Source organism: Nuphar pumila, chromosome 8 (assembly GCF_984573655.1).
Source record: "Nuphar pumila chromosome 8, dmNupPumi1.hap1.1, whole genome shotgun sequence".
In the NCBI taxonomy this organism is placed as follows: domain Eukaryota; kingdom Viridiplantae; phylum Streptophyta; class Magnoliopsida; order Nymphaeales; family Nymphaeaceae; genus Nuphar; species Nuphar pumila.
In genome coordinates this window covers 127,226,540-127,364,284 of record NC_143256.1, presented here as the reverse complement: position 1 = coordinate 127,364,284, position 137,745 = coordinate 127,226,540, and the positions used below count along the sequence as shown (strand labels likewise).

The 137,745-nt window shown below is 38.3% G+C and overlaps 2 protein-coding genes and 1 pseudogene across 6 annotated transcripts; 1 reads left to right on the top strand and 2 right to left on the bottom strand.

Moving 5' to 3' along the window:
- The first annotated feature begins 19,533 nt into the window (after positions 1–19,533).
- On the top strand, positions 19,534–86,122 carry TOR (target of rapamycin). 4 transcript variants are annotated; one of them, XM_090016721.1, is made up of 58 exons: positions 19,534–19,673; positions 19,977–20,171; positions 20,259–20,597; positions 20,685–20,759; positions 29,962–30,134; positions 30,772–30,870; positions 31,234–31,393; positions 31,544–31,687; positions 31,770–31,939; positions 32,058–32,262; positions 32,333–32,533; positions 36,372–36,524; positions 37,860–37,981; positions 38,083–38,182; positions 38,257–38,352; positions 39,032–39,162; positions 40,369–40,471; positions 40,544–40,726; positions 40,803–40,895; positions 41,005–41,040; positions 47,349–47,447; positions 47,550–47,648; positions 47,753–47,915; positions 48,018–48,142; positions 48,244–48,296; positions 49,736–49,859; positions 50,538–50,723; positions 50,797–50,949; positions 51,028–51,180; positions 51,272–51,343; positions 51,480–51,614; positions 51,795–51,856; positions 57,343–57,440; positions 60,619–60,728; positions 60,824–60,997; positions 61,111–61,176; positions 64,938–65,006; positions 65,433–65,543; positions 65,953–66,093; positions 66,194–66,322; positions 66,397–66,544; positions 66,643–66,857; positions 74,018–74,224; positions 78,576–78,689; positions 78,839–79,030; positions 81,168–81,248; positions 81,374–81,448; positions 81,542–81,608; positions 81,684–81,844; positions 82,044–82,217; positions 82,302–82,430; positions 82,584–82,667; positions 82,759–82,820; positions 84,270–84,342; positions 84,465–84,599; positions 84,702–84,878; positions 84,972–85,243; positions 85,656–86,122. In XM_090016721.1, exons 2-58 carry the CDS (start codon positions 20,058–20,060, stop codon positions 85,672–85,674), a joined length of 7,404 nt encoding a protein of 2,467 aa, XP_089872847.1. In that variant the 5' UTR covers positions 19,534–19,673; positions 19,977–20,057; the 3' UTR covers positions 85,675–86,122. The 4 variants fall into 4 exon arrangements, with proteins under 4 accessions (XP_089872847.1, XP_089872850.1, XP_089872848.1 ...); XM_090016722.1 differs by having other exon boundaries at positions 19,544–19,627; XM_090016723.1 differs by lacking the exon at positions 19,534–19,673 and having other exon boundaries at positions 19,938–20,171.
- Positions 86,123–87,688: 1,566 nt separating this feature from the next.
- Positions 87,689–97,738, bottom strand: LOC149830712 (multiple C2 domain and transmembrane region protein 16 pseudogene; annotated as a pseudogene).
- Positions 97,739–127,270: 29,532 nt separating this feature from the next.
- LOC149830711 (5-methyltetrahydropteroyltriglutamate--homocysteine methyltransferase 1) lies at positions 127,271–133,336 on the bottom strand. 2 transcript variants are annotated; one of them, XM_090016720.1, is made up of 13 exons: positions 133,061–133,336; positions 130,941–131,294; positions 130,712–130,799; positions 130,439–130,566; positions 130,154–130,345; positions 129,816–130,015; positions 129,519–129,682; positions 129,360–129,440; positions 129,089–129,255; positions 128,886–128,991; positions 128,374–128,697; positions 128,159–128,287; positions 127,271–127,947 (listed from the first exon to the last, which is right to left on the bottom strand). In XM_090016720.1, the coding sequence occupies exons 2-13, from the start codon at positions 131,288–131,290 to the stop codon at positions 127,579–127,581; spliced, it is 2,298 nt and encodes a 765-aa protein (XP_089872846.1). In that variant the 5' UTR covers positions 131,291–131,294; positions 133,061–133,336; the 3' UTR covers positions 127,271–127,578. The 2 variants fall into 2 exon arrangements, with proteins under 2 accessions (XP_089872846.1, XP_089872845.1); XM_090016719.1 differs by having other exon boundaries at positions 133,253–133,336.
- Between the last annotated feature and the right edge of the window lie 4,409 nt (positions 133,337–137,745).

Here is a 137,745-nt window from a genome sequence, read left to right as displayed (position 1 = left end):
ACCCCACCAGAGGTTTACCTCTCAGGGAGGCAGGCCCATTAAGCAGTCTGGTTTTCGATGAGATTCCTCGTCATAAAAAAAAAAAAAAAAGGCCTTAGATTGTCATCTCATTTTTGAAAGGAGCCCTCCCCTTTCGTCTTCTCTCTTAGAGGAGCGAGTTGCAGGGGCAAGAGTGGCGCTTCTTCCAACGGACGAGATCTCTGACACTGAACTCCTTTCTCAGGTGGTCCCTCTCTCTCAACTACTTAGTAGTTTCTTGCCCTTTTCTAGTAATAACCATTATTGGAACCCAACAGGTAAAAGAGTGCTCTAATTGACCTCTACAAAGCAAAAAAATTGAAGACTGCAAATTGATACGTTACTCTAGTACCTTCTTTTATTTTTTTTCAATGTCTTTTGGAAGGGGGGGTGGGGAGCAGGGTGTTTTGGAGGGTTGAGTTGCTTACTTTCAATCTACGAGTCCAACGTGTGAAGAAGCCTCATATAAGAAGACTCCCATAAGATCAACCTGTATTATCTCAAATTGAGAGAAGAACCATCAGTCTGTAACAACCAAACCAATGTGATTAAATAGGACTCTTCATGTATCAACACTAATAAATAAGATTAATCTCTCCTCTCTCATCATAGTGACATAGGAAGAGAGAGCTTCCTTCACCGTGGATGTAGGTTCTTCAACGAACCGAACCAAGTAAACCTTGTGTTGTGTACCTTGTGAGTGTGTATCTGTCCACGATTCTTTCGTAGTATCATAGCATAGACCGGTAGTTCATCATTGATCGTGGTGGTGGTGTTATCTTCACACACTGTGTTCAGCAGTGCATCGTTATCCCAGCATACATCGACATTGTTCTGTCTACAACGTTAATCCTAGGAGAGAGTTACCAGCGTTGTGTATCCCAGTCATCATACACTCGTGACTTCGTCTGTGTGCAGCATGATCCCAGGTTGTGTTCAGTTGTACACAATGCGATGAGGTGGTTCCTACGTTACCTATGTACAACGTATTTCTGGCAGAGAAGCAAAATCGTTTGTGTGAAACGTGATCCCAGATGGTGTTCAGCAGTGCAGCTTGATCCCAGGTGTGTGCCATTAGTTTTTGTTTTCTGCGTGTCTGTCCTACACCCAATATATATTTTTTCGGAACCCACATCAACAGTTCGTATCTGAGTAGCACAGTTTGTTGTTAAACTAGTGCCTTGTAACCTGTTTTTTGTTTTTTTGGGTTCTTAGTGTCCTCATGACTTCATCATCCAACTCTCAATCCAGTTCTTTCAGTTTGATGATGTCTTCAACCCGATCACCCAATGGAATGCTTTTTCAAGTTTGGTTTTCGTTAAACTGGATCATAACAATTATCTATTATAAAGGACTCAAATTGAGTTAGTCATGAACAATCAAGACTTATTTGAATTTGTTGATGGCACATATCCCGTTCATCGAAATACTTAAAGAAGGATAATGGTATGTTAAATTCTGAATATCAAGCATGGTATGACGCTAACCAAATCACACTCAATTGGATTAAAGTTACAGTGTTTGAATATGTTTTGAGTCAAATCATCTGGATCCATTGGTAGTTCTTGAGAGGTCATATATGCTTCACAATCTTCATGGCATATTCGACAACCTAAAGATCAATTAAGAAACATAAAAAGTCAAGAATGACATGACAGATTTTTTAAATAAAGTTAAATTATTGGCGGACTCCTTAATGACCACGGAAGAGGTTGTGAGTGACAGTGATCTAGTTCAGGAAACCCTCAATGGTCTCTCAGTTGAATATGAAAGTTTTATAACCTGTATTATAGCAACAACGACCAAGTATATACCTAAGCTGTCGATATTTTTTATATGCTCCTAAATCAAGAACATAGACTTGCCCTTCTTTGCCCAAAATAGAGTCCGCCTACTAAAAATAATCCCACTACTACAACATTTTTTGGTGAAAGAAGATGAGATCAAAACAAGGGTCGTGGATAGTCGGGGTCACAATTTTTCAAGTCATAATAGTAATTCAAACCCTGCACCTCCTGATGATACATCCAACGGTCCAGCTGTATGCCAGTATTGTGGTCATCGCAACCATACAACCAACCAATGTTTTTATATTGCAAAAGCATTCACTGTTATCATCCAGAACTCCGCCTCCGATAATCCATGGTATCCTGACAGTGGTGTCACTCATCAAATGACTTCAGTTCAAAGCATGATAGGACAAAGTGATCCGAGTACGCTTTAATATGTCATAGTTGGCAATGGTTTGTATTTTTCCATCACTAATACTAGTAACATCACTCTTTCCACTTCTCAACAAAATGTATTCTTTGTGATGTTATTCATGAGCCTGCCATAAAGGAAAACTTCTTATCTGTTGGCAAATTTATAGAGGATAATAATTGTCTCTTGATATTCTTTAACACGGGTGGTGTGGTTAAGGATCAAGTGACAGGGAAGGAACTACTAAGAAGGCCTGTAATGCCCTAACATTTCTAACTTGTAAAATTAAGACGAAACAATAAAATTTTTATAATTAGTTTTTTTTAGAGTTAAAATGATAGTACGATAGAAAATTTGTTCGAAAAGATCAAGTTAGCAAACCCTAGATGGGTTACAGGCGAAATATCCAGCAAATGGATTGGGTCTCCAAATATCTCATATTTTGGTTTGTATTTTCACACAATCATTCAAACTCATAATCATTCAAACCAAAGATTTTGATTGAAATAGTTTATAAAAAAAATCTATATACAAAACACAAAAATGTGTTCAGGAGTGAACACACAGAGACAATGGTTTCTTGATATCACTGAGTCATTGCATCATCGTCTATAGCAGTTGTCTACTCATGACCTGGATTCCATAAAAAGGGTTAGACTTATAAAAGCCTCATAGGTACAACAATGTCATATAATTGTACATAACTAATCTCTATATGACAAATAGTCAATGTAATAAAATATGTATTAATTACATTGATAATATCGTAACACATGCAACTGAATGATCCATGAATTTGTATAAATGAAAAATCATTTCTATTTTGGTTAACAGTGTGAATATCATATCTTTGTTTTGATATTATCCTACATGTTGGTACTCACAGGATAAATTCGTATAGACTGACTGAGAGCATTCGGGGTTTTATTATTTAATGTAAATTGATACCCCAAATAACTAGCTAAATTTGTTCTAAGGTGGACAATATAGCTACCGAGAGAATTCTCCAAAGGCCGAGACAAATGTAGATGCATCCTAACTTCTGAAGAAATCGTGAAATCTACCACTTAAGACAATAATTGATAGCTTTGTCCTTTATCTTCGATGATTGTGGATGCCAAGTCATTGCTACTCATGGAGCATAGTTATTAACAACTTGTTCATAGGAGTTTGTACCTCCTATCATCTCCAAATAAGCATTATGTGTGAATGAGTTATTGGGTCTTTTATTACTATAAGAAGACTTACCACGTTTGTATATGCCTCACTCGGGTATATATGCATCATCTGCTCATTCTGGCTAGGTTCTCATGTTTATTATTATTGTAATTCATTCACGTTTGTATATGCCTTACTATGCTCTAGTCTTTGAAACCGATCGAATATGTTATCTATGAAGACAATCTCCAAATTTGCAAGTGATTTTTATATAATACAATGCATTGTTGCACTGCGAGGTTTGCCATAAACCTCAACTCATTCATGAGTGTACGAACACGTCTCACATGTCTTACAGTACAACAAGTGATGATAACCAACTTGATTTTTAAAAAGATTGACACTTTTGTATTTGAAAATCAAAAGAGGTATTCTAGAAAATTATCGCTCTAAAAAATGATATTCCGAATTCCAAGTCGACGTAGATCCAGGTTGTTTCCATATGCATATAAAAAAACTTGATATACGTGTGATCGAAGTCCACATAATCGAAGCCTCGCATTTTTTCGTTCAAAAATAGATTTGACTGTTTATTTCTAAACTTATTATTTTTGAACAACTTTTAAAGTTTGAACCAATCAAGATTAATGTTTCGTAAAGTCTAGCATTTAAAAATGTCTGATGCATGTGAACAAAAAATCATGCATGTGCTTTTGAAAAGTAAACTAAAGCACGCGTACGCACGTTAAAGTATGCCTACGTAAGTAAATCAAGCATAATTTAATAAAGCAAACATACACAAAACTGCATACAAAATTAGATGCACACATAATTTAAATAAAGCAAGTGTACGCAAAACTGCATACATAAATAGATGTACACATAATTTAAATAAAGTAGCATGCACATAAATGTTATCATAAAAAAATATGTGTGTAATTTAAATAAAGCATGTGTATAAAAAACTATATACTTAAATAAATCATATATATATATAATATGTATATCAGGACCTGTACAAATATGATCATCGCATGTATTTTTCCTATCTCAAAAAATGTGATCATTCGGCAAATCCAAGCGTAGGTAGAAGCTTGCCCGCACAACAGTATTTATGTCAAAGGTATGGGAATGTGTGTAGATGCACATAATTGTAGCGCTTAAGCAAGTTTATGAAGTGAGGCAACAATTCGCGACAAGAGGTGGCTAAACTGGCGACGGAAAAAATTGTTTTTTCGAGCAGAGGTGCGGCTATGGGCATCACCGGGGGCAGAAGTTGAATTGAGCTCGGGTCGACAGGAACAACCAACAATAAGTAATACCAATAACCTCTCTCTGTTTTCTTCTTCTCCCTCTCAGTTCACCCCCCCCCCCAGTGTGCATGCCTCACGCACCACCACCGTTTTCGTCGGAGCATCCTCCTCACCCTACCGGCTTGCCGCCGCCTCCTCAGCTTGAGGCGACCCAGACGGTGAGATTGTTCCTGCAGATTTATGAGAGCCAGCTCGAGTCATATCTCGTGATGGTTATTGGTATTACTTATTGTTGGTTGATGAAATTTTTCGCTTTACTTGGTTGTTTCCATTAAAGCAAAAATTTGATGCTTACATGTGTTTTAAAAAATTTAAACTTATTGTGGAAAAACAATTGGGGGTTGCAATTAAGATCTTTCAAAGTGACGTGGGGGAGAACTCATTGTAAAAGTTTTCAAGAATTTGTATTGCCATGTGGCATACATCATTCGTATATCGTGTCCTCATACACATCAGTAAAATGGGCTTGTTGAACGTAAGCATGAACATGTAGTTTAAAAACAGGGCTCAGTTTAATAGATCATTGTAGTTTGCTGGTGCCATATTTGGTTGATGTTTTCCCCATTGTTGTGTATTTAGTTAGCCATTTACTCTCGTTTAATGAAAACAAAAAATCGCCTTTTCATATTCTTTTTCTTAGAAAACCTGATTACTCTTTTCTTTGTGTTTTTGGGTGCACGCGTTACCCTCACCTTGTCCCTTATAATTCTCATAAACTCCAACCCAATACTAAAGTACAATCCTAATTATAAGGGGTGTGTTTGTTTTGGTCTCGTTCAGTCTCGCACCTATATGTCTCGTTGTTACTTTTGATGAGAATAAGTTTGTTCATGCCAAATCCCATCCTCCCATCACAACCTCTAGCATATCCTCTTGGTTGACCTCGTCTTTACCATATACACTCCCCCAACCTGTGATATCAAAACACCTTCCTGTCATCCTTGTCATATAGTAACTCAGTTCAAGATGGTAGCTTAAAACCCAGGACCTAGAACCCACTTATTTTTTTGAAGTTCACAAACATTCTCATTGCACCGGACTATTGCAGATGAACTTAATGCTCTCGTTCAAAATGGCACTTGGTAGCCCATCCCACCTAATCCCTCTTATAACGTTATTGGCAGCAAATGCATTTATAAAATTAAGCCAAAAGCTTATGGCACGTTGGAAATGTATAAAGCTCAACTTGTTGCTAAGGGATATTCACAATAAAGTCTTCGACTAATTTGATACTTTTAGCCTTGTTGTCAAACCCACTATTATTCATATGGCTCTTGCTTATGTCATTATTAACTTGATGTCAACAATGCTTTTCTTATGGTATTCTATCGAAAGAGGTTATCTTGAGCAGCCACAAGTCCTTAAGGATCTATGTTATCCTACTTATGTGTGTCGTTTTCGTAAAACCCTTTGTAGCCTTAAGCAAGCAACACACACATTGTACCAACAATTGAGTGATTTCTTACTTTTATTGGGATTTCAAGTGTAAAAAATGGATACCTCTTTGTTTTAGTTTTCGGTTCTCCACTATGGTTGGTTTTATACTTATTTATATTGATATTATTGTCACGAGAAACTGCCCTCGTCATATTGATCGCCTAATTCTATTAAAGATTTGTCACCGAGCAACACGCACACCTTTGCTATTAAAGATTTGGGACAACTACATTTCTTTTGGGGCATTGAAGCTACCCTAATCTTTTCCTCTCACAAAAGAAATATATTATTGAGCTGAAGCCCATCTCGTCAACTATAACTATTAATGCCAAGTTGTTTCTAGTGATAGTCCTTAAATTTTTGACCTCACATTATATTAGAGTGTGGTGGGTGACTTTCAGTATGTTACTATGACAAGACCTGATGTTGCATATTCAGTCAATAAAGTTTGTTAGTTCATGCATGTTTCCACTTAAATACATTGGTAATATGTCAAACACATTTTGCGTTATCTGAAACACATACTTCATTTTGGTCTTCAATTTCACAAGTCCAGTTCAGTTGTTCTTACAGGCTATATTGATGTTGATTGGGCCGACTCTCTTGATGATCATAAATCCACTAGTGGTTATGCTATCTATCTTGGTAAAAATCTCATATCTCGAAGCTCCAAAAAGCAAAAAATTGAGGGTCGATCCAACACTGAAATGCTCTCGCTAATGGTGTTGTTGTTGTTCTCTGGTTGAAGTTTCTCCTTGACGAAATGGGCGTTCATCTGTCCTCTCTCTTGTATCTTTGGTGTGATAAATGTTGGTGTTGCTTACCTCGTTGCTCATCCCATCTTTCACACTTGCAGTAAGCATATTGAGGTTGATATTCATTTTGTTTGTGACCAAGTTGCTAAAGGGCAACTACGGGTTCGCTACATGCCTTCTCCTGAACAAATTGCCGATATTCTCACCAAGCCTCTTATCTCAACTCAATATGAAGCTCGTTGTACAGCCTAGCCCAATGAGCTTGAGGAGGACTGTTAAGATGAATAGGGACTCTACTAGTCCAACATGTGAAGAAGCCTCATATAAGAAGACTCCCACAAGATTAATGTGTGTTATCGCAAATTGCGATAAGAACCATCAGTCCTGTAACAACCAAACTCATGTGGTTGAACATGACTCTTCATGTATCAACACTTACAAATAAGATTAATCTCTCCTCTCTCATCATAGGTCACATCTCTCTCTCTCTCTCTCTCTCTCTATATATATATATATATATATATATAGAGAGAGAGAGAGAGAGAGAGACGAAAGAAGATCAACATTATCACTCATGAAGATCAACAAAATGTTGAACCCATGAACCGAACAAAATAGAAAACAAAACTAAAATATAGAAAAACAAAAGCTAAAGAAAAAGAAACTATGGACAGCTAGCAACAAACAAGAAAGCCAAGCTCAACCAGGATCCGCTGGATTAGAAGAAACCACCGATGAGTGAATGTTGTTCAGACGGATGGAGAGGTCTCTAAGATGCATGCGTAGAATCACATATACATCAACCAGGATTTTATGGACAAGATTATTAAGGATGACCGGAATTTGACGAAAAGTAGCATCATTGCGTGCCATCAAAACAAACCACCAAGTAGTAAGCAACCATGTCTTCCAGATCAGTCTCCACCGCTTGCATCATCTAATTTCAATAGGGCCCAGGAGCAGATCAAGCGCAAAAGGCTCCTCTTTGACAATTACGTCCGAAGATCTCCATGCCCTATTAAATAGGGCCACAAAGATTGGGCAGGACCAAAATAAATGAAAAGTAGTTTCTTCAGAAGCTTGACACAACACACACCAACTTGGAAATTGAAAGCCCAACTTCTTTAAATAACTGTGAGTCTGAACCCTATCATGCAAAATTAACCAAGCCAAGACCCGAGATCTTGGGGAAGAACCCTTACCCCATAACGCACACTCAAGGAACCAATCTGCCCCTGGGGGGAGCAACGATCTATACACTTTGTGGGTGTGGAACGCACCATTTGGTGCAATCGCCCATTGCAACCACTGATCATAATTTCTCGCATCCCCATTTTGATCTCTGAAGGACGATAAGGCTCTCAGCCACATGCTTCGCAAGTGCGAGATCGCCAACCCCCGGTTTCCATGACGAAAATGAGATAAATCAGAAGCACCATATTTAGCATGAAGCAAATGAGCACATGGAGAACCTGGTTGATGGGTCATCCAACATTGCTTGGCCACAAGAGCAATACTCCTTTGTCTTGGAGCAAAAACACCTAAGCCAACCATATGCCTAGGTAACACCACTGTTCGCCAACCAACCAAATGGCTCTTACTCTTAAGTTGACACCCAGACCAAAGAAAATCCATCATTAAACGATAAATTTGCTTCTCCACGCCCACAGGCATCATGAACATTGATATGAAGAATTCAGGGATAGAAGAAAGAACATGTCTAATTAAATTCAGACGACCAACAATGGAGAGATAAGACGCCTGTCACGAAAAAGGCTTGTTTTTCACTTTTTGAATAGTTGTAGCCCAAGCAGCGGAAGAGAGGCACTTCACTTGTAACGGCGGGCCCAAATACGTCATCGATAACTCAGAGATTGCACAATTAAAAATCCAGTGACCCACTGCAAGCATGGGAGACTGAACATTGAACATAGTCAGAGAGCATTTGCTATCATTTAGGGAAAGCATAGAAAGAGAAAGAAAGAACTGGAGAATAAGCTTGAATCTAAGCATTTGTTGCATGTTTGCTCGCCCAAAAATAATGATATCATCAGCATAAATAAGAATATGGTCCGAGAAATCCGGAACATCTAGAGGATCTATCAGGCGCTTCTCCGCGGCATGCTTGAGCAACACTACAAGACCCTCAGCAATGGCATTGAACAACAAAGGCGAGAGAAGGCAACCTTGCCTTAATCCACGCCCCAACTTGATCTGACTACTTCTAGTGTCGTTAATCTTAATCATAGCCTGAGCATTAAAGACCAATTCCCTCACCCACCTAGAAAAACGACGACCAATGCCAAAATTGGATAACATTTGAAATAAGAAGGACCAATGCACATAATCAATGGCTTTATGAAAATCCAATTTAAGAGAAAAATAGGGTTGACCACTAAGATGTAAGGAGTGAATGACTTTAGAGGCCAAGATGAATGAATGATGAATCCTCTTATTGTGGATAAAGGCGAACTGAGAGTTCAAAAAAAATTGGTGATTCACGACCTTCAACCTATTAGCCAACACCTTGGCAATCATCCGATAAAGGGCACTCATAACAAAAATTGGGCGAAACCTAGAGATATCAGTGGCATCATCATCTTTCAGAATTAAAGAAATAATTGTCAAGTGGGTTTGAATAGGCAATCTGGAGTTATGATAGAACTCATCAAACATGTTAATAACATCAGGCTTCACACAAGACCAAAAAAATCTTAAGAAATTCACATGAAACCCATCAGAACTTGGAGCTTTCCACATCGACAAACCTTTAATGGCCCTAAAAATCTCATCTTCAGAGAACTTCATTTGCATAATTCTGGCTTGATCTTGCCAAATCGAACCAACAGAAATAGGACCAATGACACCCTTCACAGTAAGTGAAACAAAATATAAATCTTTAAAATACTGAGTGACAACTGAAATAACGTGTTGATTAAGGTACGAAACACTCCCAATGGTGATTGATGGGACGACATTCCTCCTATGACGATGAGAAGCATATGAGTAAAAAAAATAGTATTACCATCTCCGGCCGCAAGCCATTTCACCCTTGCCCGTTGCTTCCATCTAATTTCCTCTTTGACCCTCCAGTTCTTCAAAAGTGTTAATAACTCAGTAGATCTGGTCTGCAAACTCTGCATGTGTGAATCAGATAGAGACTTCGGGGAAAACATAGTTTGATACAATGCTTAAATCTCTTGCTCCCAAACAGCCATTTGCTGAAATTTAATCACATCTCAATTATGGAGCCAAGCTTTGATATCCTTAATGAGACGAGATAACTTCTCATAACACCGGATAGTCGCCTACTGCTCATTGGAGGGCTTGTTCCAAGAGTCTGAAATAATAGTGTGAAAGTCTGGCTCCTGGAGCCACCATTGTTCAAACACAAAACTCCTGGCGTATTTAAAACCATTTCCCCCAAATATTGATTAACTGACCATGGTCCAAGATAGAAGGAGTCAGCAAGACACACTTGACATCGGGAATGAGATCCAGCAAATTCGGAGTGACAAAAACCCTGTCAAGAACTCTGCAACATGGGCAAATCCGCCTATTCGACCAAAAGTAACGCTTCTCAATAAAAGGAATTAGGTAAAGGTGATGTTGATGAACAAAATCTTGAAAACCTCACATAGATGGATTGGGAAGAACGAGGTTATTAGAATCCTGAATAGACAAAAGACAATTAAAGTTCCCCATAAGAAAATGGTACTCCCTGTTTGAGACAATGATCCTATTTAAGTCATTCCATAAAGCAGGTCGCATGACAGCATGATTAGGGCCATACACAACAGTGACGACAACCCTCCTGCCACTGTCTTGTAAAGTGAAGGCAACAAACAATGAAAACAAACTCATGTTCAGTTGGGAAATATTTAAAGATTGCTTCTTTAAAATAAGGATACCACCGACATGACTGACCGCAGGCTTAAAAAAATAGTCAACACCCCTCCATATACCAGAGGCAACAAAACGAGAAACTTCATCCATCTTAGTTTCACAAATGACAATCAGGTTAGGCTTCTCCTGTCTAACCCAATTAGCCAGAAACCTACGCTTAGAGGGGCAATTCAAGCCCCTGATATTCCAACAAAGCGACTTCATGACACACAATCTAGAAAAATCCGAGAAGTGTATGGCCTCACCGTCCTTCATGGAGACCTGCCATCGAAAGTCATAACATTGAGTGGGTTGCTCCTCTTGCTTCTACTACCAGTGCTAACGTGCTGGTGTCGAACAACCCCCGTATGCTCAGTAGCCCTCAAAGAATCGGGAGAATCACCCCTTAGACCAAAGACAACATCAAGTGAAGGACCTAAGGAGTCACCTAGGATAGTAGAGACTATCAAAATGGTAGATACCATATCGACAGTTATATGAAGCAGTTGCGACGAGGAGAGAGAGATATCAATCATCTGGGCTACCTCTTCAACCTGAACACCCAAAGGCAACAAAGGGAGGGGACTGTCGAGGAACGGGTGGAGCGGAAGGGAGAGCCACACTTGGGAGAGCCACACACATCCAAGAACTACGCACATAATCAGTGACGGTAGAGGCAGTAGTACTGGCCTCAGTGATGACCGACGATAAGGGAAAATGAACTGATAGACGAATAATCATGCGTCTGTGAGCCTCAATGGAACGAGCATTAAACGCCATAATGTGAACCACCTTATAATCAAAACACCTCAATGGAAAAATAATAAAGGACGAGGGCAAAATTGACATTTTTCTACCTTTTGCATGACTGTCTAACCGAGTTGCCAATCCACCTCGAGAAGGGACACTAGTCGTGTAAGGCATAGAGTCACTGACAGAGAAACCATGATGGGCATGAGCATGGAAAATAATGATGGACTTATCACCGGTAGGATAATAATCAAAACTAGTTGCGGCAAATATCTCCCCCCCCCAGCAGCACGTTTGGCGGCCGTTGAAAGCGAGATATGAGAAGTCAAACAAACATGCTGGGTTTGGCAACGTACATCGGAGATGTAGATGATGTAACGCCCCAACTTTTTATAGTAAAATTGGAGTGAAATTATTTTTTATTGAAATAGCGGAAGTGCGAAAACACAAGTCAAATGCATTAACACAAGTCATGTGTATTACAGGGTAAAACAAAGAAGTACCAAAAAGCATACCATTCATTAATTAAAACATTAATGTCATTAACTACATGCATACCATTCATTAATTAAAGCATTAATGTTATTAACTACATCTCATAACAGAAATGTAAATCTACTAATCAGAGTTCAAACATAAAATAATGAAATAAATGTGATCTCTTGGCTATATCCATAATGATACCCGATGCTTCGATTAGTTGCTACCTGAAAAACATTTAAAGCAGAAGGGTCAGACTCCCCTGTCTGCGTAAGAAGCATTATATTTATATGTAGTGCTCAGTATTCTGTGTATAAATATGTGCAGATATCTAAAATTACAGCTAACAAGTAATTTGCATTATTCCAATAAAATAAACATGCTTTCTACTTCATGATACAGTATGAGCGATAACTGGACTAAAGGTACATTTATTCATACAAGCATAAAGTGTAATTTAATAGGTTCTACAATTGTCATAACAACAGTTCACAATTATTCAAGAATAAGTTTCCTGTCAATTTTAATTATTTAATGTTTATCTTACTCTTACCTTGTGGGTACGCACAGACATAGACCTCGTAGCGGATCGAGACCATACGGGAGTCTATTATTTAATAACCCATATGACTAGCCGTACGGATATCCAAAGGAGACGGTCCGTGATCGAGAGAGAATTCCCTAGTGACTAGAACAAGAAATTAGGATGCACCCTTGACACTTTTGCAGAAGACTTGGATCTACCACCTAGGATATATTGGTATTTCTGGTCCCCTAACTTCGTGGACTGGGGACCCGGTGAGACGCCTAGCTCTCACGAAAATAAGAATGTCCACGAAGCTTGTACCACCTACCCTCTCCAAGGTAGACCATGGGTCCAGTAACATACACCATCTTTCAGGTGTACCCAGAGCCCGGAGAATCCGGTAACATATACCATCTTTCAGGTATACCCAGAATCTCGAAGGTTTTATGTTTATGTTCTCATTTAACCTTTCTTTATCATTACGTCCGAGCTATCGCACCTTGAGGGGTCCGGTAACATATACTGTCTTTCAGGTATACCCAGAACCTCACAAACCTTACACTTATGCATATATTTGATTTCTCAATTATTTTGTTGTGCGAGCCATCGCACCACAGGGGATTCTAAAAAACCCGAACCCACCACGGGGTTCACAGCGATCCTATGCGTTTTATACTCAGGGTACCACACGCACCACCAATGAGTGAATCTTTCTCGCGAATCGTCTCGGCCCGAAGCCCATATTCAACATTTAAGTTTATGGCGTACGCTTTCGTACCCCCGATAAACAACATATTGGCGGCAAATATTGTTGTCCTTATGCACTTCTCTCTCTTTACGTTCTGACATATCGATACCATCATAACCTTTGCCACAACTATCGCCCAAACCCGGTCTATACACCTCTACTTGATTAAAGTTGAGCAATTGGGTTACGAAATGATTAATCGCCTCCCATGAGCACATCGACCACCATGTCATCGCGGTTCGCAGCAATTGTGCGACTGGAAACAAAACCAAGGTCAAACCGACCTTTGTAAAAACCCATGCACGAGTTTTGTTGTCTTTGACAGACTCACATGGAGTTCAAACCACAACTTCGACGTTCAGCCGGAAGCAACATCAACATGTTGTTGCTCCAGCTATATGCTGGATAGGCCAACGTCACCAAAGTGGTGATTTGCGGATTCGATCTGCCGAACACGCTGGTGTCAACGTCATGTGATCACCCAACAAGTGTGGTCCGTTTATAGCCTATGCGCCACAACTTCTCAGCCCCATGCGTGTATGTATAGCAGGGACATACATAGTCACAACACTAATCTATGTGTTTTATTTATTTATTTATTTTTCTGTGCAGCCCACACAGGAATTACAGGTCTGTTTGTGCACCATATTTTTTTCAGAGATTCTACCCAAGAGTAGTGTATACTAAGAATATCATGTTCCATTATTACAAAATTTTTCATGCGAACGGGCCTATAAAATATATGTAGGATAAATATATATATATATATATATATATATATATATATATATATATATATATATATATATATATATATATATATACGTGACAGAAATTGCATTCCATAAAAAGAAATGCACACAGTCTGATTATCAACTGATGACTATTTTATAAAAAAAAATCGCATAAACCTAAAGGACTTCCATGTAAAAATCCTATTCCTCTTGCTCATATTATAATCTTTAAGCACTTATGCAAATTTCTATTAGGGGGCTATAAAACATATGCAAAATAGTAATACGTACATGACAAATTTTTTTACCATGGATAAAAACTCAAAAAAAATGCAGTCATAAACTTGTATGCTTTGAGATGCAACATAAAATACCGATTCATTGAGGAAAAACCCACATAATTTTTTTTAGTTTTAAATAAAGGTAAAATAAAATGTAGATCCCTATTCATCGACTTAATATAAAAAGATGTTTTGTTGCCAACACTCTGTCCGTGATTTTTTTTTTTTCTGAATATTTTAAACTAACAACCATCCACATAACAAATTTAACATTTTGTAAAGAAAACTTAAGTCTTCACGCATGACCATTCACACTAGAGAAAACCGAGATCTTATCTTTGTATATCCTTGTAAAACAAAGGAACAATACAATAATCACAAAACCAATATAATAAATATTATACAGCCTTAACTAACAGAGAGAGAGAGCATTTAATAACTATCAGGATACATACATAAAGATACATATATAGGTATATCTATATACGTATATGCATGACTTTATATATATATATATATATTTCTTATCAACTGAACTAATAGGCCATCATTGTTAGTAGTTGCATTAGGCCAGCACCCTGCTGGTCGTCCACACCCAAACACTTTCATCAGCTGTTTGGACTGAACTCGCACCCTATCCTCGTGACCCAGTTCTTCGCTTATTGATTTTGTTATTTTTTTTTTATAGAACCCGCATCCAACCGTGCTTGGTTGGGAACTCATAAACTAACCACGGTGGGTAAGGTTTCATACTGGGTTTTGCTGAACACCTGCCTCATAATCGCACCACATGACAAGGAATACAACATATAAGCATAACACCCCTTACCTTGTTCGAAGCTTCAACCGGCAAAAAAAATGGTGGTTTCTTCTTCGCGTTGGAGCCGACACACACACCTTGATAATGGGAGTCCACTCCGTTCAACAATGGGGGTCGACCACCACCGTGAGAGAGGGAAAGGGAGAAAAGAAGAAACGTTGAGAGAGAGAGAGAGAGAGAGAGAGAGAGAGAGAGAGAGAGAGAGAGAGAGAGAGAGAGAGAGAGAGAGAGAGAGAGAGAAACGTTTTCTCCTCCTCTACTTTAATTCTTTCTCTCCCCACTTAGGGGAGTTTTGGTTTTCAAAACCTAACTTCCAACCCACCTTTTTAGTGGGTGTTTGGAAGTTCCAACATTGCCCCTCCCTCTCATTAGCACAAGTCTCTTCAACTTCCATTTTTTTCTTCTTTAGTGGTACCCTCCTCCATTTGGTGGGATTTTTCTTGTTTCTTGAAAAAGTGAAGCTCAAACCAACTCCCACACGTTTTTGGTGGGAGGTGGTTATGAGGTAGAGTTTTTTTTTTTATAAAGTAAAAATCATCACTTTTCTATGCAAAAGAGAAAAAATCCGTGCATAGGGGGTTTTAAATCAAGGTCTTCCACCTAAGGGGCAACAAACCCCTCCACTTGTGCTATGTTGCTTTTCATTGCAAAGTATGTGAACTAAATTGTATTTAACCCTTTTAGTTTTGTTCTGGATTTCATGAAAAAAAACAATGTTTTTCTCTTCTACGTGGGCGCTTTGGGGGTTTTGAACTTGGTTTGTGGTGCCACACAACCGTGCGTCTTACCACTACACCACACCATCACTTGGTGTTTACTTTTGCAAGATTTTTTTTTATGTCATATTGGAACATTTTTCCTTGTTGATGGATTTCTTCCGTTTTCACGTAGATTTTTCTTCTGTTTGTTCTAAACTTGCCCTCTCTTACCTTAAATGTGTTTCAGATCTCACGCTATTATCCCGAAACCATTGAATTTACCATTGGGTCCCATGAATCGGGTCATATTATCGGATCCTGCCGATATCCAGATCCAAATACCACTTTTGAGGGTTTGTTACCGGTTTCGTTCTATAAACTTCAAATCATCAAAAATTGTATTGCTTAGCAAAAAATCTCACTATTTCACATAAATGCTCCACTTTTATTCATTTAGAATCTCTTAAATTTCACGGGTTTTATAGATGATATAGCCAACACCATAGTCGAAAATGATTTTTCATTGAGCTGCCTGTGCAGAGCATGTGATAACCGGACCAGGATCCAGATAGTCCCAATCTTGGTGGCATGAAAAGAAATTTTCGGCTCCTGAAGATCTCCAATCTGCACCCATGGCAAAAAGAAGTACATCGCGAAGGTCGCTTAGAACTCTGACAGGCAAAGTGGTTCCCCAACACAAAAGATTTGCTGGAGTCAAGAGGCTTCCCGGTTGAATGGTGGTGAGGAACATTTATTCGCCTTCGCTTCCAAAAAGGATGACGACGAGCAAGGAAAGATGAACCACACATTTGGCAATCAAAGCGTTTCTGAAAATTCAGAGAAAAACATGATGCGCACCACCAATCTCCCGGTCTAGCGCGACGCAACTAAGATCTTGTGCGAAGGGCATAAAAAGAGCGTTGCCATGAAGATTGAACCTGCTGCCAGCCCCGATCAGCGACCCAATGCGTAAGCTCCCAAAAAAAAAAGGCGGGTCAAGCAACGCCATGACAGAACAAGCTTCGAGAGGCTCTCTCCTAAAGACATGGATAAATTTTATGATGTCCGAGATATGAAGAGAGCCCGCATCTAGGCTTAAACCGAAGACATCCGAGATATTGAAAAATAATCAATGTTTGAGTCTGAACGACAGGTCAACATCAAAACCCAACCGTCGAAGGGCGAATGTTGCGCCCCAGTCATTAAGAGCATCCTGAATGATATGAAGGGCCCTCCGATTTGCTCCCAAAGAGCAAGACCCCAAAAAACACGCGACGAGCGACTCATGAGGAAGAAAGGAGAGAGAGAGCACCTGGCTACCGGAGGAATCGTGGAAGGTTGCTGTGGGAGGTCGACCTCTTCATCAGTCATAAAACCCCCAAAACGCCAAAGAACTTGCTGCTTGAGGGATGGTGGGCGATTGCAGCTGGTGTTAGCTCCGATAAGGTGAAGGACGACGCTGCAGAGGTCGGGCGATGGTGGCTCCGATGCGGTGAGGGACGATGCTCCAGAGGATGACCCTAAGGTCGGGCGACGATGGGGGGTAGCTAGAGAGGAGGTCGAGCGATGGTGGCTCTGGCACAACGAGGGGGGTCGTGCAGAGGAGGTCTGGCGACGGTGGCTCCTGAGTGGCGATGGGCGTCGCTGCAGAGTTGGTCGGGCAATGGTGGTTCCCACGCGAAAAAGGGCGTCACTGCATAGGAGGTCAGGCGATGGTGGTTCCGACGTAGCGAGGGGCGTCATAGCAGAGGAGGTGGGACAATGGTGGCTCCTGCGCCGTGAGGGGCGTCGCTGCAGAGGAGGTCGAGAGGTCGGGCGATGATAGCTCTGGCGAGGGACAACGTTGCAGAGGTCACTACGCTTATAAGTCACCGGAATGTCTTCGACGTCGATGGGCGCCGGGGTTTCCAGAAAAAATGCGGGTTAGGGCTGGAAGAGTGTAGGAAGAAAGGAAAGGGAAGGGGGGGGGGGGAGGGTTATCAAGAGAGACTTCAGGTGCGGTCGCAGGCTACAACTAGGGCAAAATAGGAGAGAAGAAGGGTGAGGGTTGAGGGAGATTGGGGACAAACGACCCTCTAAGCAGGGCTTCCATTGAGAGGACAATGAGCTTTCGGCGAGCGGGAAACCGCATAGTGATAGAGAATTGGGGGTAGCGTTCGGCAATAGGGCTTCTGGCGAAGAAACCTTCAGCGAGCAGGATCAGTTCCGGTGTGACACAGGTAAGGTGAGGGTTGAGAGAGAGAGAGAGAGAGAGAGAGAGAGAGAGAGAGAGAGAGAGAGAGAGAGAGAGAGAGCTTCCTTCACCGTGGATGCAGGTTCTTCAATGAACCAAACCACGTAGACCTTGTGTTGTGTGTGCCTTGTGAGTGTGTATCTGTCCATGATTCTTTCAATTTGTACGGGTATTTTGATTGTGCATTTTCTTTGGATTGTGTCAACATTATTCATTAAGTATCCGATTCAAGAAGTTTCTAATGTATACATCAAGGGTATCCTTACTTGAAACAGAGTTTGTATCAGTCTCATCAGAAAATCAAATAGAATCCCCCTTTAGAAGATCAGAGGATGTGTTAATGGCTTGCCAAGCTTAAAGTGACCATATTAAACAAGTACACGAGTTTTTAATATTAGAAATCATTTCCACAGAAAGGATATCATTCACATCTTTTGGGAAAATATAAAAACTTGAAATGCTTGCTCACAAGGAGTCCTCCTTTTGGATCTGTAGGAACCTTTATCATGATCCTCCATAGAGAGAATCAGAAATGAGTTTCTTTAGCAACTGAGCTGAATCCTCTATAATCACACAAGTAAAGAAGAAAGGCTTACTTGCTCCTTTCAAAAAAGAATTTTATTTTCGATAAATTCATGCGTTTTTTTTTTATTTATACGGAGAAACCGCAGACCTAACTGCTTTAGCTCTGCCACTGTCCTGGTAAGGTAAATCTGAGTGAGCTTAGCTCTTGCCCCTAGAGAGTTGTAACACTTTGACTTGCAAAATGACGCTCATGGGATTTGAAGATAAACCGCCTGCCTAATGGCCTGAGCCCCATCCCACTATGCTAAAACCCTTTGGGGCTGTTAAAGTTATGGTTTGGCATCTCATTCTTCTTGAGGCCGTTAGGAAAGGGATTGAGATATGGGTCGCAAGGCTTATTACTGGATCTCTATTCCAGCGAATCACATGACAACATTTCTTTTGGGCCTACAATCTATTGTTGTGGGCCACAGACAATGATATCATGTGATTGGCTAATGTCAGATAGCCAAGCAGTTAAGCGCTCCCTCAATCCCAAATCTCAATGTAGCATCTCTTAACCCCATAATGGGATGTCCAAACCGGGTTGGGATGCAGTTTGGATAATGCCCCAAACCCGATTCGGACTCGGATTGAGTCTAGGCAATAGCAGCCCGATATACTTGGATCTGATATAATCAGATTCAGATTCAGATTCAGATTCAGACTCGAAGTTGGATGGGATAAGCAAAAACCGAATCCGAATCCGGATCCGGCTAACCTAAAATCCGAAATATATATGTAGCCCGGTTTGAATTCTAGTCGGATTTGGTTCTTAGATAGAAATCCAATACCGAGTCCTAATCCGATTATTAATTGCATCCTGTTTTGGCTACCCGTCGACTTATCGGATTTGAATTTGGGTCGGATATCGGACAATATCCGACCCGTTGGCACAATTGGAAACCCCCCTCGCTTTCCTTCCCTCTCCAACCCTAGCAGCCGAGACTTCCCCCACGGAGTTCTCCGACAACCTCTGAGACCGGCGGCGGTATTCCGGAATCCTCACCGACGACGACCTTCCGGTATTCCTCACTAGACGTTTTCTGTCGTCCTCCGTCACCCTCTGAGGTCTCTCTCTCTCTCTTTCTCTCTCTCTCTCTGCGTCCGGCCGCAAAAGGGCCTCAATTCAATATGAATCTATGTATAAACATTTTTTGGGAATTGGGTTTGCTTTCTCTCCTTGCCTGCAGTTATTTGGGAAACTTTTGTTGAATTTATGATTGTTAATTGCTTATCTGAATCATTGGAACTTTGTATTGTTCTCTCATCAGGTTGTGTTGATTGATGTTCGATTTGTGCAAATTCAAGGCACAATGTTTTTGTAAGTGTGTAGTTGTTTATGCCTCTTTCCTATGTTGCCTCGATACGCAGAGATGTAAGTTGCCATTCTAGGATTCTCCGTGAACGAGTGGGGCTCTCTCGGATTCTGTCCGAGCTCCTTAGCAGAGAGCCATGGCCACTGCTGGAGCGTCAGGTCGTGCCGGAACTGGTGCCGGCGGAGGCAGTGTCAGCGTCGATGCTCTTCAGCGGCTCCTCGGCGACCTATGCAACAGAGGAACCAACAAGGTTTTGGTTTCCCTTTCACTTCTTGGATTATAAAATTGGGGTTTGTAATAAGTTTCTAATCTGAGAACCTTTGTTTCTTCCTCGCAGGATGTCGCCGGAGCAGCTTTCAAGAAGCACGTCGAGGAAGAAGCCCGGATCCTTAGTGGGGAGGCGTTCTCGCGATTCATGGATCAGCTCTACGACCGAATCTCGGGCCTCATCGAAAGCAATGACGTCTCCGAGAATTTAGGGGCTTTGCACGCGATTATGGTCCTCATAGACGTTAAGCTTGGGGAGAGCGCCTCCAGGGTTTCTAAGATATCCACTTACATACGGAATGTGTTTGAGACGAAGAGGGATCCCGAGATCTTGACGGTTGCGAGCAAGGCTCTTGGCTGCCTCGCTAAAACAGGGGGCGCCATGACTGCAGATGAGGTGGAGCGGCAGGTTGGTTTGTCTTCTCATTGCTATGCTGGTTTTTGTTTTTGAAGGATTAAAGTTTGTGATTCACGCATGAGTTTGCTGCATGTTTAGGTAAAGAATGCCTTGGAGTGGCTGGGTGGGGAAAGGGTGGAATATCGACGTTTTGCCGCTGTATTGGTTTTGAAGGTTAGAACTCTCCTCTTCCATCTCTTCTTATTCACTATTGAGTTCATTTTTAGCTGATGCACAATGGCGTTTTTAATTTTTGGTTTTTTAGTATAGGCAAAAATTTCTCTGGCAACACAAAATTTGACTTCACCGTTTCCTTTTGGTCATGAAAGAAGTTCTTTATTGCGAGAAAACAGATGGCAAATGAACATGTCTATCTAACTGACGACCATAACATAGGTAGTCAGACGATCAATCAATATGTCTGGGAAGTGGGAATAAATTCTTATTACAAACCAAAGGCATAGACTTCCTACTACAACTGTTACGAGCTATGATGCAAAACATCAACATCACTATCCACTTTGGGCAAAGCCAATGCTTGAAGCTTTTTCACTGGAACTAGCTTGACTTGGACCTTAAGAAAATTGGTATTACAAAGAACCCAAACTGGAGCCATATTGGTTGGCTATGTTGAAGTTACAACAATGCCCCTGATTGGTAAAATGGCCAAAATACTCCTGGTCATCCTAACATGGTTCCATGTAAATTTGATATCATACATGAGTCTTAAGAAGAAAGAGGAGGAATAAAGGAGCAATCCTAATAAATATGATCCTTTGCTCTCTCTTAAGTAGGGGGAACATCTACAAGGCTGTATTTTGCAATATAACCTAATCAGTGTATGACACAAAGAGCCTTACATTAGTTAAATATTAACAAAGGAAACTTAGAGACTTCCCATATATTTTCTGAAATACAAAATATGACAAACATACCATTCTTTAATGGATGATTTATGTTAAAAGAAAAAGAAAAAGAAAAAGAAAAATTGCAGACTTATAGTTACCAGAACCAGCCATCCTTACTAGGATGGTGCCCAGAAGTAAGAAGCGTAAATCGAAAGCAGGAAGAACTCTGATTCCTGTGCATAGAAATTCTGATTGCTGTATATAGAAATCATGATTCCCATGAGACAGGAATCTCGATTCCTAGTTCCTCCCATCCCCTTTTCTATAACATGGATGGCATGGAAATTCATATTTCCTACAAAATGATTCTGACAGGAGTCACAATTCCTGAATTTAGGAATTCCAGTTAATGAATGAAGAAATTTGAATTCTTGATGCAAGGGAATTCCAACATATATATATATATATATATATATATATATGTATGTATGTATGTATAAGCACCCATAATTCAAGCTAACCTATAACTGATTTTACAGGAGTGCATCTCGCAAAGGGGGAATCTGGCACAAACAGAAACAAAAAGAGAAAGATCTAATCCATATAGTTGCCTAACTTGGCTGGTTTCTTTTTGGTTCATGACTATACAATTTATATTTTCTCCACTAACAAGCATACAAAAAATAAGCCCCAAGGGGGTTGGCGTAGTGGGGTGAGGCTTTGGCTGCTAGACAGGCAGTCAAGGTTCTATTCTCATGGGTGTCGCCTCTATGTGCAAGCCAATGCGTAGCATAGGCCCGGGGGCAGGGGTCCTAGCCTCAGAGTTTTATGCTGCCGGTACGACGGCCGTAGGTATGGCAGGCTGAGCGAGCGCAACCGGGCCTTCGTGCCGGGTGCCATTTCTTCGGGTTATAAACTAAAAAAAAAAGCATACAAAAAATATGATTACATAATATTTGTTAAATGTTTGTGATATAAGACACTATTCAGATGTTAAGGTTAATTTTGTATATGTTTTGAGATCATATTTATATATGTTATCATTGCTTCATAATTGTTTTTTACATGAATGTATTTTTTTACTTTAGTTTGTCATTTTATTTCATATCAACACATGTATGGATCTAGATGGCTTATGTTGTTAACCTTAGTGAAAGTTTCTTAGATTTGTAATACATGTTATAAAGTATCTAATAGTTGCTGTACAAAATCTTTGAAAGTTCCTAAACCCTAAACCCTAGACCCTAGACCCTCGAACCCAAAACCCAAAACCCAAAACCCCAAAACCCAAAACCCCACACCCCAAACCCTAATCCCTAAACCCTAATTCCTAAACCCTAAACACTAATTTCTGTAAGACTTGGCTTTTTTCAAAAAAAAAATGTTGTTTTGGATCCGACCGAATCCGGCTCCACACAGTTACCCCCTCCCCCGTATGCTATCTACCCCCCCCCCCCCCCCCCCCCCACACACACACACACACACACAGGAGAGGGTTTCTTTTTACAAATCAAAATCCCCTCCCCCCGACTCCTCCCCTGCGCAACCCCTCCTCCCCTCTCTTTGCTTGACCCCAACCCCCATTGGGATTCCCCTCTCTGCTGAAGGCCGGACACCCGTCGGTGACTCCCGTCTCCCCCTCTCCTTGCTCGTCGAATTTTCCCCCTCATGCCAGAGCTCGCCCCCTCTCAAGTACTAACCCGACTCTCTCTCTCCCTCTGCGGTGGTCACCAAAAACCACCCACGGTGGTTTCCCTCACCTCTCCCCCTTCTCTAATTCCGGCAGCACCAGTCGGGTGCTCCACTACCGTCCTGCCCCCTCTCTCTCTCTCGTTCTCTCTGTTAAAGTCAGGGAGGAGGGCGCCACTCCCCTCCTCCCCTGTTTCTTTTTTTCCCCTGCTTCACTCCCCCTTTTTGAACCCCCCTCTCTCCTTGCTCGCCAGGCCCCCGCCGGATTTCCCTAACTCTCAGTAGGTCACTCTCTTTCCTTTTTGCGGTTGGCGGACCAGAGCCACCAGTGATGGTGGCTCTGGATTTGCCAGAAGGGAGGGTGCCGAGCACACCCCCTCTTTGCCCAGTCTCCCTCAAGGTTGCCAGACTAGGAAGCAAAAGCGGGAAATGATACAGAAAGCGAAAGCGAGAAGCTATGCATTTTAAAATATATAGAAAGCGAGGAACAAGGAATATATATATATAATAATAATAATAATTGAATGAGAATCAAAATAAAACACAAATAAAAACTAAAATAAAAGTGACTAATGCTAAATTTTATGATTTTTTAGTGTAATAATTAAATTTCTAACAAAATCTAAAAATGATAACTACCAATTTAGGGGAAGCACATGGAAGTGAGTGAGAAGAGTTAGAGAAAACATATAAAAGTATGAAAAGAACAAATGAAGCGTGTGGAAAGCATAGGAGAAGCGTCGGTGAATCGAGGTTCTCATCAAGTTTCAGAAGCAAGGAGTATCGCGCTTTCGAAGCGAGCTTCCGGGAAGCGAGCTTCCGGGAAGCGAGCTTCCCACCTATCTAAGAAGCTTCCGGTAACTCTGGTCTTCCTTGCCTCGAGACAACTGCAACATCCTGCTGCAGCTGAGGCATATTACTAAGTTGGGCTCGGTTTGAACCGAGCTTAACCCAGTTCTCTCAAACTGGAGGATCGAGCCTAGGTTCTGTCTCGTTCGGGTTTGGGGCTAGCCTAGCTCGGCTACCAGGCTGAGCCCTCTGCTCCCTCTCCTGTATCTACGTTTTTTTCGGCAAGCCGGAGGTGGGCAGGTTGGGCTCAGCCTGACCTCCGAGCCCACCCCTCTTTGCCGAGTGGGGCTTGTCGCCCCTTTCTGTCGCAACATGACGACGAGGCCGGGTTCAACCTGACTGTCGAGCCCACCCCCCGCTTTTTGCGCTTTCTCCCCTTCAGACTGAGCCCAGACCCGTGTATATGTGACCTTCACTTGTGTTGGAGAATGTCTGGTCTGTGCATCGACATCTCTCCACACGCTGTTGCTTTCTGCATTACCTTGGTGTGTCGGTTATGTTCATCTGCCTTGAGCTAAGCCAGGATCGAGTCGAACGAAGCTTAGCTAGATCCAAACTGAGCCACTGTCTATCGAGCTTGGCTCAAACTGGGTTCGGGTTCGACCCGTGCAACACAAAATGTTGCTTATTTTATTAATTTAAGTTGTTGCATCGTTATCTTTCGCAACACAATAAAATATCTTTTAGCGCACCCTATTGGTGTAACGGATGCGACACACGCACCAAGGCACAAACCCTTGATAACCTACGCTCAGAATTGTCAGCGAATCCGATCATCTCTGAGGTAGGAGAAAGTTGCATAAAAGGACAATGATAAAACACATATGAACACTTCTAACATATATATTAAATGGATGCAGTTTTTCATATTCTTGTCTATTTAAATTTATGTCATTTACTTTGCCACCGCGTTGTTACGTGCACATGCTACTGCTTACACAATTTATTTAGCCAATGTACGGTTTCGTATATCGTGCACTGATTACGCAATTTATTTAGCTGATGTACGATTTTGTACATCGTACATTGCTTACACAATTTACTTAGTTGATATACGGTTTCGTACATCGTGCTCTGCTTATGCAATTTATTTAGCTAATGTACGGTTGCGTACATCGTTCATCGATTACGCAATTTATTTAGCTCGATGTGTGGTTTCGCACATTGAGTCTTGCTTTATGTCATTTATATTGCCGCCGCGCTATAATGTGCACATGCTTATGTTTTGATATATACATGTATTATGCCGCTGCGCTGTGATGTGCACAAGCTTATACTTTGATATATATATATATATATATATATATATAGTACGCAGTTTTGCATACTCCTGCCTACCTTGCATAACACTTTTAAAATCGCAGATTTGCTCATGCTCATCAAGTCTTTAAAGAAAAAGGGGATTACTTGCGAGATTTCAATGTTTGTGTTTCGAAAAGCAAAAATGAATATCTGGCGGTTGCTTATTCGCAACCAAGTCTTTCCCTCAACCCTGCGTAGCCTTAAGATGTACGTACGGTCTTTTGTTTTGATATCCAAAAATAACTTTGATATCCTCGGCCTGGAGTACATGACATTGAGATTTTCTAAACAAAGTTGGGGTTTCTTTTTGAGAAACCGATACTCCTTTCATCATAGCGGTACTATCAGACATGCGCGCCATGTTAGTACTACGATGATTCGATGAGAGATTTATGGTAACCTCGTAGCGTGCAAATGCATAATGAGGAACAAGAAAATCACATAAATGGTGATGATCGCTTTCATAGGCAAGATGCTCGAACTGGTTTGAAAGACCGGAGCATGTAGAATGAGTCGTCAGTTAAAATAGAACCTTGTTAGAATTCATAGAATTCGATAATCAATCACATGAAGAGAGATAATAAAAGAGAGAAAATATGCTGTCGTAGAAAAGCCGTAGAAAAGCCAAGATTCTTCACACAGGAATTGACGCACCAGTCTTCATATTATATATTTGCTTAATACAAAGATTATGGTACCAAAATACCCATTTACAACATATCTAAATTACAATCTAGCCATTAATGAATATGCGACAGTCCTGTGCACAATGAACACAGATTGGATCTTGATCCGAATCAGATTTAGACCCAAACTATGAAAGACGACGTCTTTTCAAACCTTACATACCCATTCGTCGCTTTGGTTCCGTCATAGGAGAGGATGTGATAGTACAAAAACTCCGATGGATAGGTTGTTAACAACTACGCTCTTCGAGTAGCAATTGACTTGGTGTCTCCGGTTATCAGAGTTAGGGGATGGGGCTACAAAAAATTATCCTAGGTGGTAGATCCCATAGCCTTCTGCAGAAGTTGAATGTATCTCTTGCAACGAATGCCTCTGGGGAATTTTCTCTTGGTCACTGATCGTCCCCTTTGGAACGAACTCAGTTAGCTCTCCGTGGTATAAAAATACAGAGAATAACAAACCCCGGGCAATCTCAGTTGTTTCTACGTTTCTCCTGTGCATACCCTCGAGACAGTTAATATCGAAACAAGATTATCATGTTCATTTTACTTATGTTGAATTGTATATCACAAAAGGAACAACACATGTGTTAGTCTTGTTCTAAATTGTTACATCTATGCACCTACCAGATTTTCATTAATCTGACCCGTTTTATGGGTACAAGTGATGATTATGTCGGTACGGCAATCAATGACACGATGACGTGATGATATTAAGATGAGGCTCTTTCCTTTACGTTTCGCTCCTGAGGACATTTTTTGTAATTTTGGTATAAGGGTTTCTTTGAAATTTCACTTTTCATATAAACTTTAATTATTTAAAACCTCATTTTGAATCTATTTTGTTTCAATGAATGTACGGAGTTACAAATCCGTTGTGTAAAGAAAGATTCGCCCGTAATGCGCTCAAGGTCTATTTATTTGTTATTTCAAACACCGTTTTTCGCTGAACTGCTCTTTTAAACTTTGAAAAAGGAATGATTACAAAGCTTTCAATTTTTTTCTAAAAAGTTACAAGTCTGGGATTTTGTGGGCGTTACAATTTCAATATTCAGGATCCAAAATCATCTTATTAAGTTATTTATTTTGAATATTTTATACTTTTTTTCATGTTATTCTTGAGTAGAGATTTTCTAATATGCTAATATAGTTTATAAGTGTAATCCTTTGAAATTTTGATGTGATCGCTTCTTAATTCCCGATTCTCGTATTGCTTCCCACTTTCGTTTTGCAAATTGCCATGTGTGATCAGAACCCAATTTTTGACATCTTCAGAGCGTCACTCAATAAGGCCTTTCAGGTCTGTAATGGACATGAGAAGATAATTTCCAAGACCGCCCAACCTTTTGGCCAGTTAATAGATGATACATCATAGCAAACAATACTATCCAGATTGAGATTGCTCACCGACGCCTAGACATTCATTCACTTGAGATTGCTCACCGAGTCACCATACTCAGTTGAAACCACCTAATGTGATCCCTGGGATTGTTAGCCCTAACCCATACACACCCCCGTGCGACCAATGCTATGTGTGGGATACACATCCAAGTCAAGAGGTCCTTAACCAAGTCTCCAGAGACAACATCCTTCAAACAATGTTTCACGTCTGTGCCGCCACACACCATGACATCAACGAAGATACCATTGCCTATCGCATGCCATGCTACTACTGCTTGTCATCGATCAGCCCAACACATACCACACGTTCCTACATTTTGCATTTTTCACTCAGTAGATCTGCACACTGCACATGCTCCATTTCGAAGGCTCTGTCCGGGACAAGGATGGTCCATTTTTTTGTAGTTTGGTTGGAAGATAGGGATGGACCTTTTATTGTAGTTTGGTTGGAAGATGGGGATGTACCCTTTTTTGTAGTTTGGTTGGAAAACTATCATTCCATCAATGAGCAGTAGCAAGTTTTAGTGGAAAATGTCTTTGCCTTGTTGCCCCAAGGGGTTTGGTGGAATCTAGGTTTGAGATTTGTGAATCAAACAGATGTGCCTTTATTCAGCTCAATTATAAACCTTGTCCATATGAAAACCATTCCCAAATGGAAATACGGTCTGATAACATCATAGCCTTCCTTTACAGTAACCATGGGAAAATTTCAAAATAAAAATTCAAGACATAGGTTAATTATGGTTATATATTCTTGACCTGGACCTCTTTTCGAGCAAATAAAGTGAATCTTTATCATAATAAGAGATGAAATACAAAAAAATCAAAGTGCAATCTCTGAAATTAAAAGGAATATTAAAAGTAGCAAAGAACACCGCTTGAGAAATCCACCCAATAGGCTAAGAGATTTATATGCATTTGTGGGCATTAAGGGGACCCTCAAGCACACTCTCCTCTAGCTACATGTACTTTAGTGATGTCTCCACCAACCTAAACCTTGAACCATTTCTTTTTCTGTTTTTCTCTTTAATATCACAAAGAACTAAGCTTTTTAAGCTGCCATGAAGGTTTCCCATTATTCCAGAGTATGCTATGCTTTGGCCAGACATGCAAAAAGAGTCATTTGAAAGCCTTACACTAGCTTGAATGTGCTCTTTGAAGCTTGAGAAATAGTGTGTTCCATGTACTAGGAATGCATCCTTGTCATTGAAGGTTGCTCATGGGACCAAGTCATAAAGAAACACACTGTCACATTTTTAGGATGGATTTTGAGACCAAGCGAGTTTTTGGGCAGATCCACCCAAAATTCAAAAAGACTACAGGTTTACATACTATACTACCAGTTGGGAGGTAATCCTAAGGAGGCAACCCTCTGAACCAGAGTTGCTCTGATGGAAGTACATAAACAGGTCAAACTCAGCCAATTCCCAGATAGATTGTTCTGGAAAAAGCACCCACAAATATAAGTTTTGACTTCATCTTGCTACATGAGTCTCACACCTGGGAATGAAACTTCCCTAGTTAGTTCACCTCCTGGGAATGGAACTTTCCTAGTTAGTTCTCCATGGGTGCAAGGCTTTTTGCTTGGCTGGTCACACAGGACAGTGCTCTTATGCCAATACAATCTGAAAGTGAGGGGGGTTTTGTATGTTCTTTCAACATTTTATGTAGAAATGCAGAAGAAAATTGAATGAACCTCTTTCGAATGCCCTTGCTTCTGGAGGCTCTTTTGCTTGGCATGATCCGACTGACAGCCTCAAAGGGCTGAAGCTAAAGGGGGAAGGTGGGTTTTCATTTGAAAAGGCTGTTATTCCAGGAATGGTGTATGATTTGGAAAGAGAGAAATATGAGAATATTTGATGGCATCTCTCGGGATGTTGAAGATGTTCAAAGATCTTTGCAGTGCTGTCTGCCTTCTAGTGGTGGGTCATGGGAGATCTAGGACATTCCTGGATTCATCCTCATTGGATTGGACTTTCTTGTTGTTGACATATTCTGCTTTTTGTTTTTTCTTAACTGCTTGTCACTTGTATGTTATTTTCCTGAACCAGTTCTACTAAAACTCTTGCTTTATACTAGAAAAAACTATACTACCAAAAAAAAAGAAAAGAGAGAAGGAAAAATCCCTCTTTCTAACGGATGCTTGATACTCCAAGTTGAGTTTCTTTCATCCTGCCTTCAGGTTACATTATGAGAATTTAGTGAGCCTTATAGTTTGAGAGCGACAAATTTATTAGTTAGCACTTCAAAATCATGTTATCTATTGTATGTCCACTTATTGCTCAACTTTTCATGGATCTCTCTCGTCTTCTAATTTCTGGAGAGCTGAGTCGTTTTTCATGAGGAAAGCAGGCTTAGTCAACAAAGAAATGTGAGACCTTTGGTTTTGTTAGTGGAGGTTCTGTTGTTATAGGCATTCAAATAGCCACAGGAGGGAGAGAATTGGGGATAATTGGTAAACATTGTATTCTGCAAATTCTTTAGCCTTCTTCATGTCCTTGTTATGCCCATTTAATTTAATAATGATGATTGCCATGTTTTGACCAGAGCTTTATATGACAAACACAATTTTAAAATTTTAATTGGGCTTTCTCTTTGCAGGAAATGGCAGAAAATGCATCAACTGTTTTCAATGTCCATGTGCCTGAGTTTGTAGATGCAATTTGGGTTGCATTGAGAGATCCAACATTAGCAGTCCGTGAGAAGGCTGTGGAAGCTCTGCGTGCTTGTCTCTGTGTTATTGAAAAACGGGAGACTCGCTGGCGAGTTCAATGGTATCATAGAAGAAAATTTGCTTTCTTAAACATTTTAATGGGTTAAATAGAATCTACATGGTTTGTTTAATCAAATTATCAAATGCTCAAGAAAGCCCTATAGATGTGATCTACATAGTTTTTTAAGAAAAAAATATGTTTTGGATCATATAATTGCGATATGTATGAAGGATTTTCAAGGGCGTAAAAATCAATGGCTCACAATGCACCAAAATCTCATGACTTAAAAAATCAAGATTTTATTTCAAAAGAACATGAACCAAGATTCCTAGCAAACAAACTGTGCTTAACACATCCATAGGGTTAGTCTGAAGGAAACTACATCCAACTTCCCTCTCTCTCTCTCTTTATATATATATCTATGTATGTATATATGTATATACTATATAGGTTCTTCCCCCCCTCTCTCTATATGTATATATCTATATATACATATATGTATGTATGTATGTGAGAGAGACTATAGGCCATACATTTGGATTGACAAATTGATAGCCCCCCCTCTCTCCCTCAAATGATTCAAAATTTTGTTAAGAAGTTGTGTTTTGTTGCTCAAGATCTGTAGCTTCTTGAATGTTTTTTTGTTTTTGTTTTTATAATCATCCTTTTATCTTCAGATCATTTTTTTTTCAATCAGGTATTACCGTATGTTTGAGGCTACGCAAGATGGACTTGGGAGGAATGCCTCAGTTCACAGCATCCATGGTTCATTACTTGCAGTTGGAGAGCTTCTCAGGTTAACAAGATGCTCTTCTATTGCTTTCATTATCATGTAGATATGCTGGACCACATCACTATGCTTACCATTTCTATGTTCTTGTATAGGGTGCTCCTGTGATTTTCTTGGTTTCTGGGGTGTGGTAAATGTGGTTCCTGTGTGACTATGCAGAAGGGAATTTAGAGATTTTAAATATGATTATTCATGAGATTTATATCTCCCATTTCTTAATGTTCATAATCTTGTTCTGTTATTGAGTTTTCCTAGTTGGAGTCTTATAAATTATATTCTACTCCATAGGAAGCACATCAATTTACACTTTGTTGTTAAAGTTACATCTATGAACAATTCTAGTTATTCACATTGCTTAAGTCCATCCAGAAATACTGGGGAATTCATGATGTCAAGGTACAAAGAAGTAACAGATATTGTTTTCAAATATCGGGAGCATCGAGATCGACATGTTCGTTTGAGTATAACATCATTGCTACCTCGCATAGCACACTTCTTGCGTGATCGCTTTGTGACATCTTATCTGAAGGTTCCTTTTTTTTTTAAATTTTTCTTGGTCATTTTGATTGTGTATGTCACTTTTTATTTAGTACCTAGGGTTATAGAATGCTGTGTTTTGGTTGCCATTTATTTTCCTGAAGGAGCTATGTAACTTTCTTCACCGATTGATATGTAGCAGATATGCATGGATCATATACTATCAGTGCTGCGTGTACCTACAGAAAGAGCAAGTGGTTTTATTGCTCTTGGAGAAATGGCTGGTGCTTTGGATGGGGAGCTGGTTGAATATTTGCCAACCATCACAGCAAATCTTCGAGAAGCAGTATGTATTTCTTATGTGTGTTACATGTGATTACATGTGATGATTGTTGTATCTGAAATCTAAAATATTTTCTGCTTCATAGATTGCTCCACGCAGAGGAAAACCTTCTCTTGAGGCCTTGGCTTGTGTAGGTAGTTTTGCTAGTGCGATGGGACCTGCTATGGAACCTTATGTATACAGTTTATTGGATTCCATGTTCTCTTCTGGTCTTTCTCCTACCCTTGTAGAAGCCCTTGAGCAGATAACTTCGAGGTAGCTTTCTGAAATGTGCAACTATCTTTGTTTCTGGTTTCCTTGCTGGTATTTTCCTTTTACATGTGCAGGATTTGTAAATTACTTCAACATTTTATTGTGTGATTCAAAAATTCAGTATACCTTCTTTGCTGCCGACTATACAAGTGCGCTTGCTCGACTGCATTTCTATAGTTCTCTCAAAGCCCCTTATTCAGCAGCCAAGACCAGGAGTTCCTGTTGTTCGGACTAATGTGGTGAATAATATGCAACAAGTTTCGGATATCAGTGGCTCAGCTCTTGTGCAACTTGCTTTAAGGACACTGGCGCAATTTGATTTCAAGGTCATATATAGTTATCACTGGCTCTTCATCTTGTGCTTGTTCATTTAATTACACATTTTTTTCTCTGTAGGGTCATGAGCTGCTTGAGTTTGCAAAAGAATCAGTGGTTGTGTATTTAGAAGATGAGGATGGTGGCACACGCAAAGATGCAGCCATTTGTTGTTGCAGATTGGTGGAAAACTCGTTGTGTTCTATCATGGTCGGGTCACAGTTTGCTTCAAATCGGTCTAATCGAACAGGCAGTGTGAAGCGGCGCCGTCTTATTGAAGAGGTTGATTATTGTAAATTTGTTAGTGATGTAGCGCACTATCATCGATATCGTGATATTATCACCATTTCCAGCTAGGCTGATAATATCACAAATATCATGATATCTTTAAAAAAATTCTTATTTTTATATATTTTAAGTTCGCTTTTTCTATTTTTGGTTTCTTTTGTATTTTAAGAACTTTAAAATTTGTTTATTTATATTTTTTGCAAGGAAAATAATAGAAAACCTATTATTTTCCCATCTTTCTTATTATTATTTATATTTTTCAATTTTCAAGTCTTCCAAGATTTTCCTGAGAAAAATCACTTTTTAAAAATATCTCTGAGAAAAACCCTCCCTGAGAAGTTACCTTGAACAATACAGGTGACTATGATATATGCTCTTTATTGCATCCCTCGTGATTCTCTCTATTTTTGGTTTGTCCTATAGCTTATGTTTTTTTGTATATTCTCTTCTTTTTACATAAGAACCTTGGAGTCTCTTCTAAAAAATGGTTAATTTTGATGTCAGGCATATTGATCAGAACCTGTATATTTGGTTACTAAGATTAAGGGTAGTTGAATGTGTGTATATTCTGAAACTACTATTTTATAGTTAAAGAAACTACAGATTTTATACATTTTATTTAGAACAATCTAGGAAAAACATGCCCGGGTTTGACATACTTGCAGATTCTTGCCTAATGTTTCAGAAATTAGAATTAACCACCTGTGATAAGAAGGTGAATATCAACGGACCACTTGGCTAATGTGGGGTGACAAAAACTGTCATCTGCTAGATAATAATCCATTTATGATATATTTAGAGGAAAAAAATATAAAATATAGATGATTGATTCTTATTTTAAGGAGAAGAAAAAAACTGATTGATCTATTTTTAGGGACTTGGGGGAACCAAGGTTAACCTAACTGAGTTGGTCCCAGGGTACATGTAATTTCTGAAATGTTTGGCATGGATTCGTAAATACACAAAAAAATTGTCATGCTTTTGTAAGTTGTTCTTTTATTTTGTGTAACACAATAGCATTATGATGTAATTAAAAAAAAATAGAAATGGTTGGTCCTATTTTTAAGGAGAAGAAAAAACTGATTTGTCTATTTTTGGGAACTTGGGGTGTGGGGAAAGCAGTTTCCTATTTTTCAAGCTTTCTTTATGTAAATATAATTTAAATATCTTGTTTTTTCTTAACATCCATACATGTCAAAAGTCAGATGAATGGTAAATTGTAACATGACACCTGATTACAATATTGTTGTACTATTAGTGTATCCAAACCACTCTCAAGTCTTGTTCATAAAAAATGTTGTAATATTAGTGTACTCAAACCCAGCTTAAGTCTAGTTTCTTTTCTACTAATCTGATGGCATTTATATCCCTAATTGTTTGAAGGCTGCTGAAATATTGTAACGACTTCTGGGACAACATTGTTATAATATTAGTTCATGCAACCTCACTTTAAGTCTAGTTTCTTTTTTCTGTAATGACATTTCTCTCCTATGTCACATAGATGCGGGTGCGGATACCGGTGTGGATGCGGCGATGCAACACTTTAAGACAACATAGATACAAGGGGTGCAGAGAGGGTATATATGTATTTTTTAATAGTTTTAAGTTAACACTAATGAAATAAAAACAATTATCATATCATCAATTCATCATGCATAAATTTATGCAATAAATCAAATTAACAATCTACAATTGCTATTCCTTGTCAATAAAAAATGACACAACAATTAAATCAACATAAATATATTATGGCTACAATAAGTAAATTAAGAAAACATGAAACAATCAAACAAGTCAAGCAAAAAGAAGTATTTCTGGCTGTATTAAATGAAAGTGAACTATTTAAATCATTCCAATAAAGATTTTTAGCTGCATTAAATGAAAATGAACTATAATAAAAATACCTCCCTACTTTTCTATCTATCTCCTCCCTTCCAAATGTATTGAATGATGCTTGTATCGTTCATCTACCTCCTACATCCAAATTTTTTGAGCATGTTCTTAGTGGCTTAAAGGGTGTACATTGATTGAACGAGAATCAATCATTCTCTTCTCATATTCATCTTTTATTTTTGTATTGTCTTCGTATTGCCTCATCAACTCTCTTACATCCTGAAATGCTATGTCCTGATATTTTTAACAAATGAGCCTTAACTCTTCAGTAAGACCTAACAAAAGCTCCCTCATAAAGCTTTCACCAAAATCTCATATTTTCACCACCTCTAGCTTTTTCAAGCCTCTCCGCATGTGCCCATAGTGATCCGTTGATGCAACTGAAGAATGAAAACCAACACTGCCACTATCAACAACACTATCACTAGCAGTAGCAACATAACTTGCATGTGAAGATGATGATGATACAATTCCTTTCTCTTTGTTCACTAGTCCTTTCTCTTTATCCACCATTTTTGCCTTAAAACCAAAAAGTAAATTTTTTATTAAAATAAAATTTATAAAAAAAGTTGGCCAAATTCAGAACCCAACTCAACCCAACCCAAGCTTGGGGTTTTGTTCAAGTGAACCCAGGCCTGAATTCACTAGAGCTGAACCTAGTCAGCTTGGGTTTAGTTCTAGTGAACCCAATCCTGAGTTCACCAGAGCCTCTTTTGGAGCAGGCCTGGGTTCGGCCCTTGCGCCAACGAGAGGAGGAGGAGGGAGGAAATGGAAGAAGAAAGAGAGTAGGAGGAGAAGGAAGAAGAAAGAGAGGATGAGGCAGAGGAGGATGAGAAGGAATAAGAAGAAAAAAGAGAGGAGGATGAGAAGGAATAAGAAGAAAAAAGAGAGGAAGAGGAGAAAGAAGAAGAAAGAGATGAGGAGGAGGAAGAAGGAATAAGAAGAAGAAAGAGAGGAGGCAGTAGATGGAGGAAGAAAAGGAAGAAGAAGAAAGACAAGAGGAGGAGAAGGAGGAGGAGGAGAAGGAAGAAGAAAAAACAAAGGAGGAGCGGGAGGCAGGAAAAGGAAGAAGAAGAAACAAAGGACGAGGAGCGGGAGAAGGAAGAGAGAGAGAGAGAGATGTACCTATTTCACCGCCGTTGGAAGAGGAGCAGGGGAGGAGTCAGGGAGGGGGGGGGGGTGGCGATTGTGCCCTACCCCCAATTTCAAGTTTTTTTGACAATTGGATCAAAATGGACTCGGTCAAAGTTGATAGAGTCTATTTTGGACAAATATAACCCTGAATGCGGGTTGATCTCACCCGCACCTAGGTCCATGTGACTTAGTTTTTCTCTAATTGTTTAAGGGTCTATCTCTGTCCCGTCTTCTCTGAGTTTGTCTTGTAGCTATGATATGTACTTGGTTCAAATTACAACTTATCACCCAAAGAGAATGACAGTTATTTTCTGTTGTATGTTGAATGAGCTGTCACCTAAAGCTGTGGATGGATCACTACTACCACCATCAGAATTTTTTGTTTTTGTCTTGGTTGGTTCAGATCCTCCATTTGGAGCAAACTTTTTTTATTGATGTTTCTTATGAGTGTGAGTTATACATTACCTTCACTGATCCCTGATGCACATTTTAAATAATTTGTTCAATGTTTGATTTTTGGTTTCGGTTGATTATGCATATTAAATTGCAATGGTACATGTGTACTCTTTTTCCCTGTAAGTTTAAGCTGCTGTAAGAAGTTGGTCTTCTGTGCTCTGTTTCAGAGTTTTTTCATTCATTTTGAGGAGATCATGCGACTCCTTGTTGCTGCATCAAGCTAAATTACCGATGAATTTCCTTGTAGTGGCGCTTTCATGTTTTCTACTTATTTATTATAATGGTTCTTCTTGCTGTTGATGTATGTAGATGCTTTGAAATAGAGGTTTACCTCTTTGTTTTGCTGCAGATTGTAGATAAGCTTCTTATCGCTGCTGTAGCAGATGCTGATGTCATTGTTCGGCAGTCTGTTTTCACTTCGCTGAAAGATAATGGAATTATTGATGATTTTCTAGCACAGGCCGACTGCTTAAGTGCAATATTTGTTGCATTAAATGATGAGGTAAGAGTCTGAGTTTGTAATGTGTCAATTCCAGGTCTTTTGAGTAGCTTATACTTTCTTTTAAATCTAATTTTTCTTTTCTGTTGATACTATTAATAGTTGTAGTGAAAAGAAAATGAAAATATTTATGGTGCTACTATGACCCATCTATTTTCTGGAGACTACCAGTATTGCTTTATTATCTCCTATACAAGCAGAATCATAACCAAATTTCTGGAGGAGTTGGTGCTCACAATTGTGGTTGTGATATCTTATAATGATCTTTGGGTTACTACTGTGTTGAGTAGCCTTGGGTATGACATCCAAAATTTCCTAAGGACTTATTCAAATGATAAATTTTTGGCTTTATATATTTATTATGGTAAATGCTTGAGGTATCTAAATTCTTGTCACACTTTTGAGCATTAGCTAATCATAATCATAGGACACCACTACCAATGATCATACAACTGTCCTCAGTTTCAAAATCTACTTGAAAAGATTATATTTACATTTCTCACGTACCTTCTTTCTGTTAGACTGAAATGAGTTTCACTACCTCCTCCAGTGAAATGACTAGATGAAATTGTCATGTTGGACTTTCTATGTTTTTTTGGTCTTGGAACTTGATGTTCCATAAATTGAAGTTGGCTCCAGAAAACTACTGTCTGGTTTCTTGTGAAATTTACTAGTATAACTTCATATGAAGATGGCAAGGCTGGTACATGAGTGGCCACTGCGGCAGGAATCTTTACATCATTAAACCTGCTATCTATGTATGGTTTCCATAAGCATCTTTGTTGAAGCACTACGATTCATTAGTAGAGAGGCTAAACCTTAGCAGAGCTAGCACTTGTGGTGAATGTAGGAGCTGGGGCCCTTAAAAACAACCGAGTGAAGCTTTCGAGGGGCTGATATTATTGAGGTGTTCATATGCGGTCTGTCTAGCTTATTTTGTTGTCAATCTCACAACTGACTTGTAAGAAGATATTTGAGCACGTCTATGTTCAGTCATTGTTACCTGATGCCAACATTTTAGTGGAAAATTCATTGTGACTTAAGTTTCTCTCTCTTTTAAAGACACATCATTTTTCGGTATTTGTGGAGGCCATATTGTTAATGTTCCTTGCGTGTTTTGCATATTAATGGTGTTTCTAGTTCATCCTATACTTTTGGTTAATAGTTTTGAGTTTTGTACTTTGTTTTGTTTTAATTTATCTTAGAGTTTGGGACTTGGCTATAACAATGGCTGGGAGGTTACCTGAAAAGAATCCAGCATATGTTTTATGAGTTTTTTTTTTTTAAATTTAATAACTCAAAATTCATTGTTTCTTTCCTTTTTGTTTTTGTTTGTAGGATTTTAAAGTTCGGGAGTTGGCTATAACAATTGTTGGGAGGTTATCTGAAAAGAATCCAGCATATGTTTTACCAGCTCTCCGCCGGTATCTTATACAACTGTTAACATATCTAGAGCAAAGGTGGGCTATTTTACCCATTTTGTTTCCCTTTTTATCTTTTTTAATAAAAGTATGCAAGGTTTTAACTTTTGAAAACTTGGTTCTGTTGATGCGATGTTCAGTGCTGACAGCAAATGTAGAGAAGAGAGTGCTAAACTCTTGGGATGCTTGATTCATTCATGTGAGCGACTGATACTACCATACATTGATCCGATACATAAGGTTTGGTTTGTGTCTTCATTGCTTATGCTGCTGCAACTTTCACAGTGATCTGAGTTAATTTTTTTGACCTTAAGGCACTTGTGGCGAAGCTTCGTGAAGGCACTGGAGTTAATGCGAACAATTGTGTTGTCACTGGTGTTCTCGTTACAACTGGAGAACTTGCTAGGGTGGTGGGTTCTGTTCAACATGTTTAATTTGCGTTCTTAGGTGCTATTATCATATTCATGCAGATTGTATCACTTGATCATATAAAAATTGTCACCATTGGTGTGAAAATTTGTAGGCTCTGGTGGTATGTGAATGATGTTTCATGTGTGTATGTGAGTATGGGTGCAAGCTTGCATGCTTTATAGCCTTTATAGAACATTTGGGTGAGGTTCGTTGGTACAAAAATGAGCTTTTCTTTTGTTTCAATGCTCCCTAATTTGATAAATGAACTTTATTATGTTGCTTGAATTCCACCTTGTCATCACTTAGCTATCTTATCCACATTGATATAGGTTGAATTGCAGTATTCGTGTGAGTTTGGTTTCGTGTACCAAGGAACATGAATGGGCATGTGATAACTAAGAATAACCTTTTTGAGTTTGACTTTGACATGTAACTGTCTGAGAAACTAAAATAGCATTGCAGCAAGTTAGTTCAGGGTATGGATGGACGTGTCAATTCCCTACCCTGGGTTTGATGTGCAAAAATGCATATGTCATGCAAATTTGTCACATTTATCATCAGGGTCAGATATAACCATGATAATCAAGCTATTATTGAATAATGGTTAGTCGACCTTCATTTAACAATGTTCAGCAGTTAGTGACCTGGGCACTTATATATCCTTTAATTGCTGTATAGGGTGGTTTTGCAATGAGGCGTTACCTTGATCAGCTGATGCCATTAATTGTTGAAGCTCTTCTGGATGGAGCTGCTGTAGTTAAAAGGCGAGTTGCTGTTGCAACCCTTGGTCAAGTTGTTCAGAGCACAGGGTAAGCTCTATGCTGTGGATTGATGTTCTTATCAATATTGCTTTTACTTTTGAAAGTAATGGCTTGCTGTTCTTAGTTTGACGATATTTTGATGTTGAATGCATGGTATTGCAAACCTTAATATATAAGTTCAGGTATTCATAATGCTTCCTTTGATTAGAATATACCTGAGATCTATTTCTCGTTGGTTCCTAGTTATCTTTTTTGTCTTGGGACATATTATTAGGTCTGTACATGAGGCAACTGAGCCCAAGCCTGGCTGTTTAAGCTTCTCTTATGTAGCCTCAACCAGGATTGAGCTCCGCTCAAGCTTGAGATGTGCTTGAACAGTAGTGTTTGAGTATGGCTAGGTCGTCTTAGAGGCATTGGAGTTACATTTTGATGTGTTACAATTTTGGCTAAGACACTGGTACAAGTGTCAAATGCTGGACATAGGTATAGGGTGTTTTACATGTTGAGGCTTAAAAAATCAGATATCTGGACGGGTCTGTATTCACGTAACATGTTTTGACTTCAAACTAGGCGACATTGCAGCACATGTTTGGACTTTGGACATCAAACTACAAAGGGGGAGGGTGAAGTATGTTAGAAGATCAACTACGAAGGGAGGATATCAAATCAGTAACATGTATGAGACTACAAGTCAATAGAGTACCTATATATTATCCCACCATTTTTTTTAGTGATTTAAATAAAAAATCACCACGTTCACAATATGGTGTCATCAAGATATTTGTAATTTTAGATAAAACAAAATTAACTGTAGAAGTGTGTTTATTCACAAAGGAAAACCCTAAAGCTGCAATTATGATGAAGACATAAAAATAAACCTGAAGCATCCAGAAGTATAGGTGTTGCTAAGTGTTGGCAATGATCACTGAGACAAATATGGTCCAGGTAACCTAGCTTGTGAAAGAGTTAGATTGACATTATCTCCAAACTGATCTATTGTATTTCTTTTCACAGCTTTGATGTGGTAATCCAATTTCATAATTTTTTTTGGATGTATATTTTTGTTCCTGATTATCAGATGAAAGATAGTTGACCTATTTTATTTTATTTCTTCTAAAGTTTTTTTTTCATGATTTTTTTGATGATTTGGTTTTCATTGTGCCATTTTTAAAATTCAACATTAAGTGATCAAAATGTGTTTGAGACTTTGAGTCCTTGATTATGAAGTAATAGTCTGTACAATTTTATCGACAGGTGTGTTATCACTCCATATAATGAGTATCCTGAACTGTTAGTGTTGCTTTTGAAGTTGTTGAATGGTGAGTTGGATTGGCCAACTAGAAAAGAAGTATTGAAGGTATGTATGGTTTATTTTTTGTGAACCTCACATGCCATTGCATGTGTAATAATTTTTATTTGCGTGTGCTAGGTTTTGGGCATTATGGGTGCTTTGGATCCCTATGCACATAAGCGCAACCAACTATTGTTGCCAGGATCACTTGGGGAAGTTACCCGCACAACTATTGATACTGGTCAACACATGCAATCTATGGAAAACCTGCCTATGGATTTGTGGCCATCATTTGCTACTTCTGAGGATTATTACTCAACGGTAATTGTTTGTTGAAAAATTTCCTTGGTGTTTGGTTTCTCTCCTGGTACTTCTAGAAACAGTTGTAATTTAACAGGTTGCTATTGTTTCCCTCATGAGGATACTTCGAGATCCTTCACTATCTAGTTATCACCAGAAGGTGGTGGGCTCTCTTATGTTCATATTTAAGGTACTATGCTTGCATTATGGTTGTTGCTTCTAGTTTTGCCAATTGATTTTGTTCCTTATCTTGGTTAGCTTACTTCCTTTTTTTTCTTTTAAATGTTTCCTTTTAATAGTCTATGGGACTTGGATGCGTTCCCTACTTACCTAAGGTACGTGATTTTCTTCTTTATGGTTGCTCATACTTCTCTATATTTTACTCTCCGGATGATGGTAAACCATGGAGTGATGGATGTGTGAAAGTGCTAGTGTATGGGCATTTTGTGATAGAAATGGCACCCTAGAACCGTTCCTTGAAACCACATGAGAGAGAGAGAGAGAGAGAGAGAGAGAGAGAGAGAGAGAGAGAGAGAGAGAGAGAGAGAGAGAGAGAGCATGGGTCATGTGTTTTGCTGTCTACGCCCATATATATATATATATATCATCAGTGTACAATAATACCCCTGCACATAAGGGGGTAATAACAATATACACTAAGGTATAGAAAGACTGAAGTACCCCTACACAATATTACATAATCTTAACACGCCACCTCAAACTGAACATGGCTCACTCGCGATAGCCATGAACAATTTGCTCTTAAGAAACCAATGCAAAGCACATGTCAATGGTTTGGTAAATAAGTTGGTTGCTTGTTCGTCACCTTTGATAAAAAGGGGATGAATTTCCTTGCTTTCAACCTTTTCCCATATGAAATGTTGGTCCAATTCAACATGTTCCATCTTGCCATGTTGAACTGGATTGAAGGCAATGGCAATGACACTCCTGTTGTCACAAAACAATAGGGATCTAGTGACAGGCTGTTGGAGGGAGAAGAGAAGATGGTGTATCCACAGGACTTCTGCAGTGACAACCACCATCGCCCTGTATTCCGCTTCTGTACTAGACCATGCCACACTTCGTTGCTTGCGACTAGCCCATGAGACAAGATGGTTGCCAAGAAATACTCCATACCCTGTCACAAACCTTCTGGTTATAGGGTCTCTTGTCCAATCAACATCCGAGTATGCCTGTATTACAAGAGAAAGATTTGTGCTTTTGTTAGGATGTCTTCTATACACCAGTCCATCCGTAACACTCCCTTTAATATACCTCAGTATTCTTTTGGCTGCCTCCATGTGACTTTTCCTGGGCTCATGCATAAATTGGGAGACTTGATTTACAGCGAAGATCAAGTCTGGACGAGTGAAGGCCAAGTATTATAATGCCCCAACTTAGCTACTAAAAACATGTGGTGCATCAAGAATCTCATCACTTGGCTCTCTTGTTGACAATTTAGTGCTCACTACCACGGGTGTGGATATGGGTTTGCAGTCTAGCATACCAAACCGACTAATAAGATCAAGAGCATACTTGTGTTGTGTGACTCATGAACTGATGTATTCTGTCAATTTTGACACCAAAAAAATTTGAGATTGGTGCTGAGGAGTTTTTTCAACTGTGCAATTCGAAGAGTATCACTGCCTGTGATGACAATGTCATCTAGATACACCAAGACAATAGTGATGTGTTGCCGGTCTTGATGGAGTAATAAGGAGTAATCACACTGACTCCGAATAAATCCAAGACTCCATAGAGCAGTATTGAAGGTTTCAAAGCATGCCCGTGATGCTTGCTTGAGTCCATAAAGGGCTTTCTCACGATGGTTTGTGGATCTCCTTTTGCGTATCTGGGTGGATGCTCCATGTAGACTCCTTCATGAAGAACAACATTATTCACGTCTAACTGACTGAGATCCCATCCATAAGAAACGACAAGAGAAATAACTATACAAATAGTTTTCATACATACCACAAAACTAAATGTCTCATCGAAGTCAAGTCCATGTTTCTGAGTGTATCCTTTTGCCACCAACTGTGCTTTGTAATGCTCTATGCTCCCATCACTTTTGAATTTAATTTTAAACACCAGCGACACCCCACAACATTTTTATCTGAAGGTCTCGAGACCATGTCCCAAGTGTTGCATTTATGCAAAGCTGAAATTTCTTCATTCATGGTTTCTGTCCATCGCGGATTCCGATAGGTCTTATGATAGAATTTAGGTTCTTTTTCTTGAAGGCGACTTGCTGCAAAGAGTTGAAATTCTGCTGTAAAGGCACCATAAGAAACACATCGCTGAGGAGGATGTCTCACTCTCACAGAGGTTCCAAGTTGGGAGGATGTTGTTGGGCTGTTTTCAACTTGAGGCACTTCTAGGACAGCAAGATGCGATTCCAGCACTAAGGGACATCACATAAAGGCTGAAGAACACGTTCATCATGTGTTGGCTGCACATGACTTTCACCAGTTGACTGGATGGGTGATGTTGGAATATCACCTTTGGTCGAGTATGAACTTTAAGGAAGAATTGAAAAACAAAATCAAAATTTTGATCTGAAACTGTTTGGGCAGATCTGTCCAATTCTCCAGATGGTACAGTGGCTGATTCAGATTCAGCAACCTCATTTGAAGCAACTGCTTCCTTTGCTGCTAGAGATATGACACTAGGCGAGAAGGACTGAAAATTTGCTGTTTGGTGTTGATTTGCTGCATTTAGGCTGGATACACAGTCATCCTCATAAAAGATAACATGTCTGGAATCACCAATTTTTGAGAGGTAGTGTTAAAACATTTATATCCCAAAAATTCGTCATCATGCCCTACAAACTGACACTCATGTGCCTTAGTAGCATGTTTGTTTCGTAACGATACATGTACTTCTAAAGGCTTGCATGAGGGCATAGTTTAGATGTTTCCCATGAAGTAAAGAGAAGGGACTTTCTCCTCCCAAATTAGACAAAGGCATGCAATTGATGCAATACACCGCAGTGTGGAAGGCCTCAGTCCAAAGATCTTTTCTAGCACTAGAGTTCATCAGCATAGTTAGTGCTGTTTCAACAATGTGACGATGCTTCCTCTCAACCACCCAATTTTGTTGCAAGGTTTTCAAGCAAGACCTCTCATGCAATATACCATTCTCGTGCAAATAGTTAGTAAAAGCCATGGATACATATTCACCGCCACTATCACTATGGAAACAAAGGAATTTTTGGGAGAATTGGGTCTCAACATAGGATTTTTTGGGAGAATTGACATTTTCGGGCTAAATGTCGAACATAAAAGATTATCAGAAGGACAAAGGACAAGATTGTGGTTGGTTTCGTATGGGTATTCAAGATAAAATATAAGCTTAGATGGGATCATTGAAAGATATAAAGCACGACTCGTAAAATATAAGCTTAAATGGAAGCATTGAAAGATATAAAGCACAACTTATAGAAAAAGGTTTTAATCAAGAGCTATGGTACCCAAACACTCCATTTTGCCCTCCGTACCTGTGTCGACATGCGTATCCCTGTGTCGACACGCATCGACACCCGAACACTCCATTTTACCCTCCATACATACAAGTTTATATTTAATTTATAATTATATTTTTAGTTTATAACTTTATATTTTCAGTATCTCATATATATTTTAGATATATCATATATATTTAGATTTTATTCAGTTAATTTTGTGTATATACATAGCCATGTCCCCGTACTCATATTTTTTGGAATTGCCATGTTGTACCCTCCGTACCCACACTCGTACCTAGGTGACATAGATCAAGAGTATGGGTTGGATTTCGAAGAGACCTTTAGTCCTATAGTTAAGATAAAAACTATAAGATTTATTCTATCTCTTGCCCTAGATTATGGCTGGTCGTTGAATCAAATGGATGCAAATTCTCAAATTTTCAAGGATTCAACTTCGTGGTAAGTTGGCAGGGGGTTGCAGGGGAAAGCGCTCCTGTGAATTTTTTTTAAAGGGTAATTTTATAATTTTATTCATAATAGAGATTTTTTTAGCTTAACCCACTTCCTTGAGTGGAAAAATGTTGGAAATGCACTCTTGAGCAAACTGCAAAAGCCCTCTCTCATCGCTCTCACGACTCAATACCCCTCTAATGTCCTCTACACAAACGAGGAAGTCGGCCTTCAAGAGGTCTTTAAAACAATTTTTTTTTACGATTCAGCCATTTTTAAAGTGCACCGAAGGTACATCGTACGATACAACCGTGTATCGTACTGTATCGTACGATACACATGATCCAGATATGATAGACACTCGTATCACAATACGAGTGTGTATCATAACATTTTTTCCCACAGTAGCGATACATATCATACCGTATCGCATCGTGTCCTACGATACAATATGGTACAATACTGACAACATTAGTTGTAGGTATGCTTCAATATCTCACCTATACCCATCCTGATATAGTTTATGTAGTAAATCAAGTCTCCCAATTTATGCGTGAACCACAAATGGAACATATGAAAGCAATAAAGAGAATCATCAGGTACTTGAAAGGAACAATTGGAGGCGGATTGATATATGTTAGAAGGTCTCAAAAAGAAGACGTGTTTTCTGTTATGGCATTTTATGAGCAGATTGGGCAGAAGATCCTAATGAAATATAATCGGTTTCAGGGTACTATGTGTATGTTGGTGAAAATATAGTATCTCGGATTAGTAAGAAGCAAAAAGCTATAGATAGATCTAGGACAAAAGCTGACTATAGATCTATGGCTGCAATTATGTCAGAAGTGACATGGGTTCATCACTTGTTGAGTGAAATCGGAGAGAGAATTTCAAGATCAGTGTTATATTGCGATAACCAAAGCACACTCAAGATTTCATTGAATCGATGAAGCATCCTGAGATAGACCAGCACTTCATTAAGCAAAAGATAGAGGATGTTAAACCGGAAGCCAGATTTGTAGGGATTGAAGATCACATTGCAGATATCTTCACCAAAAGTCTCACCAAGCAAAGATATTGGTTTTTGAAGTGCAAGTTGTCCATGGTTGTAAGCCATGTACAACTTGAAGGAGGCTGTTAGGGTGGGCATTTTCTTTATTGTTTTTATGTACGAGACATGTATAGGGTACATGGACATTTTTGGTACTATTTGTATTGTTGTAACCCCATGTTATTGTGAGGGGTAATATTGTAACTTTTCTTGTGCTGATAATATAAAAGAAAGAAATTTGAAGGGACGACCCATATTGGGTATCGTTCCACTTGCAGCCCCAATGTTCTCATCATCCTTCTTTTCTATATATTGTTCTTTGGGAAAAGGTGCTGTGATACCACAATTGAAGAATCCTGTGATAGCCATGAGTTAGTATTCATGCATATTTTCTGGTAGTTTGGAGGCTAATGATTTTTTAAACTTATTAAATGGTGGAATTCTATATTGGGATACCCAACCCATACTGTATATAGTTAGGCAATCTTCAAAGGACACAAGTGACCTTTGTGGGGGCACGTTAGGTTAGACACTGCACCATCTTTGAAGTTACAATAGTATCTCTTAGGATTTTTTAGAGAGCTTCAGGATCTAAGTTCTAGGGGAATATATAAATAGAGAGCCCTATGTGAGAAATATGACACATTTTTCATATGGTCTTTGGAATCAGACAAGTATAGATGTCAACGGGGGACTAGTTCATACATGTGAATAATTCTTTTCTGGGAGAGGGGCGATTAGACAACTCAAGTTTGATCTAGCTCGAGTGATTAGAAGGATGTTAATGTAAATAGAAGAAGAAACACATGTTTGGAGTTGTACATATGCAGGAATGTATATAAAAAATTTGAAATATAAAAAGTTATAAAGTTATATCTAAACTTATAAAGGTATGAACATGTAGAAATGTAAATAGAAGTTATAGAGATCTTGAAATGTAAAAGATATAAAAGTAAGAAGAAGAAAACATAATTAACGTGTAGAAAAGATATTAAAGTGACTGAAAATATCATGATATTACTGCAATGATATAATGTTAATATCGTGTAATATCACACTAGATATAATTTTGAAAAATTTGGTATATTCTGTCTTTTAAATTGTTTTCTCTTAAAAAAAGAAGATTTATATAGGCCATATTTTCAAAATACTGTTGATATCTGTGACTACGGTTCAACAAAAGTTTTGTTTTTAGTGAATTATCATGGTTAACATGTTTCATGGCATATGTTTACCCCATCCTATCTGTGAAGAGAACCCACCGAAGCTCATGGTTGGTTGATCTGTGGTCCTTAGGTCCTCATGCAAGTTTTGAAAACGGTCTACCTATTTGAGAAACATACAGGCATGATTAGACAAGCAATAAGTTCAAGTGAGGAATACAATGATGGGGATTTTGCCTTCTTAAATCAACAAGAACTTTCATTCTAGTCCAATTTCAGCAGGGTGCACATATATAAATCTCTTCCTGTCCCAGAGCATAATTTAGTAAAAAAGAATGTCTTGACTTAGAGAATCAGAACTGGAACATGAAAGAATGACGATACCAAGGAAATCTTGTATCAGATACCTTTTAGCTTCTAGGCATGAAGTATGCCTTAGGAAATACCGTGTCTTGGATTGTTATCCTTGTGACATTCTCTTTGACTGCATTGTTGATTTTTAATGTTATGCAGGTCTTACCTGAACTTTTTAACACTGTTCGTAATTGTGAAGATGGGCTTAAGGAGTACATTACATGGAAGCTTGGAACTTTGGTTTCCATTGTTCGCCAGGTGCAGTGTGAGATGTATCTATTTTTCAATTGTGACTAATTTTCTTTGCATTGCAGCTGTCAAATTAAGATGTTGAAAATGTTGTTACATTGCCTTTTGCAGCATATCCGTAAATATTTACCAAAGTTACTGGATCTTATTTCTGAGTTGTGGTCTTCTTTCACACTGCCAGCAACTAACCGTCCTGTGCAGGGATCAGCAGTAAGCCCTCTCATGTCACCCATACTGCTGTTGGTTTTTGTTCTTCGTTTCGATTCTTTCCTTAGATGTTTCCTGCTATGGTGCTGTATGATGTTTTTGGGCAGATTCTACATTTGGTGGAGCAGCTTTGCCTTGCCCTGAATGATGAGTTTAGAACTTATCTGCCCGATATTCTGTCTTCTTGTATTCAAGTTCTTAGTGATGCTGAACGATGCAATGATTTCAGCTATGTTCCTGATATTCTTCATACATTAGAAGTGTTTGGTGGTTGGTGTCCTAGCCTGTTTATGTTTGTGCATGCATTTAAACTTCATTGTTTCTTTCTATGCCATTTTTCTCCATTTTCCCTCTCAAAGATTTACTTTGTAGGAACCTTGGATGGTCACATGCACCTGCTTCTTCCTGCTATTCTTCGGCTTTTCAAAGTTGATGCTTCAATTGAAATCAGACGTGGTGCCATTAAGACTATAACTAAGCTTATTCCTTGCGTTCAGGTAACAATATTTTAGCCATCACTGACTTGAGTTCCCTGTTTTTCTGTATATGTCCTATCTTTTTTTTTCCTTTTAGTTTTGATTGTGTTGTTCTTTTTTAGGTCACTGGCCATGTTTCAGCTTTGGTACATCATTTCAAGCTCGTTTTGGATGGGTATGCGTGTTTCGTGTTACTTTCTTTTTGTATTTTGTTTTTATTTTTTGCCAAACTGTATCATATGTCACAGTTTCAGGATATTATTTTGTCCTTATTTCTTTCCAGTGCATTTTTATTTTGGGTTATAAGGATTCCATATCATTAAAAAGTCCCATATGTTAATTATATAAAGCCAAATGAGCAGTAGGGCACTTGTTGCTATTGTAATTGCTCATTGCTCCATTGGAAGCTTGCTGATGCTGTTTTTCTGTGATTGGTCTTGGATGTAGTTCTACATATTAGAGGCAATCATTTAAGAATGACAATATACACTTGTGAGGGAAAGCTTGGTGCTGCCAATGACATTATATGCTACGTATTAAAAAATAGCATGAGTTGTGCTACATGAATTTTCCTCTCCTACTAAAAGGAGATAGGTTCATCTGATTGACAATTAGCATCTGATGATGAAAGTGGGCTTGTATTGCTGGTGATTTGTCTTCAATTGTGCTATCCTATGTTCATCAACCTGTTTTTCATTCTCAGTAGATCTTTTATATTCATGATTGTTTGTATGGTGTTATGGAATGTGTTTTTTGCTGCTTTTAGAATATTTTTCCAATGCCATATTGTGCTAGACAGATACATTTGACATTTCTAACGAGTGAACAATGTCTGCTGCCTCGATTTTATTCTGTGGCTTGTACCCTACAGGCTTCAGTTTTATCTGTATCCTGTTTTTCTTTCTTCATTCTTGATTAGATGTTGATGGCCAAGATGACCTCAAGTTTTGTTCTTCTATGATTTCTGATCCAAGTATTACAAGTATGAACAAAGACCAAGTGATTAGTATCCTATGTCAATCATGTGTTCAATTGGTCTGAGACAGTTCATAAATTGCAATATTGTTCAATTTATTGCATTTTGAAGGTTTTTGCGTAGATGAAAAATCAGGAAAATATCATGCTAAATTAATAAATACTGCCAGTATAAATTCATTGTCACATTATTGTGATATTATCCCAATAATTTCTTATGATTTTCATTTTTAATCAACATTCAAATTTTTTTGCATCATTTTTTCTTTTTAGGAATCTTGTAAAGTTTTACCTTAGGAAAACCTTTTGTTTTATTTTATCCTTATGGCAATATTATTACAATACCATCAAGCGGTGTTTAGTCTTGTATGTTATCCTCTGTGTTGTGGATATGTTGTAGGCTTTATAGATATTTGATATCATTCTTAATTTTGTATTGAAAAATGAATGAATTTGAAAGCCACAAAGTTTTTATATCTTCTGTTTGGTAGATGTCTTACAATGTTGAAGACACTCCAATTTTCAAAATTTTCAGCTGAACGGATATTCATCTCTTCTGGGCATTCTGTGTGGAGTTTATATGTAGTTACCATCTTCTAAGATTGATGGTTTGTATGCACCTCCTGTTGTAATTTTCAGGAATAATAACGAGTTACGTAAGGATGCCATGGATGCCCTCTGCTGTTTGGCATATGCTCTTGGAGAAGATTTTGCAATTTTTATACCATCGATCCACAAACTCATGCTTAAGCACCGTGTACAGGTTATTTGTTGATTCTGCTATTGTTGATCATTATTTCTGTTATACCCCTGCTGATGCTGCTATGGTAGCTATGTCACAGGGATTCGGCTAGCAGGGTGCCGCACCCGCGTCGACGCGACTCGACGCGGGTGCGGCACCGGGTGCAGTCAACCCGACCCTGGGGTGCGTTGACCGCACCCAGGGTCATTTTTGTCCATTTTTTTGGATTTTAAAATTTTTTTTTTGCCCTATGAAATGTGCTGTGGAATTTAAAAAAAAATCTTTGGGTAATTCACTTTCATCTTTGGGGACAACCATATAAGATAAAAAAATGGTAAAAAGTAAGTTGGGCATAAATGTCATGGACCTTAACAGCTACCATACATTCATACATATACACTATACATGATATATATGTATATGTATATATATATATATATTTTACATTTTTGCCCCTGCCGCACCCCCACACCCGGTTTTTTTGGAAGTGCCGAATCCCTGCACCCGCACCCGCACCCGCACCTGCACCTGCACCCGCACCCACACCCGCACCCGCACCCGCACCCATGTGACATAGTATGGTAGTTATATTATTGTTTTTGTTGCTATTATTGTAGCTTTCAACCTCTTTTTATAGAATATTTACTCCCAAAAGTGCATTTTTTATCACTAATCTCAAAAAGGTCTATTGATTTACAGCACAAGGTTTTTGATGAAATCGAGAGTCGGTTAAGAAATCGTGAACCTTTGATTATTGAGAGTGTGTCTGGTCCAAAGCTATCCCGGCGACTTCCTGTTGAGGTCATTAGTGATCCACTTAATGATGTGGAAAATGACCCTTATGATGAAGGGAATGAAGCTTACAGGAATGTTAGGACTTATAAGGTAATTCAATCTTTTCTTATCTTGTTTATTTTGTGGTAATCAAGTCCCAAATATAGTCATTTGTTTCTGCCAGGTAAATGACGGCCGACTGCGTACTGCTTGGGAGGCATCTCAGCGTAGCACAAAGGAAGATTGGGCGGAATGGATGCGGCATTTTAGCATTGAACTTTTAAAGGAATCCCCATCTCCAGCTTTACGTACTTGTGCAAGACTTGCACAGTTGCAGGTTGCCTTTTGCTGCCTCACTGTATTTTATGATCAATACTGGTATTGTCATTAGTCATCTGATTTCAGCTGTTTTCAGCCTTTTGTTGGCCGGGAGTTATTTGCTGCAGGATTTGTGAGCTGTTGGTCACAACTAAATGAAGTTAATCAGCAGCAGTTGGTGCGAAGTCTTGAAATGGCTTTCTCATCTCCAAATATTCCCCCTGAAATTCTTGCTACACTCCTTAATTTGGTAAAATCTATCATGAACAAGTTACTTGCACTTCGTGCTATGCTTGCTTATGCTTGATTCCAGTGATGTGATTTAAGCTAGCATGTTGCAGGCTGAGTTTATGGAACATGACGAGAAACATCTCCCTATAGACATCAGACTCCTTGGTGCTCTTGCAGAGAAGGTTTTTCTATCTTTTCTTTTTTTTTTCATCATTTTCACTAAAAATTCATCTGTTGTTCCCTGTTAAAGTTGAGCTGCTGCTGCTTTTGTTTCATCAAGTTTGTTCTTTTTTCACCTGATCGAACTTCTTTATCTAGTGTCGAGCATTTGCAAAGGCTCTTCATTACAAAGAAATGGAGTTTGAAGGTGCACTGTCTAAGAAGATGGATGCAAACCCTGTTGCTGTTGTTGAAGCTCTTATTCATATAAATAACCAGCTACACCAGCATGAAGTATGTTATTGTTGTTGGTATTAGATCAATGGTTGGGACATGGGCCATATTGTATTTGTTTGTGATTCAAATATGTTATTTATTATTGGCTGGACCATCACTTGGATCATAGGTCATATTTTATTTCTCTCTGATTCAAACCAGTTAGTTTATTTATGGATGGGTAATTCCCTTTTTCAGGCAGCTGTTGGGATATTAACTTTCGCCCAGCTAAATCTCGATGTTCAACTTAAGGAATCTTGGTATGCTAAAGTTGCAATATGAATCTTTTGTGGTGCAGTTCGGAATCTTTTTTCTGTTTTTGTTTTTTTAGTATAACATGCTTTGGGCTGTCCTTTGAAATATTGTGGGGTACCTTGCATATATATGGCCCTGTTTGGATCTATTTTTATTTATTGTTTACATACATAAATTTAAGCGCATTTTATAAAGTAGAATCTTGCTTTTACTTTTAATTAAGTGAATATTTGGATTACCAACTGTTTAAATTATAATGGAGAAGAGAAGAAGAAAAGAAGATTAGTGGGTGGTGGTGATGGTAGATGGTGATGGCAGTGGTGGATGGTAGTGATGGCAGTAGATAGTGGCGGTGGTGGTAATGGTGGTGGTGGTGATGATAGTAACAACAATGATGGCAATGGTGGTAATGGTGGTGGTACAGTGGTAGTGATAGTGGATGGTGGAAATGTTGATGATGACGGTGGAAATGTTGATGATGGTAATGGTGGTGGTGGTGGTAATTGTAAAGAATCCTTGCAAACAATCAAGTTTATACTTCAAATACTCAAGACACAAAATAAATGCAGTGTTTATAAGCTTTACACCACAAAAGAAGTGCAATAAATGTACAGTGTTTATAAGCTTTACACTACAAAAGAGTGCAATAAATGCACAGTATTCATAAGCTTAAGGAGACAACTCCTTACTGTAATACCTTACCTCAATGGGCTCACATAGCCCTTATTTATAAGCACACTTAAAGAGTGGTTGGGCTATTCTCAACGGCTCTTAATAGAGACGTTGGGAATCAGCCCAACGTCTATCTTTTAAACTGTGTACAACAGTCAGTGGCTGACTGTGTACAGAAATATTACATAAAAAGAAAAAATAAGAAATGAAAAAAATTACAAAACTAAGAAAAAATAAAAAGGAGGAATTACAATCATATTAAAAAACATGAATATGCATAAATGTGGAAATGACTAAAATACCCTTACAGCTAATACAAGAAATATATATATATATATATATATAAGTAGATGGATACATGTACATATATATGAAATATATATATATATATATATATATATATATATATATATATGTATCTTCTTATATATATAAAATATATATAGAAAATACATTGTATTTTGAATTACAATTTAAGAGTAATGGTGTTGATGACAATGGTAATGATAGTAATGGTTGTGGTAATGTTAGTGATGAGAATGGTGATGGATTGTGGTGGTGGTAATGATTATGGTGGTAGTGTAATAGTGAGGGTGATAATGACACTGGTGATTCATGGTGGTGGCAAGGGTGATATGGTGATAGTAGTTTTATGAGTGCAATTGAAAAAAGTTTTGGGTTCTATATAGGAATAAATGGCGCTAAGGCAGGCTCTATGTTTAGGAGTAAACGAGTCATATAAAATAAACCTAGAAGGCATCTTTCTACTTCTCTTAGTTCTTCGTAGGTTTTCATCATTTGTTGAATTGGAACCACTAGGTTCACTGAATTTTTCAATTGCACTCCTAAAACGGTTTCTATCTCTATGGGTATATGTTATAGGATCTCTCAATGCTCCTTCATTTCTATGTTGGGAGATAGGTGGATTGGAAGAACCATCTTTTTTTATCATTGACGTCATTATGAATGAAATCGTCATCACTATCATCATCATGTGCTAACATTTCAAATAAAAAAAAGTAATCCATGTTTTCTTCAAAGGGTTCACTCATTTCAAAACCATTAACATTTTCGAGAAAACTCACATTTCTGGAAGCATATAGCTTGTCATTCTTAATATCATAACAATGAAACCCTTTTTGGGTTTCAAAATATCCAAGAAAAGCGCAGGCAATGGCTTTTGGTGAAAGCTTGTCGTTCTTGTCAGTAAGAACGAAGCATTTACAACCGAAAATTCTCAACTGACTATAGTCGGGTTCTTTGGTATAAAATTTTTCAAAAGGCGAGATATTGTTCAAGTTTTTAGAAGGTAGCCGATTTATCAGATAGACAGATGCTAAAGCCGCTTCAGCCCAAAAACCTTTTGGGATGTTTTGAGAAACAAGTAATGTTCGAATTGTCTCTATTATATGTCTATGCTTCATTTCGGCTAATCCATTTTGTTGAGGGGTTTTCGGACAAGATCTTTGGTGAAGAATACCATGTCTTTCAAGATAATTTTTGAATTTACTTGAAAGGTATTCTCCACCAGAGTCAGTTCTAAAATTTTTTAGGTTCTCATTAAATTGAGTTTTAATCATCATATGATTGGTTTTAAAAATCGAGAAAACTTCATATTTGTGTTTAAGAAAATAAATCCAACAATATCTCGTGAAGTCGTCAACAAGAATGACATAATATGCAAAACCTCTTTTTGATAGAATGGGTGCCAGTGCCCATACATCCGAATGAATAATTTCAAAAGGTCTTGTTGTAAACATAGATCTTTGACAAAAAGGCAATTTTTTCATTTTCCTAAGAATACAGTCGTTACAAGTGAAATCACTTTTACATAGACTTTTAACAAAAGGTAAATGATAATTTTTTGCAATATTTGGATGTCCAAGTCTCTTGTGCCACACATTAATATCCTTTTGTTGGACAACATTACAAAACAAGTTCTTTGGAATTTGAAGGGAATCGACATAGTATAGATCGCCCTTCCTAGAGCTTTCCCCAATCAATCTCCCGGACCGGCAATCCTGTATCCAACATTTGTTAGATGAAAACTTTATATCACACACATGATCCGAGAGTTGAGAAACGAAAAGCAAATTTAAGTTTAATTTGGGTATAAATCTAATTTTTGGAATAAAGAACCCTTGTTTTTCAAAATTTTCTATTCCTTTTTCTTCAAGAGATGTTCCATCCGCGGTTGAAACAAAAGATGGAAAGAGATTTTTTGAGTATTCTGAAAAAGAACTAAAACTTGGGATCATGTGAAAAAAAACACCCGAATCTAAAAGCCAAGAGGTCTTACCGGGAGGAGAAGAGGTTGACATGACGGCTCCGAAAATAGCTTCTTTTAAAAGAGGTTGAAGTGCATCTACGATTTGTTGCAATGAGAGAGCTCCATTTGAAGATGACGAGCACTCTTCCTTTTGAGGTTGGGATGTAGTAGCCATGGCAATTAACTTTTTCCACTTTGGGCAAATAGGCTTGATATGCTCCGGTTCCTTAAAAAAATGGCATAAAAGCTTGCTATAATCCTTCTTCCCTCCTTAACCACTTGAGTTTTGATTCTTGAAGTGAGGAGGCTTGTAGGTCCTTAAGTTGCTCCCCGGTCTTGAGACGACATTAACTCCTTTTTCTTCATCATTGGAAGGTGTAGCTAGAACACTTGGGTTGTTCTTGCTTATACCCATACGAGTTTCTTCCCCACTTAGTTTAGTAATTACATCTTCAATAGGGGAAAATGAAGGCTGATAAAAAAGAAGACCGAATTTGTTCGAATTCAGGCCTAAGCCCATTCAAAAAATTAAAAAATCTATCTTCTTTTAATTGTTTATGACGAAGCTCTATGACTTCTCCACTCCACTTGTGTTCGAGCATAGCAAGTTCATCCCAAATAGAAGAGAGTTCGGCAAAATACTTCCTTATAGTCATCTCTCCTTGATGAAGAGTTAGCGCCCTCTTTTGGAGGTAATATTTATGGGACAAGTTCCTAAAGGTGTACATCTTCTCAATGTACTCCCACACTTGAGAAGCCGTCTTAAACTTGATAATATTGGCGTTAATTCTTGTTTCTACGGATGAGAAAATCCATAAGAGGATTTTAAAATTCCTCATCTCCAATTCTTCATGCTTTTTGGTGTAGTCTTCAAGAGCCTTGGCTCTTTCTTCGCCTTCAAAAATTTTTATTTCTCTTTTCTCCATCAAGGTTATCTTTGGCTCCGGTTCGGGAATTGAGCCTTGGACATAGCCCCAAAGCCCTTTTCCTTTAATATGAACCTCCATGTTTTTGGCCCAAATGTGATAGTTGGACCCATCGAGTTTGAAGCCGATTGAAAAATGAGTCTTTTTCACCCATTAGAGGAGAGATGATGAAAAATAATACGTGCCACAAAGGATTTTTAGACCTTTCTTGATAGAAGAGTCTTCTAAATTATTGGATGAACAAGAAGATCTACTCCAATCACCAAAAAATCAAGAGCACACTTTTCGAGGCACTCAAAAAAGTGAGAATCCACATGATCTTTCTTTCTCCAACCTTGCTCTGATACCATGTAAATAATCCTTGCAAACAATCAAGTTTTCAAATAACTTGATCCTTCAAATACTCAAGACACAAAATAAAAGCACAATGTTTATAAGCTTTACACCTCAAAAGAAGTGCAATAAATGCACATTGTTTATAAGCTTTTCACCACAAAAGAAGTGCAATAAATGCACAGTATTCAGAAGCTTAAGGAGACAACTCCTTACTGTAATACCTTACCTCAATGGGCTCACATAGCCCTTATTTATAAGCACACTTAAAGAGTCGTTGGGCTATTCCCAACGGCTCTTAATAGAGATGTTGGGAATCAGCCCAACGTCTATCTTTTAAACTGTGTACAACAGTCAGTGGCTGACTGTGTACAGAAATATTACATAAAAAGAAAAAATAAGAAATGAAAAAAAATTACAAAACTAAGAAAAAATAAAAAGGAGGAATTACAATCATATTAAAAAACATGAATATGCATAAAATGTAGAAATGACTAAAATACCCCTACAACTAATACAAGAAAGAAATATCTATCTATCTATCTATATATATATATATAAGTAGATGGATACATGTACATATATATGAAATATATATATATATATGTATATGTATCTTCTTATATATATAAAATATATATAGAAAATACATTGTCTTTTGAATTACAATTTAACAGTAATGGTGGTGATGGCAATGGTAATGATAGTAATGGTTGTGGTAATGTTAGTGATGAGAATGGTGATGGATTGTGGTGGTGGTAATGATTATGTTGGTAGTGTAATAGTGAGGGTGATAATGTCACTGGTGATTCATGGTGGTGGCAATGGTGATTCATGGTGGTGGCAGTGGTGGTGGTGAAGGGGGGGGGGGAGAAGTGGTGGTACTGTGGTAGTGATAATGGTGGTGGTGGTGGTGATGGTGATGGTGGATAAGTGGTGGTGGTGATGGGGTTGATGTGGGTGGAATAAAAGAAAATAAGTAGTTATAAAAAAGGGTCTCCCTGTATTTTTGAAAAAAGAGTTGAAATGTATAAAATATTAAAAAAATAAAGAACCAAACACCAAAACTTGCTATTTAAAATAAGCATAAATGACAAGGAGCAATTTATAAAGTGATCTAAACAAGGGGTAAGTGTACATTCATGCATTCTTCATTTATGTTATGCAGATCCCTTTTCAATTGATTATAATATTTGGGAGTTCTTCTTGGTTGTCATTTTTTTTCTTTTAAGCACATCATCGTTATCATTTAATACGTTTGTTGAACTTATCTTAATTGAATACTTTGTAGGTATGAAAAATTACAACGCTGGGATGATGCTCTAAAAGCATACACTCTGAAGGCATCTCAAGCTTCTAATCTGACAGCTGTTTTAGACGCTACATTAGGTTAGTGATTTACTGCATGTGGATTCATTTCTCTATATGTCCATGCTTTTGACCATTCTTGATTGGCCTTATAATTACAGAGCCAAAAGTATAGTTTCTCTCTACTTTCAATTTCTTTATGTGATTTGGGAACTTCATTTATCTTCACAAACAAGCTTGAGTCGAACTTAAACAAGCTGAGCCCGAGCCGAGCTCGGGTTATTAAGGCTCGTTGTGCACCCCTAGTTGGCCTGGTTAAGACTCCAAAAAAGATAAAAAGAAATAGAAAAAGACAATTTATAATAAATTGTTAAAAATCGGTACCAAACATATATTAAACATGAAATTAAACAACAAAACAATTATGAATGAAGTGTAACTCATAATAACACATCATAAAAATTGTAATTTTGCATTACATAAACTTTAAAATTAAAAACAATAGAAAAAATTTCACATAATTGTGATTATGAATGAAGCTAAATACAACTTAGTTGTCATAGGCGCTAGGCTGAGCCTAGGTGATGAGCCCCTGAAAAGGCCTAGGCTGGGGCCTAGGCGGTACCCAAAATAAAAAAAAAACAAAAAAATATAAAAAAACATAATAAGAAATATTTATATTGTCTTCTCTTCTTCTTTTCCTCCTCGAAGAAGAAAACAAATGATATGTCTTCAAAATAAAAAAATAAAAAAAGCCTAGGCGGCGGCAATATAGGGCTCCACCGCCCAGACCTGGTCACCCAGGCGGTGGGGCTACGCCTAGGTCTCGTAGGCCGCTCCTAGGTGCCACCTTTGACAACTAAGAAATACAGTCTTAAATATGTATACATATTACATGCATGCATACAATAAAACCTGTCACATGGGTATGGGTATGGGTATGGAGGATACAACACGGCAATTTAAAAAAATGTGGGTACGGGGACACGGCTATATATATATATTAAATATCACATAAATACAAAATAAATTCAAAATAAACTGAATATAATCTAAATATATATGCTATATCTAAAATATATATTATATACAGAAAATATAAAGTTATAAACTGAAAATATAATTATAAATTATAAATTGAATAAAAACTTGTATGTACAGAGGGTAAAGTGGTGTGTCCAGGTGTTGACATTTGTTGACACGGGATAAATTATAAATTGAATAAAAACTTGTATGTACAGAGGGTAAAATGGTGTGTCCAGGTGTTGACGTGTGTCAACACAGGGACACACATGTCAACACGGGTACAGAAGGCAAAATGGAGTGTTGTGTGACATAGAATAAAACAAATATTCAAGACATGATTTAATAACAGCCAGCAATATTCAACAAAGAAATCAATAAGTCAAGAAAATTCTATTCTCCAAATGAAATCTTAATGACAACCAAGTTCAGATTAATAAAAGAATAACAAACTACATCAATAAAACATTAAAACCACAAAAAATAGCACTCATTTATTCACTTCTAACAGTTAAAGAAAAAAATCAATCTTTATCAGATATAAAATACAAGATATTACAGGAATCATAAAGCAATAAAAAACATTAAAGGCAACAATTGCAGAGATAAGAGATATTACAGACAAATTACAGAATTGACAGGGAATGAACAGAGGAATTATAAAAATTAAAGATAAATTTTAGAAATAACAAAGAAAATAGTAATAAACAGGTAAATTACAAAATTTGAAGAAAAATGATAGTCATACATACAGATGTGAAGATGCATGCACGCACAAGTCAGACCCAGACTGCATTTTATTTTGTCACGAAGTGGCCCGCAATCTGACACACAAGAAATAAAAGATATAATTTTACTAAAATAAATAAAATCCAAATGTATTATCGCAATAAATTTGGCTACAAGAAGCAATAGCCAAATTTTATTTATTTATTAATAAAAACTATTCATATTATTTACAAGAAATCCTCACTACCAACACTCATGCACACACTTATTTACACCCATCACTCAGCTATACAACAAAAATCAAGAGCAACATATACAGGACAGTCAAACTAGCCGTTAAAGCAAATCCCAACGGCTAGTTTGTCATTAAAAAATGATTAGAAAATGGAAAATAATAAAGTCAAAATAAAATATTTAGTCATTTCAATAATGACCAAAAAAGAAATAAGAAAAAACTAATCTAAACTAAAAGTATACATTAATATACTTAAGCTAAACCTAATAGGTATACCTTTAGTATACCTTAATTGAAATGCATGAACCATAGGTATACCTTGAATATATAGAAAAATACAAAAAAATACAAGAAGAAATATTTCTATGTATACTTGGGTATACACAAGGCAAGAATATAATACACTAAAGTTCTAAACTAATATGACACATTTCTTAACACGTGTATGTGTGTCATAGAGAGAAGAAGAGGAAGATAATATAATGCTCTCACTGAACTAGGTGAGGGATTTCTAGCAATGTCACATGGACACTTCATTTTGGCTTGCGTATGATGTCCCTTTATATACTAGTCATATTGAAAACTTCATAAAACAGTCGTATCCCCGTATCATGATTCACTTGAGACATCATGGTTGAAGTCAATCTTTACCTGCTTCAGCATTGATGTGGATCAACCAGAGTTACCAATTGAGGAAGCAGGAGCGGGAAGCGAGGCACTTTCAAAAATTTAGGAAGCGGGGAAGCGTGGGACCACTTAGAAGAAAATTCCGAACCATCTCGGAAGCGAACCGGAAGCGAGGGGGAAGCGAAAAAATTGAAAAATGGGGAAGCGTGGGGGAAGCGCGCTTCCCATAAAAGGGAAGCACGCTTCCCAAAAAAGGGGAACGCTTTCCCTCACGCTTCGGAAGCGCGACGTTTCGCGCTTCCGAAGCGCGCTTCCCCTTTTACCTAGGCGCTTCCGGTAACTCTGGGATCAACCATCTAGTTGCTAGGAATGATTATGAGGAAATCTACGTTCTCATTGAACCTTTTTGTCACTAAATGACCAAATCCATAGATGTTGATTTCCACGACTAAAACCTTAGTTGAAATTGTTCATTTCTTCTAACGTTGCCTCCTTGACCATTTGACGAACATCTTTATGAAAGTGTGTACCAAGTTATTCTTGGTGAGTCTCTCAAAACTTTTGGGCCTTGGCCATGTTTTTTCATTTTTTTGTTCTTCTTTCCTGCTAGGAATATTTTCCATTTTTGTCTTGTGTCTTTTGTAGGACGAATGCGGTGTCTTGCTGCGTTGGCTCGGTGGGAAGAACTGAATAACCTTTGCAAGGAATATTGGACTCCAGCTGAACCTGCAGCGAGGCTTGAAATGGCTCCTATGGTATTTGTTTTCTTCAACTTAATATTTGAAATACAATACTGTAATGCACATTCTGTTACCTATGCCTATTTGTCCTGTTTCAAAATTTCACCCAGGCTGCTAGTGCTGCATGGAACATGGGAGAATGGGATCTAATGCATGAGTATGTTTCTCGATTGGATGATGGAGATGAAACTAAGCTCCGCTTATTAGGAAATGCTGCAGCTAGTGGTGATGGAAGTAGTAATGGTGCTTTCTTCAGGGCTGTTCTGTTTGTCCGCCGTGGAAAAGTAACTGTCTTCAGCCTTGCGTTGCTGCTTTTGACATATCTTCCCGTTGCCATGATTGTTTTTTTATTTATGATATAAGTATATAAATTCCTCTTCCTCTTTTTGTTGGTTAGTATGGTGAGGCACGTGACTTTGTAGAGAAGGCAAGGAAGTGCTTGGCAACTGAGCTAGCTGCTCTGGTAGTCTCTTCAAACTTGATACTGCCGATGACATTCTTTTCTATGTTCTTACACTAGATTCATGTAATGTGATAAGGGTTGCTTCTTTGCATATTTTTAGTGTTCCTCCTTGGTACTGTTTCTTCTTCATCTCTTGTCTTGAATTTCAGCAACTTTATTGTTCAAAAATTGCTAATTGGAAGTGGTGTGAGCAGGTGATCTGTCGTTTTTCTAACAAAATTAAACTACAAATCAGAGGTTCTGATATGTCATGATTGATAGGGTGGTTACACAGCAGCAAAGTTGCAAAGTTTGCATTTTGCCAAAGAATACATTCACTACAATTAAAATGTTCATCATTATAAAAATTTTCCAAATTTGGAAAGTGAGACAACTTCGAAATACTAAGGATGTCCTAATCTTTTATGCCATAAATTATATCCAAATTTTGAACATTGCCACAAAATGTATTCTCGGAAAGATCCAAAAAATCCATGGCCTCCTCTATGACTTTCTCCAATCAGCTTCCTTGACTGGCGATCCTGCACCGAACAACGATTTGTTGAGAAGGAACATTACATCTATGGTCTGAAGTTTGAAAAATGAATAAAATGTTTAAGTTTAATTTTGGAACATATCTAATTTTTAGATTTTTGTTTTGTTTTTAAATCTTCTAAAACCCCAACACCTTTGATTTCAGGAGAAATGCCATAGGCGATGAAAAATTTAGTCTCATTTGAATTTGGTTAGCATTCAGTTAAGGTATCACAGCTAGGGATCATAATATATATATATATATATATATATATATATATATATATATATATATATAAAAGCAATACTTATATTCTAATACTCTTATCACCTTGTCTCATAATCCTTATTTTATCTTGCAAATTACACGTGTGCAATGTCTTTGTGTGAATACATGTTCTTAAGGTATTCTCATGCATCATTGGCATGCATGCTCAAACTTTGCCAAACTAAAACACTTTTGAATATCAACACTATTTATAAGCCAAGATAGAATCTTGGAATGTCCCATCCTCCATTCTTTCATCTTTTTTTTTATATTCCGCTATAGCTTTGGTATACTTTTCTCATTGAAGTTCAACACTCTTCCCATTGTCAACTTTGGTAAAGATTGACTTAGGCTTCACATTGTTGCCATCCACTAATCCTCATAGGCCCTTTTCCCATATGTAGTGTTTCATAATAGATGACCACATAACATAGTGTCATTAAGCTTCACGGGTACAATGGTGACACTCTCCTTGCCATCCATACATGAAGACAAGAGAGAGAGAGAGAGAGAGAGAGAGAGAGAGAGAGAGAGAGAGAGAGAGAGAGAGAGAGAGAGGATGCACGATCCACAAACACTTGATGAAGAGATCTCAAACACATGAACCACGATCACTTCACTTTAGATGCCTTAAATCAATGACTTCTAAGATCAATAGCCAATTGCTCTGATACCATGTATCGAAATGTCACCAAAGGGTTCACCGGCACCAATGTCACGATCACAAGCACATGAGTGCACAATTGTGCCACTAAGAGCGCAATCACAAGTCACCAAGAGCACAAGTGCAATAGCCACTAAGGGCACAAGACAAGAATCACAAGAGTGCACACACACACACACACACACACACTTGAAAAAATTAATCTTATTAATTGGAATAAAATACTCAAAACAAGCATGATACAAGAGGGGTGAGAGTCCCCTATTTATACACAATAAACAGCCCAAGCTAGCCGTTAGGCTAGTCTAACGGCTAGAAAAAGTAGCCGTTAGATACTTAGACTAGTCTGAATGGCTAGTTAACTTAGCTAAAAAATAAAATAAAAATAGAAAAAAAACAAAATACATAAATAAAAATATTAAAAAAATGTATATACATAACATTATATATATATATATATAACACCGACATGTACAGTCGATATTTTAATTTTATTTTAATAATTTAAAATCTTTTTTTAGTATTATTTCAAGAAAAAACATATTGTTAAATATTAAAAAATATTTTTTTATTGTTTAAAATTAAAAAATACAGTGTCATGTCGTATTATCCAAAAAAAATTGAACTTGCGAGTCGAGCCCGCATCACGCCTCCTTCCGTTCACCTATCTTTGTGGTGTACACTTAACTGTAGAGGACCAATGATGAATGTTATAAGGATATTAAGTGGCTATAACTATGTTGGGTTTTCATCTTCTAATGACAGACAGGCTGTTGCACTTTGTTTCTATAAAGGTTGCTAACCATGCTACAGCATAAGAAATTCTTAATCATCTTTACTAAAGCTGGGAGGAAAATAAGACCTATGAAGGGCACTGTGAGTTAGGGATGATTGACATCTTTGCCTCAACTTGAAGGGAAGATTGAGAAGCATTGTTAGATGATCTTGTAATAGATATTCATTGTTGATGGATGAAAGCAATTCTTTGCCCCTTTCTGACTCTCATTTCTTCTTCCTTTTCACTTGATGTCTACTCCTTTATTTTCTTCCATTGTCTTTTCTCTTTAAATAGTTGTAAACTCCCATATTCTGCAATTTATTTCATTATTTTGACTATATTTGTAGTCCTTATTTTTCATTTTAATTTTGTTGGTTTTAAGACCCCTGTTTTCTACATTTTTCCTATATAAAATTCTTTACATGTGCTCTGTAACAAGTGTGACTTATTAGCATTATGTCATCTATAAATAACGTAAACCGTAGCCCTCCTGTTGTGGTGCTGTGATAACCTCATCTATGTTTTCTGCCATCTGAATATGATGGAGGTGCCCTTGAGTTAAGTCATGTCTAATTAGAAATATAGTTTTCACTGTGATTCTTGCATTAGCTAATTTTATATACTTTTGACTGTATTCTTGCATTTGTTTATTTTCTGATCTTGCCTTTTGTGGTCCTAACAGAGCATATCGTGGATTCATCTGATTTTCCGTGTCACCGTGATCACATTCTATCCTACTATGTGTCTTATTTAGTTAAAAGACCATGTACTAATGTTTTTGCTCCAAGTTTGTGTTTTCATAATAAAATGGCTGCAATTGATGCATTGCTGGCGTAGATCGTAGTTGTTTTTTGGCAGTATTTAAATTGTATCATTGATATTTACTGTGAATATCTTGATTGTTGATTTTCACACACATACACATAGGCACACATATAATGTACCCATGCTTGCTTGCATGTATACATGCACACATACGCATCTGTGCATGTCTGCCTGTGTATGTGCATGTATATAATGTACCCATGCTTGCTTGCATATATACAGGCATGCATGCATGTTTGTGTGTGCATCTGCCTGTGTGTATGTGCACGTTTGTTTGTGGGTGTGTGCATGTGCGTGTGTGTGCGGGTGCATGTGTGGGTGTGTATGTGTGTGTGTGTGTACATTTTCCAAGGCCATCACATCCATGGTTCTCTATTGATGGGATTGCAATCTAAAGAATCCCTGTTGCTTGAATTTAAACCTCAAGTTGATTTATTTGATTCAGAAACGCCACCCATTTTTTTGAGTTATTTTAATTTTTGACTTTGAAATGTTCTCCATCCCGTTGCATCCTGTGTATCCCCTTTTTCAAGATTTACGTGTCACTTCATCCTTTCTAAGTTCGTCGTTCTTGTACTCATGTTGTCATGAAGTTGCCTCATTGTTGCTTAAAAAGCTATTAAGTATTTCTAATTTTTTTGGTGTCTTTATCAATCTTTATGCAATGTTTAATCCTATAATAACCTCATTTTCTTTTCTTTTATGTTAATCAGGTTTTGGAAAGTTATGATCGTGCTTATAATAATATGGTCAGGGTTCAACAGTTGTCTGAACTAGAAGAGGTAATCCGTGTTATCTTTTTGAAGTGCTGACTAGAGGTGGTAAGGCTACTACTAAACTGATAAATTTTCATTGTTGATCAGTGTTAAGTTTAAAATGCATTAATCTGGTCTTTTGACCCTTTTTTTGGTCCTGGGTTGTCTTACTTGATTGCTGAACCAAATCGAACCCAATCAACACTTGGAAACACATAATTACACTGTTATGTGTGTGTTTGTGCACGTGCAGGAGTCTTTTTCATTACATGCCAAATCATTACCAGTGTGCACTTAAGTGAAATTTTTATCTTATTTGTTTCGTGTAATATAAAAGCATGCTGCTATTTCTGTTATTTTCACATGAATTTAAGTTGTCTTTCTAGGCTTAATGCAGAGATCTATTGTTTCTCAGAGTTTTTTTTTGGTGTAATGCTTTTGTTATATTTTTAGGTTATAGATTATTGTACTCTGCCTGAGGGGAATGCTGTTGCTAAAGGGCGTAAAGAACTAATCTGTAATATGTGGAGACAGCGTATACAAGGAGCAAAACGGAATGTTGAGGTGAATATACCATTTTTTCGGTATCTCTGGTTGCAGTGGATGCCATCATTCTTCTAAACTTTCCATAAACTCATTATGTACCTTTTGGCATACTAGATCATAGAATAAGGACTGCATTTACTATTTCAGAAGATCCCCTTATTGCATCAGTTTATTACATAGTTGTGTTTGCATAACATTTATTGGTTATCTAAATTACGTGGAACAGATTTTCATTTTCCTTTATGAAGTAAAATTTTTGATCTCAACTAGGATAATAGTTAGAAAGTATCACAATGCCTTCTGGCAAGAATGTGTCGCTCTTGCTCATTGGTTTACTCCAGATATTTTGCTCTCATTCACTATTTTTTAATGATCATGAAGCTTACAGGTTTAACATACCTGAAATTTAAATTACACGTGCACATAGGTGTGGCAAGCAATTCTTGCAGTGCGGGCACTTGTACTTCCTCCAGCAGAAGATATAGAAACATGGCTGAAATTTGCTTCTCTCTGCCGTAAGAGTGGCCGTATAAGTCAAGCAAGATCAACCTTAGTTAAACTCCTCCAGGTTCTACATGTGTTTTTGATGGTTTCAGAAAATATTTGTGCAGATATTTATCCATAACTTTATAACATGAATGCCTAATACCTTGTTGAAACTGATGTAGTACGATCCAGAATCGCCTTCAGAAAGCGTTCCTCGCTCTTTCTCTCCTCAAGTGATGCTGGCATATTTAAAATATCAATGGTCTCTTGGAGAAGAGCATAAGAGAAAGGAATCATTATCCAAGCTGCAGGTATGTCAAACTCTTCCTCCTATTTTCTCAATATTCTTTCGACTGTCTAACCATTTGCTGCCATCATATGTTAGGATTTAGCCATTGAGCTTGCAGAAGCATCAAGTATCTCAGCACCAATGGGGCCACCTTATTCCATTCCGCTCCTTGCTCGTGTCTATTTGAAACTTGGAACGTGGCAGTGGGCACTTTTGCCTGGTTGGGATGATGATTGCATTCAAGGTTCTCTAGTTTCTTTTCTCTTTCTTTGTGTACTTTTTTGAATCTACCATACCGTGTTGAGTTTGTCAGAACTACTAATTAGCTTTGGTATCCTGTAGGCATTCTAACGGCATTCCGAAGTGCTACACAGTGTGCTCCTTGTTGGGCAAAAGCATGGCATACATGGGCTTTGTTCAATACAGCTGTCATGTCTCATTACACTTTGAGAGGCTCTCCTGCTAAAGCCGGCCACTATGTTGTTGCTGCTGTCACAGGATATTTCCATTCCATAGCATGTGCAGCAGCTGCAAAAGGAGTAGATGATAGTCTGCAGGTATGCATCATTCCAAGATTGTACTCATTTCCAAGTTTTTATAAACATTCTAAGTTTCTGATCATCTTCTCTATTTATTTATTACTCGGTAAAACTTTTGGTACCATTTGATGATTTATAAATTTAAAAAAATGGTGTTATATAGGAACTTTCTGAGGTTTCTACATTAGTGGCAAAAGGTTAAAATCAGTGTCAAGGGGCCATGCCACCATGCTGAGACAAATCAATTAAAATATCTTTGAAGAAAGGCTCTACTATAGAATTGTTGATACATGAAACATATTTAAGTGCCAATATTCATTTTATATTTTATATTATTTGTTGGGTCAACAAACAAGATTCCTTGTAATATTAAATATATGGGATCAATTTGATAAAAAAAACGTTTCTAATCTCAACATTTATTATAGTTGCATTCTGCTAATTTATAACACATTTTTGTAAAGTGAATTTTGTGTCATAATGTTGACGTTGACTCAGTTTGGTTAGCATATGTGCAACAAAATTTTGTTAGGAATTGAAAGATATCTATAATTAAATGACACAGGAAGCCCTCTATCCTTCTTTAAGTTATCTTATTGATAACAATTAAAGATATGTACATTAGTATGTACGAAGGAGTAGTAACCAATGCCCACACTTGTGGAGGGGTGACAAACAATTTTCCTATAACGGTTGGGTTACATCAAGGATCTGCATTAAGCCCTTTCCTTTTTGCTATAGTGATAGATGAACTTACGAGATCAATTCAAGAAAATGTGCCGTGGTGTATGTTGTTTGCTGATGAGTCTAGAGCTGGGGTTAATGCTAAGTTAGAATTATGGAGATAGACTTTGGAAGCAAGAGGTTTTACGCTGAGTAAGAGTAAGACAAAATATATGAAATGTCGGTTTAGTAAGCAACGAAGTAGTGATGAGAGTCTAGTGAAGCTTGGTGAGCAAGAAATAGCGGTAGATGACTGTTTCAAATATTTGGGATCTATCATTCAAAAGAATGGAGAAATTGATGGAGATGTAAATCATAGGATTAAGGTTGGGTGGATGAAATGAAACAGTGCAACTGGAGTGTTGTGCGATGGTAGAATGCCATTGCGGTTGAAGGGGAAGTTTTATAGGACGACAATTAGACCCGCTTTACTACATGGTACGGAATGTTGGGCTGCCAAGAGACATCATTTTCAAAAAATGAGTGTAAGTGAGATGCATATGCTTCGATGGATGTGTGGAAAGACACTAAAAGATAAGATTCAGAATGAGGAAATACGTAAGAAGGTAGGCGTTGCATCCATTGAAAATAAGATGAGTGAGAATAGTTTACGATGGTTTGGGCATATTTGGCGAAGGCCTAATGATGCTCCGGTTAGAAGGATGGAGAAATGAGAAAATATATTAGCTAAAAGAGGTCGGGGTAGGCCTAAGAAGACTTGGATGGAGATGATAAAAAAGGATATGAATGCTTTGAACCTCACCGAGGACATGGCATTGGATAGAAATGAGTGGAGGAGAAGGATTCATGTGGAGGACCCAAAATGATTTTCTTTTTGGTTCATATCGCCGACCCCAATTGTTTGGCATGAAGGCGTTGTTGTTGTATTGATAACAATGGAACTAGCTTTTTATCCAAATGCTTAGACATGCTTGCCAAACTAAAATGGGTCTTGGGAATGATGGTGGTGAGATTCTTGGGCATGCTTTCTGCTGTATTTGAGGGTGATAAATTTGCAAGGTTGCCCACTTTAATTTTTTTTATATTACTGTTGCTTTGATATATTCCTTGCTGGAGTCTGAAAATGTTTTGACATTTCATTTTTCTTTGCATCTGAATCATTTCATGCCAATTAGTGGTAGAATTGGCATACATTTGTTGGTGAAGTTTTGGGTGGATAAAGATTTCTTTGCTATCTTCAATTTGCATGTGAGTTTGATTCTCATTTTGTGTCCGTTTCGATTCTCATTTCATTTTTTATTCGACTTGTGTTTGGGTCAAGTCCTACAACGTGTGCAATGCTCTGTTTAGTTGCCACCTTGGAGTTTGGAACCCTGAACTGGCTGTCAGTGATAAGCCGGAGGAAGGTAAGGAATCTGATCTAGTTCATGGCTTGTTAGAAAGCCTTCTAGTGGGATAGTCACAGACAGTGCAATCAGTTTGATAATTAAGTGGTTGCATCAAATCTATTGCATAACCCTTCACTGGAACTGACTGGGAGAGTCCTGTACAAATAGATATGAGCCAAATTGGTTCCTGCTTCTGGCTTCGTAGAATTTTTGAAGTGCCTCACTTTTGCTTCCCATACTGTTTCCTGCTTCTGCTTGTCAGTCTGACAACCTTGCTCGACACACACACACACATAGTGGGGAGCAGGTGCCTACCATGAGCGAACGGCAGTTTTCAGGGTGTTTTTTCCAAATCCGACCCTGCAGATGTGTTTGGCATAGTTGATTTGTTGGAAGACGACACTTGGATTATGTTTTTTCAATGAAAAAATGTGAGTGTTTAAGCCTGAATAGTTATAAAAATTTTAGAGCATCGATTTTCAAACCTTATAAAAACCTACTCACATCTCGGTGTTGGATGATCCAAGAGTCCACTCCTATAAAGTCAAGCATGTAGAATACCTGTATGGTCAGATTTATGAAAACATGAAAAAACCCCTTCAGAAGCCCGATATGCGGGCGTTAGGTCTGAATCAGAGTAGGCACCTACCCGACTCTCTCTCTCTATTTATCTATCTATCTATATCTATATCTATATACGTGTGTGTTCCAAAACTTGAGGCAAAATACTCCATAAGAATATAAGTTTTCATGAGTGTTCCAAAACAGGCAAAATACTCCACAAGAATATAAGTTTTCATAAATGCATTCATCTTTGATGAATGGTTAAAGGAAAATGTACCACTCAAATCATGCAACTAGTGGCACTTTTGGGATTTTCTCAGGGTTACCGAAAATGCTATAGGACTCAGGGAAGCACGCTTCCCCGAAACGCGTTTCAGAAGCTCTAAACGTGTTGCTTCCGAAATGTGCGGGGAAGCAACCATTTTAAATGGGAAGCACACTTCCCATTATGGGGGAGTCTGCTTTCCGATTGCTTCCTGCTCGCTTTCCACTCTCTTCCCAATAACAGGAAGTAAATTTTCTTTTTTTGAGGGGCTTGGAGCTTTTAACAAATTTTTTTTGCCCAATATCGGGAAACCATGATTCCTATTCGCTTCCCACTCAAATCCTAGGTCTCTTTCCTCTTCGTTTGCTCTTTATTTTTGGCTCGCTTCCCTTCTCGCTTTCAAGACGATTCCCGGTTTGCTTTTAAGTTATCCCGCGCTTCCCGCTTCCTAAAATTTTAGAAGTGTCTCACTTCCCTGCTTTTGCTTCTCGAATCGCTTCCCGCTCCCGCTTCCTCAACCGACAACTCTGGATTTTCTGCATAAATGAGTTAGTAAATTCATTAGAGCATGTAATTGAATTAAAGAGAAATAAAGGGATCGGTAGGAAAGAAAATATGGAAAGAAAGATGAAGGGCGGATGTTTCACATTAAGGAACAATGTTGTTTCCACAACCGTTAAACTTGGTCAAATAGTTTAGGCCACATGACAAGGATGCCCTTTTACTGTTAAATAAATTCAATTATACCTTCTCATTCATCATATGTGTAACGACCCCAAATTAACCCTCGAAAAATGAATTTTTTTTTTAAGACAATTGCGGAAAACCTCCTAAGAACAGGGGTACATTACAACTTTAATATTCACAACCCATCATCCATTTCAGACATAAAATAAATTTAAACCATGAACTAAAATTTCATTTACTTAATCAAATTATGTCAATAAAGTTCCAAATAGTTTCAAAATAAAATCTAGCTATTCAGTGTAAGTCAGAACCCGGGCCACCAGACCATAATCCTTGTCTCTTCTAGCCAGTCAACCCTTTCACCACGAAGCCTCAATACCTGAAAAATAGTTTTAGAAATCGAGTGAGAACCAAAGTTCTCGTACGAGATCTGAATTCCCAACAATAAGAAAATAGCATAAAGTAAACCAAGCATAAGTTTAAGAGGATTCACAAGTAACATATCATCAGAACAAACTTACCATCTAAGCATTTCAAACAAGTAAATAGAAATTTCATGATAAATTAAACATTTAAAGATGCATGAATTGGTGCAACATGCATGCATATCTTTTAAGTTCATTAATCGATGTTTTCTTTTGCATGCATGTCCCTACTTAATGTACATCCAATTTTTATTGTCCACTTGCTTAACAACTCGTGGATACTCAAAACATGCAAAATTTTTTGAGGTTCAAGGCAATTTACAGTAGTAGCTTATCACACAATTTGTATTTTAAATTACTGGGTTCTACACTTATTCCTCGACCGATATCAGGAATCCACAACATCAATCGTAACATTAGAAATCTATACTTAATGTCGGGACATCAAAAAAATTCACATCCATTGACATCACTTTCTTGATATACCAATAACTACAACAGAGTCAACAACACTACCCCCAGGCAAAGTGATTGAAAGTTTCCTACAACTGTGTTCGGGGATATGAATCACACATCGGGTTCTTGGGGACAAAAAACACACACGATGTTTAATATCCTCACGGTCTCCCATGACCATCACCCAAGGTTTTCACCATTTCAGAGACACATTATAGAAGAAAATTATTACACTGTTTGGTCTCTTTTACCATTCTTAATCAATTTAGGGTTCTTTACATAAGAACAATTATGCAAATCTTTATGCAATAACAAATTTTTAGCCCTTGTCCTTATTAATTCAACAATGTAATTAATTCAAAAAAACAAATTTTTTGACAATTCATTCTGCAATGCAAAAATCACAATTTAATATATTTCATAAGCAACACATGCTCACAGTCCTCAACGTCAATGGTTCAGACATTACCACAATAAGTTAGCATTGCAACATTTTTCAGCGAACATGAAACGCATAAATTATCAAAATTTCATATTCATTACATAATGCATGGTACAAGCACGACAATTTAATGAATGCATATTGAACCATGTGTAAGAGTCTTACTGTATTGTCAAAAAGTCAAAATAGTTAAAAATTCACAGATGAATAACTGTTCGCGATATATTTCTACTGCGAACTCTATTAAGGTCGCAGACACAAGTATATATCTATATTTCTGCTGTAAGTGCTGTCAAAATTACAGACAGTTATATATATACTCTCAAAATCATAGGCTGATATACATGTATGTTAGTACTGCGAATACTGCGAACATATTCAAACCAGAGTTACCAGAAGCACCTAGGTAAAAGGGGAAGCGCGCTTCCCCGAAGCGCGAAACGTCGCGCTTCCGAAGCGTGAGGGGAAGCGTCCCCCTTTTTTTGGGAAGCGCGCTTTCCTTTTATGTGAAGCGCGTTTCCCTTTTATGGGAAACGCGCTTCCCCCACGCTTCCCTCTCGCTTCCCCATTTTTTCTATTTTTTTCGCTTTCCCCTCGCTTCCGGTTCGCTTCCTAGGTCGCTTCCGAGACAGTTCGGAATTTTCTTCTAAGTAATCCCACGCTTCCCCGCTTCCTAACTTTTTGAAAGTGCCTCGCTTCCCGCTTCCTCGACTGGTAACTCTTATTCAAACACACAGACTGATATACATGTTTTCATGCTGCAAAAACAATTCAAGGATGCGGACGCGAAACTGTTCAAGAAGCAAACAATATATATATATATATATATATATATATATATATATATATATATATATATATATATATATATGTTCTATGCTGCGAATCTGTTCAAGAATGCAGACAACACACACACACACACATATATATATATATATATATATATATATATATATATATATATATATATATATATATACTGCCTTCATTCTTGGATCAGATTTGCAGCATAATATATATTGTCTGCGTTCTTGAATCAGTTTCGCTATATATATGTCCTGCTGCTAAACTGTTCAAGAACGCAGAAATCACAGACTTGTGCACGTAGCAAAATAAAGAAAACAACATACATGCATGAATTCAGATTAATCAACATACCTAAATCCAGATTATATACAACTAATCCTAACATGCTATTAATTCCACATGCTGTTAAAAATATCAGACTCTAAACCCAAGGAAGGAAACTCAGATTTCAGTATAGCAGAACTATACCTATTGATTCCAACAACAAGAAATCCTAAGAAAGACTTATAAGCAAATCTATATTTTTACTTATATGCTTTTCTTTGTTTTTTTCTCAAACTCTATGCATGACCCATGCAAATCTCCTTTTTTATTGAGTTGTAAGAGAGGCCCATACCTTTTTTTTTTGCTATAGACTGATCTACGAAGAAGAAGAGAAGAAGTTGAAGATGAAAATGGAGAAGAGGAAATTGTTGGAGGTGACGCCCCTCTTTCCCTCTCATCCTTTCTCTTTCATCTCCTCTCTCTCTTTTTTCAGCTTTTTTGAGAGAGAGGCTTAACTTCTCTCTTTACAATGAAAGGACTCTTCTTAGGGGGTGACACCCCCCTCTTTGGGATAGAGTTCTATTAAAAGTAGAACTCTTCCCTATCTTATCTTCCCCTTTTCTTATATATATTTATATATACTTATATATATATATATATTCCTTTTAGTTAAAGTTTTAAATTCGTCTTTATTTTAAAAACTTATGGATGGACTATGGGTCTTGGCTGGACCTTGCCCCGACACATATTGATGTCAGTCCATATACATTAATGTATATATATTTCTTTATAATGTTTTTAATTTCAGACATAAAAATATAATTATTAAATAAAAAATATGTTTTTTTAAATTTAAAACAGAAAAAATTATGAGATATTACAGTATAATCTGTTTGTTTATGGATTGATTTGCTTTCCGTAGCGGGCTATTGGGGAACTCTCGAAAAAGGCCTTTCTATCTAACAACTTTCTATGGATGCTGTTCTCTCTTGCGACCAACCAGCTGGTTGTTGTAACTCCTCTTATCACTATCTAGTCTAACACCTTCCTCTGTTTGATAGATATTTCCATCTTTTTGTTGTTTTGAACTAGTGATCAAATCACTTTAACCATTGAACAGATACACGCATGTGCACACATTTGTGTGCCACAAATATATACATGGATACAGATCAAAGTTTGCTTGATTGTTGCAGGATATCCTTCGTCTTCTCACGTTGTGGTTCAATCATGGAGCTACTGCTGAGGTTCAGCTGGCACTGCAAAAGGGTTTTGCACTTGTTAGTATAGATACTTGGCTTGTCGTTTTGCCTCAAATAATTGCACGGATTCATTCCAATAATCATGCTGTGCGGGAGTTGATACAATCACTTTTGGTTCGCATAGGGCAACAACATCCACAGGTTAGATTTTGTATGGATTATTGTGCTATTGTAATAAGAATACAGCAAGCTATTATTGTTGCTTTGGTTAAACTGTTGTATGTTTTACATGCAACAATTTTTTCATGCTTTCATTGAATGCCTTCATGCAGCTGTCAATGGATACCTGAAGTGTTCAGGAAGTGTTTTATTTGAGTGTCAGTGTGTCACTTTTTGCTATTGTTTTGCTGCCTAGGAAGTTTTCTTGTGATTTGGCATTTTGTAACGGGCTGAATGAACATACAAATTACACATTATGCAATGTAGGTTTTGGATTTCTTGAAAATATTTTTTGATGATTCTCTCTGGTTTTTTGGCCCTTCTCTTAGAACAGGATCAGGTAATGCTCAGTTATCACCAGTGGACAGTCTGGCTGACCCATGACATCTGGCTTCTTTAGCGGTCCTGCTTAATGACAGGGCCAACCCATAAAGCTTCTCTCTTTCCTTTTTCTTTTCTGTCATTAAAGGGGTCATGTCGTTCAGTGTGGTGGTTTGCCTGGATTCCCCTTCTTATAGCTCCTGATTATTACTAATTAACCATGTGTTAGATGCAGGTGGTTATTAAGATGCATCACTCTTCTCTTTGATTGAAGGAATCATACTCTAAGGCTACCGTGATGATTCTTTCTGTCAAAAAGCATAGAGTGAGATGTGTATTTTCATCAACAACATCACTAAGCTATTGTATATTTACAAAGTATTTCTGGCTACCTTCTATATCAGTGTTGCAATTATTGGGGTGAAAGCTGCTTTTGGGTGATGTGGCGATCACGGCTCTAGACATAATTTATTGTATTGTAATAATAAACCTTTTGTATATTTAACTGAACTATTGCAAATGAATCATTTTGATTCCACTATTCTTTTCCCAACACAGCCCACGTACTTTAAGTTGATGTATGATTTAGGAAGCATTGAAGTAGATGTGAACTTTTCTTTCTGTTTATGTGATCCAGTATATGATAGTACCATTGGCAGAGTAAGTTCAAAATGTAAAAGTTCAGAAATTTTATAATCTATAAATAATTTTGATTAATAAGGTTGGACAGCCAATGTGTATGAGTGCACCTAATGTTAGACCAAAATTTGTGCACCTATATTAGATTTGATTTCAATGTAAATGTTGGTTAGTATACTCCCTGTATCAAATCCGATTTTACATGACTGGACATAAAGATTTTGTATTCATACAAATTAAGTCATCATAAGCACCATGCATATTTTGATTCAAAAATTAATTTCAACTTGTTCAGCTAAATAATTTTGATTTATTGAATGAGAACATCTTCCATTAAGCCTCAATTTTGGGAAGATTTAGATGGACTAGTACAAGGGATATCTTGTGGAGAAAATCTTTTCATCGGCGGTGACCTTAATGGACATGTAGGCATTAATAGGGATGAATTTGAGAGTATCCATGGAGGCTATGGTATATGAGAAAGAAATGAAAGTGGAGAAAAGATTTTAGATTTTGGTTTGTCCTATGATATGATCTTAGCAAACACTTGGTTTAGGAAGAGGGAGTCTCACCTAGTAGCATTTAAAAGTGGGGTTAATACGAGTCAGATAGATTTTTCCCTACTTAGAAAGAGAGATAGGGGTTGTTGCATCGATTGTAAGGTTATACCGGGAAAAAGTGTAGCTAAACAACATAGAGTCTTAATTTTAAATCTTAGAATTAGAAAATACCGCAAAAGGGATAGACATAGGATAGATCATAGAATTAAGTGGTGGACACTGAAAGGAGCTAAACAAAGAATGTTTGTAGAGCAGGTAGTTAAGGAAGCTGATTGGTGTCTCGAGGAGGATTCAAAATCAATGTGGAATAAGATAGCGGGTGACATGAGAAAGGTGACTAAGGAGGTATTGGGTGAGTCTAAAGGCGGTGCACCACTAGGTAAGGATACATCATGGTGGAACGAGGATGTCAAATTAGCTATTAAGGTTAAAAGAGAGTGTTATAAAAATCTAAGTAAGAGTCGTGATAATGAGAATTTGGAGAAGTATATGATAGCAAAGAAGGAAGCTAAAAAAGTAGTTTGAAACGCGAGGGATAAGGTATATAAGGAGGTTTATGACAAGTTGGATACCAAAGAGGGCGAGAAAGATATTTATAAGCTTGCAAAGATGAGAGATAGAAAATCGAGGGATCTGGGTATGGTTAAATATATCAAAGATGAAACACAAAGGGTTTTAGTCAAAGATAAGGAGATTAAGGAGAGATGAAAAGATTATTTTGATAAGCTATTTAATGGAAGTCATGCTCAGGATCTTGGAGACTTCTCCATTTCTTTTCATGAGATGAATCGTGACTTCATGCGTAAGATTCAAAAGAAAGAAATTGCAGAGGCTTCAAAGAAAATGAAATCAAGAAGGGCAGTTGGTTCAGATGGTATACCTATCGAGGCTTGGAAATGCTTGGGTGAGAAAGGTTTAGAATGGTTGACAAATCTTTTTAACAAGATTTGGCGGACAAATAAGATGCCTAATGAGTGGAGGAAGAATACTTTGGTGCCTTTATATAAGAATAAGGGTGATATACAAGATTGCACAAACTATCGTGGTATAAAACTCATGAGTCATACTATGAAACTTTGGGAGAGGGTGATTGAGTATAGGTTGAGGAAGGTTGTCATGATATCGGAGAATCAATTTGGTTTTATGTCTGGAAGATCAACTATGAAAGCTATACATCTTCTTAGACAACTTATTGAGAGATATAGAGAGAGGAACAAAGATTTGCATATGGTTTTTATTGATTTGGAGAAGGCATACGATAGAGTGCCTAAGGATGTTCTTTGGTGAACAATGATGAAGAAAGGTGTTTCTCTCAAGTACATTAGTATAATTAAAGATATGTACGAAGGAATAGTAACCAATGTCCGCACTTGTGAAGGGGTGACAACCAATTTTCATATAACGGCTGGGTTACATCAAGGGTCTGCATTAAGCCCTTTCCTATTTGCTATAGTGATGGATGAGCTTATGAGATCAATTCAAGAAAATGTGTTGTGGCGTATGTTGTTTGCTGATGATATTGTTTTGATTGATGAGTCTAGAGCTTGGGTTAATGCTAAGTTAGAATTATGGAGACAGATATTGGAAGCATGAGGTTTTAAGTTGAGTAAAAGTAAGACATAATATATGGGATGTCGGTTTAGTAAGCAACGAAGTAGTGATGGGAGTGTAGTGAAGCATGGTGAGCAAGAAATACCGGTGGCTGATTGTTTCAAATATTTGGGATCTATCATTCAAAAGTATGGAGAAATTGATGGAGATGTAAATCATAGGATAAAGGTTGGGTGGATGAAATGGAAAAGTGCAACTGGAGTGTTGTGCGATCGTAGAATGCCATTGTGGTTGAAGGAAAAGTTTTATAGAACGACTATTAGGCCTGCTTTACTATATGGTACGGAATGTTGGGCTGCCAAGAGACATCATATTCAAAAAATGAGTGTAGCTGAGATGCGTATGCTTAGATGAATGCGTGAAAATACAATAAAAGATAAGATTCGAAACAAGGAGATACGTAAGAAGGTAGGCATTGCATCCATTGAAAATAAGATGAGAGAGAATCGTTTACGGTGGTTTGGACATATTCGACGAAGGCCTAATGATGCTCCAGTTAGAAGGTTGGAGAAATGGGAAAATATATTAGTTAAAAGAGGTCGGGGTAGGTTTAAGAAGATTTGGATGGAGATGATAGGAAAGGATATGAATGCTTTGAACGTCACTGAGGCCATGGCATTGGATAAAAATGATTGAAGGAGAAGGATTCATGTGGAAGACCCAGAATGATTTTCTTTTTTGGTTCATATCGCCGACCCCAATTGTTTTGGGATAAAGGCGTTGTTGTTGTTGTTGTTGTTGTTGTTGTTGTTGTTGTTGTTGTTGAATGAGAACACCTAAAAAAAACACATATGCAGAGTGTGCTGGATGTGTTGAGGAGGATGTGCAGTTCATGTTTTAATGTGAATATTTGATGGTGACCATAATTAACCTATGGAATTTAAATCAACTGAAAATTTTAGTTCTCTTAACCTTTACTATGATAGTCGTTAATATGGAACAATTCATGGAAACCTCCTTTAACATCATTTAGCTTGCATATGAAACAATTCATGGAAACCTTCTTTGACATCATTTAGCTTGCATATGGAACAATTCATGGAAACCTCCTTTGACATTGCTTTCTATTAGATACTATACTATGTGATAGTACCACTGTCACATTAACTAGGTGAGTTTTTACTCTAGTGTTATTATTTATTGTGAATGATGCTTTTGGCTTTATCATGTGCATGTTTTTATAACCTTGCCTTCTTACACAGGCTCTTATGTACCCTCTATTAGTCGCTTGCAAATCCATAAGCACATTGCGCAGGGCGGCAGCCCAAGAAGTTGTTGATAGGGTTCGGCAGCATAGTGGTGTACTTGTGGAGGAGGTTAATAGTAATACTTTTGAAGTTCTCTTGTCCATCTAAATGTTTACTTTCTCTCTCTCAGGGTTTATACTCTACAAAGTGCAATATAATGACTTAACATGGTCTTTTCCATTGTTTCTCGTACAAATGTTGTTCTTTTGTACTTTCAGGCACAACTTGTTTCAAAGGAACTAATCAGGGTTGCCATACTTTGGCATGAGATGTGGCATGAAGCCTTGGAAGAAGCTAGCCGTCTATATTTTGGTGAACATAATATTGAGGGCATGCTAGCTGTTTTGGAACCTTTACATGCAATGCTAGATGAGGGCCCCAGCACAATTAAGGAGAAAGCATTTCTTCAGGTATTCCTTATTTTACTTGTGAACTTGTGAACTAACACAGCAGTTATTAATCTATTCAAAAACTAAGATTTTTTTTTGAGATTAGTGGACAATTGGACATGAGGAGTCGTCTCCATATGGACATGTTTATTGAGGGCTCTGCTTTTTTGAAAGTGTCAACTGCAGCTACCTGTGTATAACTCTTCTGCGGAGGATTTCGTCTGTCGTAGCTAATAGGTGGGCAACAGACTGAATCGTTTGGCCATTGACTAGGCCAGTAAACCCAGTCAAGCCCAGCCTATCAACTTGAGTGTCCAGGCCTGGGCTCGATTCGGGCTGCTCTACAAGTATTCTTGTACATTGTATATGCACATATCATATTTTTGTATAGGTTTTCTTGCAAATTGGTCTCCCCCTTATAGTTGATTTGCAAAACACTCCCTGCCTTATGCCATTTTGTAAATCAGTCCTTGCCGTTCTCACTGTTGTTACAAACTGGTCCTTCTGTCACTGACCATGATTAACTGTCACGAAAATGCCCTTCATGAAACAGTTGTTAGTGTATTAACATTTTGCAAATTAGTCCTTATTCACATGTTGCGAATTGGTCCTCCTGTAAGGGCAGAACCGTTAATTGTCTACCCTTTAACAGTTACCGTCAGGCTTCACTTACAGCTAATAACTGTAATGAAACAAGAACAAGATGATGCCTCTTATGGGCATACAAGAGCACAATGTTCAAATCACAAGGACCACTTATGGTTCAACACTCAATCACATACACATAACCCACACAAGTGCCAAGAAAGCACATGAAAAATATAGGGATTTGTATTACAAAATGCTTGAGAAAGCATTAACTTTACAAGGGAGAGAGCTCTCCTATTTATACACAACATGAGGCCCATAGGGCCATTGGGACACTCCTCAATGGCTAAAACAAACTATAAAATCCTATCCTAAAAAGAACAATAAAAAGACTGTTGTGCCCCTAATGGTCACAACATATTACATGACTGTGAAAAGACAAAAATAACCCTAATGGGTATTTCCTATTACAATGAGCAAAACATACATATTAATATATGAATATATACATGATATATATATTGGTTTGGGATAAAGGATTCATGTGGAAGACCCAAAATGAATTTCTTTTTTGGTTCATATCGCTGACCCCAATTGTTTTGGGATGAAGGCGTAGTTGTTGTTGTTGTTGTTGTATACATGATATATATATTAATATGTACACACACACACACACACACACACACACACACACACACACACACACATATATATATATATATATATATATATATATTCATATCTTAACAATAACCTCAAGGGCTGATTTGCAAGGGTTAACGAAAAGGTAGGGACTGATTTGCAAAATGGCATGAGGCAGGGACTATTTTGCAAATCGGCTATAAGGTAGTGACCAATTTGCAAAAAACCCTTTTATATAATATTTATGTATATTATATATAACTATATATGGTTTAAAATATAGTTTATATATATATACACATGTATATTATAATATAATATTATATTATGTTATATATATGTATATATATATATATATATATATATATATATATATATATATATATATATATATATATATATATATATATATATATATGGTTCAGGTCGAGCAATGTCATAAGAATACGAGACTTGCATGTCCATTAATGCCATGAGTGTTGATATTTAGGGTCTATATTACAACCGAATGGTGGATTTGAAAAGGATATCACTAATAGGATTATTCCCAGTTGGGTTAAATTGTCATAGGCTAATGGTGTGTTATGTGATAGAAGAATATCATTGAAAGGGTGTTTCTACAAGACTGCTCTAAGACCATATTATATGGGCCAAATGCTGTCATATGGACATGCTAAAACGGTCCTGCGTCATGCCTGACACGTGTGGACATATGACAGTTACGGGCAACAACACTCGGCTGACATGTTTTGACTGAATCAGACTCGGTCAATGATGTGTCAGGCCTTCTAGGGTCAATTGTGACATGTGTGTGTCACATGACACATTGACTTGTTGACATGAACTTTGTTTCCATTAATGTGGGATTTGCAATACTTTTTCTGTGGATCTTGGATTGCTCACTTGGAAGCTGCTTTTATGTACCTAGATATATGGATGTGAACTTCAAGAAGCACATGAATGCTGTATGAAATATAGAAGCACTGGAAGAACAGGTGAACTAACCCGGGTATGTTACTTGCATGTTAAAGCATTGATGCCTTTTTATTTTCTTGCTTTCCTTGTTTTGCATAGTAAGTGGTATTACGGGATCTACTTTTCCATCTGCATGATAAAAATTGTATTCCTTCTCAGGCGTGGGATCTGTATTACCATGTTTTCAAACGCATTGATAAGCAGCTTCCTAGTCTCACTACACTAGACTTGCAGGTAACTGCTGTCTATTCTGTATTCAGGTCTTGCTTTAAAAAGTTATAATAATGATGTATATTATTAGTAGTCTTACAATACTGTGAAATGTAGTCTGTTTCACCAGCCTTGGTAGAACGGCGCAATCTGGAACTTGCTGTACCAGGAACATATCGTGCCGGTGAATATGCATTTACTGTCATTTGTTTTTTCAATGAAGTGGTTGATGTCATGAAATCACACTTCCTTCTTTCAGATTCTCCAGTGGCTACCATAGCAGAATTTGCACCTCAGCTGGTTGTCATCACATCAAAACAGCGCCCTCGAAAATTAACAATTCATGGAAGTGATGGAGAGGATTATGCATTTTTGCTCAAGGGGCATGAAGACTTGAGGCAAGATGAGCGTGTTATGCAGGTATATCTTCATTCCATTAGATATCTTCTTGTCCTTTTTTTATTTAATTCGACTGATGAAGCCTTGGATATCAGTAGCTTGCTTTTATCAATTTTCTGCATAATTCTATATTCACTTATCTGTTATTAATTTGATATTGTTATTATTTCTCTTACATTACATGTCCTTTTTTAATCTTTTTGCTTTTTTCCTTGGCCAGCTTTTTGGGTTGGTTAATACCCTGCTTGAAAACTCAAGAAAAACTGCTGAGAAAGATCTTTCTATTCAGCGCTATGCTGTTATTCCTTTGTCACCAAACAGTGGATTAATAGGATGGGTTCCTAACTGTGATACTTTGCACCATTTGATTCGTGAATACCGGGATGCAAGAAAGGTTCCACAAAACACATCATGCTTATGTTCTTACTTGACTTTTGAACTTGATTGCTGTTGTATTAATGTTTCCTCTTGCTTTCAGATCTTCTTGAATCAGGAGCACAGGTTGATGTTAGCATTTGCTCCAGATTATGACCATTTGCCACTCATAGCTAAAGTGGAAGTGTTTGGACATGCTTTACAAAACACTGAAGGAAATGATTTAGCAAAGGTACATGAAGCATGGTTCATCTATCTATACAAATTGAATTGTCTGATGATGATGTTTTAATGAAAGCGTAGGATATATAGGACTTGTTTCCAGTGGATGGTTTGCAATTGTCCCCTGGATTTTTTACATTCTCATAAGTTGAATGAATTATAGGTCCTTTGGTTGAAAAGCCGATCTTCTGAGGTTTGGCTTGACAGACGCACAAATTATACAAGAAGTTTAGCTGTCATGAGCATGGTAAGTCTTTACCATCTTTGCTTGGAGTTTGATCTTCAATCATTATTTTGTATCTCAATAAAAGATTTATCAGCATAATTCATGTGATTAGGTTGGATATCTTCTGGGATTGGGTGATCGACATCCTAGCAATCTTATGTTGCATCGTTACAGGTTCGTTTTTTTTTCAACTTTCATCTTGATGATGAAAGCTGTTAGTGATTATCTGAAAGGTGCTACTTGATATGTAAAGGGTCTATGGTCGTATGTATCCTTGTCACATGGGCATAAATTTGTTCATATGTGATCTATGATTGTTAAGATGCAGATGTTTTTCTAAAGTGCATTCAATGGCAACTAAACGTGTATTTAAATGGGAAAGTGATTATTGATGATTGACATCCATTAAGTTGATTTTTAGTTTCACTTGTTAGGTGTGTGCAATATTACATTCTTCAACCTACAAATTCAAAAGCATATGGGCTTAAATTCTCCATGCTTCTGTATCTTGTGGATGGGCAACTGCATCTTGTGGCTCAACTTCGTTTTCAATGCATATTTGTAATCAAAATCTTGTTCATGGGTTTCTTTCAACTTCTACAAATTTCTTTCTCACTCGATTCAATAACATCTGCCTCCTTGCTAAGTGTCATTTATAGACCTACCTCTAGCTTATTTTTTCTTGTAGTATGCTTAACCCTATGTTACTAGACACTTTTGGAGGCTCAGAGTGTTGGTGCCAGTCACAGCTGGACATCAACCTGGTCACAGACAAATCTCTGATATGACTGTTTCGAACTCTAAGACATTCTTGACATGTGTCTGTCCTGCAAGTGCCAGGCATGTTAAGGATACATCATGTCAAGCATCAAGCATGCTTTAGACACAGTGTCAAGTTTCAGACACGCTACAGACACCTCATGTAAAGTGTCGGACACACTATAGACAGAGTGTTTAGTATGGGACGGTTTGGATATGGCCTGTCAAGTGTTGGACACCGATTTGTGGTGAATGAACACTTTAAAGTTAAGAATATCTTAAACTTTTTCTTGTCTCCACCTTGTCATCATGAACAGTGTTTGTCACTTGCTCCTCTCAACACCGCGAGCCCTGGTTATTGTACCTTCATTGGATACTCGCAGGAAAACCAGGCACAATTTTTTTTGCTTTTCTTTAATCTTTGAAAGCCCTAAGAATGTAAAAAACAAAATATTCAGATTTTAAGTTTTAATTTCTAAAAACTCTACTTTAGCATGAAGGAAAAGAATGTTGTAACCTATTTACTTATTTAATCCAAACACTTGACCACTTTAGGTTCCCAAGTTCTAAATTTTAACGATCCTGGCCTTAACCCCAACTTAAAATTCCTGGCTCGCACGGTAATTTTAATTGTTAGTTATCTGTAGGCCCGATGATGCCCTTGTGGTATTTGTTATCCAGTTTTAGCTTTTCTATTCATTGTAGGGTTCATATAGATAATTCTCTCATGTAAGAATTTTATTTGTTTTGAGAATGTGTTTGTGTACTTCAATAAAAATGTTCATGGAATACATTTGATTGTAACTTGCATCCTGGTATTCTTCCCAGAACTTTCTATTTGACAAATTATTCATTCTCTTACAGTGGAAAAATCTTGCATATTGATTTTGGAGATTGCTTTGAGGCTTCAATGAATCGAGAAAAGTTTCCTGAAAAGGTATGCTGCTGTATTATTTTGGCATCCTTTTGCCAACTGTGAACCAAGATGTTGAAAATTAAGCGGACTGAATATTTCAGGTCCTTCACATACTGTGCTCTGAAATTGTTATCTGTTTACAGGTTCCATTTCGCTTGACCAGAATGCTTGTGAAAGCGATGGAGGTCAGTGGCATTGAAGGGAACTTCAGATCGACTTGTGAAAATGTTATGCAGGTTTTGCGGACAAATAAGGATAGTGTCATGGCCATGATGGAGGTAGCCATCTTTTGGATTGATTTTCACTTTTCAGTTAATTGGTCTAATTTATCCATGATTGGGGCTTAACGATGAACGGATTGCTCTGTGTTTGTTTTTCAGGCCTTTGTTCATGACCCTCTCATAAACTGGCGTTTATTCAATTTCAACACAGTCCCTCTCGTGTCAAATCTTGCAACTTCTCATGTTCAGCCAGTTGTAAATAGTGATGATTCTGTACCTACTGGAGAGCTTCCACCTCAACCTCAGAGAGGCGCTCGGGAAAGGGAAATTCTTCAGGTAGAATTCTTGTTTGATATTTGGAACCTTTCTCCCTTAGCTTTTCTATTCATTTCATTTCATTTGGTGGTGCTTATATTTGGATATCCATAGGCCGTCAATCAACTTGGTGATGCAAATGAGGTGCTGAACGAACGTGCTGTACATGTAATGAGTCGAATGAGCAATAAACTTACTGGGAAGGACTTCTCTTCTGGTTCTTCTCTATCGAGCACTTCCAGTTCATATTCTTACACAGTTGATCATAGTGCCCTGATTGTTGGTGATACACGTGAGGTTGACTATGGATTAAGTGTAAAACTCCAAGTTCAGAAACTAATAACACAAGCAATGTCACATGAAAACTTGTGTCAAAACTATGTTGGGTAGGTTGTGCTTCATTTTCTGAGTTTATTCGGTTATGATGTACGTGCCATTCAGGGATAATATTGGCTACATTCGTGGGTTCCAAACCTCCCTAGCTGAAACTTATAGGGGATGGATGTGTTCAGCATGGTGAAAATATAAGGAATCGACCTTTGAACAGTATTTTGACCTAAAAATACAACTTTTTGATGGTGGAAATTCTGATCTACATGTTGGCAAAAACATGATCCAAAGGTCGATTCAGATGTGTGAAGAAATAAAAAGTAGTGTAGCCATTATTATCCCTATTATTCTAATGAAATCTAGCTATCTTCATTGACAATTAATATTTAGCAAAAGCTGCAGGTGCTTTTGGATGCTACGTGTACTGTATGGCATCTGAATTTTTCCTTTTTAATGTCTCCTTTTCAGGTGGTGTCCATTTTGGTGATCTCATGGCCACCCTTCAATCACTGTACATATCTGTATATATCTTGTATAGACTACTTTTGGGGATATCTTCTGCTGTTTTTACCCTTTCTTTGCGGGGAGATGAATAAATTTTCAACATGGGATTGGACCTGTGGCATCTTTCAACAATTTGGTGTATGGAGATGATGCGTGATGGTGGGCTATGTTTCAGTGGTAGTTGTACTTCTCAGACTAAGTTGTGTGCTAGGTATGACATGAGCATGAGTGGAGAGCTCCTTGGCATTTTTGTTTTGTAAATTGTGTTGCATGTAAGTTTATTAGATTATCCGGGTGAAAATTATCATGATGTACGGGTGATCTGTTATGTTAGGAATGTTAAGGGTATGGCTTCTCCATTTAGGCTTCATTGTCATCTCCGCTTGATTCTGATGTAATCTTGATTGTATGATATGTTAGTTTGCCACAAAGCTCAGATTTTTATCAGATATTGCCAGATTCGAATCTGAAATGCAAACAGTGGATCCGAATCTGAATCCAGAGTAAATTGCACTTAAAAAAGTAAGTGGGAGCTGCGCATGGATTATGTAATGGTTGCTAATTAGCAAATCTCAATGCTATTTTGAAAATATTAAGTTTCATTGTGAATATTTTGATAATATCATGATGATGCCATCTTGGTATGTTTCAAAGCTAAATATATCAGGAGTTTCTGGTGATATCAACATGAAAAATCACTTCTTTTATTGATTTTATGTTCCTACAAATTTTCTTTACAATTCATGCATTATTTATATTTAAACATTTTATGTATATAAGAATTTTTTTTTGTCAGTTGAAAGGAACAAAAAAATTTAAATTATTGCAAAATTTCTAGTTGAGATTTTCTCAATACTAAGATTTGTGGCATTATAGTTAGCAGGGATCAAAATTTCTTCTCTTCTCTGTTTTTATATAGGCAAGCTGGGGGATCACCCTTGGGATATGAAGCGAGACCTTTACTTTACTATCAAGCCTATGTCACACGGATACTCCATATTGACTCCCGTTTCATATCCCTTTATATACCATTCATATTGAAAACTTGGTAAAAAATTGATTGTATCCTCGTACCCTCAGCCGTATCCATGAGACAGCATCAAGCTATCTCATTCTACCAAATAACAACAATTTCTTGTCTGACTCATTGCATATAGATTAAGTCCATTTCAAACCGAGCTGTTTACTTGAAGGACTTCATAGATCAGCTCAGTCAAAAGTAGAAGGAAAGAAGCCAAGAACGGGAGAAAAGCACAAAAAACAAACGAAGAGAGGGAGCAAAAGCTGCCCATCCAGAACAGGAAAAGCAAAAGCCAATGCAACGCAGTCCAAAGCATAAAATATAACCTCATCATCTGCCCTACGTTATGCCTTCCAAGTTCCAATTCCAGCAAAATGAAGGCCAATTTTAGAGTGCGTGACTCTGTCACATTGACATTAAGATTGTTTTTAAGACCGATTCGAGTGCCTCGGATCCACAGATTCAAGGTTATTTTGAGGATCTCAGATCCTCTGTTTCAGGGAAGGTCAGATCTGGTGTGAGCCCCCACCAGATCTGACCTTGATAAGTGTGTGAGAGCTGTGATAATATTCAAACCATGGTTACCGGAAGCTTCTTGCTATATTGGGAAAGTTTGCTTGAAAAGTGGCGAAACTTTTGGATTCCTTGAAACTTTAAACATGCCCTTCAGTAGCATTGTAAAAATTTTCGTTCCTTCAATCCGATCCTTTCTCATAAGTCTTATGGGTCATTCATTGAACAATGATGCACATCCGCAACAAAAAGAAGCCATACAAAGACCCAAAGGGGTTTGGCATAATGGGATCCATTAGGCATCGCATCACCCCTCTGGGTAAGTCGAATCTTGGCGGACTATCTCGGGTCGAGAGGTGAGCTCTCGGAGTTTTATGCTGACAGGACCGTGACTGCATTGCTAGTAGGTCTCTCTGCTCTTGGGGCGATTTCTTTGAGTAAAAAATAAATAAATAAAAAAACCTTATACAACTCGGTTCAAGAGTGCCAGGAGCCTTCGGAGGAAATTGAGCATCGGATCTCGGAACATCGGGTGCCGGAGGCAGTAGAAGACAAGCGCGATCGCGACGACCATCAACGGCACCAGGTAGCCACCAAGAAGCACATTCCAACGAATATTCCGGTGGCTCGTGGGTCCCGTCAGCACACCAGTGGCACACGCTCGCCCTGGGCCGCAAGGTCCCCCAGAACCGTCTGCACCCGACACGCAAGCAACTGCAGCCCCGTCGTACCGCGCGCGTACGAACTCAGTCCGCCGGGAGCTTCTAAACTCCTCATCGAGATCGTCGCCCTACGCCACATCGACCAGGGAGAGCGTGTCGTTCCACGTGCCGACGAAGAAAGAGCGTGGGCACAATGAGCTCCGGGATGCACACCAGCAGCACCGCGAGAAAGTGCACCAGCACCGTGGTTGTTCGATTCCTCCACTGGCTAATGTCGTCCGTCAATCTGAGCACGCCCACGAGCGGTGACAGGACGGTCACTGTGCGGTACCAGTTCGCCCTGGTGCACCGCATGCTCCAAGTGTGCGCGTCCGCGTCCGCGTCCGCGTCCGCGTCCGCCTCAAGCAAGGTAAAACACAGCCTCGTGCTTCAGCGGGGGCTCCACACGTGCGAGGCTCGACGCGACAATCCAGTTGGCCACGTGGCGCAGCGCCTCCTGCTGCATCACGCCCATCGGACGGACGTAGTGCATCGCCGGGAGCAGTGGTTGCACGTAAGCGTGCAAAACCTCGAGCTCCGACACGCGTGAGAAGCGCACCGCGAGGTCAAGCTTCCCCATCCGCTTTACGCCGGTTAGCAGCAGCAGGATCAGCGAGTATGAGTTCCGGTACACGGCCCCGCTGTCGAGCGCCGATACCCGGATCCGGACCTTCCCGACCCGACACTCTGACTTGACCAGATTTTCTGATTCGGACACGTTGGCGTAGATCTGCCAGTTGTCGAACACGGATACACGAGAGGGTTGTGTATGTTCCCCCCCGATGATTCACTGAATCCCACGTCTGTGTTCGGGGCTTTGAATGAGCACCACGTATACAAGCACATGGGGCTCGTATTCCCGTGTATGTTGACATAACTTTGCATCGGACTCTGGTGTTGTTGCAAAGACTTAAGTACCCTTTCTTGTTATTCTTCTCATAAAGTGATGGTTTGAGAAAATGACAAAAATGCCCTTCATTCAAAAAAGAAAAAACAAACAGTTCAAAAAAAGGACAAACATGTCCTCCATCCAGAAAGTCGAGGATGATGTTGACTCTTCAAAGTCTTCTTCTTCTTTCTCCGTAAAACACTGTAAAACCCTCTCTCTCTCTAGAGAAGAAATCAAGGGAGGATTCTTGAAAAGACTTAAGTGCCCCAAAGATGATTATTTAAGACCCAGTCTTTGCACTGCAGGATCATCCGATAAAGAAATCTCCCCTGGAGGAGGCCATGAACATCAACCCTCTCACTCTCTCTCTCCCTTCTCTTTCTGCTTCTGTGCACATCCAGCAGAAGATCCTACATTGCTCCATCAAGCACCGACTGACCTGCACATTGACTGTTGTGGAGCCTGATTCAGAGTTTTTACCCTTACAGGAGGAGGGTTTGGGGGCTCCTCCCAGCGTGGGTAGCATCATTCAACTAAATGAGTTGTAGATTCTGATTCAGAGTTTTTACCCTTACAAGAGAGGGGTAAAACCTCATCTCACTCTCTCTCCCTTCTCTCTCTACTTCTGTGTACATCCAATAAACGATCCAACATTTCTCCATCAAACACTGACTGACCTGCACACTGACTGTAGCATCGTTCAACTTGATGAGTTATGGAGCCTGATTTAGAGTTTTTGCCCTTACAGGAGGGGGGTTTGGGGGCTCCTCCCAACGTGGGTAGCATCATTCAACTTGAAGAGTTGTGGAGTCTGATTCAAAGTTTTTACCCATTCATGTTTTAAGGCATTTAGATCTCATGTTTGAACATCCACGCATGTGCAGTTTGCTTTCATCATGTTCAGTTGCTTTCTAGATTATACTTTGAATTCAGGTGCATTTTAGATCTATCGATTTGTATGTAATCAGAGCTCATTTTAATCTGAATTTTTTACTGCAACTTCATGCATATGTCTTCATGCTCTCCACCAAAACTCAGATCATTCTGAGTTTGTTTGACCCACTTTAAAAATCGAGATTCAGAACCTGTTATTTTGCACCATCAGGATTTTAGCAGAATCAGGACCAACTTGCGGGAGAGATTTCTCCCTAACCAGAGATGATCTTTCCGATCCGTAAAAAGGGTTGTTTTCTAAATTGAATTTAGTTTGTTCATATAAAATTTCAGCGATTTCTATGGTGCTTTCATACCACTTTTGGGTCGAAAACCATAACCCTGTCACCCTGTGTCATTTTAACAGCTCAGGTTTTGATCCATTTTGTTTGAATTTTATTTCCCTAATGGGAGATCATTTTTCAGATCTGTAAAACAGGTTCTCTTTTTTTATGTGTCTAATTCATCCCTGTAAATTTTCAGAATTTTTCATGGTCAATTACTATTTTATTTTGATTAAATACCAGAACCTTATATCCAGATTTTATAAAAGTTCTGATTTTGGTCCTCATATCATGACTCTAGTAGCACTTCTTCAACAAATCGCTATTTGATTGGCAATATTCTTCAGCAAATCATTGTTATGATTTTTTTTGGGTCTCTAATGAGTCCCTACTAAGATTTGTAGTATTTTTGGGTCTCCAACGAGCCTCACAATGATTTATAGTGTTGTCCTGTCTTTTTAACTATGATTTTGGGTCTCTAATGAGTACCTAATATCAAATGAGCATAGAAAGTTATAAAACTTTCCAGATATAAACTAGACACATAAAGGAAGAAAACACTTTTTACGGATTTTGAAAATGATCTTCCGTTGGGGAGATATGACTCTTACAAAATGAAATAAAAACCTATGTCACTCAAATAAGGCAGACTGATAGGGGTCTGGTTTTAGATCCAAATGGGGTAACAAATGATCATAAAAATCGCTGAAAACTTACAAGAATAAACTAGACTTCATAACAAAGACACCACTTTTTACGGATTTGAAATCCGATCTCTGGTTAGGGAGATATGGCCCTGACAAGTTGGTCCTGATTCGGATAGCGATTTGTAGTGTTTCTCGCTAACCACTACAGCGATTTATGATTAAAATCGCTATCCGAATCAGGACCAACTTGTCAGGGCCATATCTCCCTAACCAGAGATCGGATTTTAAATTCGTAAAAAGTGGTGTCTTTTTTATAAAGTCTAGTTTATTCCTATAAATTTTCAGCAATTTTTATGGTCATTTGATACCCCGTTTGGATCTAAAACCAGACCCCTATCAGTCTGCCTTATTTGAGTGACATAGGTTTTTATTTCATTTTGTAAGAGTCATATCTCCCCAACGGAAGATCATTTAACAAATCCGTAAAAAGGGTTTTCTTCCTCTATGTGTCTAGTTTATATCTGGAAAGTTTTATAACTTTCTATGCTCATTTGATATTTCAAACCTGTTAAAAACCGAGACATGTCTCCAACAAGTTATAATTAACTTTCATCCACTCAGTTAAAAGGGAATAATAACATGTCTCGGTTTTTAACAGGTTTGAAATATCAAATGAGCATAGAAAGTTATAAAACTTTCCAGATATAAACTAGACAAATAGAGGAAGAAAACTCCTTTTACGGATTTAGAAAATGATATTCCGTTGGGGAGATATGACTCTTACAAAATGAAATAAAAACCTATGTCACTCAAATAAGGCAGACTGATAGGGGTCTGGTTTTAGATCCAAATGGGGTATCAAATGACCATAAAAGTCGCTGAAAATTTTCAGGAATAAACTAGACTTCATAACGAAGACACCATTTTTTACGAATTTGAAATCCGATCTCTGGTTAGGGAGATATGACCCTCACAAGTTGGTCCTGATTCGGATAGCGATTTGTATCACAAATCGCTGTAGTGTTTAGCGAGAAACACTACAAATCGCTATTCGAATCAGGACCAACTTGTCAGGGTCATATCTCCCTAATCAGAGATCGGATTTCAAATCCGTAAAAAGTGGTGTCTTTGTTATGAAGTCTAGTTTATTCTTGTAAATTTTCAGCGATTTTTATGGTAATTTGATACCCCATTTTGATCTAAAACCAGACCCCTATCAGTCTGCCTTATTTGAGTGACATAGGTTTTTATTTCATTTTGTAAGATTCATATCTCCCCAACGGAAGATCATTTAACAAATCCGTAAAAAGAGTTTTCTTCCTCTATGTGTCTAGTTTATATCTGGAAAGTTTTATAACTTTCTATGCTCATTTGATATTTCAAACCTGTTAAAAACCGAGACATGTCTCCAACAAGTTATAATTAACTTTCATTCACTCAGTTAAAAGGGAATAATAACATGTCTCAGTTTTTAACAGGTTTGAAATATCAAATGAGCATAGAAAGTTAAAAAACTTTCCAGATATAAACTAGACAAATAGAGAAAGAAAACCCTTTTTACGGATTTAGAAAATGATCTTCCGTTGAGGAGATATGACTCTAACAAAATGAAATAAAAACCTATGTCACTCAAATAAGGCAGACTGATAGGGGTTTGGTTTTAGATCCAAATGGGGTATCAAATGACTATAAAAATCGCTGAAAATTTACAAAAATAAACTAGACTTCATAACGAAGACACCACTTTTTACGGATTTGAAATCCGATCTCTGGTTAGGGAGATATGACCCTGACAAGTTGGTCCTGATTCGAATAGCGATTTGTAGTGTTTCTCGCTAAACACCACAGCGATTTGTGATACAAATCGCTATCCGAATCAGGACCAACTTGTGAGGATCATATCTCCCTAACCAGAGATCGGATTTCAAATTCGTAAAAAATGGTGTCTTCGTTATGAAGTCTAGTTTATTCCTGTAAATTTTCAGCGACTTTTATGGTCATTTGATATCCCATTTAGATCTAAAACCAGACCCCTATCAGTCTGCCTTATTTGAGTGACATAGGTTTTTATTTCATTTTGTAAGAGTCATATCTCCCCAACGGAATATCATTTTCTAAATCCGTAAAAGGAGTTTTCTTCCTCTATTTGTCTAGTTTATATCTGGAAAGTTTTATAACTTTCTATGCTCATTTGATATTTCAAACCTGTTAAAAACCGAGACATGTTATTATTCTCTTTTAACTGAGTGGATGAAAGTTAATTATAACTTGTTGGAGACATGTCTCGGTTTTTAACAGGTTTGAAATATCAAATGAGCATAGAAAGTGATAAAACTTTCCAGATATAAACTAGACACATAGAGGAAGAAAACCCTTTTTACGGATTTGTTAAATGATCTTCCGTTGGGGAGATATGAATCTTACAAAATGAAATAAAAACCTATGTCACTCAAATAAGGCAGACTAATAGGGGTCTGTTTTTAGATCAAAATGGGGTATCAAATTACCATAAAATCGCTAAAAATTTACAGGAATAAACTAGACTTCATAACAAAGACACCACTTTTTACGGATTTGAAATCCGATGTCTGGTTAGGGAGATATGGCCCTGACAAGTTGGTCATGATTCAGATAGCGATTTGTATCACAAATCGTTGTAGTGTTTAGCGAGAAACACTACAAATCGCTATAGCGAGGTCCAGCAACACTATAAATCACTGTGGGTCTCGTTAGAGACCCGAAAACACTATAAATCATAGTTAAAAGTCCAAAAAACACTACAAATCGCTGTGGGGCTCGTTGGAGACCCCAAAGCACTATAAATCATAGTTAAAGATCGGACAACACTATAAATCATTGTGAGGCTCGTTTGAGTCCCAAAAATACTATAAATCATAGTAGGGACTCATTAGAAACCCAAAAAAATCATAACAATGATTTGCTGAAGAATATTGCCAATCAAATAGCGATTTGTTGAAGAAGTGCTACTACAGTCATGATATGAGGACCAAAATCAGATCTTTTATAAAATCTGGATACAAGGTTCTGGTATTTAATCAAAATAAAATAGTAATTGACCATAAAAAATTCTGAAAATTTACAGGGATGAATTAGACACATAAAAAAAGAGAACCCGTTTTACAGATATGAAAAATGATCTCCCATTAGGGAAATAAAATTCAAACAAAATGGATCAAAATCTGAGCCGTTAAAATGACATAGGGTGACAGGGTTATGGTTTTCGACCCAAAAGTGGTATGAAAACACCATAAAAATCGCTGAAATTTGGTATGAACAAACTAGATTCAATTTAAAAAACAACCCTTTTTACGGATCGGAAAGATCATCTCTGGTTAGGGAGAAATCACTCCCGCAAGTTGGTCCTGATTCTGCTAAAATCCTGACGGTGCAAAATAACAGGTTCTGAATCTTGATTTTTAAAGTGTATCAAACAAAGTCATAATGATCTGATTTTTCGTGAAGAGCATGAAGACATATGCATGAAGTTGCAGTAAAAAATTCAGATTAAAATGAGCTCTGGTTACATACAAATTGATAGATCTAAAATGCACCAGAATTCAAAGTATAATCTAGAAAGCAACTGAACATGATGAAAGCAAACTGCACATGCGTGGATGTTCAAATATGAGATCTAAATGCCTGAAAACATGAATGGGTAAAAACTTTGAATCAGACTCCACAACTCTTCAAGTTGAATGATGCTACCCACGCTGGGAGGAGCCCCCAAACCCCCCTCCTGTAAGGGCAAAAACTCTAAATCAGGCTCCACAACTCATCAAGTTGAATGATGCTACAGTCAGTGTGCAGGTCAGTCGGTGTTTGATAGAGAAATATAGGATCGTTTGTTGGATGTGCACAGAAGTAGAGAGAGAAGGGAGAGAGAGTTAGATGATTGATGTTCATGGCTTTCTCCAGGGGGAACTCTTTGCCTCCCTTGATTTCTTCTCTAGAGAGAGAGAGAGAGAGAGGGTTTTACAGTGTTTTACGGAGAAGGAAGAAGAAGAAGATGACGATGAAAAGTTTAACCAAACATTTTTTATGGCTCAGGTTTGTTTCGTCGGATGACCATCGGGAGGAGCCCCCAAACCCTTCTCCTGTAAGGGCAAAAACTCTGAATCAGGCTCCACAAAAAATCAAGTTGAACGATGCTATCCACATTGGGAGGAGCCCCCAAACCCTCCTCCTATATGGGTAAAAACTGTGAATCAGACTCCACAACGAATCAAGTTGAATGATGCTACCCACGCTGGGAGGAGCCCCCAAACCCTCCTCCTGTAAGGGTAAAAACTCTGAATCAGGATCTACAACTCATTTAGTTGAATGATGCTACCCACGCTGGGAGGAACCCCCAAACCCTCCTCCTGTAAGGGTAAAAACTCTGAATCAGGCTCCACAACAGCCAATGTGCAGGTCAGCCGGTGCTTGATGGAGCAATGTAAGATCTTCTGTTGGATGTGCATAGAAGCAGAAAGAGAAGGGAGAGAGAGAGAGTGAGAGGGTTGATGTTCATGGCCTCCTCCAGGGGAGATTTCTTTCTCAGATAATCCTGCAGTGCAGAGACTGGGTCTTAAATAATCATCTTCGGGGCACTTAAGTCTTTACAACCACTCCTTTTCAAGAATCGTCATTTTTTTTGGCACCAATGGAGGAGAGGGTACTTAAGTCTTTGCAATCGCATCAAACTCCAATGCTAATTAATGCTGACAAACATGGGGATACGAGACACACATGCTTACATACGTGGTGCTCTTTGGTACCCCCGAACATGAGATGTAGCTAACTGCCCTGTTCAGGGGGGGAACATATAACTTGCTTCGCGGATACACGGGTCGTAGACGTGCCATGTGTACTGCTCGTTCCAGATTGGATCCAAACTATCCGTGATGGTTCTGGTCTGGACCCACTTCTCCCCGTACTTGGCAACGCAGTAGGCATCAGTGGAGCCCTTCCCGTTCTTGGTCTTCATGGGAAGAATATTCCGGCATCCGAGAATCCCGAGCTCCAATTTTCCGACGGCCGGACCCCAGAGTTGCCTCGCGGTCGGCCGGAAGTCGGTGCTTAGATGGGCCCATTCGTCCATGACGTGGTATCCCCCGTCGAAGCAGAGCCGGAGGTGGAGCCGGCCCCGGTACGCAGACCGATCTCTACCGAGTCGGACACGTTGAACCATCGAGATGCCACCATCAGGTCATCAACCCGCCTTTTAACGCCCTTCAGCGGCACTGCAACACGGCCAAGCACCAATATATCCTTGCCGGCGATGCTCTCCACGGCGAAGACGAGTTGCTCTTCTATCGGCTCGGCCGCCACGAAGACGAGGTCCTCGTTCCAGGAGATCGAACCGTTCCGTGTCGACGACTTCCGAGTCTTCAGAATTTGAAACCCCAGTTGGGCTCTGACGAAGATTTCGGCTCCGGAGAGGAGGTCCTGGGCCTCGATGACGATGGCTCGGAGGTACCAGAGCTTCGGAGAGATGTAGACCTTGGACCGGGAACTGGCGCCTTCGGCCGTATCGGAATGCCATGCCTCCGGGAATGACTCGTCGGCCTGCGTCCCGAACCAGACGGCGAGCATAGCGTCACCCGAGACGGATGTGGCCGAGTCTCCTCCCTCGAGTCGGTACCATCGCGGAGCCAAAGGGCTATCCGGGGAACCCGAGTCGGGATCTCCGATACGTCGAAGCAGACCCCGCCGAGGAAGTGCTCCGCTGCCGGTCTCCGGCCGATCCCAGATGGAGATATCCATTGTGGGGGTCGATGCGGCGACCTCCCGGCCGAAGGAGAACGTCTCGTTCCACTCGCAAGATGCCGATTTCCGGGCCGTTTCGGACCGGTTGGTGCGGCCGGAGACTTCGATCTTGACGAACGGAGCGGCAGGAGGCGGGTCGCCGAGACACCCAGCCTTCACGACCCGGAAGAAGAGATACTCCATCTTGTCCACGAGGTCGAAGGTGGAACACTCCCGTTGGTGGGAGTCCGGATACGACACCGCGAGCTCTCGCGGACGTCCGGTGTTGCCGCGGTGAAGATCCACTGCCTCATGTGGTGGCCCCCGTGAGGGACTGGAATGGATGACGTGGTGCTCTCTGGTTCGTTGCTTGTTGGCAGTGGCACATATTCCGAAGGAGATATAGGTTCTTGTGGTGGGCCTGGCGTGGCATTGTCCGTTGGTGGTGGGATGGTGGTCACTGGTGGGGGAAGGTTTTCCGCTGCCGGATTATTTTCCGTTGGTGGTTGCGGTTCCTGAGGGTTTGCTGCAGCCGGATCCGGCTTTCTGGTGGTGGTGGTGGTGGTTGTTCTTCGTTAGGTGGTGGTGGTGACTCTTCCCAGAGCCGGACCTGTAAAGAGGCCAATGAGGCTTGGGCCTCAGGGCTCAAAAAAATTTTAGGGGCCCAATGTTTAGGTAGTTTATATAAATATTTTATACATTTTTATTTAATATAATATAAATATTTGGAATATTATATTTGTTTAATGTGAATGCAAATTTTATTGTTATTTTGATTTTTTAAAAAAAGTTCGGAGGCACTGCCTAACTCCTACTATTAAAAGGGGGCCCATTTTTTCCCTCCTCCTCAGGCCCCATAAAACACAGGTACGGCTCTGACTCTTCCGTCGACGACAGAGGCGGGATGGGTTCGTCGACGTAGTATATCTTGAGCCCGACTTCACTCTGCACCCAATTCAGGAGGCTCTTCCTCTCCAGCGGGTAGTAGATGAGCGCCTCTTCCCCTTTCCGGACGAACTGGCCGTTATCCAGCCGGATCCGATCGAGGAAGTTGTTGCGTCGGGTGGGCCCGACGTGCTTGTCGTGGTAAACGTCGATCTCGAGGACTTCTCCGGCCATGTTCTTCGGATGGGATACGTGGAACTGGAGGGTCTCGTTCCATGCCGGGTTGAGGTCCCTGTGAGCGGCCTGCATCTGCTTCCGTTGGCTGTCGAAGTCGGCGATGACGAACGGGCTAGACGTGCCGGTGCCGTCTTTGGGGAGGAGCTGGTGCGCATCAAGGACCTCGATGATGAGCTTCCAGGTGGCCATTGCTGATGGGTCACCAGAAAAGAACGTTATATATATATATATATATATATATATATATATATATATATATATATATATATATATATATATATAGAGAGAGAGAGAGAGAGAGAGAGAGAGAGAGAGAGAGAGAGGGTTGAGTGAGAGAGGGTGTTGTGTGTTCTCCCCTGAAGACAAAGACAGATTCGTGGGGGTGTATCCAGGAATATCTTGGGACCCATGATAATTCTTATGCCAATGTGATTTATGATGATTTTATAATAAAATAGCATATAAAAAAGATAAATAACATATAAAAAATATAGATATGTGTTTGATAGAAATGTCCTCCCGTAAGATAGATATGCGTTTGCTGAAAATATTTTTTCGTAAATAGCTTTGCACATTCCCTCAAGTCCACGTTATCACCTTGATTGATTTTTATCTTGTGTTACAACACATTGCCGCCTTCTTGTTCCTACCTTGTGTTAGAAAACATTTTTGAGTTCGTTCCTACCTTGTGGAGATAACTATAAATCGATTGACTGGTTGGATCATTGGTGAGCGTCATAGGGGGATTTGTTGGCCATCTCTTTTTATAGTCTTCTCTTCTTCTTCATTTTCGTTAGGCAATATGAAAAAAAGAAATGACGCACAAACATTTCAACAAATGCCACTAAGGTGTCGTGAGTACCATTCCATGTCATCATGCTATTGTTGAAGAACGTATGTTGTCGTGAGTGTCATTAAGGCGTTGTTTTGTTATTGTAAGTGGATGTTGGCTTTCGACGGTTGGAAAATTAAAGATACTTGTAGGACGCTGAGACCTGTTGATAAGAATGTTTGGTTACAGATGCGAGGAAGGGCCTCTACCTCATCCGGTATCGTACAAAATTGCCATATCGATTTGTAATATATTATGCGATGTCTATATTAATTTGTAAGATATTATGTATTTTTTATAGCGATTTGTAAGATATTTGTAGTATGATTTTAAAACATATGTATGCAGAATTTATATTGTTGCGCGCTTGCGGTGGCAATTTTCGTATTTAAATTGCTACTCATTTAGCAATTTCTATTGAAATTGCTTCACATCGTCGTAAATATAATTAAATTGTTGTCACATGAATCGCTATCGTCAACACACATATACGATAAATTGTTTCTTTTATAGCATGGTAAATAACAACTCGATGCATAGTATAAGCAAATAACAAATCGTTATTGCTTTTATATTGTGATTCATTCAATCATTTCTTTGACTTTCTTAATTAATCAGTATTTATTATTATATGCATCTTGAATTAATCGTAGTAAACATATGTGCTGACTAACACAAATTGATATATTGCTTATGATAGTGGTGAGCTTATCATCTGGTTGCAGTGAAGATGATGTATCTCAATCATTGGAAAGTTATAGAGAATTGAACATATGTACTAATGACGCACGTGAAGAAGTGAATGCATGCACTAATGATTCACATGATAAGAAGGGTGCAGGCATTGGATTCACTCTTAACTTGAATGTTTCAGCAGAAGAAATGAAATTTGATAATAAGGTAGACGATCATGACAATACACTTGACTTTATTCTCATAGAAGGAATGCAATTTAACAATGAGAAAGTTGCATACAGATTTTACAATAATTATACCTTCAAACTTGGCTTCAATGTTAGAAGGTATTCTTGGTCAAAAAATGCACAGGGTATCATGGTGAGAAAGAAATAATGTTTGTTCTAAGGAAGGTTGGAAGAAGTCAAGAAGAAATCCAACAAGGAGCAAGTCAGATTAAAGATGTGGTTGTCTAGCGATAATGGTGTTAAGAAGACTTTTGAATGAGAAATATGTAGTTCGTACTTTAATCAGTGATCATAACCATGAATTAGTAGCTTCATTTATGACTCTTATGTTAAGGTACATCGTAAACTAACTCAAGTGCATGCTGCAATTGCTGAAATAGCTGATAGCGTCGACATTGCACCAAGAAAAATATACAATTTATGCACACACATAAATGATGGTTATTGGAATGTGTCATTCACACCTATAGATCTAGGAAACCACTTGAGAAAGAAGATGACAGATAACATGAAGAATGGAGAAATATGTTCTTTGATTGATTACTTACAAAAGAAATCAAACAATGACCCTGGTTTATATAGTGCAATGCAACCAGATAAAAAATGGATATGTTGTGAAAATTGATCAGTGGCCATTTGTGCAGTTTGTCGAAGTGAACCATTACTCACAAAGTTACATATTAGGCAACAATTTTTTGTATGATCAGACTAAGGAAACCTTTGAGTGGTTGTTCAAAGTATTTACACAAGCAATAAATGAGAAGCAACCTGAAGTTGTACTTACAGATGGTGATCACGCAATTACGACTGCACTGTCTCATGTATAGCCAGATGCACATCATCACCTATGTTTATAGCATATCTTTCAAAATGCAGCAAAGAACATAAGACACATATTTAATCAAAAGACAGGGTTTGATAAAAAGTTTACAAGGTGTGTACTTGAGAGTGTAGACGAGATCACCTTTATGTCTTATTGGAAGAAAATGATTCAGATGTACGACTTTAAAGATTGTGTATGATTACAAAATTTATATGCAGACAAAGAGAAGTGAGCATTGATATATGAAAGACAATAGTTTTGTGCATGTATGATAAGCACACAAAGAGCTGAATCTAGGCATGCCGCACTGTAGAAAACCTTGTATTCATGTTTAATAATATTTCGTTTCATGAAACAATATGAAATATTTATAGACGATTTTAGACAGAATGAGCTTGAACAAGATGTGAATGCTTCAACACACATCCTATAACTTTGAGCATGAAAATATTGACGCGACCTACAGATCTGTATATACTAACTATATTTGAATGGATTAAGGAGATTATATAGGTCATGAATTGCAATATAGAAGGACATATGCAAACCGAGAATATGCACGAATATCATATTGTATGGGGGTCGAAGAGCATCTGAAAAGGTAAGAAGCACATGTTATATACAATGTTGACAACAAAACAATTGAATGCACGTGCAAAGTATATGAATTCAAAGGTATTTTATATCATCATGCATTAAAGATACTTAATTAAGAAAAAATACAAGATATACATGAGTCATATTTAATGCGAAAATGAACGACACAAACAAAGATTGAATTGCTGGATACAGATAATGTCAGTGCATCTAGTGTTGATCAGAAGCGTCACATAGCTTGCCGTTACCAACAACTATGTAGGTCACTTATGCATGTTGTAGATTTGACATCGAAAAATGAAGAAGCTTATGTATGCTTGAGAAAAGTGTCAAGATAATTACTTGAAAACGTGCAGTTAATTCACCATAAGTCTGTTGCAGCTCATAAAAACCAGTCTAATAAAATGAGAACGAACAACGAAGGTGAAAATCATGCTTCTTCTGACCCGCATGAGAAGTTACGTTGAAACATAAACATCATATGCAAAAACCCATTTTCCTTAACCCCTTTCAATTCCCACTGCAATGATTTCTTACACTCTAGAGTCTACACTATACACCCACAAATTTACACGTACAGGACCTGAGTTGGACTCACGTGGACCCCGTCCAAGAACCCATTTTTTTGGATCTGGGCCTTAGCCCAAATCTAAATATGAAAGGTGATAGCGTCAATGGGTCGAGTTTGTCCAGACTCAACCTGAACCAAACCCTGTAGGGTCAGGGTTTGGTGATAAAGAAGGAGGCCTGTTTAAAATCCAAAGGGTTGGATTAATATATGGGTTGGGTATGGTTTGTGAAATTTCATAGCAGACTCAGGTCCAGTCAGAGTTATGAAACCGTGATTTTTTAATGTAAAAAAGTTAAAAAAAAAAAACTATTTCATGGGGTATGGACTTGGATCGGGTTCATGCAATCCTTACATGACTCGGGTATGGTTTTCTTTTTCGTGGATCAGATCAGTCCTCAGTCCGTACCTGATACCCACACCTCAAAGTCAGATACAGGTTTGGACCCACTTGGATCCAAACCAGAACCGACCCGTTGACACGTTCCAAGTTATTCACATGGAAAAAGGGTAGCGTTTCCAGTTTTGTACCACAATTTTCAATTCAAGTTGGTGTCCTTGTTGGACCTTGACCTGGGTGGGAAACATGGTCAGAAATCTCGTTATCAGGATTTTCTCAACAAAAGAAAAACTTGCAATGATAAATTAAAAAATAAAGTATTTTCTCAGGAAAATATCAGTGTATTTAAATTTTAAAAAATGTATAAGAAAAATATAAAATATAATAAAAATATGAATATCATTTTAACAATGGTCTATTATCGCGATAAAGACATCACGTTTTCAAAATAGGCGAAAATAGCAGTTTTGAAAATCACGTGATAAAATCACAAGTTTTTCAAAACCTGCCAATATTTGTGACCACTGCTCTTGGTGGATTTAGATATGCATTAGATATAGACTGAACATACGAGATCTAAATCTGGATGGAAACCTGATTGCACATACGATGAATTTAATACATACATGTAAAAATTGGACTAATTTTTTTAAAATTTAAAGTGACTTGCAAGGGTAGACCGAGGTTCAGGATGGCTCGATATGGTATCAACTATTATCTTATCTTAAATTCCCCATGATTTTGGTTCAAGCTCCAGCCAACTTATTCTGGGGTTGAGTCAAACAAATGTGACAAACCGTGTTCTAAGGAAAGTTGCTGATAGTCTTGCGTTCAAAAGAGAGAGATAGAGATATGATACAACAACAACAACAAGAACACCTTCATCCCAAACAATTGGGGTCGGCCATATTAACCAAAAAGAAAATCATTTTGGGTCCTCCACATGAATCCTTCTCCTCCAATCATTTCTATCCAATGTCATGTCCTCGGTGAGGTTCAAAGCATTCATATCCTTTCTTATCATCTCCATCCAAGTCTTCTTAAGACTACCCCAACCGCTTTTAGCTAATATATTTTCTCATTTCTTCATCCTTCTAACCGGAGCATCATTAGGCCTTCGCCGAATATGCCCAAACCATCGTAAACGATTCTCACTCATCTTATTTTCAATGGATGCAACACCTACTTTCTTACTTATTTCCTCGTTCCGAATCTTATCTTTTAGTGTCTTTCCACACATCCATCGAAGCATACACATCTCAGTTACACTCATTTTTTGAATACGATGTCTCTTGGCAGCCCAACATTCCCTACCATATAGTAAAGCGGGTCTAATTGTCGTCCTATAAAACTTTTCCTTCAACCGCAATGGCATTCTACGATTGCACAACACTCCAGTTGCACTTTTCCATTTCATCCACCCAACCTTAATCTTATGATTTACATCTCCATCAATTTCTCCATTCTTTTGAATGCTAGATTCCAAATATTTGAAACAGTCATCCACCGTTATTTGTTGCTCACCAAGCTTCACTACACTCTCATCACTACTTCGTTGCTTACTAAACCGACATTCCATAGATTATGTCTTACTCTTACTCAATGTAAAACCTCTTGCTTCCAAAGTCTGTCTCCATAATTCTAACTTAGCATTAACCCCAGCTCTAGACTCATCAAACAAAACAATATCATCAGAAAACAACATACACCACAACACATTTTTTTGAATTGATCTCATAAGTTCATCTATCACTATAGCAAAAAGGAAATGGCTTAATGCAGATTCTTGATGTAACCCAACCGTTATAGGAAAATTGTTTGTCACCCCTCCACAAGTGCGGACATTGGTTACTACTCCTTTGTACATATCTTTAATTATATTAATGTACTTGAGAGAGATACATTTCTTCATCATTGTCCACCAGAGAACATCCCTAGGTACTCTATCGTATGCTTTCTCCAAATCAATAAAAATCATATGCAAATCTTTGTTCCCCTCTCTATATCTCTCAATAAGTTGTCTAAGAAGATGTAAAGCTTCCACAGTTGATCTTCCAGGCATAAAACCAAATTGATTCTCCGATATCATGGCAACCTACCTCAACCTATACTCAATCACCCTCTCCCAAAGTTTCATAGTATGACTCATGAGTTTTATACCACGATAGTTTGTGCAATCGTGTATATCACCCTTATTCTTATAGAGAGGCACCAAATTACTCTTCCTCCACTCATTAGGCATCTTATTTGTCCGCCAAATCTTGTTAAAAAGATTTGCCAACCATACTAAACCTTTCTCACCCAAGCATTTTCAAGCCTCGATAGGTATACCATCCGGTCCAACTGCCTTTCTGGATTGCATTTTCTTCGAAGCCTCTGCAATTTCTTTCTTTTGAATCTTGCGCAAAACCTGCAAATTAGTTTTTTAGCTAACCAAGCTTTTGAATAGGGGTGGCAAAACCTGACACGACCCGCCAACCCGACTCTTAGGCGGGTTCAGGTTTGGCAAAACGAACCTGTTTAATAAATGGGTAGACCCGCCTAACCCGTTTATTAAACGGGTCGGGTTCGTGTTAGGGGTATGCCAACCCGCCAACCCGGCTGACCTGTTTAATAAACGGGTTATGTGGGCGGGTCAACCCGCCAACCCTTCCGCCAACATGACCCGCTAATCCGCCAACCCGTTTATTAAACGGGTTGGCGGGTCGTGTCAGGTTACCCATTTAATAAATGAGTCAGGTTCGTGTTTGCCACAGCCGACCCGTTTAATAAACGGTTCGGGTTCGGGTTGAGGTATGCTGACCCGCCAACCCGCCGGGTCGACCCGCCAACCCGACCCGATTGCCACCCCTACTTTTGAAAGGTATTTTTCATGTTCTTTAAATCTGACTGTATAGATGTGCTCTACATGCATGATTTTCTGGGAATTGACTCTTGGATCATCTATGTAGATAGGTTTTTATAAAATTTAAAAATTAACAGTTTAAAATTTTCATATATATATATATATATATATATATATATATATATATATATATATATATATATATAGAGAGAGAGAGAGAGAGAGAGAGAGACTATAAACAAATTTTTTTTGAAAGGCAAGCTGGGGTTAAGCAGACCCCCACCAGTTATTATTCAACATACTACTGGGGTTTGAGACTGCAACGTCCCACAAGGAAACGTGTAACGTCCCAAAACATTGTTTTTATTTCATTAATATGTTGATAAAATTGAGTTAATTTCAAAATATCGTGAAATTCTGCTACTTAGAGTCAGATAGAACCCACTGTTAGAAACCCAGACAGGCTTCCAGTTAACGCATCCCGGAGATCAGCTTTATTCCCACTGTAATTTTGTGGCTTTTGGTGCAGCCATATATGCGTACTGGGTTTTACCCTTCATTAGGATGGTGGTCAGCTCATCTTGGGGGCAACAATCACCGAGGACGCCGGTTAACTAACCGCTTTCTTGAGTTAGAGTGGGTCCCAAGACACTTGGCAGAACCAAGCAAGCCGAGTAATTACTCTAAATACTTGGGCCCGATCACTGACCGAGTTGGGTTCCACTCATTCCCTGTTATGTCATCCCCCATCTTCATACCCTTTAAATCTTTTGATGCAAGTTGTTTTGATCAAATCTGAGCTTATATAGATTCAGCATGGTCGATTTAATAAGAATCAACACTTTATTTTTTTTGATAAAAAAAATAAATTATTTTAAATCTTAAAATTGTGTATGTTATATCAACCGTTGATTTTTGAATCACCAAAAAAATGTTCGGATTTCAGCGACTTAAATATTTGTCTTCACTAAATAAATGATGTAAATGACATCTATATATAGAGTCTGATTAGGTCAAAACAACTTGCATGAATGAAAAGATAAGGATGAGTGGATGGAACCGATTTGAACATTGATCACCGATCAGGCCTCAGATGGAGCCCACTGTACATTATGATGCAAGTAGAACGAGGAATACAAAGGACGATAGGATGCAACCAAACTTTCATTTGTTTGTTCTCAGTGAAACCTGAGCTTTCTGGACTCCACATCCTAAGTTTTGGGTACATGCCAAAGTAGCTTAGACCTCATCACCATCATTTTTGGTCTTGTCCCATCTTTCTATATATGGTGTTGTCAATGGTCATGAGCAACTTCAGAAGGCTATTTTTTTTGAAATGCAAGCTGGGGTTAGGCAGACCCCTACCAGACAAGTGTTTCCGTTAACCATGACTGTTGAACAAAAAAGGAATTGAGAAGGGACTATTAAGCAGGCTTTCTTGCCCACCAAAAACAGAAACATTAGGTTCACTTCACCCACCATCTCTTAGTTTTTCACATATTGCTTTAACATATATATATATATATATATATATATATATATATATATATATATATATATATATATATATATATATATATATATATATATATATATATATATATATATTAGTGATGTGTATCTTCCATTTATCTCTCAGACCAACCACGACTCCTTTGGAAAGCATATTTGCATGTATTTTTTGTTCAATCTAAACCTCTAGATGTAATAGAAATTATGACTTAGTTTAAGCATTTTTTTATGTTTAGATTTAATTTTTAGCCCAATGAAAAAAATCAATAGTATATATTGCACAAAAAACTTGATTAACTTAAAATCAAGAATTCTTGTTAAATTAATTTGATATTCAAAGCATGATTTTTGGTAAATAAGAGATGGTAAACACATCTACAAGTTTGGATTAAGCAAAAAACTTACACAAATATGTTTTTTAAAGAGGTCTGTGATGGTCTGAAAATTAAATGGTCTAAACCTACATATTTCTCTCTCTCTCTCTCTCTATATATATATATATGTGTATATATATATGTATATATATATATGAAAACTACCATGTAAATTGTGCATTTCCTACACTTTTTTGCAATTCCAACCATGTAGATGTGTTCGGTATGGTGAATTTGCTAGGAATCAACTGTTGAATCATGTATTTTTGATAAAAAATGTGATTTGGGGATGCTTAAATATTTATAAAGATTATAAGCTGTTGATTTTAAAACCTACAAAAATCTTGTGTGTCATAATTTGTTGATTCAAGAGCTGGTCCTTATAAAATCCAGCATGTAGATTACATTGGTATGGTTAGATTTAAGAAAAAGAACATAAAAATCTATGAAAACTGTGCGGCTCACATGGTTGTTCTCATATTTCAAATACTCATATTCTAGTGACTCATATATAAACAAATCGACAATTTAAATGTCGATCTTCATATATGAATGATGTAGATCACATCTATGGAGTGTGATTTGATGAAAACAACCTGCATCAATAAAATCCTGTATAGCCAGAAAAAACTGTTTTTAAAATAATAAATACTTTGTGAACCATTGATTTTTGAATCGCCAAAAAATCATGTATACAAGTGGGATTTTGACAATTTAAATGCGGATCTTCTCATATGAATGATGTAGATCACATTTATGGAGTCCGATTTGATAAAAACAACTTGCATCAATGAAATCCTATACAACCATTAAAAAAATATGTTTTTTAAATCAAAACTATTTTGTTAACCATTGATTTTTGAATCGCAAAAAAAACCTGTACACAAGTTACATTTTGGCAATTTAAATGTTGGTCTTCACATATGAATGATGTTAGATCACATTTATGGAGTCAGATGTGATGAAAACAACCTGCATCAATGAAATCCCAAGGAGAGGTATGAAGATAGGGATGAGTGGAACTGATTTGCTTATGCCTCTCCCGTTATCTGCCTCAAACGAACCGCTGCATCTTTTCCTGTTTATATGTGGGAGTTTGGTTCCACTCATACTCTCTTAAATCTTATGATGCAAGTTGTTTTGTCTAAATCTGAACTTATAGATGGAGTGAGCATGACCGATTCAATAAGAATTAACACTTGGATTGCATTTTTTGACTAAAAATATGTTGTGTTTTGTCAACTGTTGATTTTTAATCACCAAAAAATCCTGCACACAAGTCAGATTTTCGATCTTCACCGCATATCTGGAGTCAGTTATGATCAAAACCACTTGCATCAATGAAATCACAGGGAGGGCTACGAAGATAGGGATGACAGGGGATGAGTGGAACCGATTTGTATATATGGCCCTTCTATATAAATTGTTGTGGCAAAAATGCATAAACCAAAACTTCTCTTCAAGTTTATGTCTTTTGGACGACTGCACCAGATTCGGTGTACCCACCAAGTTACCTTTTCTACTTTTAAAATTTTTTTGTGATCATGAACGATAGGATAAAACAGAGTTCAGGGGATATTTTTACCATTCAAAACTGAGTGAAAATCCACCTGAGGACTAACCTGGCTATTTTACACTCAACTCATATTTTCTTCTGTAAGAAGTTCCAAAATCTATCATTTCCATCCCGAGGAAAAGATGTTAAAAGCTGTTTTTTTTTCTTCTTTTGTTTTTGTTTACGACAGAAAAGAGAAACTAAGAACTATAGTTTCACGAGATTTTTTTTTCCGAAAGAATATTGTTTCACGAGAATTGTGAGAGTAATGATAGTAACTAACGATAGGAGAAAAAACGCACAAGCTCTTCAGAAATTCTACATTTTTTTCGACATAACTCTTCAGAAAGTCTACATGCATGATACTTACGTATTTTATTTCATTAAAAAAAATATTAAATAATCTCAGAGAGAGAGAGAGAGAGAGAGATCGTAAGAATGATCTCTTGCATTGCATTTTCAAACAGTTCACTATCTCGGAAACGGAGGACCAACGCAGTGGTTACCCATGTGGTCAGCGGAATCCCTCTGGTTCATGGGGATGCCGTCGCTTTATCATGGTTGGGAATGAACAGGGCATGATCAGGCTCGGCTCATTTACCAGTGCATTGAGCTCGTGGCTCAGCTCGTGTTCATTTTTAGTTGAACCCAAGGGCGTAGCTAGGGGGGGCAGGAGCCTCCCGAAACAGTTAATTTTTTTCTTTTTTTTAAAGCCCAGTCCTAACCCATCCCTGATTCCATATGAAATAGATTTTTATCCATTTTTGTAGCCCAGCCCTGACTGCAGCAAATAGTTTGATTTGTCCATATGAAATAGATTAGCCATTTTTTATTTTATCTCAAAAAAAAATTTTCGGGGCCGCTGCTCCCAAACCCCCGACTATCACACAAACAAAATTTTTTTTTTGCTACACCCCTGTTTTGCCCCCCCCCCCCCTCACATGAATCCTAGCTACGCCCCTGGTTGAACCAACCTTGAGCTCAGCTCATCCCTGAATGAGGTGAGCCAAGTGTGTATATATTGAGAGAGAGTAATGGGTCTGTGCTAAATGAGTTTGTGTTTTTTGTTTTTTGTTTTTTGTTTTTTGTTTTTTGTTTTAAATTCTGACTGTACAGATGTAATCTATGTACTTGACTTTACAGGGATCAGCTCTTGAAGTGTTAGATTCTGACACATGGGTGGGTTTTTATAATGTTTGAAAAATCAACGGTCCAAAATCTTTGTAAATTTTTGAGAGGCTCCAAATATCATTTTTTTCATAAAAAACACATGATGCAAGTGTGGATTTCTCATAAATCAACCATGCCCAACACATTTATGTAATCGGAACTGCAAAAAAAAGCTACCAAAAGAGCAGAAAAATCCATTTAGCACGTTTCAATTAGCATATTTCATTTAGCACGGGCCCATCTCTCTCTCTCTCTCTCTCTCTCTCTATATATATATATATATATATATATATATATATATATATATATATATATATGTTTGTGTGTGAGCTCTCCCAAGCCTAGCTGAGCCGAACTCCTCGCGTTGAGGCTCGACTATTTAAGATAAACGAGTTGCTCATGGATCGGGTCACCAGCTATATGAACCGATCATGAACGAATTCATAACAAGTCGAGCCACAAGCTGCTCCATTCGTTTACCAGACCTAGTTGGGGCACTTAAAGTTGGGTGGTTGTGTCCTTAACCTCGAGTTTTTTTTACCTGCACGGAGGCAGGCCCATCATATAAGAAAATTAATAATAATAACTCAGAAACGGAGGAAAAGCGTGATGATTAACTCACTTAGAGTGGTTTTTTATCAATAACGGAGAGGTGCCCGGAATCGAATACTTCAACTATCAGATATCTGTGCAAGTTAAAGCTCAAAGGATAAAATGAACACAGAACTAAACAAAACAGCAATTACCAGTGGTTTATAATATAATGATCTACCGTAACTGAAAGCATGAAATTTTATAAGCAATCTGCTTCTACGTACAACACATCAATGGATATTCTAACTTGTGCTAATCCACAAAAATGACTCCAATATAATCACATTTAGATACAACACACGAGAAGCAAAACCCACCTGTTGGAAATTAAACTGCTAGAAGAAATACAAATCAATGCAACAACTTATATGTTGAGCTACTATATATCTCCAAGTACATACGCAAAAAGAATAGTCCCTATGTAATTCTTGAATCCATATTATCACTAGCCCGTATAAAATCAAACTTGCTAAAGTAATTATTGTGTAAAGAAAAGAACAAGGGCAAACTCTTTTTCTTTTCCTCCCTTGAAAGCAAGAACTACAATCTAGTTTTCGATGTAAAAGCATAAGTAGATACTAAGCTATTTCCAAATACAAAGGTGATAAAATCCTATGCTTGTATGTTAACGTAAAGCTACAAAAGAAACGGAAAGAAAAAACTTCGTTAATTCCAAATGAATGAACATATTAGCAATATAGAAATCTTGCTGTGAGGAATGAAGCCTGGTCCGAGATATCTATCTTTCAAATGGTCAAGAAGAAAACCACTTAAAGATATCAGAAAATTCTCTAATGAAAGATCTTGGATCAAACTTCATTCCAAACAGAAGTTTCCTTCTCCCAAAGCTTTCTCTCTCTACTTCATGAACTTGGGTAATAGGCAAGGAAGAAATAGAGGTTTAATTTGTTTGGAAAGCACATGATGACAGGTCATTTTAAGCATAGAAAACTTAAAAGATTGTGGGTTCTCAAGGAAACCTTGTCTTCTTCTTAGAATGACAATCACTTTTACAGGGTATGTCTCTGTAAAAGACCACGGTAGAGATGTGGGTCTCTTTATGTCAAATATAATAATGAAAAGCGGTGTTAAAGAAAGCTAACAACGACAAGGATTTTTATGAAACCGGAGCAATAAAAGGTCCCCATCCAAATCTTAGCCTGACATGACGTGAATGAGAGAGAAAGACACCATATCAGCAGAAATTCGATACGCTTCACTCCTGAATCGGCTATTTTTTAATAAACATAAAAAAATACTTAAAATTATTTTAACAGCTTTAACATGTGTCACGTTCTGATTGACATGTAATATTTTTTAATTATTTTTTGCCAAAACGATTCACTTGAGTATCGGTATTGGCCGATTCACCTGAATCGTTAGCCAAACGATACAGGGATACTGACAACATTGATCAAACATGAATGATTGCTTTCATAGCGTTCCCATGGAGATCTCAATGGGAATGGTGAAACTTTTACTTTTTACTGTGGCTTGGACCAATCTGATTTTTTATTGGAATCCCCTCTAGGCTGGAGTGGCTTCACATTGAAGAGTGTTTACCGAGGGAAGGTTCAAAGATTTAGACCAATGATTTCATTTTTCCTTTTGACTGGTTACATGAGGGCTGCATCGTTATATACGTTTTATAGTTAGGGATGAGTGATGTCTTTGTACAATGTTGTCACTTTTCCTTGTAATGGAAACATACATGATTATATGACCTTATATGGTGATCCGATGTTGTCTCATAGATTGGGTCACGTGTGTTGTGTAGACATCATAATATGAGAGAGAGGGAGAGATATGCAATGATATAATTTTTGTGAAACTTTTTTATCAAGAAAAATATACAAGAGGGCATGACACGAGTGAATTGGAGTATCCCTCTGATATAGGTGTGTGGAAGCCCTAATTTAAATATCAATATCAGGATTTTTTCTGCAAGGAAAATCTTTAGACAAATTAAAAGGCTTTGCCAAGAGAACATTGGCTTTTTAAGACTTCAAAGAATTCATAAATATATAATCATAAATAAAAATTTAAACAATAAGATTAAAAATATGTCAATATAATGATAATATGAAGACACATGAATTGAAGATATCATTGTTCTATGAAGATTTTATCATTTTCTTGAAATATCGCAATAAAATTACAATATTTTCAAAGTATCACTAGCATTTGTGACTATGAGCTGCCTTCAATAAGGCCATTGGTTGCCCAAAGCTGGCTCATTGCAATTCAGAACAGAAAGAGCCTTGGTCCCACTTATCCATATGAAAATAAGAACACTATCTTGAAATGAAAGAACCAAATTCATTAGATAAAGTTCTGTGGTTCAACTTAGCTCAGGCCACTCAACCAACTTGCAGCCCAACGTGCGAAGGGACTTGCCCTCCTTGCAAGACTTGAGGATGACAGGGTTAACCTTTCCCTTTTTTCCTCATTAAAAAGATAAAAAGAGCATGGGATCCCAATTCGTCACATTTTCACAATGGCAGCCTGAATGAGACAAAAAGAATATGCACCTGAAAAAGCTGCATTAGCTTAATCCAACAAATAAAAAACCATGATGGTGCTGATGATATCACATGCAAGAACCCAAGTCCCACCCTGAAAAAGCAAGGGGGCCATCACATGGGCACGTGTTCATGTACCTCAAGCCAAGAGCCAAATCTTGTGTGTGACCCAAATCAACACAAAAGTCACGGTCCTTCGAGAAACTGACAAAAGATTTCCAAGGTCGATTCTCCATATGATTTGCATTCGTGAAAGAGATGATCAGGCACAGACCCCCCAATCCAAACTTGTGCCTCAACTGCCTCAGCTATAGGACCATAGTTCCACTTCGATTCAACAGTAGGTGTACTGCTAGTTCCGGATGGTGTACTGCTCTCTCTCTCTCTCATTTTGCTGGTACATGCTATCAGTAAACGCACAAAACATCTACATTATCGTCATAGGATATTCGAACAAGGAAATAAGTTTATCGTCCTACACCAGAAAGAATGAGGAACTATATTTAGTAAAAGGTACCACAAAGGGCAGTGTCATATTTAGCAGAAAATGTCTGAGGTTCGCAACTACACACGCACACAGTCATTATCAGTTTATCACCACCACCACTTAAAAATGATAAAATCAATGCTTCACATGCTTTTCCTGCGGAAAAATACTCAATGAGAAACAAATTTCCATAAGCATCAAAGCAACAATTACAAGCCGTAATGCACGCATCACTTGGGTGAGAACCCATTGCTGTTGTTGTTGGGGGAACAGGCAGAAGCGAGAATCAAGAACATTGCTATTTTCTCACAAATACATAAAACTGGAGAGCATTGAGTTAATTATCCTACACTAGCTGGTGTTTGGAAAATCAAATTAGTGCAGCAGAACAAATCCGATTTACAAGAGACTACAGGCCTATGTCACATGGGTGCGGTTGTGGCACTTTCAAAAATCTTGGGTGCGGGGGTGTGGCAGGGGCAAAAATGTAAATATATATATATATATATATATATATATATATATATATATATATATATATATATAGAAAGGGGTCCGGGGTTCCCCCCCCAAGATTTTTTTTTAAATTCTGCAGCCCATTTCATAGGGCAAATTTAAAAAAAAAAATCCAAAAAATAGACCGAAATGACCTTGGGTAAGATCGGGTTGACCACAACACTCTGCTAGCCGAATCCCTGTGACTTAGCTACAGGCAAATGTACAAGAACTACATGTATGCTAGAACTTAAAATAAAAATGGTCATTTCTACAGCTATCTTTGCCTAGACTGTTTCTTCACAAGCTTGACACTACTCTAGTAAGATCTTAGTAGGTCTAAAACCTGGATTTGGTGGAGGGTCACCGGATAATAAGGCATGTGCTAGGAGGAGGAGTTGAACCTCCAACCTCGTAAAGCCAAATGCTCTACCTAATTGAGCTATTCTAGTTCATCTCGAAGAGTGGGTTTTCACAATCTTCCAAAAGATATGGAAGATTGCTCTCTATTTCCTTTCCTCCCATGGCCATGGTCATATATATGCAACCATGGAGGATTGGATTAATACCACCATTAACTTAGAGATAATGCCCCATTATCCACAATAACTCTTTTCATAATCATTATGTAGGTTATGTATTCAACCATTAAACTATGATTAATACACATATTAATCCTACTTAATAGATCTAATTATAATTCATAATGAGCCCACCATACAATGGCTATTGGTATTCTTTTTGTGAGAACCTATGGTTATATCTGGTACCAAAATTCAACATCTCTCACTTGGCCATACGGGGTGGACATTAGTATTATAAGGTTTTTTCACACATCAAGTGGATCGTTCACTTGTGCTTATTTATACATACTTGAGTCATACTCAACTCACATGTTTTGCAATGACATTCAGAAACTACCTTAGTCAATTGATCAATTTTCATGTCTGACGAAGATAAATAATCAACTAAGAGTTTATCTTACATTGCTAAACATCAATCAAATAAGCTTGTACATTTTTAATAGTTATATCATATTTTAATCATGAGATTTTTCACACATGTTATATATTATTTATTGCCTAATCATGTGGACTATTCTATCATACCATAATCCATCATTTCATGCATGAAATAAAATAATCATAAGATCTTGAGAATATATTCATAAAGATTTATGAATTTATCAAGTTATCATGCATATATGATGTGTCCATGAGACTTATTTACATATACTATGTTTTATTCATGATATCATGAGACATTTTGCGTGCATTCTCCCTCATGATTTACATCACGAAACTATCTTGCATAGTTATATGAATTATTCATCATGCCAAGATTTTAATCATAACCCTTAATGTGCATACTTTCATTCATATTTACTGCAACAACAATTGTGACTCATAACATATGGGTTTTATAGCTCTAGAACAAATAAATGCATATCACCACGGTCAATTATTTTGCACATGTATCGGTTAGGTTGTCTTAATTGCAATACATCATAACATATGGATTTCACCTTCTTAGTTAATGATTGGGTCTCTTATGACTCTTCCATGATCATATCATAGGACACCATCATGTGCTAATAACTTTGCACAAAGTCCTCATAGACACTAGCTGAATACTGTAGATTTTCATCAACTTATGAATCCATGATTAATTTTGATTTGTCAAACTTGGCAAATTCTCTCACTTTTCAAGTTTTCACTATAGACTATACTCCCACTATCCATGTACATCATTATCACATGCAAAATATTTTAACTCTTATCTGGTTATCCACTACCTGATCATTGTGGATCAATATATCCAGACACAAAGTATCACTAAATATGACTAATATAGCTAATTTAGCTCTTACTTTTCTAATGCTCTGCATTAAGTAACATATGCTCGCTATAAGCAATATGCATTAGCACTAAAACTTAAGTCATTAAATTTAATGGAACTATATCCAATGAAAGTTAGTCTTTTGTTTCTCATTGTCATTTGGATATTTCAAACATTATAAGCCCATTCATAAGCAATCAAACCAGAAACATGTGTATATATGTATAGAACATGCTTAAATCAATAATTGGAATGAGAAACAAAGAGGCTCGACAAATTCTGGGATGTGTGTGTTACCATCATTCAAAATATGGTCCGCAGAAGGAATTTTCATTGTTAGTATGCAGATAGTTGGAAGACCGAGGAATTAGATTTAGGTTTCCAGATTCAAAAACTTCCAGAAGTTGTGAGGACACTGAGGAGCATTCGTTTCATGAAACATCGCAAAAAGTTCCTAGGTGCAATTTGCAGAGGTTGATGTTTTCTGGGTAGTAGTTGCAACTTCTCCGTCATCCAAACAATGGCATAAGGAGTTGTAATGCCAGACGCTGCAAACGGGCGCACCCAAACATCAGCTAGGGTTTTCTTTTTCAAACCAGGACCAAAGATTTCAACTGATTAACACCCTTTTCCCTCCAAACACCTAGTAGGTCGCTGTAGATTCTTAAGACGCCATTCAAATTTAGGATTTCAAATCCACGCCTGGATCAGAAAATTCTCAGAAACGACGCATGAAGAGAGAGAAAACTATAATGCCAAGACCTGATAAAAAGACGATACCGGTCTTCCTTTTTCCGCCAAAGCCAAACGGAATTCTCGATCTCCAAGACCGAAGTAAACGCATCCCCCCATAAAAAAGAAACGCTTTCTGATGCTAGAGAAAGATCGAAAACAGCGATCACCATTTCCCCCATTGAAATCGAACTAACAGATCCGATTGCCAACCAATTTTAGATTATTCAAAAAGAGAAAAACCTAATTCGGAAAATCAGGGTTTGTAATTTTGCACCCCAACAATCGACAGCAACTCGTAGAAGACATAATCATCACAGAAATAGATCGGAGGTTCGGGCGGCAAAGACAGACTCACCGACATCCCTTCGATGAAGATCTGCGCCTCTGTTATGGAAAACCAAGCAATCGAGAGGATCCTCTCTCAGAGGCCATCGATTCCAGGGTTTCGGCGGAAGCCATGGGGAGAGAGAGAGAGAGACTCCGTGGATTGAAAACTGAATTCCCGCGAGAATGATTACGCTGAAGAGGGAAATGTGGGGGCTCACCTACTCACGTCACAAGGACACGGTGTAAGGGACATCAGACGCGTTATTTTTGTCTAGTTTTCCATTAAAAGGAGTATGAAAGGTGACATTGACCGGAGAGTAAGATGGCGTATCGTTGTGACACAATCACCGACTTACCCAAACATCTTGGGTGCAAACGGGTCGGATCATAGTAGATCTAAATCCGAATATTGGGCATCAGGTCTGAATCCAACCTTAACGCAAAATTCAATCTCGTGCAGTCGAGTTGAATTCAGATCTGATTTTAGCAGGCTAGCTGAAAACGAGGCTTTTACATGTAAAAGGCTATGCCAGAGGTAGGGCTAGGCAATGTTGTCATATCGGTGTGTATCGGGCGATATTCGTATCCAATCGCTAGAAAGTCGATATGCCAAAAAAGCCTGAAAATGGTCAAAATAGTTTTTTTTTTCATTTTTTTTAAATATTATTTTGACACATGTCTTTCTATGGTTAAAAGTTAGGCGATTCAAAACTATAATCGGTATCACCCGATTCACCTGATTCGTTTGAAAAACGATTCATGGCCCAAGACGATACTGACAATTACATTGGGGCTAGGAAACATGTTGGACTGTTCATAGCATGGTACCCCCAGCTCGTTCGAACTTGTAAAATAGGCTCAGCAAGGGGGTAAGCCTACAGAGTTGCACGCAGTAAGGACAGTGATAGTAACTATGGCACGTAGAGCCAGTGATGCTAGATCTCTGGTCCTGGGGTCTATGTGCAAATATCAAAAAGTGAATCATATAACAATTATATATCAAAAATCATACCTTCTCAGTGAAAACGGTTCCAAAACCTACCAAATAAAAAAAAATCTGGTGTTTTTTTTTTAAATTCTGACCGTACGGATGTGTTCTGCATGATCGATTTGTGAGATATGGTTAAATTTTTATGAAAAATTGTACATTGTTGATTTTTGAAACATAAAAACTTATCCATGCAGCCGAATCAAATGCTCCAAGAACTTATTCTTATGAAAACAAGCATATATATATATATATAACATCTGTATGGTCAAAATTTTGTAAAAAAACATCAAAAAATCCAATAAAACGTGCATTTGGTAGGTTTGGAGGGTTTTCCATTGGGGAGGTTCTCAAAGTCCTATTTTTTATATCATAACTAACAAAAATCATCAGCATTTAATTTTGTTAAGCAACTTGGAAGTTTTCTAAGGGAAGGATGGTGGAAATGGTATAAAAGAAGACCCATAAGGCAATCTAACAAAAAGATTATATACAAAGCCAAGAACTTTGGGTTACCCACCAAAGTGTAGAACTCTATCATATAGACCAAGAATGATTCACCCCCAAACTTCCACAACCGTAAAACCCCTGTTCAATCAAACAACGCTCATCCCTACAAGAAAGCTACTTGACAGCAGCCAAAGGACTGCCGATAAAAGCCCCCAGAAATGCATGGACCATACATTAATATTGCAAAAGGCACAGGACCACTGCTTGCAAACTTCGAAAGCTAAAAGAAAGAAATCGGAGGGTTGATATGGGCTCAAAGACTGCTACCACCACTAGGATCTTCGATTACCATGCCAAGTCACAATGGGTTACAGGTGAAGGAAACAGCGTTCTCCAAGTGGAGCTCCCTGGTATTGCACCATCCTCTCCCTCTCTCTTTCGGCTCTCTCTCTCCCCTCCTGCTGACGCTACATTTCCTTTGCTGCAATCTGGGCAAGAGGCTTCGGCGTGAGCCCGTTTTATCTGTCTGATGTTCTTTTCTCTTGTGCTTTCTTTATTTGTTTTTAACTTTTGCTCTTGTTCAGTTCATGGGTTCAACAGCTTGTTGATCTTCATGAGTGGTAATGTTGAATTACTTTCGTCTCTCTCTCTGAAAGGCTCGTCCTTTTCTCTGCAGACTTCAAGAGGGAAGAACTCAAGGTGCAGATCGACAGCTCCAACAATATCATGATCAGCGCCGATCGTCAGATCGACCACACAAAGCGCAGCCGCTTCCGCCAATCGTTTCGCATGCCCGAGAACTCCAAACGCGGAGAGATCAAGGCTAGGTTCGGCAACGGAGTCCTCCATGTGATCATGCCATTCAAGGATTCACCGGAGACGCCACCAAAGGAAACGCCGTCTGCCGGAAAATCCCCGTCGGAGGCCAGCGACAAAAAACCTGGCCGAGACGACGAACTCACATCCGGTCCGGAGAAAGAGGTCGGCGCAGCCGAGTCTGCGGAGAAACAGATCGAGAGTGAACGTCTCGGCTTGAAGACTCGGATCGTCTTGGCTTCGGTGGGCCTCGTCTTGGTGGCAGTCGTGCTCGGTTTATGCGCGGCGTATCGTCTAAAGGAATCGGTGGAAGAAGTAGTGGAATTGTTGTAATTACAAATGTTGTAATTGTGAAAGGAACATTGTTGTAAAGCTGAAAACACAAATGGTTCAAACTCTTAACACTACTGCAAAAATATGTTTATTACAACTCAAAGAACCTATACAAGCTCAACTGAGATGATCACATATTGCTCCTGCTTGGCTTGCCACGCACATTTTACAAGCTCGAGAGAGGGTCCTAGTGGGATTACGTGGGTCCAATACCTTCTCACTAAGCTTGGAATTCAAATATCTAAGCCCATCATTTGGTGTGATAATATATCTGCTGCCTACTTGGCCTCCAACCTTCTCCTACATCAACCAAGCATGCACATCGAAATATACATACACAAGCAGGAAAAAAAAAACAAGTTTGCAGTTCATCTTTTTTCCATTAAGATAATGGACCCTGATCCAGATTCAGTGTCCAACGTGAATGCAAGCTCAAAGTTAAATATGAAGAATCCCAATACGATAAGGACTCTCGGTAAAATAAATTAAACTCTCTCAGACTCCTAATCATAAGATGTTACCCATCTGTGGGACGCCTAGCAAGACTCTTCCCAATGATCAAGATAAACTCATGTACTTCAAGAAGATCAATAGTTGTAGAATATGGTTTTTAATCTTAGTTGTCATCAGGAGAGGTCCGATTGCATAAGGAACCTCTCACATATACATATACGTGTTTATTTAAATGAAGGGAATCTATCGTAACGTCAATGAGAGAGAGAGAGAGAGAGAGAGAGAGAGAGAGAGTTTTACCTATGGACGTAGGTTTTGCCAGACCGAACCACATAATATCGTGTGTGCTTGTATTTGTGTGATTCTCTGTTTTCCGTGAGTGTGTGTCCTGTTGGAATAATTGGTGACCAAAACAGGATTTAGAAAAATCGAGATCCCAAGCCTAGAGGCACGTTCTTAAGATCGCTATCTTTAGAACTTCAATCACCCCACTTTGGAAATTTTGAAAATGTGAAAAGGGATTTGTTACGACTGAGTTCCCAGGATACAACTAGGCTTGAACCTCAAAAGAGTCACTGTTTCACAAGATCAGGTGACCTCTCCCACACTTGAACTTGGCAAGCCAAATAAAGAACAAAAAAATAGAAAGAGAAAGCTTGAGAGTCAAAAAATTTGATGATTCAAAAGACTAAAAAATAAAGAATTTTATAAACTTTAGGAAGGCCAAAACGTTTTGTGATAAATGTGATTAAAGGCCATAAATTCAAGGGTTTGAAAATTGGATGAAAATGACTCTGAACGGTCACTCGCCTTTGACTAACGATCAAGGACCTCTAAAACCATCCAATAGTCACAATGCCCCATAAACACTATATAAATATATTTTTAAGTCTTTCAAACGGCTAGACTTTTCAAAAAATAGAAAGTCAAAAAATGGCTTGGTCAAAGCGGACCTCAACACCTCATATGCACCTCACGCTGCTGCGAGCGTGCGAAGTGCAAAGTGCACCATCAAAATACCACATTGTGCCTCAAGCACCCTTGCGTACACATGCGCACACGTATGTACAAACGGCATGTCCATTCCTACGTGAAGCGCTACAACTTTCATAAGTCACCCTAACACACAAGGTTTACCAAAGTAAAGAATAGAGAACACACACTCTATTTAAACCACCAGAAAAATTTCTCTCTCTTAGATATGGGACTAAATATTTTCAAAGCACTTTTGGTGGGAAACAATAAATCACCAAAACTTTACAAATATGTTATATTTTAAAATATTTTTTAAAAAGTTTCCACTAGTTTCAAAATATATTTGGCTTGCATAGAAAACTTATGCATTAGTGAGATTGTCTGTTGGACTTGAACCCCACTTATTAAAAGAAAACCTAAATTAACCAAGGTGCGAAGTGAACTTACCTTGAACTAAGCTCCTTATATTGTTAACCAAGTTTTCAATCACACATAGGTTTTTAAAAGTTCAATTGTGTGGATTTCAAGTTGGCACATTTAGAGCCTTGTGCTTGCCTGAATTCATGAGTGCTCTAGAGAATTGCTAATTCTCATAAGAAGCGGCTCACACTTCTACACTCATATAGATGAGTTTGTCTAGGTGTACTGTAACACACACTCTAGCCTTAAGGACTATAAACTCATTAAGAGCAATTAGCTCAACCCTCACATTAGTTACAGCTCATGAGCACACATTAATCATGGGTTCACATAAATATGCTCAATACTTGTCATTCATCAATTCGTTTCCTACTAAACCTAGGCATGTGGGATCTCCAGCGCTCTAGGTTGGGTATCCTTAAACGATGACTTAATTGGCTTAATTCTTATTCTCCTCAATGTTTTATTAACGTCATCTCTCGAAAGGCCTTTCATAAATGGGTCTACCAAGTTTTGACATGCCTTCATATATTTCAATGATATAATATTATCATTAATCATTTGTCTTATAAAACCATGTCCAAGACTAATATGTCTAGACTTCCCATTGTATTTCATATTACCTGTTTTATATATATATATATATAGTTGATTGGCTGTCACAAAACATTGAAATAGCAGGTATGAGCTTCTCAGCTAGTAGAATATCCACTAGTATATTCTTAAATTATTCAGCTTCTCTACAAACAGATGTCAAAGCAATAAACTCATATTCAATTATAGAATGAGTTATATAGGTTTGTTTCTTAGAACCCCATGTAACTGCTCTTCCACCAAAGGTAAAAACCTAACCACTCGTAGTTTTGGAATCTTCAAATTCAGTGTTCCAACTTGCATCACTATACTCTTGAATAATAACAGGAAAGTCAGTATAGTGGATTTCATAGTCTAAAGTATGCTTAAGATATCTAAAAATCTTGTTCACAGCATTCCAATGTTGATGTCTAAGATTATTGGTATTTCTACACACATTGCTCATTGCATAGGCTATATCAAGTCTTGTGCAATTCATTGCATACCTCCACAAAATTTATCAAATTCTCCACCTAAGTATTCACCTCCTCTATTTGTTCTTAAATGTACAATCTTTGTTTTAAACCTATTTTGCACTTTAGCAAAAAAAAAAAAAATAGAAAATGCTTCAGATTTATGTTTCATCAAATCAACATAACAGAATTTTGAGTAGTTACCTATAAAGGTAATGCAATACCTATTGCCACCATGACTCAGAACATTCTCCATCGTACACACATCTGAATGCACTAATTCAGGTAATTTATAAAAAAAAATTACACTAAAAAATGAGAGTCTAGTTAGTTTAGTTTGAATGCATGTCTCATACTTATGATTATATTCTATTTTAATATGACAAGGAAGCAGACCAAAATTATTCATATTATGAATGTTGCGAAAATTAATATATCATAATCATGAATACCAAAGAAAATATGAGTCAATCATATAAACAGAAGTAACTGATTCATGTATGCTAATCTTGAACATACCACTAGTGGCAAACCCTTTTCCTATAAAGATTTTTTCTTTGGTCGCAGTTATAATCCTAGATTCAATAACAATTTCAAAACCAATTTGTGACAGTAGATACGCAGAGATTATATTTTTATGAATTTCTGGAGCATAGTGGACATTCTCAAGTGTTAGGACTTTCCCGAAGGTGAACTTAATTTTTACACTCGCTTTTTTCATCACTTTAGTTGAAGAAGAGTTTCTCATAAAGAGATTACGTCGTTTGCCACATGAACAGTGCTTCCAGTATCCAATATCCAGGTATCAGTCCTTATTTGCAGCCACCATAAAGATTTTAGAGATTACAACAACAAGCCTCTCATCTGACTCATTTGCCTTGAGACTAGTCCTTTTGCGTTCACTGCATTCTCTAATAAAATAGCCAAACTTGACACAAACAAAGAAACTGATTTTTTTTATCAATTAGCTTTTTTTCTTTCACAAAATTATTTTTTTTTCTGGGTTTTCATGATTTTGCGACCCTTGTTATTAATAATGTTCACTTTAAAATAACCCACTTTAGGACTCAAATTCTTTTTGTCACAAAGACGAGTCTCCTCCTTAATTCGGATGTCTTTAAGAAGACCATCTAAAGTGATTTTCTCATTTTTATGTTTTAGGTGATTCATATATTCTTTCCAAGAATCAGATAGTTTTCCAATGATGATGACAACTTAAAAATCATCATTAAGATACTTACATTCTTTCTTGATCTTATAAGCCAATATTTGCATCTCATGAATTTGAGCAAGTATAGGCTTATCATCAACAATAGAAAAATCAACATATTGGTCTACAATAAACCTTTTATTACTTGTGTCTTCTGCATTATACTTGATCTCCAGAGCATTCCATAATTCTTTAGCCGACTCCAAAGGATAATATAAGTCAAAGAGAGAATCGGCTAAAGTGTTTAGGATATGTCATTTGCATCGGTAGTTGTCTATGTGTCACTTCTCTCACTCTTTCTTTTGTTCTTCGATCTCAACTTCTCCAACAGTAATAGTGGGACAAGCTTTTTGAAGACATAGTCGATGTGCAGCTCGAACAAAAAGAAAGAGACCTTCGATTGCCACCGCTTGAAGTTTGACCCATCAAATTGATCGAGTTTCTCAAGGTCACGGCTAAGCAGATTGATGAAGTTGGATGTCGAACTAGAGGCCATAATGAAGTTCTAAAATTGTTGGAATAATCGGTGACCAAAACAAGATTTAGGAAAATTGAGATCCCAAGCCTAGAGGCACGTTCTTAAGATCACTATCTTTAAAACTTCAATCACCCCACTTTGGGAATTCTGAAGATGCAAAAAGGGGTTTGTTACGACTGAGTTCTCAGGATACAACTAGGCTTGAACCTCAAGAGAGTGACCTCTCCCACACTTGAACTTGGCAAGTCAAATCGAGAACAAAAGAATAGAAAGAAAAAGCTTGAGAGTCAGAAATTCTGATGATTCAAAAGATGAAAAAATAAAGAAATTTATAGACTTTAGGAAAGCCAAAATGTTTTGTGATAAATGTGATTAAAGGCCATAAATCCAATAGTTTGAAAATTGAACGAAAATGATCCTAAATGGTTACTCACATTTGACTAACGATCAAGGACCTCCAAAACCATCCAATAGTCACAATGCCCCATAAACGTTATATAAATGCATTTTTAAGTCTTTCAAATGGTGAGACCTTTCGAAAAATGAAAAGTCAAAAAATGACTTGGTCAAAGCGAATCTCAACACCACACATGCACCTCGCGCCGTTATGAGCGTGAGAAGTGCAAAGCGCGCATTCAAAACACCACATTGCGCCTCAAGTGCCCATGCGCACACACACAGGTCACCCTAATACACAAGGTTTACCAAAGTAAAGAATAGAGAACAAATACTCTATTTAAACCACCAAAAAAAATTCTCTCTTAGATATGAGACTAAACATTTTCAAAGCACTTTTGGTGAGAAACAATAAATCACAAAAACTTTACAAATATGCTATATTTTGAAACTTTTTCTAACATGTTCTTGATGCAAATCAAATCCTCAATTCACAAAAAAAAATTATATGTTGCGCTACTCTTATCAAAATTATGCTACAAAAGCAGAAACAATGAGAAATCAGAAAAAGTAATGCATAAACTCAAGAAAAAATAACAATTTTATTCATCAACTCTAACTCTCCATCTACAAAGCTCTCTCATCTTTAAATAGATGAGATTTCCTAATTTTAATTCAAGTAGACTTCTTAATCTGAAAACCCTCTAAAAAATAAAACTTCTCGTAATCTAATAAAATCTGGATATTGGATCTAATACATAATTCAATATCTATTACAAATGAACCAAATAAAAAAATGATCCAGATATAAAAATCTAAATCATAAAAAATTCTAAAATATAAATTGAATCCAAATGAATCTTTATGGACCCAGGTCTTCTGCTCCGCTCTTGCATCATTTTTCTCGGGTTGGAGAGGACTTGCCCTCAAGTCTGAATATCTAATGCTTCTTCCAATTATGCTTCACCTTGTGGGTTATGGGCTCACAATATAAAAATAAATATCGGTATGTTTATAGAAGCCCAAAATATTCTTTCCAAACCATCCATAGTCATATGGGTCTCGATACTAATCTGGATCAAATGGCTCTAAGGCCGGTTTGATTCAATCTAAAGAAATCCATGGGCAAACGATTTTCACCTCTCCCTTTGTCGTCCTGTAATCCAAATGTCATTGTCGACGTGCTCCAAATAAACTTAGCGACTAAGAAAGTTTTGTGGATCCCATAACTAGAGGATTTAGGTTTTGAATAAAAAAATAAGGTGAAACTCGATCCAAACAGGAGTGAATGGGGTACTAAACATGATTCAGGATCCAAGAAATCAAGAAAACAGGGTCCTCTGACGAACGAACGAACTGGGACCTGAAAGCATGAATCGATCTACATGATTGTCGAATCAGTGTGATTAGTGTATGAACCAGCTTAAATCAACTCTGAACCTGTAGAAAACTGGACTGAATCAGTTCCTGACACTATCACCGAGATGAACTGGTATTTTGAACTGGCTCGGTCTCTTAACAGAACCCTCTCCACGTTGTGGTCGTCGGTGGAGATGTCATCCACAGCCACCACGCCATCCTCGAACGCGCTGCCTCTGGCAAGCAAGAGGTGCGTCGGCGAGTATGTCATTGGAGCTTTGCTGCCACCCGACTATAGGAGAGGCAACCTCCACCACATCACTGGCCATGTCGACGTCACCATTGGCAGGCAGGGGGCATTGGTTGAATATCTGATTCCACGAAGGAGTTGGGGGCTCGCTGGGCCATCTGTTGGCGAGTTGGGTTGCCCTGGGCCCCTTTCGTCCATCGATGGGTCGTTGGACGGGGTGCCAGCGACGGCTCGATCTATTTTGGACCGAAAATGGAGAGAAAAGGTAGGGAGAGGAGAGGAGTGGAGAACCCTCTCCTGAACTGCGCCACCTATGGGTGTGGGTGGGTCGGCAGGTAGGAACTAGAGGTGGGGTTCGATGCTTGATTGTTTTGATGCCCCTCAAAGAAAATGGAGTGCCATCTAGTGGAGGTGATCAACAACATCCTGTCGCATGTAGGTGTTGCGCACGACATCATGGTGGCATTGACAATCAGCCCACACTATCCAATGGCTGGCTGCTAGACTGTAGGGATGGCAGTGGGGCAGGGCGGGGCGGGGCCGGGGACAAGGTGTCCACCCCCGCCCCGCCTCAAGATTTTATCCTCCACCCCCCGCCTCCATCCCTGGCGGGGAATGAATTTTATCCTCCATCCCCGCCTTCATCCCTGTTTCATGTCCTCCATCTCCGGTTCAAACGGGGATGAGGCGGGGCAGGGCGGGGATATTGCGTGATAAGTGGTCGGGGCGGGGATGAGGCGGGGATCGTGGCTGGGCGGGAAAAAGTGCACGTCCATCCCCGGACGGGGATGGATTTTAACCTTTGTCCCCGCCTCCATCCCCGGTCCAAACGGGGCAAGGCGGGGCCCGCTTTCCCCGGTCCACTGCCATCCCTACTAGACTGTGAGGGATGTCTAGATCTGACAGTTGGATGAGCCCCAGATAGGTTCTCGTAGTTGGCTTCTCCTCCACTAGTGTTGGAAAGCAAAGGAGGATCAGATGGCCTCCCACCCAATTCAAGGCAGAGAAGGGGGCCAAGCGATGGGGGTAGGAGGTTGTCCTGCCAGCTGCATAATTGCTTGCTGGCCTCGCGCATCCGGCAAGAGTTTTATTGATTAATGTCGGACCTTGAGATGAGGGACCCACAGGTTGAGCATCTTTTCGTCTTAACGTTGCATAAACTTTATAAACTTTTTCTCGAACAAAGCATATCTTTGAAACATTTTGTCAATCATCTTTGTTGTCAAATCATGGTCCTGAATTATACTGCGCACGTCACTTATCTCGATCGATCGAGGTCTTGCTCTTGATGCAAATCAAATCCATAATTTGCAAAAAAAAACTTTACATTACGTTAGGAAAATCAATAGAAAATCAAGAAAAGTAATGCATAAACTCAAAAAAAAAATAACACTTTCATTCGTCAACTCTTTTTCCATCTACAGATCTTCCTTGTCTTTAAATATATGAGATTTTTTAATTCCTCATCTTTAAATATATGAGATTTTTTAATTCTAATTTAAATAGACTTCCTAATATGATAACTCTCTAAAAGATAAAATTTATCATAATCTAATAAAATTTGGATATTGAATCCAATATCTATGACAAATGAATCAAATACTAAAATGATTCAAATCTAAAATATTTAAATGATAAAAATAATCCAAAATATAAATTGGATCCAAATGAATTATTGTGGACCGGGGTCTTCATAACCTCTTGGCGGTTGAGCGTTTGTATATGTATAGTGTTTTATCATTGTCCAGTTGATACGGCGTTAACTTCAACCTCCCTGATTACCAATCCAACAGTGAAATGAAATGTCTAACCCAACCCACAAAATCATCGAAAAATGTGCAGGCTTGAGCAGGCAAAATAATAATCAATGGAGAGAAACACCAACAGGGCTCCTCGTGGCTGGTAGGGGCTGTCAGTGCAAGTCTCCTTGTGGTGGAATGTTAACCCCAGTGGTACGTTGAATAGTAACTGGTGGGGTCTGCCTAACCCCAGCTGGTCTTTAAAAAAAATTAATAATCAACGGAGAGAATAGCACTTCTTTCTCAGATTTCCTTTTCAAATGGAATTACAGAAGCCATTACGCCTTCAGCAGAAAAAGAAAATAGAGGAAAAAAAAACTCGATAATAGCCAAAAGGATCTGCAAAGGAACACTGACGGGCAACATACGGGCCAATGGCCTAGGTTACCTAAACATTACACGAGTTTACTAAGAGACACGTTATTGGACACGAGCTCAGACAACCCCTAAAAAATCTTCTTTCTCCTTGTAGAAGGATAAAAATAGGACACGAGCTCAGACAACCCCTAGTACCCCCCTCACTTTGTGCTGGCCAACTGGGTTCGGAGGAGCTTGGCTGCAGCAACCATGTTGGTCAATGCCGGGACGACCTCATTGTACTTCCTGGTCTTGAGACCACAGTCGGGGTTCACCCACAAGATGTTGGTCTCCAGCACAGCAAGCATCTTGTTCACACGGTCAGCAATCTCTTCTGTAGTTGGGATCCTAGGGGAGTGGATATCATAGACACCGGGTCCAATGCCAGCACCATATTTCACACCCTCGCGGAAGACCGAGAGCAGCTTCTCATCAGAGCGGGAGTTCTCAATGGTGATCACATCAGCATCCATGTCGATGATGGAGTGGATGATGTCATTGAAGTTAGAGTAGCACATGTGAGTGTGGATCTGAAAACATAAGAGGAGGCCATTGTTAAATTGTTAACAGAAAGTTGAACTCCATTTTAATTACATTGTTTACAAGCATCAATTAATTTGATTTACAGGAATGCTCAACCAAAGCAGAGCACGATGCTGTAAATAAACAGAATAAAATATAGTAGTTTGTGCTGAAAAGAAAAGACTCAGGAAAGAGACAAGTGCAGTAATTTAAGAGTACCTGGGTAGTGTCCTTGACACCAACATTGGTGATTCTGAATGAGTGAACAGCCCATTCCTGGTAGAAACCCTGCTCTGACTTGCGCAAAGGCAACCCTTCTCTCAGAGCAGCCTCATCGATTTGGATCACCTGAGATAGATAGACCAAGAGCATAAGCCAAACAATATTTCTTATGGGAACCATTCCGGCACACAAGCTGAATGTGTAGAAAATACCTGGATTCCAGCGGCTTCAAGGTCCTCAACTTCGTCCTTGATAGCCAAGGCAATCTGGTAGCAGGTTTCAAACCTAGGCTGGTCATTCCTCACAAAGGACCAGTTGAGGATGGTCACCGGACCAGTGAGCATTCCCTTCATGGGGCGGCTGGTCATGCTCTGAGCCGCCGAGGACCAGAATACTGTCATGGCCTTGGGGCGGCTCACATCACCATAGATGATTGGGGGTTTGACACATCGTGACCCATAGGATTGCACCCACCCGTTAACTGTGAAGGCAAAGCCTTGCAACTGTTCTCCAAAGTACTCAACCATGTCATTCCTCTGCAAAAAAGATGATAACACTTCAGATATTTCTTAAAACGTTTGATCGGGTAGGCTCTTTGAATAGGAATCTCTAAAGGCTCTTGCATCAATAATTGAATATTGTGCAGAAATGTCAGGGAAGTGAAAATAAATTCATCATACTGCAAGAACAAGGATGATCAAATTGACATGGGTTGATCTTATACCTCTGGCTCTCCATGCACAAGGACATCAATGTCGAGATCTTCCTGCAGCTTGACAACTTTGTGGATCTCCTCCTTAATAGCATTCACATATTCTTCTTCGGTAATCCTGCAGCAAGTCCAGGATATTAGCTTTGAAGCATTGAAATTCACATAACCAAATACTGCAAATTGGTAGTAGTACTAAGATAAAAAGGAATGCTCACTTGTTTGCTTTGTATTCACGGCGCACTCTCCTAAGATCCATGGTTTGAGGGAAAGATCCAATTGTGGTTGTTGGAAGAATGGGAAGGTTTAGTTTCTTCTGCTGTGCATCCAATCTAGCACTCACTGGTGTGGCTCGGCGATGCTCAGATCCCTTCAAGGCAGCAGCCTAAGCACACAAAGAAACATTTTTCAGTGAACAATGTTTAGGTTATCAGAAGCGGGTCTTTAGTCAAAGGAATATTGGATGCATATCTTTTCAGTAGCACTTACAGCTTTCTGAACATCCTCATTGGTAACTCTTGGAGAGGACTTTCTCGAAGCCTGAGCATTGTGGTTGGCCTGGAAGAATGCCTGGAGAAAAACAGCAGTTTATGCATTTCTAAACATGAAAGGAAAAGAGATGCAAGTAATGTATAGATAAGTATATACCTCATCCTTGTGACCGGCCAATGCCTTAGCTAGAGCATTCACTTCAACAACTTTCTGTGCAGCAAATGCCAACCATGACTTGATCTCACTGTCAAGCTTTGTCTCATTGGCAAGATCAACAGCAGTGTGCAGAAGCGAGCAAGAAGTGGAAACAACGAGCTTATCTGTATAATAGGGAAACAGTAGCAGCATTAGAAAAATTTCACTAAATCTTTCTCTTTTTTTTCTTAAGAAGAAAACCTTCTCCACTATCCCATAGTGCTTGATCAAGTGAAAAGACCAAGAACAATTGCATACCCTTGCCTACAATAGCCTCAAGCTCATGTAGGGTGCTAACAGATGCAGCCAGATCATTAGCCCAGATGTTCCTTCCATCAACAACTCCAGCAAACAGGAATTTCCCAGCAGGGAAACCGTTTTTGATCAAGTCAATGGTCTTTGTTCCACGGACAAGATCAAAACCAAATCCAGAAATACCATTCAACGAAGTGATGGTCCTGAATGAGAAAGAACCAATTAGGTACAAGAAGCTCAATAATTGCAAATAAAACTTTGTTCTTGGCAAAGCACAGAATCACTCAAAGAAATGCAAAAGTAACTCAATAAGCACATTGAAGTGATACAATGAATCTTACTTGTATGCCTCCGCAGGGACATCTGCAAAGTAGGTTTCAACAAGAACATTCAAACCAGAGAAGGATGACTCCAACTCTGTGTATGCCTCAGTGAATGCTTGCAGTTGGTGAGAGTCCAAATCCAGGACAAGGGTAGGTTCATCAAATTGGATCCAGGTTGCTCCAGCTGCCTTCAGTTCAGCAATAACTTCCCTGTCCAGAGATGAAGAGATTGCCGTGAGAAAAAACAATCCCATGACTCCAAACAGAATGACTAATGTCATTGAGCTAGCTACCGATCCTTACTTGTACACTGGGAGGATCTTTCCCAATAGAGATAGAAGAGAGAAAGATTTGTCAACACCCTTTGCTGGTTTTGACAGCAACAGATAGGAGACAGGACCAACAATGACGGGAACAGTGTCAACTCCAATCTACATCAAGCACAAACACCACAGTGTAAAAATATAAGCTTTTATGATCCAGCAAATAACAAAACATTCAGAAACAAGCATGGTGTCCCATATCTGGGTTTGCACTGGTAAACTATTACAACTTATTTTATAAAGATAATAATACCTCTTTTGCCTCCTTATATTCAGACACAGCTTTGTGTGATGCGTAAGAGAACTTCAGCTCAGGTCCCAACTCAGGCACAATAAAGTGGCTGTTTCGAAAGAATATGGTCAGCAAAGCAAGTAAACAGAGAAATTGAAGAGAAAATCAAATTGACAGATAATAGAAAATGAATCTTCAGCAATCTTTGGCATTCGTGTACTTGGCAGAAAAGCAGGGAAAGAATACATACTAGTTGGTGTCAAACCATTTGGTCATCTCCATAGCAGGAAGGGTAGCATTTCCTCTAGCCATGGAGAAGTAGGTGTCAAACCCAATCTCTCCACCATTCCAGCCATACCTAGGAGGAACAGCCCCAAGCATTGCGGTGGTATCAAGAACCTGATCATAGTAAGAAAAGGTGTTGCTGGGGATGTACTTAATCCCAGCAGCAGCCATCTGTTTCCAGATGGACAGCCTCAGATCCTTGGCAACCTTCTGAAGATCCTCAGCACTGCTCTTTCCATCCCAGAATGATTCCAATGCAAATTTTAGCTCTCTCTTTGGGCCCATCCGAGGGTATCCAACGATGTGTGATGCCATGGTGCTGATTCAACAGATCCATGCAATGATCAGTAAAAGGGATGATCTTCCAATATAACTCCAAACATATAAACATCATATGCATTTGTAGATGCATGCACCGTTACCAGATCAAAATTTACATGCAGTTACTTGCAAGCTAGAAACAGGTCAAGAAATGCCAAGAGCAACTACACTTGGAGTTTCAACCAAAAGTCTAGTGTTTCTAATAAAGCATTGATGGTGATATATATATATATATATATATATATATATATATATATAGGGTAATACATCTGTGCTAAAATGAAACATGCTAAATGGGGTTTTCAGGTTTTTTTAGTTTTATTTTTAAATTCTGACCGTACAGATGTGATCTATGTATAGGGATCAGCTCCTGAAGCTTTCGATTCCAATACATGGGCTGATTTTTATAAGGTTGGGAAAATCAACAGTCCAAAATCTTTGTAAATTTTTGAGGCTCCAAATATCATTTTTTTCATCCAAAACACATGGCCCAGGTGTGGATTCCTAGTAAATCGACCATGCCCAACACATATATGGGTCGGAACCGCAAAAAAAAACACCAGAAAAGCCAAAAAAACCATTTAGCACATTTCATTTAGCATGGATGTATTATCCTATATATATATATATATATATATATATATATATATATATATATATATATATATATATATATATATATATATATATATATATATGCTAAAAATGAAATTCAACAGCCAACAAGACCCAAGAAATGTAAAGCATTTTAAACGACAGCATCAGGCACCAATTTTAATACCACGGAACATGATCATCACATAGCCATAAAATGAACCAAGTACAGAGCACCCAAGGTTAAGCCGGAAACTCTGAGACTGATAGGATGTCCAAAAAAAAAACAAGAAATGGATCGTTTAAAGTACAAACAGGGGTCTGTGGTCCAAGGTTGCAATTTAAGGAAGAAAATTAAACATCCGAAAACTGAAAAAGGGCTACAATCCATAAAAAAAAAGTGTAGATACAAATGAACAGGGTGAAATAAGAACTCGCTACAAAAATATTCAGATCCATGCAAAACAACAGAGGAATGAACAGATCCAACATCGAAAAAACTAAAACGATTAATTCAAGTTAAGCTAAAGACGTGTGTTACAGTAGAAAAATAATAATCGTAATGAGGCAACGGGACTAAAGCAATCATAATGAAGAAACAGTCTTATCCCAGTGGACGTTTTAAAACGCAACGAATGAAAGGATCTAGAAACTTGAAACAAAGATGAATTAAAACAACAAAAGCAGATCTAAAACTCTTTTGAGCAGTGGAGAAACGCAAACGACAGAAATGTTGCAAATGCCAACTTAAACCATCAGATCCAAGAGTTCCAAAACCAGATCTACAACATCTTCACTCATCCAGATTCAGATCCGGCACATAAGCTTCTTTCTACGTAACAAAACCAGAAAATTCTCCAAATTTTAGTAATCATCATACTCTAATCCGGTTCGCAATCACATAAATCTCGTTGAAATCGTCATCAACATGAAGAAACCGAGTAAGAAAACCAGAAAATGAAGACACAAAAGTATGCGCCAAGTGTTCACTTCTACAAACACAAAACTTGACCAAATCCGGTTAGAGAACTCCAGATCGGGATCTCAACATGAAAAATGCAAAGTAAAAAACAAAAAAGGAAAAGAAAAGCGCGATCTAGAATCACCGTGAAAACCAGATCCCGAGCACAACTTCGACGTATCCTACCGCGTAGAAAGGACGAAACTCACCTCCTAAACGAACCTAGACCTACTGTTTCTCCACTGCTACCGTAAAGAATACCAGAGCGACGATACAGAGAAGGAAGCGGGAGCAGATCCTACAGGTACAGATCTTAGATCGGAGCGAACGAAACAGAGAAAGAAGACTACAACTGCGCGAAGAGGGAGGAGAGATCGACGCGGAGAGCGAGGGGGAGTTACCTCAAACGTGTGGCCTCGGATCTCTTGACGAGTTCAAGCGAGAGCGGGGAAGGAAATGAGAGATCTGCGGAGTCCGAGAGACGCGAGGGAGTAGGGCGGGGGAGTGCGGTATTTATAGGGCTGGCGACCCCGATATCGAGACGGCCCGTGGGTCGGTGAGTGAATGAATATGCCGGCTACTGTGTTATTCCATTTTTGCCCCTTACATTTTTCCTTTTTGAGTAATTGTTTTTTTATAATTTCGATTTTCTTTATCTTTTCACTTTTTCGAAGAGGACTGATTTTGAAGATTAAGCCCTCCAGTCATGAACTGCCACTTGTGCATCCCTTTGGCGACTAGTATGGAGACGTAAACAGTTCGGATTCGGATCCGATGTGCCCAATACCATGTTCCACTAATGGGATGTTGGCTAAACAGATTCCATTTCAGATTCGGATTCAGATGGGCAAAAACTCGTACCTTTCTTAGATGTAAACTGATTCAGATATTTGTCCGTAGCAAAAATGCATCTGATTATAATCGGGCATTGTTTTGGCTTACCAAATGCAACTAAAGGAGATTGAATTCTGTCGGGATATCGGATAAAGTCCGATTCATTGACATCCCTAGACAACTCTGTTGTGAACAGTTCTAATTTTGATCAGTTGGATTCCGTAAAACTTACATCTGAACCAAATCCAACCTGTTTATGTCCCAGTTTCAGATCCAGGGATGCAAACGTATGGGATCATGTTACGGTTCATCCAAACCAGATCCCAATTCAAGCAATAAATCCAAATATGGATCCGGGTCAGAATAATCTTTGAAGAAGTATAGCTGATTAGAAGTCTGATTTCTATATGGTAATACTGGACCCATGGGAAAAAACTGCAAACAGCTAAAGCTTTCCTTTTCCCCTTATAAAAAAGAGAAACAGAAACTGATAGGATTTGATTTGGGCTTGGGCATAGATTCCATAGAGAAATATGATTCAGATGAAGACTCAAGTAAGTAGTTGATGAATTTAAATATGATCCTTTACACTTTCAGATCATATTTCAAGATAAACAACAAACAGTAACAACTACGCCTTCATCCCAAAACAATTGGGGTCGGCGATATGAACCAACAAAGAAAATCATTCTGGGTCTTCCACATGAATCCTTCTCCTCCAATCATTTCTATCAAATGTCATGTCCTCGGTGAGGTTCAAAGCATTCATATCCTTTCCTATCATCTCCATCCAAGTCTTCCTAGGCCTACCCCGGCCTCTTTTAACTAATATATTTTCCCATTTCTCCATCCTTCTAACTGGAGCATCATTAGGCATTCGTTGAATATATCCAAACCACCGTAAATGATTCTCTTTAATCTTATTTTTAATGGGTGCAACGCCTACCTTCTTACGTATCTCCTCGTTCTGAATCTTATCTTTTATTGTATTTACACACATCCATCTAAGCATACGCATCTCAACTACACTCATTTTTTTAATATGATGTCTCTTGGCAGCCCAACATTCCGTACCATATAGTAAAGCGGAACTAATAGTCGTCCTATAAAACTTTCTCTTCAACCGCAATGGCATTCTACGAACGTACAACACTCCAGTTGCACTTTTCCATTTCATTCACCCAACCTTTATCCTATGATTTACATATCCATCAATTTCTCTATACTTTTGAATGATAGATCCCAAATATTTGAAACAATCATCCACTGGTATTTCTTGCTCACCAAGCTTCACTACACTCCCATCACTACTTCGTTGCTTACTAAACCGACATTCCATATATTTTGTCTTACTCTTACTCAACTTAAAACCTCTTTCTTCCAATGTCTGTCTCCATAATTCTAACTTAGCATTAACCCAAGCTCTAGACTCATTAATCAAAACAATATCATCAGCAAACAACATACACCACGGCACATTTTCTTGAATTGATCTTGTAAGCTCATCCATCACTATAGCAAATAGGAAAGGGCTTAAAGGAGATCCTTGATGTAACCCAACTATTATAGGAAAATTGGTTGGCACCCCTCCACAAGTGCGAACATTGGTTACTACTCCTTCATACATATCCTTAATTATACTAGTGTACTTGAGAGAAACACCTTTCTTCATCATTGTCCACCAGAGAACGTCCCTGGGTACTCTATCGTATGCCTTCTCCAAATAAAAAAAAAAACATATGCAAATCTTTGTTTCTCTCTCTATTTCTTTCAATAAGTTGTCTAAGAAGATGTATAGCTTCCATAGTTGATCTTCCAGGCATAAAACCAAATTGATTCTCCGATATCATGACAACCTTCCTCAACCTAGACTCAATCACCCTCTCCCAAAGTTTCATAGTATGACTCATGAGTTTTATACCACGATAGTTTGTGCAATCTTGTATATCACCCTTATTCTTATATAGAGGCACCAAAGTACTCTTCCTCCACTCATTAGGCATCTTGTTTGTCCGCCAAATCTTATTAAAAAGATTTGTCAACCATTCTAAACCTTTCTCTCCAAAGCATTTCCAAGCCTCGATAGGTATACCATCTGGGCCAACTGCCCTTCTTGATTTCATTTTCTTCAAAGTCTCTGCAATTTCTTTCTTTTGAATCTTTCGCATGAAGTCACGATTCATCTCATGAAAAGAAATGAACAAGTCTCTAAAATCCTGAGCATGACTTTCATTAAATAGCTTATCAAAATAATCTTTTCATCTTTCCTTAATCTCCTCATCTTTGACTAAAACCCTTTGTGTTTCATCTTTAATACATTTAATCATACCCAAATCCCTCGATTTCTTATCTCTCATCTTTGCAAGCCTATAAATATCCTTATCGCCCTCTTTGGTATCCAACTTGTCATAAACCGTCTTATATACCTTATCCATCGCGTTTCGAACTACTTTTTTAGCATTCTTCTTTGCTATCATATACTTCTCAAAATTCTCATTATCATGACTCTTACTTAGATTTCTATAACACTCTCTTTTAACCTTAATTGCTAATTTGACATCATCGTTCTACCATTATGTATCCTTACCTAGCGGTGCACCACCTTTAGACTCACCCAATACCTCCTTAGTCACCTTTCTCATGCCACCCGCTATCTTATTCCACATTGAGTCTGAATCCTCCTTGAGACACCAATCAACTTTCTTAACTACCTGCTCTACAAACATTCCTTGTTTAGCTCCTTTCAGTGCCCACCACTTAATTCTAGGATCTATCCTATGTCTATCCCTTTTGCGGCATTGTCTAATTCTAAGATATAAAATTAAGACTCTATGTTGTGTAGCTACACTTTTTCCCGGTATAACCTTACAATCGATGCAACAACCCCTATCTCTTTTTCTAATTAGGAAAAAATCTATCTGACTCGTATTAACCCCACTTTTAAATGTTACTAGGCGAGACTCTCTCTTCCTAAACCAAGTGTTTGCTAAGATCATATCATAGGACAAACCAAAATAAAAAATCCTTTCTCCACTTTCGTTTCTTTCTCCTATACCATAGCCTCCATGGATACTCTCAAATACATCCCTACTAATCCCTACATGTCCATTAAGGTCACCGCCAATGAAAAGCTTTTCACCATAAGATATCCCCTGTACTACTCTATCTAAATCTTCCCAAAATTGACGCTTAATGAAATAATCTAAACCTACTTGAGGTGCATAAAGACTAATAATATTAATAATATTCGTACATAATACTAATTTAATAAGTAAAATCCTATCACCTTTCCTACGGACCTCAACTACATTATCTATAAACTCACGACTCATAAGAATCCCTACTCCATTCCTATTTCTATTTATTCATGTATACCAAATCTTATATCCCCGAGGTTTTATCACTTTTGCCTTCTCATCTACCCATTTGGTCTCTTGTAGACATAAAATATCAATCTTTCTCGTACACATAACATCTACTAACTCTACCAACTTACCAGCTAAAGACCCTATGTTCCAAGCGGCTAACCTAATTTTATGGTCATGGACTAACTTTTTTACCCCCACCCGTCCAACAAAGTGAGGAAACCCTTGCCTATTTGACACCACACCCGGGTGCCGGTGTGAAGCGTCGCTTCCGAGCGACGACCTAGCAACCTTTGCCCATTTATCACTGCCTCTGGGCCTATAGAGTATAATGCGTCGCTCAGTAGGGAACGCCCCAACGAAATTCTCATATTGGTTCATATTCATAAGGTATGACTAAGTTTTTATGTTGGCTGTCACTGGCCTACCGCAACCCTCCTTCTTTATCCGGGCTTGGGACCGGCAGTAATTTGATCATATTTCAAGATCCATATCCAAAAACAATGTAATTTGATTTGGATCAGAACTCCAACCAAACTCAATCTGTTTGCACCTCAATCGGAGGGAGATCCTGTCCAGATCTGTCCCATAATAAAGGTCATGGACCTACAATGGGGCCGATTCCATGCATATGCCGGTTGAGATTGAATCTGGTCTATCAGACCCAGTAGTACATAAACTCCAAATCAAGTCAG

Bases quoted from the DNA above. Each gene is read 5' to 3' on its own strand.
- TOR (XM_090016721.1), top strand. From the start codon at position 20,058: ATGGCCACTGCTGGAGCGTCAGGTCGTGCCGGAACTGGTGCCGGCGGA. The intron at 51,857-57,342 runs GTATGCTAAAGT...AATACTTTGTAG, and splicing joins GTTCAACTTAAGGAATCTTG to GTATGAAAAATTACAACGCT. The intron at 65,544-65,952 runs GTGAATATACCA...ACGTGCACATAG, and splicing joins GAGCAAAACGGAATGTTGAG to GTGTGGCAAGCAATTCTTGC.
- LOC149830711 (XM_090016720.1), bottom strand. From the start codon at position 131,290: ATGGCATCACACATCGTTGGATACCCTCGGATGGGCCCAAAGAGAGAG. The intron at 130,567-130,711 runs GTATTATTATCT...TGCTTGATGTAG, and splicing joins AATATAAGGAGGCAAAAGAG to ATTGGAGTTGACACTGTTCC. The intron at 127,948-128,158 runs GTACTCTTAAAT...TTATGTTTTCAG, and splicing joins GTGTCAAGGACACTACCCAG to ATCCACACTCACATGTGCTA.